Source organism: Vicia villosa, linkage group LG6 (assembly GCF_029867415.1).
Source record: "Vicia villosa cultivar HV-30 ecotype Madison, WI linkage group LG6, Vvil1.0, whole genome shotgun sequence".
In the NCBI taxonomy this organism is placed as follows: domain Eukaryota; kingdom Viridiplantae; phylum Streptophyta; class Magnoliopsida; order Fabales; family Fabaceae; genus Vicia; species Vicia villosa.
The window spans coordinates 155,114,478-155,258,656 of record NC_081185.1 but is presented as its reverse complement, the minus strand read 5'-3'; the positions used below and the strand labels follow the sequence as shown (position 1 = coordinate 155,258,656).

The 144,179-nt window shown below is 32.7% G+C and overlaps 14 protein-coding genes across 24 annotated transcripts; 6 read left to right on the top strand and 8 right to left on the bottom strand.

The window, feature by feature from the left end:
• Positions 1 to 35,865: 35,865 nt before the first annotated feature.
• Positions 35,866 to 40,052, bottom strand: LOC131610676 (myosin-binding protein 1-like). Of its 2 annotated transcripts, none has more exons than XM_058882692.1 (3): positions 38,607 to 40,052; positions 36,804 to 38,330; positions 35,866 to 36,271 (listed from the first exon to the last, which is right to left on the bottom strand). In XM_058882692.1, the coding sequence occupies exons 1-2, from the start codon at positions 39,799 to 39,801 to the stop codon at positions 36,817 to 36,819; spliced, it is 2,709 nt and encodes a 902-aa protein (XP_058738675.1). In that variant the 5' UTR covers positions 39,802 to 40,052; the 3' UTR covers positions 35,866 to 36,271; positions 36,804 to 36,816. The 2 variants fall into 2 exon arrangements, with proteins under 2 accessions (XP_058738675.1, XP_058738674.1); XM_058882691.1 differs by having other exon boundaries at positions 35,866 to 36,280; positions 38,607 to 40,050.
• A 1,685-nt stretch (positions 40,053 to 41,737) lies between these two features.
• Positions 41,738 to 47,855, bottom strand: LOC131610675 (flowering locus K homology domain). Of its 2 annotated transcripts, none has more exons than XM_058882688.1 (7): positions 47,712 to 47,855; positions 47,227 to 47,526; positions 44,680 to 44,932; positions 43,926 to 44,074; positions 43,557 to 43,847; positions 42,951 to 43,145; positions 41,738 to 42,201 (listed from the first exon to the last, which is right to left on the bottom strand). In XM_058882688.1, the coding sequence occupies exons 2-7, from the start codon at positions 47,506 to 47,508 to the stop codon at positions 42,019 to 42,021; spliced, it is 1,353 nt and encodes a 450-aa protein (XP_058738671.1). In that variant the 5' UTR covers positions 47,509 to 47,526; positions 47,712 to 47,855; the 3' UTR covers positions 41,738 to 42,018. The 2 variants fall into 2 exon arrangements, with proteins under 2 accessions (XP_058738671.1, XP_058738673.1); XM_058882690.1 differs by having other exon boundaries at positions 47,227 to 47,518.
• Positions 47,856 to 50,002: 2,147 nt separating this feature from the next.
• Positions 50,003 to 51,449, bottom strand: LOC131612869 (uncharacterized). The gene is made up of 2 exons (XM_058884619.1): positions 50,807 to 51,449; positions 50,003 to 50,504 (listed from the first exon to the last, which is right to left on the bottom strand). The coding sequence occupies exons 1-2, from the start codon at positions 51,294 to 51,296 to the stop codon at positions 50,425 to 50,427; spliced, it is 570 nt and encodes a 189-aa protein (XP_058740602.1). The 5' UTR covers positions 51,297 to 51,449; the 3' UTR covers positions 50,003 to 50,424.
• A 6,805-nt stretch (positions 51,450 to 58,254) lies between these two features.
• Positions 58,255 to 61,205, top strand: LOC131610673 (receptor-like protein kinase ANXUR1). 2 transcript variants are annotated; one of them, XM_058882686.1, is made up of 2 exons: positions 58,769 to 58,984; positions 59,125 to 61,205. In XM_058882686.1, the coding sequence occupies exons 1-2, from the start codon at positions 58,909 to 58,911 to the stop codon at positions 61,116 to 61,118; spliced, it is 2,070 nt and encodes a 689-aa protein (XP_058738669.1). In that variant the 5' UTR covers positions 58,769 to 58,908; the 3' UTR covers positions 61,119 to 61,205. The 2 variants fall into 2 exon arrangements, with proteins under 2 accessions (XP_058738668.1, XP_058738669.1); XM_058882685.1 differs by having other exon boundaries at positions 58,255 to 61,205.
• A 724-nt stretch (positions 61,206 to 61,929) lies between these two features.
• Positions 61,930 to 64,855, bottom strand: LOC131610674 (uncharacterized). Its single transcript, XM_058882687.1, has 8 exons — positions 64,513 to 64,855; positions 64,162 to 64,440; positions 63,873 to 63,999; positions 63,683 to 63,744; positions 63,327 to 63,554; positions 62,967 to 63,088; positions 62,534 to 62,672; positions 61,930 to 62,366 (listed from the first exon to the last, which is right to left on the bottom strand). The coding sequence occupies exons 1-8, from the start codon at positions 64,822 to 64,824 to the stop codon at positions 62,205 to 62,207; spliced, it is 1,431 nt and encodes a 476-aa protein (XP_058738670.1). The 5' UTR covers positions 64,825 to 64,855; the 3' UTR covers positions 61,930 to 62,204.
• A 5,707-nt stretch (positions 64,856 to 70,562) lies between these two features.
• LOC131610672 (protein WVD2-like 1) lies at positions 70,563 to 74,365 on the bottom strand. Of its 7 annotated transcripts, none has more exons than XM_058882683.1 (7): positions 74,161 to 74,365; positions 72,799 to 73,258; positions 72,371 to 72,444; positions 72,043 to 72,136; positions 71,845 to 71,916; positions 71,650 to 71,760; positions 70,563 to 71,144 (listed from the first exon to the last, which is right to left on the bottom strand). In XM_058882683.1, exons 2-7 carry the CDS (start codon positions 73,252 to 73,254, stop codon positions 70,845 to 70,847), a joined length of 1,107 nt encoding a protein of 368 aa, XP_058738666.1. In that variant the 5' UTR covers positions 73,255 to 73,258; positions 74,161 to 74,365; the 3' UTR covers positions 70,563 to 70,844. The 7 variants fall into 7 exon arrangements, with proteins under 7 accessions (XP_058738666.1, XP_058738664.1, XP_058738661.1 ...); XM_058882681.1 differs by having other exon boundaries at positions 72,043 to 72,133; positions 72,356 to 72,444; positions 74,161 to 74,364; XM_058882678.1 differs by having other exon boundaries at positions 72,356 to 72,444; positions 74,161 to 74,362.
• Positions 74,366 to 75,912: 1,547 nt separating this feature from the next.
• LOC131615059 (uncharacterized) lies at positions 75,913 to 76,764 on the top strand. The gene is made up of 2 exons (XM_058886574.1): positions 75,913 to 76,248; positions 76,378 to 76,764. The coding sequence occupies exons 1-2, from the start codon at positions 75,913 to 75,915 to the stop codon at positions 76,762 to 76,764; spliced, it is 723 nt and encodes a 240-aa protein (XP_058742557.1).
• Positions 76,765 to 86,650: 9,886 nt separating this feature from the next.
• LOC131610671 (uncharacterized) lies at positions 86,651 to 92,511 on the top strand. Its single transcript, XM_058882676.1, has 12 exons — positions 86,651 to 86,746; positions 86,837 to 86,899; positions 86,969 to 87,271; positions 88,394 to 88,533; positions 89,223 to 89,309; positions 89,860 to 89,985; positions 90,265 to 90,417; positions 90,739 to 90,810; positions 91,217 to 91,318; positions 91,562 to 91,732; positions 91,823 to 91,902; positions 92,218 to 92,511. The coding sequence occupies exons 1-12, from the start codon at positions 86,716 to 86,718 to the stop codon at positions 92,270 to 92,272; spliced, it is 1,383 nt and encodes a 460-aa protein (XP_058738659.1). The 5' UTR covers positions 86,651 to 86,715; the 3' UTR covers positions 92,273 to 92,511.
• A 3,663-nt stretch (positions 92,512 to 96,174) lies between these two features.
• LOC131610670 (tRNA(His) guanylyltransferase 2-like) lies at positions 96,175 to 100,254 on the top strand. 2 transcript variants are annotated; one of them, XM_058882675.1, is made up of 2 exons: positions 96,175 to 96,296; positions 96,550 to 100,254. In XM_058882675.1, the coding sequence occupies exon 2, from the start codon at positions 96,668 to 96,670 to the stop codon at positions 98,207 to 98,209; it is 1,542 nt and encodes a 513-aa protein (XP_058738658.1). In that variant the 5' UTR covers positions 96,175 to 96,296; positions 96,550 to 96,667; the 3' UTR covers positions 98,210 to 100,254. The 2 variants fall into 2 exon arrangements, with proteins under 2 accessions (XP_058738658.1, XP_058738657.1); XM_058882674.1 differs by having other exon boundaries at positions 96,223 to 96,395.
• A 5,006-nt stretch (positions 100,255 to 105,260) lies between these two features.
• Positions 105,261 to 111,310, top strand: LOC131610669 (actin-related protein 2/3 complex subunit 5A). The gene is made up of 4 exons (XM_058882673.1): positions 105,261 to 105,418; positions 105,506 to 105,578; positions 105,843 to 105,943; positions 108,484 to 111,310. Exons 1-4 carry the CDS (start codon positions 105,321 to 105,323, stop codon positions 108,617 to 108,619), a joined length of 408 nt encoding a protein of 135 aa, XP_058738656.1. The 5' UTR covers positions 105,261 to 105,320; the 3' UTR covers positions 108,620 to 111,310.
• Positions 110,841 to 111,344, bottom strand: LOC131615058 (F-box protein At2g26160-like). The gene has a single exon (XM_058886573.1). It carries the CDS (start codon positions 111,342 to 111,344, stop codon positions 110,841 to 110,843), a length of 504 nt encoding a protein of 167 aa, XP_058742556.1.
• A 5,240-nt stretch (positions 111,345 to 116,584) lies between these two features.
• Positions 116,585 to 117,366, bottom strand: LOC131615057 (pollen-specific leucine-rich repeat extensin-like protein 2). Its single transcript, XM_058886572.1, has 2 exons — positions 117,240 to 117,366; positions 116,585 to 117,069 (listed from the first exon to the last, which is right to left on the bottom strand). The coding sequence occupies exons 1-2, from the start codon at positions 117,364 to 117,366 to the stop codon at positions 116,585 to 116,587; spliced, it is 612 nt and encodes a 203-aa protein (XP_058742555.1).
• A 3,057-nt stretch (positions 117,367 to 120,423) lies between these two features.
• On the top strand, positions 120,424 to 124,702 carry LOC131610668 (E3 ubiquitin protein ligase DRIP2-like). The gene is made up of 7 exons (XM_058882672.1): positions 120,424 to 120,718; positions 121,085 to 121,184; positions 121,536 to 121,815; positions 121,927 to 122,426; positions 122,531 to 122,581; positions 123,880 to 123,952; positions 124,266 to 124,702. Exons 1-7 carry the CDS (start codon positions 120,613 to 120,615, stop codon positions 124,437 to 124,439), a joined length of 1,284 nt encoding a protein of 427 aa, XP_058738655.1. The 5' UTR covers positions 120,424 to 120,612; the 3' UTR covers positions 124,440 to 124,702.
• A 6,500-nt stretch (positions 124,703 to 131,202) lies between these two features.
• On the bottom strand, positions 131,203 to 132,304 carry LOC131612868 (pro-hevein). The gene is made up of 2 exons (XM_058884618.1): positions 131,841 to 132,304; positions 131,203 to 131,595 (listed from the first exon to the last, which is right to left on the bottom strand). Exons 1-2 carry the CDS (start codon positions 132,288 to 132,290, stop codon positions 131,377 to 131,379), a joined length of 669 nt encoding a protein of 222 aa, XP_058740601.1. The 5' UTR covers positions 132,291 to 132,304; the 3' UTR covers positions 131,203 to 131,376.
• Between the last annotated feature and the right edge of the window lie 11,875 nt (positions 132,305 to 144,179).

The window sequence follows — 144,179 nt, the reverse complement described above, 5'->3', positions numbered from 1 at the left end:
AGGTTAAATTAACTGAAGGTAATACCGCCATAGCAGAATTTTCTAGTGAAGTGCATCACACACTCTATTGTCTTAATTAATAATTAGCAAAACTAGCAGTGGCCTCCGTGACAGCCAATCTAAAAAGCGGACCACAGCCTATTTTGGAGAAATGGATCTGCCATCTCTCAAATTACCGATTTTTTTTTTTTTTTAAAGTTTCTCATCCAACTTAATAGGTTTCTTATACGCCACGTAAAATTTCAATTTTACCTTCTATTTTCATAGATGCACATTCGAAAGTGCCTCATATTTTAAAGAGTGAAGACTCATTTTGGTCTCTCACAAATATTACATGAGTCAAATTAATCCTTTACAATAAAATAGCCCCAATTTAATCCCTTATAAAATTTAACCGGATCATATAAGTCCTTCTCTTAATATTTTTTTCAAACTGGTTTTTTCCAAGTTTTAAACCGTGACTGGATTGCCACGTTGAATTTTATTTTATTTTCATTTTTTAAATTTTTATTTTTAATTTCATTTTTAAACAACTATAAATTAATAATATAAAAAAGCCAAAATTGTTTCTTATAAGGAGTTGAACTCAGACCCATGTGGTTAATCTTAAACAATTCTAAATTTAAAATAAAAAATACAAAATTTGTATCAATATGGTCTCGAACCTAAGTCTCTTCAGATTAAATGACAGTCAATTTAATAAAATAGAAATTGATTTGTCTATTTGTAAATGATAGTCACTTTACTAACAATAGAAATTGATTTGTCTAGTTGTTATTGATGGTCACTTTACTAACCGTAGAAATTGATTTGTCTAGTTGTAAATGATAATCACTTTATTAACAATAGAAATTGATTTATCTAGTTGTAAATGATAGTCACTTTACTAACAATAGAAATTGATTTGTCTTGTTGTAAATAATTGTCACTTTACTAACAATAGAAATTGATTTTTCTAGTTGTAAATGATAGTCACTTTATTAATGATAGAAATTGATTTGTCTAGTTGTAAAGTGAAAATCATTTAACTTGTAGGGACTTGGATTTGAGACCTCATAGATTAAAATTTATGTATAAAATTTGTTAATATTACTAGAAATCATGAAAATTACTTATTTAAAAATTACTTTATAAGAAATAATTTTGGCTTTTTTGATATTATTAAGTGATAACTGTTTAAAAATGAAATTAAAATTAAAAATTAATTTAGTATTTAAAAAATAAAAAATAAAAAAAATCCAACGTGTCAGCCCAGTCACGGTTTAAAAGTATGAAAAGAACCGGTTTAGAAGTAGGAAAAAATCGATTTGAGAAAAATATTAGCAGAAGGACTAATATGATCCGGTTAAATTTTGTAAGGGATTAAATTGGGTCAATTTTTTTGTGAGGGACTAATTTGACTCGTATAATATTTGTGAGGGACCAAAATGGGTCTTCACTCTATTTTAAAAAAATTTGCTTTCTTCCGTAAATGCATCTACGAAACACTCTATTGGCAAAACCGATCAAACCTTTCCGTAGATGTAACTACAGAAGATTTTTCTCAATTAATTGAGAAACTTTTCCGTACATGTAACTACGGAAGATTTTTCCCTCAATTAATTTGTAATTTAATTGGAGATTTTCCCAATTAATTGAGAAAATAGAAAAATCTCAAATTAAGTTACAAATTAATTGGGAAAATTCCAAATTAATTTTTCAATTGATTGAAAAATTTTCAAATTAATTAAGTTCATGAAATCTTCTGTAGATGTATCTACGTAACATTCTGATTTTCCCAATTAATTGAGAAAATTCCACGTTTCACTATGTTTTAAGGGGTTCCGTAGATGCATGTACGGAAGAAACCAAATTTTTTAAAAAAAATATGCTTCTGGAGATGCATCTACGGAAGCACGAGGACAGTTTTGTCAATTCGGTGGTGCATAAGAAGGCCATGGGGTTGGTTGAGAAATTCTCAATTTTTGTATGATTCGATAATGGTGAAAAAAAATTCAGAAAAACCTCAAAATATTCTTCGGAGATACATATTCGAACGTATCTCATATTAAACTGTAAGACGTTTCGAAAATGCATATTCAAAAACACATTGTTTTCATTTGAACGTTAAATTTAAATATTTAGGGATATTTTTGAAGATGTATTTCCGAAATAATTTAGTATATACTACCTTACTAATGAATTATTTCATTCTTCTCTTTTCACTCCACAACCAAAAACCCTCCAAAAACTTCATACATTCTCAATCTATTTTTTGGCTTCAAACCAATTTTCAAGTGATTAAAAATGTCAATGAAAGCATAAAAAGCTTCAATTTCAGGTAAATGTTTACCATTTCATCCATCATTTTCTTACATTGGAGTTGATTTTTGGATCAAAATAGTGCGTTGCTTCAGAAATGCATTTCTGAAACTCACCTAAATTATTTCGGAAGTGCACAATGTAAATTCTATACGATTAAATACATATATAATATATCTATTCAACATTTTACCATTGCTTACTTTTACCGACTTAATTGTTTTTACGTTTCCATGGTGCTAATTCTGCCTAATTCGGAAATGCATTTTCGAAATGTTTTAAAAAAAACCTTCAGGGAATATTTCGGATATGCATCTCCGAAAACAATCATTTTTCGTTAAAAATAAAGGGTGAATTCAGAAGTGTATCTCTGAAATATTTTCTGACACAAGGTAAGAAATATTGGGACCAAATTGCTCCAAATCTTCTATAAATAGAGTCTCTAACCAATTCTTAACATCGCACACCATAAATCATAGATATGTCTCTAACCTAAACATATCTTCACCTTGCTTTTGTTTACTTCAATGGTGCGAAACCGCCACTTCAATTTAGATTCTTCGAGGACATGTCGTTCGCCGAGTTGATTACCATACTCAATTCTCTCCAACAATATCCAGAAAATCAGAAGTTAGTCAAGCTTGAGTATCGTTCACCATCACTCGACACTAAAGGAAAGGTGCAGTTCACTCAGTATGCACTGAAGACAAATGATGATTGAAAAGTTATGTGGAGTACTTTTCGCCGATACTCCATTAAAGGTCCGGCTGAAGTCGATGCGAAGATTCAGAGATCTGGAGAAGTTGTCATTAAAATGTTGCAAAGTCCTCAGCTACCTGTTTATACCAATATGTAACGTTAAATTTTTGTTTCAATATCTATGTAATTTGGAACATTTGTGTTAAATTTATGTTAAGTGTTTCTAGTTTTTTGGTTTTGTTTTTGAAAATCATTATTTTGGAGATGTAACTACAAAATCCATAAATAGGTGAATTCGGAGATACGTCTTTAAAAACACATCTAAAAAAAATAAAATATGATACATTCGAAGATGCATCTCTGAATTCTGGGATAAAAGAAAAATTTCGTTAGAGACCTCTAAGAAGATATAAGGATGGAAAAAGAAATTCTCCCCAAATTATACCTGACATCCATTATTTTCTATTATTCCAAAAATGTCCATGAATAAATTTGGGGGATGGCCAAGAACGAAATTTTCGATAACATAAAAATTTCAAAAATTCCTTTATAAATTTTTGGTAAAATTTTTTAATTTTTTTATTCTACTAGAAATTTCAAAATATATTGAAATTTCCGATACAATATCAAAATTTTCAAATTTTTGATAGTGTAAATTTTATTTTAGTTTTTTTTTAAAAGTGCAGTACCAGATTTTTCGAAATATCCAATAATTTTTTTCGAAAATTTTGGAAAAAATCCAATATTTTTATGAAATTAACACAAAATAAAATTTTTTTATTTATAGAAACATAAGAATAATACAGTAACACTGTTTTGTACGTCTGAGGTATAAGTTAATTTCTCCCCATTTTGTCATCTCTACATGTAATCAAACATTCAAGAAATAATATTGGAGTAGATATTTACACTGTGTTTGTTTCTAAAGATAGACCGAGGAAAGAAAGTGAAGGGAGGGAAAGATGATGGAAAGATTGAGTTTCATTTGTTTGGAACAGCAGAAAAATTGAAAGGCGAGAAAGTTGCAGCTGGGACCCACACAAAAAACCTTTCCTCGCAAATCTGAACGGAAAGTATAAATTGGACATATTTTTATATGAAATGACATAAAAACCAGTGTACATTTGTTAGATTCCTTCCCATTTTTCTTCTTCTCTCACATAGACAATAATTTAATTTCACCTTAACATTACAAAAAGTAACATTGCAATTGCAGTGTTGAGGATTATTAATTTTTACTTTTTCCGTGTTATTCACATTTAATTATATGGATTAATTTTTTTGTTTATATTAAAATAGTAAAAAAATGTCATTTATTAATTTAAACTTATTATTTATTAAAGTTATAGAACAATCATAAAACAAAAATAATTAGTATATTATTTATTAACTTTTTTTCATTTTATAGAAGGTAATTAACACACAAGATATTTTTACGTGGTGTGTTCATGTACTGGTAGACTAGTTTATATTAAGATATAGTTTATTAGTTTGAATTTGGTTTGCATGTAAAAAAAAGTTAAATTATGTATTTTTACATTTATTTATAAGTGTTATTAGTCCTCTTTATTTTATCATAAAATTATTGAATTTTTTTAAATAAAAAATACTGAAAACGTCAATTTAATATAATTCATAAATATTTTAATAGAAAACTAACGAAATTATTAGGGTTATTTTTGTCATCGTGTAAATATACATATTTTTTTTAGGTTTATTTTCATCTTTCTTTCCTTTCACTTTCTCTTATACCAAACAACTAAATAATCATTCCACTTTCTACTCTCCTTCTTTCCTTTTACTTTTCTTTCCTTTTATTTTCTTTCCTTTCACTTTCTGATGTTATCCAAACATACCATTAAAGACAAAAAAACTAGTTTTGAAAAATGTCTTATATTTGTAAGCAATAAGCACAGTAAGGCAATTGAGAGAAGCGCGTGAGAGAGAGTATGTGTTTGGATGAAGGACAGTAGCAGCAAGCATGGGGCTACTAAAAGAAAAAGCAAAGTCTGATAAGACAGGATTCGAATTTAAACACACAAACCAATTGTGTTGTGACACCCTAACCATCCATCATGTTTCAAGAACCGAGACACAAACCAACTTGCATCATTAATCCATTCATCATACAACAATAATATTAATGCATGCATTTTCTTTTTTTTATTATTCGATACTACTAATATTACTAGATTTACGAACTGGGAGGGAATCTTTCTTTTCCTTATTACCCTTAAAAGGCAAACCAAAAGAGAAGTGAAAAGGAAGACAAGTTATTGTTATGTGTAAGAGAAATGAGAGGCTGCACTTACCTGTTTCATGTGTTTCTATTGGAAAGGGATATATAATGTGTTGTTGTGTTGTAGGGTAAGTTTGACCTTAGAGTTTGAGGGTCATATTCTGTTACAGTTTGGAATGGACTGGACAACACTTAGCAGAAAGAAAAGGGTGTTACATGTGAACCTTTGGGTCCCAATCCCAAACCTCTCACTCTGTCTTTTTGTGGCTACGAAACCAAGGTTTGGTTTGGTTTCACCCAAATTATTCTCTACTGTTCTCGAATACTGTTTTTTTACGTCCCATTCTCTAATTTCCGTTTTTTATTCTCGTAATAAAATTCAACTTGTTGATAAATTCGGGTATTCCCCCCACCTCATCTAAGTATTAAAATATAAAAATTGGTTTATTTGTAATTTTCACCCTCTATATTATTTTTTTAAGAGTTAAATAAGTTTTTAGTTCCTATAAATATGACACTTTTTATTTTTAGTTCATACAAAAAATTTCGTCGAACTTTCTGTCACGATTTTTGATCCCTTCCGTTAGATTGCACTAACAGAGGCTTACGTGGCATACCACGTATGACGCCACGTCAGATAAAGTCAAAACTAAAAAAAAAAAAGACAGATTGCAGGGATTTTAAACCCCCTTAAAATAACTTAAAAACAATAATTTTAAAGCACCAATTCCCAATGTTGTCCAATTCCCAGCAATAACATTTATGGGGACAGGAGCCCCATCCAATAAACATATTGCATACAAGTGCACTTATATGTTGAGATAAAACCTATAAGACCATTTACAATGTGGGTGTTGAAAAAATTATTCAATAGTTGAATAGGTGCAATGAGGTGTTGAATAAATAGTTGAAAGTGATGTGAATTAATATGTGTCGAAAACATTCAACATGTTGAATGAGAAAGTGTGAGCCCACATATATTACTTTGCAAAATTTTATTGGTTGTTGTGATTGTTTTAAATGGTGGGATTAGATGTTGAATTTTATTAAAGAAAATTATTGTAATGAGTAAAATTAAATGAGTGTTGAATTATTATGTAGAAGAAAGAGAAGATGATGTAGAGAATAAAAAGTGAAAAAAAGGGTGTTGAATATGCAAACCATTGTACATGACCTAACAAATGCAACAAGAAAAATAAAATCTATCCTCAACAAATTCAAGTAAAAAAAACCAACTATTGTTAATTTCAAGTTCAAGAAGTGGACACAAAGAAACTCTAACTATAGACTAATAAAACTCTAATGAAATGCACAATTGAAGTATCAACAAAAAAAACTCTTCTATCAAACATCAACATACTAAACATAACACCCAGTTCCTCAAGCAAGCAACATAATTCTTCAACTAATAATGAACAATAATCCACGAAGTGACTAAAAAACATAAGATATATAACACAAACAGAAATTAACGTACAAGTTGCAGTCTGGGAGTTGAAAAAGATTCCATGAAAAAGATGATCAATTCTTTATGCTATGAGTCAAGAAGAAGAAAGACAAATTGTAATTGATACATTGTTTCCAATTTACCAAAAAATAAAACACTATAAAGGTAAAGATGTTATATAGAATATGTATTCAAATAATGTAACATTTAATTTGTTTCAAATAAAGATGTTAATGAATATAAATTAATAATTTTTCGCTATTAAAAAGGTTGGTTATCTAATATATATTATTTCAAACTTGATAAAATCAACCAGCTGAACTTGCAGAGTGGTCTTTCGAGTCACACACTCTTTTTGGATGTACTATGATTGATATTTTTTGTCTTTATTGTAATTATTTTGTAACTTAATAAGGTTGCTTTTGGAAAAATTTGTTGGATAACTGTCTAAAGTTTTGAATTATTTTCTCTGTCAAACTTAGAATTCAAGTCTGCATAATGTTTGCTTTTCACATATTTATTATGGTTTCACAAACTATTTTAATCTTTCAATTATTTAGGGCAAGTAATCTTTCAATTATTTAGGGCAAGGTTGAAAAAAAATAAGCGGCTGACTACTAGGATTGTTAATGGTTCAATTTAAGGAGATAATTGAATTGGATTTTCAAATTAATTACAGAATTAAATTTATATTAAGTTATTTAAAGGGGGTTTAAAACCCCCGCAATCTGTCTCTTTTTCTTTAGTGTTGACTGTTACTGACGTAGCGGACATGACACGTAGTGTGCCACGTAAGCCTCAGTTAGAATAATCTAATGGGAGGGACCGAAATTCGTGACGGAAAATTTTGTTAGGATCAAAATTCGATGAAAATTTTTATAGGGACTATAAGTGAAAAGTGTCATATTTATAGGGATCACTAACATATTTAACCTTTTTTTTAATACTGGTCTCTCTATTTTTAAATTATAATTCTTTTCCAATTTTAGATTAACTATTAGGTGAACACTCCGGTAACTTTCAATTTAGTTGGGTATCGGTACTTTTATAATTCAATGTCATGTTATTTTCTTATTTTTATTTATTTTAAAATAAATTGAAATTTAAAATTAATTTATACTAAAGTTAGCGGTATCCAATTACTATCATAGTGTGTCATTGCCATATTAACAATATTTATTTCCACATCATTTATTATTATTTTTTATTTGATAATTTATAATTAACTTTATTTTAATAATAATATAAATTATTATATTTAAAAAACAAAAAATTAAATTACAATGAATTTTTTATTGTTTCTTTTTCAGAATATGTATATATATTTTATGGAAATTTGAAAAGTTAAATTTATATTATTTTTTGGAAATTTTGAAAATTTGAAGAATTGGTGACTTATAATCTTAAAATAAAAAATCGGCCAAATTATACCAGACAGAAGAATCGAACCCCTTCCATTAAAGATAACTAGATGGTTGGCCCGTGCGATGCACGGATAAATTGAGAATTATAATTATAATATATATTTTACTTAATATTAACTTATGACAACTACATCATATTAATATATATTAATATATATATATATATATTAATATATATATATATATATATATATATATATATATATATATATATATATATATATATATATATATATATATATATATATATATATATATATATATATATATGAGGAGGGATCAAATTACACCCGAAGAGTTACACCACGAGTTACACTCGTTCAATCTATATATATATATATATATATATATATATATATATATATATATATATATATATATATATAATTGATATTATAATAATTCTTTCAATATACACATAAATGAATATTAAATAATATATTTTATTGTATTTATTTAATTAAAAAATAATAAGATATTTTTATTATTAACACATTTTGATGAAAGTGATAACACTTTATAAATAAATAAATATTATCATAAACAGTTTTCACTATTCTATTAAACACAACTCAATAAGAAAAATGCATTTAAAATTATACATAAATAACTTATTAAAAGTCCCACTAAATATACAATATTTTAAAATTGATGGTCGATGCTAAATTTCACTTAAATATTCCTCTTTATCTGATCATTCCATCTGCGGTATAATTGTTGATCATTCCATCTCCGGTATAATTGTTTCATATTACCTCATATAAATTGAACCATTTCATCTGCATTATAATTTTTTCATATACCTCATATAAATTGAATCGTTTCATCTGTATTTATTCAAAAAAGTGTATAAACCATCACTCCATTCAAAATGTCTATAAACAATGCATATGATACACGTTATAAAATATATAAATATATCATTAAAATAGTCTCACCATTATAGTGGAAGAAAATATAGTACGATAAAATTACAAAATTTCGAAAAATAAATGTGTATAAACCACCATTCCACATGCATTCATTCAAAACGTCTATAAACAATGCACATTATAAATAAAATATATAAAAATATCATTTTTTCGAAAAATAAATGATACTCGTTACAAAGTATATAAAAATTTCTATAAAGAATGCATATGATACTCGTTACAAAGTATATAAAAATATCATTAAAATAGTCTAACCATTTTAGTGGAAGAAAGCATACCGTACTATAAAATTACAAAACTTTGAGAAACATTTCTTATTCTACAATATGTAAAACTCTTATCCTATTTTCAAATTCACAGTAGTTTAGTATCTCTTGCTTAAAAGTTCTTCTTTATATCTAATCATCATTCCATCTGCACTCCCGATACATATAATGCACATAAAATATCTAAAAATCGAAAAATATCATAAAACAATAAATCACTATTGTATTGAAAGAAAACAAAGCCCACAATAAAATCACAAAAGTTTGAGAAGTATTACTTGTTTGAGATTTCATTCATACTGAATGGATTGTTTATAAGGTGTATATATATAACTAATTCAGACAACCGTTTTTAATTTTTATTTATGGTTAAATTGAAAGGTTAAGAATTAAATTTACCAATATACGTTAAAAATGATGATTTATGCTAATATATTAAATATATAATTGATTGTACAATTTATTGTGCATTTTTAATTAATTATTTAATTGAGAATTTAATTCATTATTTAATTACGAGATAGGATTGATCCACCTTTTCCGTTTTTTTCTTCTTTTGATTGTATATTAATTATATAATTGATTGTGTATTTTTAATTCATTATTTAATTATAAATTTAATTCATTGATTCAGTTTTTTTGTTAATTTATTGATTCAATTCCTTTATTATTCTTTCGTGAGTTTTTTTTCATTCTTTGTGGAGATATTTTAATACATAGTTATTGTTTTATTTAAAATATATTTTAAATAATTTATATTACTTTTAAAATTAATTAGGAGGTTGGGCTGATTCAACTAATTTCATTTTTTTATTGTATATGAAATATATAATTGATTGCATATTTTCAATTCATTATTTAATGGTAAATTTAATTTATTGTTTGAGCTTTTTTTTAGTTCATTGTTTCAATTCTTTTAAATTTATATTATTATTAATATTAGATGAAAATTATATTATTATTTTATTAATATTATTATTGTTATTATTATTAATTAATATTATTATTTTTATTAGGTTTGTTTGTATATAGAGTTTTGTTACAAAGATGACATGTAGTTTAGATTATTGCAAAAATGACATGTTGTTTAGATTATTACAAAGTTGACACGTGGTTTAGATTATTGCAAAGATGACATGTGGTTAGGATTACCATCATGACTTCCTTACATTTATAGTAAGTAGATTTCTTGCCACTGGACAAATGAAAATCTAAAAATTGACGTATAATTTCTAAGTCAATTAAATGCTCCTACACATCAGAAATGACCTATAATGTAAAACCAAAAGTTGGTCAAAACAAAAATGACCATATAGTCCATATAAATTGCATATAATGTAATAAAAGCATGTCCATATAGTCCATATAACACTTGATAAAACCTCAATTGTGGGATCAAAACTAAAAATAAATAAAAATGGAGGGACTAAAGATACAATTAAATTAAAAAAATTTAAATAAAAATAGTCTTTTTCTCAAAACTTATAATCTACTCCAAATCCTAAACCTAATAAATTTTAACATACATTATAAACAATAATGTAAATGATTCTAAAAAAATTCAAACATATCAACCAAAATATCAATTCATTAAAAAAAAACCAATATTTCAAATTATTAAGATTAAATCATTTAAATTATTATAATCAAATAATAGATGAGACGGGTTCAAGTGGGTACTATTATCCTCATTATGCGTCTCAATAAATACTATAAGAGATAGCAACATGTTCTCTCAATAAATTAACAATATTGAACTTTCCTAATTAAATTCAAACCCAAACTTAAGTGATTAAACTGAAAAAAACCATTGACATCTCATTTATGTGTTTTTTATAAATGGAAACTTATCACTTTTACCACCAAAACACGTTGTATAAGCCTATCATCACCACCTCTAAAAGTACACAATATTAAAAACCTCTCACTTATAGTTATCACTAACTTCAACGTTAAAGTGTTTGCAGGTGCATCTCAATCCTTAGGGAAGACGATGCATATTCTAAATAACACTGTTGTTGACCTATCATCCACTATTTTGTAGTTTCTGTTGGAAACCGTGAAGGTAGAGAAAAGCACAAGAAATTGGGGTTTGAATTGGGTTTTCTAAAAACTTTTTCTTCTAGAAAAACTATTCTCCTCAAAGGCACAAACAATGAGATAGATAGAAGGAGAAGAATAAGAACATGTTCGGTTATACAAGTTCACCTTAGAAAAGGTTAATCTAGTTCACTCGCCAAGGTGATTTCGCCTTAAAAAAGGACTTAATCCACTAATCTTGAAATATTACCAAGAACCCCTAAGAGTCTAGAAAGACACCTTAGTCCTCTCAAGTATTTAGACTAACAACCTAGTCACTTGAGGAATACTAATCTCAACAGATTTACAAATGAAATTGTTTTTAAGATAGTGCTTCTAAATAGGGTTGCTCAAAAAATTCAAGAACTGAACCAAACTGTCGAACTGAAGTTAAAATAACCGAACCGTTATGTATGGTTAGTGAACCAAACCATTATGCACAAACAGTTCTAGAATCAAATTGTAACTGAAATCGAACCAAACTGAAACTGAACCTGAACTGAACCAAAACAAAAAATGAAAAATGCTTAAAACAAGTTTATTTTTTTAAAAAATAAAAATAAAAAATAGATTAACGGTTCGGTTCTTTAATAAACGGTTCGGTTTGGGGAAAATTGCCTTCTAACAGTTCGATACGGTTTGAAATTTCAAAATGATATACCAAACCAATAATTTTGGTTTAGTTCGGTTCTTAGTAAATTGAAATGGTTCAGTTTAGTTTGAGTGAATTTTTATTATGCTTCAGTTCAGTTCGGTTTAGTTTTTCACATGAACTGTACCATGAACACCCCTACTTCTAAATAAGCAAATGAAAACAACTCTTAAGAACAAATGATAACACAACTAATGAAAAATAACTATTGTGTTCTAGATATTCTTAGAAATAGATTTCTCACAAAGGAGTAATTAGAACAATCTTTTAATGATTTTCTCTCTCTTTGAAGTTGTGTATGTTGAGTTTGAAATAGTTGTAGTCTAGTAGCTTGAGCAGCTTCACAATAAATTGGCAGCATTCTTCAATGGAGAGTGTCTTTTATATATATATATATATATATACCCATGGAGAAGACCGTTGAGAAGTACAAGACATTGTTTTCCTTGCAGCTGATGTAACGGCTCCAAAAAGACCGTGGGGGACAAAGAGCACACCAAAAATGGGTTCGTACAATACGTCCTTGCAGTAGTGAAAAAGATGATGTACTATTGTACCATAATGCTTCCAGCATAAGTTTATGATCATTCTTCTTTGAGATGTACTTATGATCTGAAGTAAAGAGAGCACGGAAGAGATCAAGTAATGTAGACGTCCCAAGAGAGTTGAGTCTTCAGAGTCAGAATGAAGTCTTCAGAGTTTGGGAGCAATAACTTATCTGAACAACACATCTTGATTTCTGAGCTAGAAGTAAAAGCTTATCTGAGCTTGAAATCTTGACTTCTGATCAGGAAGAGTAGCTTATCTTTAGAAACACTTGGATATCTTTTATCTGATGATCTTCTGGACAACAATCCTTAATCTATCAAAATAGTGAATCTACACACTCAAGAAACTATTAGAGTACAAAATTGTTTCGTAAAAAAGTATATGTATTGTTATCATTAAAGCTAAAGATTGAATGCAGAGTCAAATCTTGTTCTAACAATCTCCCCATTTTTGATGATGACAAAACCATGTATTTTGATGAACAGTTTTACAAGGTAATATTACAAAAATTAACAAATCGGAGTTAGATAGAAAAACTCCCCCTGAGATGTACAAGATCCCCTTGAGTCACGTACGAGATATTAGAGCTTATGTTGAACTTCTCAGAATCTGATCTCATTAGCTTCAGATATCTAAGCGCGCAGAGCTTCATGTAACAGAGTGCGTGAAGTATCATATTAGAGTATATTATTTCTCACTGTAACTCAGAACTTTAGTGAAACAAAGTATATAACATCAGAGCATGAAACATCAGATCTTATCTTATCAGATATTTCTGAACATCAGAGTTACTTCAGATAATACTTCTCAGATATTTCTGATTGACCATCAAAATTTTTCTCATCTTTATCAGGATATAATTCATTAATTAGAATTAGCGTATTTCCTAAATCCTTGAAAAACAAAGAACAAAGTTTTCATTAATTAGAAAAAACAGGTACAACCGAACCAAAAAAAACTTTTAAAGATAAGTTTTAAACATAATGAAACAGGGGGTTCTGAGGTGCTTAAGGATTTGCGGAAGGAAGGATGTTCTTTAGAAGTTGAGCAAGCATGTTCTGAATATTCTCGTTGAAAGCATCTTGCTTATCAAGTCTTGTCTTGACCTGCTGTTGTTCTGTCTTGACATCCTCCAGAGTCTTCAATAGGAGAGGAAATAAGTTGTTATTAGAAGTAATGGTAGTTCCTTCAGCATTCTTGACAGCTTAAGCCTTGGCTTCTTTAGTTGATTTCTCAGCTGCAGCTTACTCGTCGGCTTCTTTCTTAGCAACTTTTTCTTTTGCTTTCTTATCTACTTCTTTCTGAGCAGCTTCTTCTGTTGCTTTCTTAGCACCTGCATGCTCAACAGTTTTCTTCTCTTCTTCAATCTGAAACCTTTCTTCAGCCTCCTTGGTCAAGGTGTCTCTGACTTGTTTTAAAAGATCTATAATCTTTTGAAATTCATCAGACATCCATTGGCTAAAAAAGTTCCAGCTCGAAGTCACCTTAGAAGAATCATTTGAAGTACTCAATTCCTCCTGAAGGTCCTTGATACTCTCTACCGCATTGTTTCTAAACATAGAAATTGTTTCATCTAGGTATAGGATAGGAGGTTGGGATTCAGAGTTATGATTTTCAGTTTTTGGTTCATTAAAGATGGTGTCTTCAGATACAGTGTTTTCAGAGTCAGGTGAATTTTGTTGTGAGGTTTACCAAAATGTTGGTCAACACAGAGGGGTGACCCAAGGTCAGAAAATTCAGAGAGGTTAATGATAAGAGGAATGGATTGAGAGGTGTAGGTTGAAAATGGGTGTACAAGAAAAAGCCAGCAGTAACAGAAAAAAAGGGAAAAAGTTCAAGGCTCGCCTAGTTGCAAAGTGGTATTCACAACAAGGGGTTGACTAATGTGAGACTTAAAATTCGCTCATTAGACATATTTTTTTCAGAATTGTATTGGCACTGGTAGCCAGCATGGATATACATTTAGAGAAGATGAATATGAAAACAACTTTCCTCCATGGTAATCTAGATGAGCAAATCTACATGGCGCAGCCATAGGGATTCAGTGATACTGGACATGGACGACTTGTTTGCAAATTGAAGAGGTATTTGTTTGGCTTGAAGCTATCTCCAAGGAAGTGGTATAAGCACTTTGGTTCGTATATGCTCCAGATTGGCTATAGAATGTATGATTGATTATGATTGTTGTGTTTATTTGAGGAGCCTTGAAGGATGGTTCTTTTATTTTCCTGTTATTTTATGATGATGATGATGATATGTTGATTGCTACCAGCCATTTGCATGATATAAATGAGTTGAAGACCAAGTTGGACTAGGAGTTTGATATGAAGGATCTAGGTGATTCAAAGAAGATTCTTAGGATAGAAAATTATAGGGACATATGAGCTAATAAATTATGGTGGTCTCTTTTAGCAGATTTGACATTAGCAATGAAAAGCATGTGAGTACTCCATTGGCAAATCATTTTAAGCTCTCTTTGGAACTATATCTGAAGACATACTCAGAGATTGAAGATATGTCTAAGATTCCTTATGCCAGTGCAGTTGGTTGTTTGATGTATGTTATGATTTTCACTAGCCTGGATTTGGCACAAGCTGTTAGTGAAGTGTACAAGTTCATGTCCAAGTCAGAGAAGCAACATTGGAAAGTAGTCAAATGAATCCTAACGTACTTGAAGAGTACAATAGATTGTGGTATCATATTCCACATGGAGCTGTGTATTCCATCGTTTGTGGATATTTGGATTCTAATTATGTAGGTGATCTGGATGATAGGAGGTCTATAACATTGTATGTGTTTACTCTTGCGGTGGGACCTATATGCTGAAAATCATCAGTTCAATCTATAGTAGATATGTCTACAACTGAGCAAAGTGGAGTTCAGTTGCATTGTGATAGTCAGGGTGATATCTATTTGGTGAACAATTAGGTGTATCATGATATGACCAAGCATATTAAAGATCAAAGGGTTATTGGCGTCCAAACATATATTACTTCAGAAGGTTCACACTTTAGAGAAATGCACCTGATATGTTGACCAAGCCAGTCACTAGTGACAGGTTCAAACACTTTTTTGACTTGTTACATGTTTCTCGGTGTTAAGCAGGAATTATACCTCCCTAGTTTCCATGATGAATCATTATGCAGAAAGTCTTCATAGTGGTTTGATATTCGTCAAGGTGGAGAATATTGAATATGGCTCATATTGTTGAGATAACTATAGGTAAAGATAATTGTTTTGTTGATGGAAACTAGGGATTAGGGTTTTAGATAATTTAAACCCTCATGTTATATATATATATATATATATATATATATATATATATATATATATATATATATATATATATATATATATATATATATATATATATATATATATATATATATATATATATAACTCATCCTGTAAAGATTAACTCAATTACATTTAGTGTAACATGAAGTTCTTGATAAAATTTTATCATATTAAGTAATTTAAAGATTTAAAATATTAAAGATTAAAATTTTATAACTTATCCAATGTATGCGGTGCCAATTTTTTCAACACACGTAAACACCCCAAGTGTAAAAGTGGATATAGATTTTCCTGGTCCCCTAGCTATTCTTCCCAACCTAGTAGCCAAGATTGTGCCAAAAAGAAAATATGCCTAAATTCAATTCAAACATTGGAAATTTGACTTCAAGTTCATTTTCATTTTCACAATATCAAAGTCAACCCATGTGGCATGAAAATCCAAAACCTACTCCCTCTCGCGCAACCACGCGGTTTCAATATATAATTGACATGCAATACTTCTTTTTGATTTATTATTATTTAGAAAAACAGGCATGTCACTCCTCAAATTCGACACCATGATTCTTGACTTTGGGCACGTTTGTTTTGTCTTTTTTTAAAAATGATTTTTATAGTGTTACCAAATTTTATGAAAAAAAATTTTACAAAGAAACTTTTTATAAAAGCTTCAAATAAAAATTTTGTTTAAATAGTTATTCTTAAATTGTGATTTTAGGTATTTCATCTATCTATGAGGAAAAAATTTGGATAACAAAATTTCAAAAAATCACTTAATTTTGAAGCTATTTTAAATAGATTTTCATAAAAATCATTTTTGAAATACAACTTTTTGAAAAAATTATGATTTTGACTAAGTTTTGGTCTTCAATTATGTATGTTTATGTTATAAGATGTCAAAACTAATGTTTCATTTTAGAAAAAACGAATATAAAAAAACTTGTAATATTTTGAAAAACGGTTTTAGAAAATCTATTTTCAAAAATACAAAGAAAAAATCTATTTTTTTAAAGCTGAAACAAACTGACCCTTATTTACTTCATTTACTTTTATTAAATCCTCATCAAGATGGTTGATGAAGTACAAGCAACTTGTAGCTGAATCTCAATTTTTTATATATATTATATTAAGAACTCAAAATGAACAATCTAATATTAGCTTTTTATTTTGGATCATTTACAATGATCAATTATGTATAAATTCTTTGACTTGCATTCTAAGCTATTGTAGGTATGCAACACTTGTCATTACTTGATTAAGTACTAACTCTCACAACTAATATTCTAATTGGTTTGTGACACAAAACTAATTAACATCAGTATCGTAACTAACTTCAGTTAATTGGCTTGCTGGATTGGTCATTTACACGCTTCTATATTCTTCCACAAGTTAAAGGTCGATTTATATCTACAATATTCAACTTGAGCAAAAGAATATGGAATGGCTAAGGATGCAGTGATTTTGGAAAGAAATCTGCTAATTGATCTTTGGATTTTATTGGTAAAAGCCTTATAACTTATGCTGCTTGTTTTTCCTCAAACAATGTGACAATCTATTTCAAAATGTTTGGTTCTTTCATAGAACATCGAGTTAGCTGCAACGTGCAAAGCACTTTAATTGTCAAAATATAACATGTGTCTTAATGCACTTGACTTGAAGATCTTTTATGAGATAAAGCATTCCTTGCAGCTCATATGTTGCAGTTTGAAGTGCACAATACTCAATCTCTGATGAAGATCTTGAAAATGTCAATTGTTTATTTATTCTCCATGGCAGAAACATTGCCCTAAAATGGACCTTTGTGTGTCAACGCATCCTTCCTAATATGAATCAGAGTTTCCATTCAACTGGATTGTTAAGTCTCTAAGAAACATTATGCCTCGACCTGGACATGTTTTAAGGTATTTAAAGATTCTGCAAGCTACAATGAAATGAAGCATAGTAGGAGCAGATAAGAACTCACTTAATTGTGAGATATAAAAGATTATGCCATGTCTGGTTGCATTCAAATATAGTAATCTTCCTATAAATCTTCTATAAATAGGTAAAACTTGGTAAGAAACAATTGAGTCTTGATGTAGTTTGATCAAAGGATCAGATGAAGTTGAGACTAGATTGTAGATAATGATTATCAACTGCGCACACATTTGTGAAGTGACGGTTTGGTGGAAAGTGATCAGGATGACCATGATGTGAACAAGCTATCCTAACAGTCTTGAGTAGTCACAAAAAATGTCATCTTTCTTCAATCGGACACATATGATCGAAAAAGGTGTTTTTGGAGGCATATGTAAAGAAAGTTAACAAAGAATGCTAGAAAGTCAACAAAGAATTCTAAAAAGTCAATGAATGAGACTAGCAAGTTACGCTGAAAGATGACAAGTATTGAAAAATTTCGACAGAAGGAGCTTCATCCTATCAAACACGTCGACCCATAAGCGTTCGACGAAACTTGGTAAGCTCGGTTTTGGAAGAATCTCAAAAACACATCCATAAGATTAGGATCATTCTCTCCTCTAAACATGTCCAAAATCTTGAAAAAAGGATTTCGACATAATGGTCAGATTCGACAAAGTCATCAATTGTCCAGGACTTAGAATAATTTTATAAGTCCTGGTATCAAGCAAGCAAGGAAGCACTTCGACAAACACTACTAGAGCTAAATCAGATAGGCTTGGAGGCGGTAGGAAATTTCAAAACACATTGAAGGCTGTTTACCAGCATGATGCCAGTTCCTCAGCTGTTTTTCTTTGAAGACGCAGAAAAGGAAGTCAGAACATGAATGTTCAAATAGAGGGAACTGTGTCTAATTTTTCAGGGATTAACCGTCGTCGACGGCTATCTTCCGAGTAGTATATATAGAAAACTCCTACACTGTATTTGAGATTGCAAAATTCATACATCTCTCTATAGCAAACTCAGTTTAGGCCTCATTCACAATCATAAATCCCTGTTATTGAAGTTTTATTTGTGGCTGAGGCCTAAACCGAGTTTGCTATATTTGTTTTTTTGAGCAAGTTTACAAGTTTTTCATATGGAGCTTGAGAAATGAGAGCATTGTTGCTTGTAGATAAAGCCACCATAGTTCCATTAACAGGTTGAGATGTATCATTGATATCCATTTTATTCACATTCACAAGATTTGTTCTTATTAAAATTGGGGTGTCCATGTTTTTATAGCAGAAATAATGGTGTGCCCACTTTAATGACAGTAAGTGCATATTTTATTTGAATACTTGGAATTATGAAATGTGTCTTTGTTTTGGAAATCAGACCTTTGTGCAACATTAACCAAATGGAATTATCTTTAATTAGTATCAAATTCTTGTAGTTGCTTTCTTCTTGAATAACAGGAGAGTTAATGTGATTAATATAAGGTAAAGGATTCATAAGTAATACCCGGGTCTTCACAATAGTGAAAGTACCATTCAAGTATCTTTGAAATTGTTGAATACATGTACGCATAGAGTTACAATTTGAAGTCGCTCAACCTTTGAGAATATTTCATAAATATCATTCCATACATCTAATGCATTTTCATAACTACATCTAATCTTCGGAAACATAATTAATAAGCCACGAGTGAATGAGATGATTACATCTTTTCCATTGAACACTTCCATTGAACACGTTCAAAGTCATCTATACTAGAAATTTGAATGGGTCTATTTATGAACTTAACCTTGTTTCTGACCTCTAAAGCTCGTTTCATAGATTTGCTCCAAACGAAATAATTCGAGCCATCTAACTTGACTTTGTTTGCACCTTCACTAGGATGGATGTAAAGTAAGTTGGTTCCGTATCAATTTAGTGAATTTGAGGTGTTGCGCGCTAAGGCATGTTAGATTGATGAAGAAGATGAAATAAATGTATCGATGATCGAAGATGATGATATAGTAAATTTGAAAAATTGTACATGAGAGAATAGAGTTAAAATGATAAGAATGAATGTATCAATATACAAAAATGATATGATACAGTTAGTTTTAACTATATATGTCTTTGACAAGTATAATAACAAGATCTGTGTATAAAAATTACATCTGTGTATCAAAAAAATCTATGTATCAAACAATAAAAAAATAAACATCTTCATCATGATCTCTTCTTTAGGGATGCTATATATCTATCAATGAGAGCTAGCTGCTCCAACTTCAAATTTAGGAATGACTATATCTCCATGAAAGTGCACTGGTGGCGCGTGAGCTAAGTTAACATGTCCGGCGACATGAATTTCAGCCAAAGTACAGCGTCCGTTACTCCGGCCAGGCACGGTGGAGCATGGATTCTTCGTCGAACCTTTCACCGGACCTCTTTGTAGTAGTGTTCTTGCTGCACTTGTGTTATCCAAACTCAATACAAGAATTAAAGTTATGAACAAGCACAACTTTAATATCATGTTGTGGCTAGTACTAGTAGTAGTATTTCCCATTGTAATCAAAGATTAATTGATGAAGTTTCAAAGGATTGAAGAGATGTGAAGAGGTTTAAGGATGAAGAAGATTGATTAGGTGATGTTTAATGTGAATAAGAATAAGAATATGCTTAATGAAAATGAAGACATGTTTAATGTTTATATATAACTATTAAGATGATGTTTTGATTTTTTTAGTAGTTGACCAATCCGCGTTTGAAGTTTTCAACAAGAGCGGTGCATACCTTGAAATTTCGATTCAATTTCTAAGTTTTCACATCATATATACGTAATACTATACATACTATATATACATTACTTTAACTAAGTCTTAGTTGAAATGGTTAGTTTATTAATATATGTGTGATATAGATTTCAACTTTCTGACATGAAATGGTGGTTGTTTTTTTGATTCTATCTTTGTTTATTTATTGTCAAAACTTGAGGTGCAAGATTTCAAAACCTTATGTTTTGGTCAAAAAGTTTCCAAGCTGGAGGCTGTTGAACGAGTCTAAGAGTACCATGGCATGGCATGGCATGGCATGGAGCCCATGCACTTTACAAATGGGCTTGAGTTTGATATTGGTCTCTACTAATATCAATCTATGTTCACATATCTTTTTACAAAAGGCAAAGTTTGGATGATTTGTGTAAATTGTACAGTTCAATAGACAAAGACAAAAATAAACTTTTACATTGTACAATTTGAACAAAAGAATTTAGCATATAAATGAATTATATTTAGTTCAATAATCTCATACATCTTTACTAATTTTTTGGCAGCTTCATCAATATTTTCAACACTTATGTGTATTTGTAGTGATAAAATCAAAAGAGATGTTGGGAGAAGGGCGAAGGCTTACGCTGAGTCTCTCGACCTTCCTAATTCGCTGTTTAATGAGTTCGAGTGTCCCTGTTTAAGAGCGTTTTTCTAGATATGTCGCCTGCAATCTGGGAGTTCCGTCTATAATGCACAATTGTGTGCAGAACCATATGTTGGGTCAACAGACAACATTAAGGGTCGTGGGATTCAACCACGCTCCCTAGGTTTCAGGAATCCAACCACCCTTTTTGGAATGGTTATAGTATTCTAGGAATACGAGGATCTAAACCCAGAGAATTATAAATACCTCGATATCATAATGAAGAAGGACGAACTAACAATTCAGGGAAAACACACAGATATATAATAGCTTCTCACCTCACGTGATCTATCTCTAAATATCATACCAACCCTAAAGCCTCTGATAGCCCTTATCCACTTGGGGATTTCAAGCATTTGTACTTTTAGCGAATTTAATTGGCGCCCATCGTGTGGCCCAGTAAAACTGTCTTGGGTCACCCTCATAACATTCAACCGTAGTATTGTCTTTAAGCTCATCCTACATCATGGTAAATAAAAAGACAACGACGTCGACCAACGAGAAGGCATATGACGAAGAAAGTTTCATAACAAAGATGTGTGTTACTATGGACGACCTTCGCCGTTAGAAGCAAACCTTAGAGGATAATGTTCTTCATATCCAACAGCACCGGCAAGAAACAGATATGGTGGATTAACTGGAAACATTGGATACCCAACCTCTATCGGACGAGATATGGGAGGCGTGATAGGTAGTTATCCTACCAAGACTATGAAATTAGGGTTCAACAATAAAAAAGAGAAAGACATTAAAAATAAGCTAAGAAAAGTAAATGATAAAAGTAAACTTGATTTTTCTTCATTGATTCTTCACTCTCTCAATAAGAGTACATATATAGTAGTAGAGTAGCTAAAGGCCCAATAACTAATTAAAGCCCACCTCAATAATATTTTAAGGTCCTAAAAACATTCTAAAAAGCATTACAAATTAACTAACAATAATATAAATTCTACTTCTAATTAATCATAATTCTTGCTCTATCATTGCCGCCCGGTTCACATTGAACCTTGTCCTCAAGGTTCAGTCTTAAAAGTTGGACTCTTTAGTAACCTCCTGGATCCCACTGTTTGGAAAAGATGCATTTTAAGCAACTAAAAACATGAAAAGTCTCTGTCACATACAGAGCAACAACACCAGGAGAAAATGTTCTATATCCAACAGCAGCCAAGTTTACAAACTGATGTAGCTGCTCAGCAAAACCCATGCCAAGTAAACAATCAACCTCATCAAAAACAACATACTCCACAAACTGATTTTTCATAATAACACCTCTTAAGTTATCACTATCAGGCCAAATATGAAAACTTAAAGTTCCATAGCTCTTCAACATTTCAACATCAGTTTCAGCACCATCTTCATCAATTCTCAAACCATGCTTCAACATTTTGTGGATCATGTTTCCAAAGATGTTAGGCTCATCAAGGCTGAACACAGAACTGAGAAGAGCACTCTCAAAGAGCAAGAGAACAAGGTCTTTCACAACAAACATCTTATCAGTAACTGTTGTGTACAAAATCAGGTTCAATTGGCCATCACATTTGATGAGATCCAACAACGTTTCTTCACCTCTTTTAATTAAAAAATTCACTATGACTTTTCTATTTGCAATTATACTCAAATTCCTTTCTTTCCAAAATTTTGCTATTGGAGAAACTAAAATTTGATGATACCGGAAAATAAGATAAAAATCCAATATGGAAGGATTGAAACTCATAATGAAATAGGGACTAAGCAAGGACCAAACAATTATAAATTCTGTGACAATACAATGCAGCCTTTTAAGGAAAGAAGAACTCTCAAGTAGAGTCAAAAAAACTTCCAATTCTTGGAAGAGGGTAGTGTTCACACAAATGGGTATCAGTGGCATATTGACAAACAACTTGTGGGCAGAAGCTAAAAACAGAGTGTTGGCATATATGTTTAGTTCACTTGTTCCACAACCAAGAATATGAGAGACAGTGAGAATGAAAATCTTAGAAGTACAAGAAGTCAATAGATTGAAAAATACATTAGCAACCATGAATGCATCTCTAGTTGAATCTTTCCACAATTTTGTCAACATTTGAGGACCAAATGAGCATTCATAATGAAGGATGGTAAGCAATTGGTTTATAAATGAGATGTTTAGTGAAGGTTGTTGAGAATCACAGGATATGTTTACCTTGGAAGGAAGTTGTATGAGCTTATGAACTTCGACCATCATGCCAAGCAACTCAGCGACATCTTGAACTCTGTCATAAGAATCAGCTCTAGTATACGCTTCAATGACCCAATTGTAAGTTTCCGTGTATGGCTTCATATCATCTTCTCCATATTCCATGTTCTCAAATGTTGTGACGGCTATTTTAGGTATTTCACAGGTAGCTGTGAACTCAGATTTAAAGATGGCTATTAGCTTTTGAGCATCATCCTTTACACCAGGAACATGGAAACGGCCTAGCTCAAAAATGAACTTATCCAAAGCCTGGAATGCTAAGTGAAGGAGAGGTGTGCAATCAAACTTTGAAAAATCACTCAGAAGAAAATCACCTGGATCACTGAGTGCTTCCCTTAGTGGCTTAAAGTTCAATACCTTTTGTTGCTTGACTTGTGTGACAATACCACCTTTTTCATAGCTACCATAATTTGTGGCGTCTTCTTCAAGGTTAAATGAATAAGCTCTAGCAACAATGCAACTCTCGTTACCAAAATCAAATCCCACCACACTCAGCAGCTTTTCACCAGGCCTGGGAATCACCTCAGAAGGAAGTTGTGGATGAGTGATGGAATTGTTGATGTCGTAAGTACAGGATAAATCAGAAATAATGTTAACGTTGAACTCAGATTTCACAACATCATCGTTATCGACAAGGAGCTTCAAATCTATGTCGGATTGGGTTAAGATCGGAACAACAGTTTGAGTAGCAATCGGAGAACTCGAACCATCATCAGAAGTAGTGGTAGACATCTTCACCTTCTTGGGCTCTGGCTCTTCCGGAAAGAGATTAGGTGACGGCCGCGGAGATGAACTTGAATTTATTGGAGTTTTGCGGCTAACCGCGTATGGTTGGCTGCTGTTATTAGAAATGTTGGAATGGTCGAAATTGTCTGGGCGGATTGAGGCACATATTACGTCGCGAATGGGTAGGGTGGTTGGGGAATCAGTGGCCATGTCGGAGTCCAGAGCCTGGACGGTGACGAGGGGTCTTGCGGCTTCCATTTCTGGGGAAGGAAATGGACGAAGCTGAATTAGGGTTTTGGATATTGGCTTTATCGCTAAGCTTTTACTTGGATCTGGTGGTTTCGGCGGAATCATGAATTGACCAATGTCGTGAACAAAGCATTTGGAAGAATGTTTAGCCATAGGAATTGTTTCAGATACAGAATATTTAATTTCACCACAAGGTGTAGATGCTTTGGAGAAAGACAGATGAGTTTCTTTGTGCTTAATAGTGGGGGAAAGATTCAAAACTGTTAGGTCACCATTACTTGCAGGAACTTGCTCGACAACAAATTCTTCATGAGAAGAAGTTTCATCTATAGAGTTCATCGATTCCTGATCTGGCTGCTCCTCCTCATCTTCTATTGGCAAAATTTCTCTCCATTCAGGTTTAAAATGATAGAGAAACACGGTAGTGAATAAATCCCAATTAGTCAGTGGTTTATATTGAGATCTCCATATCCACCATTGAAGAGCACGACCTCGAAATGATGTGATAGCTTTTACAATTTTTAATGTTTCCCTTGTTCTTTGCTCTTTGAAAATTTTCTCAATGCAAAGAATCCACCAGTAGGCATCTTCTTCTTCTTCTCCATAAAATATTGGAAAAGCCATATAATTTGAGAGAATGAGTCGAAATGAAAGCACCAATTGATAGGTAGTTATCCTACCAAGACTATGAAATTAGGGTTCAACAATAAAAAAGAGAAAGACATTAAAAATAAGCTAAGAAAAGTAAATGATAAAAGTAAACTTGATTTTTCTTCATTGATTCTTCACTCTCTCAATAAGAGTACATATATAGTAGTAGAGTAGCTAAAGGCCCAATAACTAATTAAAGCCCACCTCAATAATATTTTAAGGTCCTAAAAACATTCTAAAAAGCATTACAAATTAACTAACAATAATATAAATTCTACTTCTAATTAATCATAATTCTTGCTCTATCAAGGCGCTTATGGCAACAAACTTTAAACCGCCATCATTGGCTAAGTTTAATGAACGCACGACCCATATGAGCATGTGGCCTCCACTCAGATGGCCATCATTGGAGCATCTGAATCCTTGAAGTGTAAGCTCTTGTACGACACCTTTAGGGACGCAACCTTAATATGGTATATAGGCCTCCTTAGGCTCTCTGTCACCAACAATCAAGACTTGGTGAAGAAGGTAGTCCACCAATTTGCTGTAAGCAGACACCGTCAGCTAACCGCCACCAGTTTATTTAACATACGTTAGGGCCCATTAGAATCGTTGTAGGAGCATTTCTAAACGATATTAGGGCATAACACTTCAACAAATCTCTCGCCCAAAGAGCAGCAACCTCTTTAGCTAAAGTAATGACGTGGGTAAAATTTTACATCAAGGGCGGAGAGAGTAATACTGAAAATAAATCTCGTGACGCAAACGAGCGCACTTATAACACAGCCTTCGCTTGGAGTTCGTTGTTGCTTTGCTGAGCGAAAAAGGGTGATTTTATGATTTGTGAACTTTCTTCCAGTCCTCGCTTGGAGCTCGTTGTTGCTCACTTAGTGAAGTCTTTTTGTGTGTTCGCTAGCTCTAGCTTAACGAGTGTTACAGGGCCTTTTCTCTGTTGCCTTGTACGTACAAACTTCTATTATCCAATCCAAACTCAATTTTAACCAAATTATGGGGTATTTGATGTTAGAAACTTATGTACCAAGTTAATAAGTGCATATATTCTATGTGTTAAATTACCATATTTTGGTACTTACCAGGGCTCAGGGTCAAAAATACCCATGATTTTCCTATTTCTTGAGGAAACAGAAGGAAAGAGGAATCATTATCACTTCCACCGCTTCTATCTCTCTTGGAATTAATAGAACTTTCCTAGTTGTCGAACATGCCTAGTTCCACTAATCTACAATCACCAGCCCATCGGTACATGTAATATTCCTATACCAATAGCTCCATTAGACTGTGCACTCATCATGAGTTAAGGGTTCAACCAGTTTGCCATCCTCGTCTAAATCCCTAATAATTTCCATAAAGAAAAAGGGAAAAAAGGTGTACCTGTGTAGAGGTAGAAGGTGTTGAAGATAGAAGGAATGGTTTATAAACCCTAATAAGGAAGTACGTGGAAAAAGGAAAAAGTTGGTTCTCCTCTCTTAAATTAGGAGAGGGAAAATTATGGGTAATCAAAGATCCCTAGGTTTTCAATCAAATGTGAAAGATTTCATGCGTTTAAACACGTGTAAGAGGAGATAGGTAATTAGGTGTTCAGAGACTAATTCAAAATTACCTCCCTACAAAAACCAACTCTTTTTAATATGGTATCATAAATGTAGTCTTCTTATTATTTTCATAGATGAGGAGTTGAACTAAGTTTTTAATACTTCAAGTACTTTTTATTATTCTTTGATTACTTTTTTTCACACAGTATTTGCAGGGCCGGCCCAATATATATTGAGGCCTAAGACGAATTTTCAATATTTTTTTAATTACTAATAATAATAAAATTATGGAAGTAATATTTCATTTAAAAGCTAATTTTTTTCTAGTTTTTTAAGATGTAAAATTATTTATTAAACTAGTATAATTAATCTCGTTTAATATTTCATTTTCAACGGACAGAAAAAGTCAATTTCTTTATTTTATTTTGAAATATTGATAATTTTAATTAAGATTTTATTAATTTTAATTTTAAAAACTTCTTTTTGAATGAACCGTTCATATAGAAAAACAATTAACATTAAATCTATAAACAATTAGATATTTTTAAAATAATCAAGTCTATTTAATTATTGATTAGTGGATAAAAGTTTGAAATCTAAGAGTTGCTTCTCTTCTCTTAAAGCCTCACAATTTTTAAAATTTATATTAATTGGTGTATTAATTTGGTATTCGTATTATTATTTTGAGTTTAAAGATAGTGCACTGTCAGTGTAAATCAGTTTTACACATACAACCAATCAAAATGTTTTAATATGCCATGTAATTATAGTTTTTTAAAATTAAAAATGGACTTTATTCTGATGCATGTCTCTCATTGGCTGACAGTGTAAAAATACTTTACACTGTCAGTGCATTTCCTTTTTTCCCTATTATTTTTAAACCTTTTAGTTCTATTTGCCAGGATATTTGAATGATCTAGATAAAAAATAATTTTATTTTTAATATCAGTAGATTTTTATATTTTATTATTAAATATAAAATATTATTACATTGTTTAAATTTGCTATAGAATGAAATATTGAATAGTCTATTATATATAAGTTTAAAATGATTTTTGAAATTTTTTATAATTTTATTGATAATAATCTCAATAAATTATTATTGTTTACGAATAATACATTCATGGGAGATATCAATTTTTTACATCCAATAGAATTAAAAGACAGTATATTAAACTTATTTGCTTACTACCTTAATGAAAAGGGCCAAAATAGTAACACTACTAATATCGATTAAAAGCTATTGAAGTGTCTTTTTACAATGAGCTGCTAATAATGACTAAAAAAAATTGAAATTTAGAGCCCTAGGCAAAGGCCTAATTGGCCTACCCCTAGAGTCAGCTCTTAGTGTTTGATATGTATTTTGATATGGTTAGAATTAGATACTTCAAGTAATTTGTTAATAATGCCGTTCTTGATACTCACAATTTCTTGGCATTTTTCTGCTTAAATATTTTTCTTTCAAATAATGTGATTATTTCTGAGTCATATGGTTAGCTCTACTTAAATTATTTCATGGGTCATGGCAAAGAACTCTCTTCATTCAAATTATTGATCGTGTGAAAATTTACATTCGATGGCGGATTAAAACTAAGTATAACTCGTTTTGGTATATGATCTTAATCTTTGGAGGATTAATCATCACTAAAAAAAAAAATCTAAGTTTTGCTACGAGATCTTAAACTTTGTAGGATTAATACGTCTATTGGTCAATTAGATTGTGATTTTTTGGTTACAGCAAATTAGAATATAGTTGGTTAAACATAAAAGAGTGAAGAATTATTATTATTTATGAGTGTACATTATGCCACATAAAATTCTTGCATTTATGGTTAAACTTATCTTATCTCATAAAGAAGGTGAGTAGATGGAAGTCAAAGTCACATATATGACTGTCATTGCCTTGTGTGGCACTCATGAAACGTAACCTAGTGTATCATCGAATGTTTGATTTATATCGATTTTGAAGATGAACGTTTTCAAGTCAAGAGATTAAAATGGTATTCATTTTCGTTCGGTTGACTTCATATTTTTCTTTCTAAAAAATAATAATTTAATCAATTTACGTGCAATTTGTATTAAGATTGGTTGATTTGATTTTTTTTTTATCAATTCATATTTTATTTTATTGTTATATCATCATTAAATAGAATAAAGCAAAAGGAGTATTTTGGCAAGTTTGCCATTTGTCAAAAAAATAGAGCCCTTGCTATATTTATGTTTCCTATTTATAGAAATATTTCTATTATTATCACTATTATTAATTTTATAATTAATTAATATTTTGATTATTATTTTCAAATTGTTTAAATTTAATTCACATTCAATTTGGTTTCTTTGTAAACGTTTTGCACGGTCAAAATACAGAAACGGTTCACACCTTTCAATATATTTTTCCATAACTTATCATTTGCCTTTCTATTAACCAATCAAAACAATCTTCTTCTCCTAATACATTAAAAGTTACGTGGAGATTACTTTCACCTTTCCCTTCAACCAATCACCACTAACCTTCTGAGATTTGATATTTGTTATCGTTTCCAACACAAACCGGTTAAATTTTTTTGTTTTATCAAAACAAGTTTGTCTTTCCCAAGTTCTCCCATCTTTAGTGTCTATTAACTATCCATGGGCGCAATTATAAATATGCTCATTTCATCTTCACATAACCGGTTCTCCATAGCATTTATAAATCTGTTTCATGGTTGTGTTGTATTGTACTGTTATTTACTGAAATTAGTGTTAATGTTTTCATGGTTTCATTGGTAGTAATGTTTATGTTTTCATCTTTTGTCAACATTTTCATGGTTTCAATGTTCTGGTATCAATGTATTCACTTGCTTCAACTTCATAGCACTCCAAAAAATATTATTTGTGAATCTTACATTAATTTGTACCTGAGATATGTTGGTTCTCCTGTGTTATGCAATCAATGCATCAACATGGAAGTAAGACCGTTTTATCGAGGTTCAGACTACAGTGAGCTGTTTTATCTATCAGGTGGTGGAACACCTATATTCTAACTATTCCATTTCTAAAATTTTACTTTGAAATCCAATTGATAATGAAATGGTTATTGCTTATTGCAGATGTTTACTGTATTTATTTTATTTCAATGGTTGTTTATTATAGTTTACAAATGGATTTTATTCATCCAAAGTGAGGGGTAAACTGTTGATTTTTTAATATATTAGCAAACTGGTTTGTTAAAAATAAGTTTAAGGTAAATGGTTTGTTTTATATCATCTATTCAAAGGTGGATTTTGAAAAATAATTATTGGATCCATGGAGCGAACGGCAGGTGAGATGATGTTGAATTGTGTGCTTAGCAGACCTCGAAAATTCATATTCCATTTGAAAACCTGAGATTGTGTGCTTAGTAAAGTTCATGATTGTTTGGGGTTCTTATACCATTGTTCTAGGTAATTAATATTTTTATTGTTATCATCACTAGATAAAACTATAGGTTTGAAATAGATTGTTTGGTCTGATTTCAAATTTTCATTCTATTCATGTACTATGTTATGACGTAATTCTAAACTCTTCAGCTACTCGGTTGATGCAGATTGTGCCTGAGCGGAATCGACAGATTGAGATGGAACTATGGTGACTTAATCCTCATAAAGAGCAACAACAAAATAAAAGTTGCAGTTCAATATAAATCCTTAATTGATCGAGTGGTAATTGATGCTAAACTTGATAAGGATAACCATGATTCAATCTTTGTAACTATGATCGAGATGGGTTTGGAATAACTTTGATGCCAGAACTGATTTCAAATGAAATACCAACTTCATTGAAAGTAAATTTTGAATTGTTTTCGCAAATATATTATCATGTGCTTAGTTTATGCTTTCATATATATTGGATAAACATTTTTGGAAATGTGAAAGAGATTGGTGCAGACTACAGTCACTAAGTGCCTAAATGGAATCATACATCTTGAATGGTGTATGCTTAGAAAATGTTCTTTATGATATAATGTAAACCAATTATATTATATGATTTTTTTAATTATTAATTATTAATTGGTTAATGGCAATAGTTTTTTCATTCATTTTTCATAGGAATTGATGTGGGAGAAGACATTTAATTTTTCATAGTCAAAATTGAAGTCATGATCAATTTTACATTTTATGCTATTTTATGCTATGATTAGGTTTACAGAAAAATGTAAAATATATTGATATATATATATATATATATATATATATATATATATATATATATATATATATATATATATATATATATATATTTATATATATATATTATGCAACTTAGAATTTTTTTATTAAACTAAAAGCTTTTTAGGATAAATAACTAATACTACATTTCAGTTAATGCATCTCCATTGTGTGATAATTGTTATATGTTTTATTTTATTTTTTATATTAAAACATTCCATGGTGTTTGATATAGTATTATTAGACATCTTTTATTGTTTATAATTTAAAATAATAACAAAAAATATGATATGCCTCTAAACAAATTAATAAACTCTTAATTGATTTAGAAAAAATATATTAATAGAAAATAACATAATATAGATTAATTATGATATTTTAATATATTACATTATTTTATAGGTGATAATCTAATTATCAAATTTTACATTCAAATATTTTGATTAATTTACTGTGTAAAATTATTTGCACTATTAATAGAAAATAACATAATATAGATTAATTTCTTTGATTGTATTATGATATTTATCATTTTATTCACAAAAATTTATAAATATATCTGTTTTCCAAATTAAAATTGATTTCATATAGATTGTTTGGTCATCTTTAAAATGAAATTTTATTTATTTATTTCATAGATTTTTGTTTTAATTCCTTAATTTCTTAATTGATATCATATATTTTAAGACTAAATATTTTTTTGGTATCCTAAAAAAAAATTAACAAATTCTATTCGATTTAAATTAGCATCATAATTTAAAAATTTTAAATTTTTTTATAGTAAATAAATTAATTTTTTAAGTAATAAAGATATTTTTATTAATATAATATAGTTTATTATTGATAAAAAAAATTTGCCTGCAACTAATAACAAAGAAAAATTATAATGTTAATACATCTTCATTTATAAATTATAAATAATTATAAAATGCTTTTTTTTAGTATAAGAAATTTTAACCCGTGCCTCGCACGGGTAGAGACACTAGTATAAATTTACAACTTCAAATTTGAAGTCAAATAAACTAGTCTTTCAATCAAAAATTACAAATGTTTCTTGATAGGTTGGTCCAACGTGTCAAGCACCTGAAAAAATTTCAAATTCAAAAGTAAGTTATGTCAAATAGTTTAAATAAAAATTTGTGAAAATGTTAGAATTGTTAGGTGGTTTACATGAGTTGAATCTCGGATCTCATTGATTGTGATTCAAAAGCTCAAGTTCTTACCAGGAGAGGAAGAACCATGTATATAGAGTTAGTCGGGCTCTAACAAACTCTAAATGCTATAATTACTTCTAACTAACTTTCGAAAATAATATTTGTAATACTCTTCCTCAAGTTTAGGGTGGTGGAAGACCAACCTTAAGTTTTATGTAACACCCTAAACTTTAAGTATGATTTATAAAACATTGCGGAAAATATGAAGATAAAAGCAAGGGTGTCACATCGACAAAAATCTTTCAATTGATATTTCAAATGCGGAATTTAAGTCAAAGCATAGCATCATAAAACATGGCAAAGTGATATGTTCAAAAAAACTTAATGACATAGCAAAATCCCCAGCGCGGTGTTACAATATCAAAGCGACACCAGATACAAAACTAGACAGGCGATAAAAGATACGACAATACATAAGCAAAAGCAAACTATTGAAGAGACCAACTACGTCATCCTCGGTAACCAAAACTATCATTCCTCCATCTCAACTTGGAGATTACCTGTATAAAGTACAAAATTAGAAACATAGTGACAAGAAAGGGGTGAGAATACACTCCACAATTCAAACGGTGTTAAAACAGTAAGGATAGTATAATCATCATATACAATTAAATCACAATCACACAATCAGATAACATAGATAATTATGCATACAATGTTCATAACTTTTACTCTCATGCATGTGGTATCAATCTCTTGAATATCAGAGTTGTGTTACTGATGTATCCAACCTATCACCGGACAAAGTCCTACCCGTCATTGAACCGAAGTCCTACTTGTCACTAAATCAAATTCCTACTCGTTACTAGACTGAAGTCTTACCTATCTATGATATACATGATGCATGAATGCTACAATTAATGCAAATGAGCATCCACAATCATTCAACTCCAATCCTCGTCACTTGACATAAGTCCTACACATCACTAGTTCTTTCGAACCTGCACGTCATCATCAAATAATTGTCGATGTAAGGTCACGTCACTGGTTCTCTTGAACCTAAACATCTCAACACTGGTTCTTTTGAACCTAAACATACAGCACATGAACTCTAACAATTAGAGTTAAAACATTGATTCGTCTCAAACCTAAACATATAAACATTGGTTCTACCAAACCTAATAATAAATCACATCAACACTTGCATCCTAACCTTAAAAACTTAACTCGTATACGTATTATCAATCATTGGACTTGTGTCCTAACACATTAACAACTTAATTCATATAGCATCTTATAAAAACAGCTCCAAAATCATGTTTTCTGCTAGTCATTCCTCTTATTCGAATAATTATTTAAAATATCAAACGGATTCGGAATCAAACAAATGAATATATTTTGGAAAGCTTAGAGAGTCTATTTTTAGACTATAATTTTTATTTTAGGACTTAATATCTCAATCGATACAATTTAATCAAACAATATGAGTTGGTACAGGCACCGGGCATAATGTTTTATCGAACTTGTAACTAGTATTTCGCATACTAGTAGAATGGGATGCTTATTAAATCCAATATGTAAAAAAAATATATATATATTTTATTATGATATAAGGTTTACTCTTAAATGACTTGTTTAGAGTGAGTTGTGGTCAAATTACTAACATGTCAAATAGTTGTGTCGTAGAGTTTTCAAAACATTAACTGAACTTGCAACTTAGTTTTCTAGCATTTGCCACAACAGAATTGATCCAGATCAAAGTCTATCTTGTGCTAAATTTTGTCTAGTTTCTAACGGTCTCAACTTCATTCTTAAAAGATATAGGTAATTAAAGTTATAGACAAATGACAAATAGGATATATTAACCGCAAGTTGTACTAATCAACGTATGGTAACAAAAATAAAACATTTATTAACATGGTTAATCATCCTATATTATTGGTTCGTATATAATTTCTCAAATTAAGTACATTTATGTCCAATTTCAATACTAAACTCACGTCATGTACATAATTACTAATTTCCACAATGTTGTTCATATAAACCTCAATATCGTATTCGCAATATCATTCACACGCATAAACATCATGAGATATTACAATAATCACGACCTCATCTACACATTAAAACCTTATGAATTCATTAATCTAAGAAATATCTATATCTTAGATTTTTAACGCAATTGATCGCACCTCAAATAGACTTAAAAAACTCAAGTTATGCGTGAAACCAGATGATCAATACTCTCATGTGCTCTCTGCGATTTATTTGGCTTATTTCGATTTATTGCAAATTATTCGACTTTTTGACTTATTCTCCAATGTAACAGTTCTAGAATTCGATTTACACACATAAACAACATATTTCACATCAAGGAACATCAATCTAACATATATCACATTAAATATTCATGTTTTCTTCATCAGCTCATCATATAGCATATGAACATCAGCAATCAATTTTTACAGATAGATTCACCCGAATTTCACATCGACAACAATAAAATCAGCATCAACAATACAAAATTGAATTCACAATCAATATAATCATGGAGGTTTTACAGAAACCTCTCATAATTCAATCAACATTAGAGAAAATAGAGTAAGGGATCCCCAATATCTCTTAAGCTTAACACCCATCATAAAATAATCTCCCCTTACCTCGATTAAGCCGAAAATTTTTAATGTACTTTAACTAAAATGCATAATAGAGCTTTGACCATGACAAGTGACTTCAATGGTAACAAAGTATTCATGTTTACGCATTTGATGCTATAGGCTTAATTTGATTTTGAAGGTTGAATCTTTTGATCACCTATTGTATTAACTTTTTTTTTTAAGTAATATATCATTATTTGCTTAAAAAAAGTAATCATGTTTACGAAAAAATTTCGAGGCAAATTTCAAATAGAGTTTAGTTATAAGGTCATGAATAAGAGGTGAGGATGAGCCAATAATTAAGATGTCATCCACATAAAGTAAGATATATAGGACAATTCCTTGATGAGAGTAGACAAACAAAAAGTGGTTACATTTTCTAGAAACAAATCCAAACTGAAACAAGACTTGATGAATCTTCTCATACCATTGCCTTAGAGCCTGTTTGAGACCATATGAGGTCTTGGGCAACTTGTAGATCATGTATTTATCTGAGGTTATTTTAGAAATGCATTAACGAAATCACCCTTAAAATATTACGGACATACATCTCTGAATTATTTTTGACAAATTTGGAATGAATGACTCACTTGTTAAGCACAGATTAATTCGGATATGCATCTCCGTAATTTTTCGAGATAATTTCGTAAATACATCTCCAAATTATTTTTTGACAAATATGAGATGGATGACTCACTTATAAAATGTTTTGTATTTTAGATGCATCTCCACAATATGAAAATGACAGATTCGAATTTTCAATGTAATTCACTCTCATCCCAAGGTAGATAAAGTAATGCCCCAATACAACAGTATCAAAGATTAACTTAAACTCGTGTTTTTTTATATTAGTTTTAAGATATTTGCATAACACATCTAAGAGTCCAGAAAAAAATTAAATCAAAGTTAGAGATTCAAAAACAAGTCTTATAGAATAAGTCGTAGAAATAAGTCTATGTATATGGAATACAAATTTAGCAAAAGACAGAACATTTCTCTTTGACATGAAAATTTGTGAATATACCTTAACACGCATTTTAAATATCTTAGAACTATAGTAAAAAACACCGGAAAAATTTAAAGAAATTTGTACTATCGAGAATTCATGTTGAATAGTTGAAATAGAGAGAACCCCAAGTATTTATATGAAACACCAGCAAAAATATTATTAGATGTTTGGTAAGATTTAATGGCCATCATGCATGCACTTGAGGCAATACTGATACAAATAACTGTGCAAATTAAAAAGTCATATACAAACTCTCGCAAAATCAGTATAGCATGCTGATGTTAGTTCTTTCTGTTTCCAAATACTCACTTCAACACAAGAAGACACTCATTAAACAAGCAATCACTCATGGAATTATTCATTTACAATGCAAAAACGACAAAAGGAAATGAAAATTTGTGTAAAACATAATTCAAATGGGTAGTGGAAAACCTTTACAATTCAATGCAGCAAAATGGCCAAAGAAACTATCCCCAGAAAAAGGAAGGGTGAAAAAGCTCTCCATATAATTTGAAATCCTATTTTCTTGTACACTGGAATGGATGATAGCAAGCTATTGTTACTGTACAGTTGCACGCACCACTTATTGTTACCTGCTTCACCGTTGTTCAATGTGCTTGCGTCCTCGTCGCTGATTATTGGTGTAGGTATCTGTAAAATCTGAACAGCAAAAATGTAAAAATAATGGTACATACCACACTGAAATCTGATGCAAGGATCCCAAACCACTTGCATTCAGAAAAATCTATTTCAGTCCCTAGTCTCAACGCGTCACAATAGAAGTTTACAAACAAACACTAAGAAAGCAGTATTCACAACAGGGGCACAATATCTATTAAAAATCTTATTATGATGCAAAGTCTTTGCTCCTTCACTCTATCATTGTAACATGGCAAGGAGGTCGATTCACTGTTATCTTTTTATTCTTTATAAATTTGCATAAACTATCTAGTAGTGTTGTAAATGAGACAATCAAAAATACCTAACAAATACCCAATAGTATTTTATCTGTGACATAGGTCACAGAGATTTATCCATACTCAATAGTCATTATGCTAAACACAAATTTCTTTATAGATTGGTCCACCAAAGAAACATGACAATAAAGAAAAACGGATCAATGTAATTTTAAAATTGATGAATGGGTGATGCTTTAATTTATGGTTTGGCAGAAACTACTGACCTTATATACATCGTCAAGCGACAGGATGATCCCTTTCCCTTATCCCAATCATGCGTAATTGTTGCAGGCGATCAGCTATTTCCTGCAATAATTTAAGTCCTTCACCTCCTTCGCTCAATAAGTTGATAGTATGCTCAAGGAAACTATGGTCTGCCTCAAGAGCTTGTAACCTTTCAATAAAATCTGAAACCACACTTCTAGTAGAAGCTAAATCACTATTTTCACAAAGAACAGGGGAACTACATCCGGAGGATTCAATTTCACCATTTTGCTTGCAAACCGGAGGCTTCTTTGATGACTGGTCATCAATCGTGGCATCAGAATTTAATTTAAACGATGGAAGAGAATCTTCTGTTAAAAGATTATTGTCTAAATTTTCAGAATTTTCTGGAACTTCTTTTCCAATATTTTCAGAATTTGGCAAATTATCCGGAGAATGGTGAGTATTCAGGAAAAAGTATACTTGCTTCTCCAACTTCTTCAAACGTTGGGAAATATATAGCTTTTCATCTGGAAACTCCACTAGAGAACTCTTTACAGATTGAATATTCTTTTCCTCTGCGGACGTGAGTAGAATGTCAGTTTTGTCATAGATATTAGGATTTTCAGCAACTGATTTTTCAGGGACACTTCCATTATTTTCAACGAAAGTACATTGTGAATGGTCCAGTCCAATATCTTTCACCTTCATTTCAGAGTTTTTCTCCACTGTGTTCTCCAACAACGTTTCATTAGGGAAATTCTTCCTATAAAACTCAACCTTCGCTTCCAAGTCTTCTATCTCCTTCTCCTTCTCAGCAAGAAGGTCGTTAGCATTTTGCAAAGCTTCCATTTCATATTCTGATTGTTCATCCATCATCCTTAAGTGCTGCAAGGCTTCCATATGTAATGTTGCCTTTTCTTCCTGCAGTCTAGTGATCATGGCTAAAGCTTGACTTGCAGCAATTGCAGAAGCATTTCTTTCTTCCTCCAGCTCTTTATACAAAGCATTCATAAGTTTCCTGTCATGATCAACTTGTCTTTTAAGCTTGTCAACCGGACTTTCACCTTCAATTTCACCGACAATGCTTCCATCCAGAGACAAACCAGACTCATTTCGCTCAAGCGAAATCATTTTTTGAAGTATCTGCATTCCAGTAGAGTTGGAAACATCAGAACTCTTTGCTTCTTCGCTATTTATAGATAACCTAGGACTGATATCATTAAAAGACATATCAGTCCCTCGAGTGGCAGAGAATTGTGACATTAATATCTTCAAATCTTCATTAACTCTTGATGAATCCTTCCCGAGCCAATGTTCTGCAAGCATGCCAGACAACTGTCTTCCTCTATTACCGACAGCTAGCTTATAAGCATCCCCAAGATCAAGCAAATTTGGATTTTGTTGACCAACATCACTAGAAGCAATGGTTGGTTCTAAGCCTTCTTCAGATGCTTTTAGCTTATTGCCTGACTTAATGTTTTCTTCACTTTCCATGGAGGGTCCTTGCTCAGACGTTAACCCCTCTTCATCAGTTCTAAGATCATCTGCACAAGAAACAATAGCATTATGATCATATTTCAACTAAAAAATGTAGAAAAGGTTTGTTAAATCAGTATAAAACTAATGCACTTGCCGACTCAAAAAAGTAAAATATAGATTTTTCAGCTATATAAAAGGCCCTAGACATTTTCATACTACATCTATAAAATATGATTCGCGTATCAAAAACTAGATTATTTAATTTCATCAACTTTCTTCAATGAATTATAGTTCAAATCCAAGTTATTATAGAAATACAATCACAAAAAAAAATAACATACCGTTTTCCTTTGATACTTCAACAGGCACTCCTGTTTTATTCGATAATGTAGGAACATTATTAAAGGGAGTAGCCTCACTCGAGGAGGGACAAACAGCACTTCTTTCAATCTTCTGCCATTTAAGTTCTGTCAAACCATTCCCACTTTCCACTGCTGCTGCTACAGTTTTGATACCACAAATATCAGTATTTTCTACTTGCATTCCTGGTTCCGACAACAACGGCTCAAACACAGAAGCTGAAGTCCCGAGCTTCCCAGAAGTCAAATCCTCATTTGAATCATCAACACTGGGAAGCTCCACATATTCACATGGAACCCTTTTATCTTCCTCGGTATCATCTGTTAACGGAACCCTTATATCTTCCTCAGTATCATCTGTTCTACGAACTGGTACACTTACACCATCATCATCTGATAAAGGAACTTCATATTCAGACTCAGTATCAGAATTAATCTTAAGTTCGGTATAACCTACACGCGACAAAGGATCCGCGCGATCATTTCTCACCCGTTGATCTCTAACCGATACAACCTTCTTTGCACTTATTCTCTCATATAAACTGCTTTCAATTTCACCATCATCCGCCACATCAAAATCAACCTCCCTAGACCGAGTCCTCGATTCCGTGAATACAAAATTCCTATCATAACAATTCAAAGCAAATCTTTCACTACAACAAGAACAGTGTCCGGGAACGGTCCGTTCGGTCCGTTCACTCTTACCGAGTAACGGATGATCCTGATCAAACACGGATCCAGATTCATCTTCCACCGATTTATCACCAACCAAAAATTCCGAACTCTCGGCATTCGATTTATCCACGGTCGCAGCAGATAATATGCAAGTTTCACAAACACCTTGAATGTTAACAAGCTTATCATGTTTACAGCAATAAACTAAAGAAGAAATCTCAGACTTATGAAAACTACAAATCAAATCCAAATAGTAACCGTTTCTCTCTTTACCTAACACATGATCAATTCTCGAACAGAATAAACACGGTGCTTTCAATTTACAGTAAGAAGCAAATTTAGTAATAACGTAAGAGAAAACAGCGGTAATAAAGAGAAAAAGGATCAATAACCATTCGAGTAAAGCTGAAGCTAAAGACGTTGAAATTCTTGTGGAAAAATTGTGCCACCGAGAAGAAGATGATGAAGATGAATCTTTCTTGGTGCTACTACTAGTAGCCATAACTGAATCAGATCAAATTTTGAAGGTTTTCTTGATATGATACAGAAAATTCTAGAGAAAAAGATTTGAAACTGAATAAATAAAATTGAAGGAACTGAAAAATTTAATAGAGAAAATAGAAACGATTTTAGAATGAGAGAAATTTAATTGACTTAATGTGGAGGAAGAGGAGGTGAAAGACGAGATCAACACAAAGTAAACCAACTGAAAAATGTTAAAGCTTCACATTTCTATTTTCTTTTTTTAAAATAATTTTAACTTTATATCTTTTGTGGAAAAAGGAAATTAAAAGTAAGGAAGCCGACAAAGACAAAAAGATGTGATACACGGTGAGAGATGATAAGCATATTTTTGAAAATTTTTAATATTTTATAGTTATAGGTTTAAAGAGTTTAAAGGTAGTGCACTGACAGTGTAAATAAACTTTACACATACATCCAATCAAAATCCTTACACTTGGCATGTCATATTAATTTTTTTAAATTAAAATTGTATTTTAATTGGATGCATGGTTGTGATTGGTTGACAGTGTAAAAATATTTTACACTGTCAGTGCATATCCCTTTTTCTCTAATTTTTATTAAAAAATTTAAAGATTTAATAAGAAAACTGATTTTAGAGATTTAATAAGAAATTAGGTAATTTAAGGACTTATTTTTGAAAAAGTAGTTTAAAATATATTTAAAAATTCAAAATAACGAAAAATGATTAGGCTACTTCAGTACTTCTACAAATATTCTAAAGAGTTAGAAAAAGCATGTATAATAAAATAATTTTATACTAATATATTTGCTATGAGTGCGACAAATCTTTATAAAGAAGCAGAACTACAAGGCCGTCTCAATTTTTTCGGAGGCCCTGTGTAGATTAGTCTTAGTTTAATTATGAAAAAACAAATAGAGGCCCTATATGACCATAGTTTAACCATTATAAGTATTTTATGAGGCCCTATTTAGCCACATATTAAGTGTGAAAATTTTGAGGTCATGTGCGGTAGTCCGTCTTGCACGCCCTCAAAGACGGCCCTGCAGAACTACTATAGGTCGGTTCAAAAGTTGAACAAGATGAGGGGTTTCTTGTTGTCTAGATATGGCGGCTAATGTGGCATGGTCGGCGCCGCGGGACCTTATTGATGCAAGGTGCTATGCTATGGCAAAAAAATATGATTAAGATTTTATTATTGTTATCATAAAATATACAAGATGAAAGTGAGAAATAATAAATGTAATATAAAAAAAAAAGAGAGAAATAGAAGAGATGGGTGTTGTTACTCTTTAAAAGTCATGTATGTTCTGAAATTTTAAAAAAATTAACATAATCAGTTTTAAAAATTTATTTTCATAGTCTAGTTTTTTTTCCTGATATTCAACTCATTTGATTCAACTCATTTGATTCAACGATTTAATTGTCAAACCAAATTTCAAACTAATTTCGTATTGATTCACTCATCCACTAAGTTAATTACAATTGATTGTGTGTATGTTGTAATTTGTAATCAGATCTATTTATCCAGAAATCCAATATCATCCTATCCTTTAAATAAAGGACCATAGTCACAGTAAAAAAGCATATCTTATTTCCCCTTTCTAATGAGAATTTCTAAAAATAAAAAAAAATAGCATTCGTGTTCTCTATAGTGAACAGCTGTATGGAGGCACTAGGTTGACCCAACCATCCTCATTAAAAAGGCCTAAATAACATTCTGGACACATCAAATGGAGCTACAAGCTAGTTGTCATTTCCGCTAGTAGTTAACTAGCATGCGATTTAAGCAATGTAAGGAAGAAGGAACACATGCACCACCAACTAAACACTATCTTAGAACAAAATCACAGAACATCATAGCACAAGCTAATAATAGTACATTAGAAGACCATGAAAAGTGTGTTTGACCTTTCCAAATGACAGCCAATAGAAACATAACACAGGTGCCACAAGAAAAAATCAAATTTTTATATAAATCAGAAACAAAACATATGCGCAATGTCTAACACAGTTGATAAATCATTACACTAAGCCTATGTTTGGTCTGGATGGCGGTTTGAACGCTGCAGCATGTTTAGTGAGAAGCTTGAATGTCTAGCTTCAACAAATCATGGTCAAAAAAGCATTGGGACGCAATAAAGTAAATCTGGACGCAGAACCAAACAGACTATAAATCTTTTACCAACATTCAACATTTCGATAAGGGCAGCTTCAGTTCCCACTGCCTCATCATTAGTACCCATAGTTTGCACCATAAACTGAGCCATAGCCTCCAGCATGTCCTGGATTGGAAGGTGGAGATGCATATACAGATCCATGAGCAGGGTAAGAGTTGTATCCTTGATCTGCAGCAGGCCCACCTGTTTGTTGCTGCGCTGGTGCGGCAGCTGCAGCTGCAGCTTCAGCCATAAAATTCTGCACCAAACATTCAGGATTACATTGCTAGATTACAAGGCAAATTCATAATGTAAAGTTAAACAGTTCTAAAATCCAGTGAAGTGGCACCATATGGCAACAAAATGTGAAAGAAAGATAATGCATAAAAATTGGAATGAATGAAATAAAAGAAAAAAATGGAGATAGTTTCCCCGTATCAAAAAAACAACAGGGCAAATACGAAAAAAAATTACAAATTTACTACTCAACTTATTATTCATAATACTAGGACGAATAATTGTTTAATTTAGAAATTGGATAAGCTTGTAGTTTCCTCATGTCTCTATTTTTTATATAAAAAACTAATCTTGAAAAACACTAGCGTATAACAACTCTTTAGATCCCTAATAAACAACGCAATAATTTTTCACTGAATAATTTCATAGTATAAATCTAAAGCAAATTTCGAAGACATGTAGCATGTTATAGACTGAAAATTTTAAAGCATATAAAAAAATGTTATAGAATAAATGTCATTCCGTTTTATAAATGTGACACTAATTAATTTTTCCAATTCTACCCCCAAATTAACAGTCTGTACCACTTCCAAGTCATTATGATACACTATATATTTATAACAGTGACAATGGTTAATAAGGACAATTTTGTAAAACTACAACAATATTTTTTATTCATTTACAGCTTCTTCCTAGTCTGGGGATAAAACTTAGGACGGCACTAATATTGGAATGTAGTGAGTAAATCAAAGACCAAGATCGGGGGATTACCTGTATCAATTGCTGTGCTGTTTGAACTTGAGAAGCAGTACCACTGATTTCAACTGTCATCTCCCCAGGAACTCCTCTTGTTTCTTGTATGGTAACAGTGGCACCGCTGGCTCTTCTTATATAGCTTATATTTGTTCCAGCCGTTCCAATAACAGCATCAGCATATGATAGAGGAATTTGCATTTGCTGTGTTATCTGTGCCACAATAGCAAGACAAATTTTATTGATAAAAATGTATAAATTTATAATAGGAGCGAAAACTTAAGCATTCAAGTAACATGCCCACATCCAAACTCCCATTTTGAAGCCTAATTAAAATTATTGTCACCCATTACACGAATCACATCTAATTTCAATAACTGAAGATGACATTTGCATGGGGTATTAGACATGTTTTGTTTAGCTTTAACACTTCAGTTTAACACCCAAGAGTGCAAGCTAACATCATCTTTTGATGTCTTAAATCTAAAAGGAAAGTGGAAGCAACAGCAAATGTCAATCAATATTGGTAAATTCCACAACTAGCCTTTACCACAACTATAGCATAAAATTCAAGATGTCCTTTTGAGGATTATTAGAAAACAAATTTGAAATAAGAACAAGTACCTGTGTGACCATGGAAGGTGCGGACTGGGTATTGGAAGATGTGTGAACACCTACCGAAGCATCTCTTCCATAAGCAGATATACCATGATGGGGCTGTTTGTCCAATGGAAGCGGCATTTCAGCTGGTGGATAGTAATTATCAACTTGTCGTGGAGGTGGCATAAATTGAGTGGCTCCAAAACCAGGACCTCCCCCAGCATTTGGTGGGAAACCCTGAGGTGGACCCCATGATTGGTGGGACGGGGGCACTGGCATGTGCTCTATGTGATGGGTATTATTAGCCATTTGCATCTGGAGAAAGATCAAAATTAGTTTCATTTCTAGATACACATAAGATAGATTCTTCACAAGTGTAATCTGAATGCTTACATTCATTTCAAAAATTGGAATTATGCTGCGATCAACTAAAAATTTCTTAAGGTGTGAAGCAATCATCTCAACTGCCTTGTGCACTCCAGCGGGTTCCCCTACTACTTCAACCACTCTGTCATCTTGAAGGGCAAAAACAGGCAGATCTTCTGCAGACAACAAAATAGAGGTGCAAGATGCTAAGTAACTAGAGAATACCAACCAGTCCATCCAAGAACCAAAATGGAAATATTGAAAAAAACTTAAAATTCCCAAATATACTTTATTTAAAAGCATAAATTACAGAAGATTACAAGTAAGTTATTGGGTCCATAATTCAATCATGCTACTCCCTCAAATTGTATCTTTGAAATAATTTCTAATAAAAAGGGATAGACAAGAAAGGTTTCAGACAGACAAAGTTTAAAACTGCTTAGATGAATTAGATTAGAATGTCTAAAACAAGAACATGACTATTTTCCTGGCAACTGAATTAATTAATGAACAATTTTATAAACTTATTGAAGTGGTACTGATAGAAATTAGTGATGCATACTTGAGTGCTTACAAGATACTCCCTCTGTTGGTTTTTTAGTTCTTGTGTTGTCAAGGTTATTTACACATACTAAGGCAATCAATTTTAACTCTGATCAAAATAATTGTAAGAAAAATTTGTACCAAAAACTATAACAAAATAACAGACTACTCAATAATATAAAAATGACAATGCATCAGGCCAAATTTGAAAGTTTTTAAATGAAATATTAGAAGAAACCTGCTCCAAGAACTCTAACTATACAATTTGACGCTTCTTGAATAGATTTTACAGTTCCTCCTTGCTTTCCAATTAAACTTCCAGCTTGTGAGGCTGGTACTAGTAGTTTTGTTGAAATCTTCACGGCCGCACCTGAAGGAGCATGGGCAACATCACTTTCTGACCCATCAATTAACCGCTTATGAGCCCTCAATAAGCCATCCACTGCAGGTGGAAGAGCAGAGCCAGGCTCATCTTTAGCTGATACCATTACCTAATCAAAAAGAACAAATAACACTATCAGCCTACCTTTGCTCTTAACATTTCTTCCAATGTCTATATGTAACATGAAGACAGAATATGGGGACAGACATCAAAAGTTATCATTAACCAGCAATAACAAGCCATGGGAGCACTAACTACCAAGCACTTTACATGCTACGTACAATTTTAGGATCAGCAAGATGTCATGCAATGTAAGCAAGCAATTTTGATTTTTAAAAATGTAACAATTAATTAGGAGATTCAGCAAAACAACCAATACTCTTTCAACATATTTTCTTCCATAATTAATACCTATATTATCATTACCTGTCCGCAAAATTCCAGAAGGAATCCTACACCGCCAGACAAATTTTGTAACAGTCATAAAGGTCGCATTATATTTAAGAGGAACAACTCTTGCCCACCTAATGAATCTACATTACTATTTATTTAAACTAGCCTCGTCCAAATGCAATCTTTGAAAGGTAAATGTCAAACTACTTTTGGTTAAGTACCAACATGGCACAGCATGTTGGTGTCCAATATAACTGAAGCACAGTTTAAATGAGATTTTAATAAGGATCTATTATCAAGAATAAAAAACATGGAGAGTTCTAAATTATAGTTTGAAGATTGTGTGTGGAAATTTTGAAGATTTAAAATGTATATCACCAAGGACGTGTCTTCTAATTTTTTTATTGATCGAGTTTTGGTTCACTATAGTGCATTTGGTTGATTATAGGAATAGTATTCCCAATATTTCCAACTGAAGAACTAGTGATAACGTATAAATTAAAAGACATATTCCAGGTGTTAAAATTAAAATGAACTGATACCCTTTGTTAATCTTCAAATCATTTTTTCTTTGATAACATGTATGATAAACAAAATACTTAAGTTTTGGTATTTATTGTTTTCAGTATTGTATTAGAGCTGGTAATAAACTTCTTTTCATTGCTAGGAATCTTTGGCAAGACATCAATCATCCAGGTTTTGAATTTACCAGCTGGAATGCAGAGCTTCGTGGTGTGTTGGTATAAAATGACTAAATGTTAATACACTTTCAGCACTTTGCAATGCTCAATGCTGACCCTGCATCTGGAACTTTGGTTCTTCAATAATGGGGATCTAATTGATGATTGAGTCGTTGCCTTTAAAAATGGAATATTGAACCTGCAAAGATTCATTTTCTGTTAGAATTAAATTCATATTTTGAGGATTTTTTCCATCATTCTTTTTTTCGATTTTTTTTCTCTGTTTTAGTTTGTGTTCATTGTATCACATGGATAAGGTTGCACTTAGTTCAGACCATAAACAGCTATGTTTTTAATTTTAACATTTTTTTAGTGTGAGTAGGATGTTGCAAATTAAAATTGCTTAATGAAAGACAGCCAGAATCTATGAATCACACACAATTACGATGGATAATTACTATGAATTGCTCCATACACAAATTCCAGTTCCTCAAAGAATTAAAACTCTAATAGAGCTATCTTTCACTCTCCCAATAAATCTGAAATATAATGTAAATATTTACAAGGACCCAAATTAAAGTGGTAAATACCTAATACATACTTACATAAATATTTGCCCCATTTGTTCTTATCTTAGAAATTGAGACACTACACATCAGTGCCTACAGTTTTCACTTATTTATTAAAGATGCACTTATCTAAGAAGAATATAAGTACGTATAAAAGATATACATGTGTCATCATTGTAAGTAATGAGTAGAGTAATTGCAAAGCTCCATAAAAAAATTGATAGCATGAATATTTGTGTGTGTTTGGTTTAGCTTTTAGAAGACCCAAAAGCAATTCTAGAGGTGTAGAATTGATTTTGAAGATTTTGAGGTGTTTAGTTCTTCTACAGTAGAATCGATTTTGCCTCTAGAATTGATTCTACTTGAAGCTAAAATTTGTAGCTTTTCATTTTAAACCGGATTTTTACCCTGAAATGAAATTTGTTATTCAACTCACTTTTACATAAATGTATTCAAACATAAATCACTTTTCATCCAACTCACTTTTAACCAGAACCAATTCACTCAGAATCAATTCTTATAATCGCAGAACCTTACTCTACTAGTCTACTTAATGATAAACTCAGGCACATAATTTTTAAAATACAATCTAACCTAATGAATCCTTTAAAAAATGGTGAGGAAAAATAATAAAACACATTTCAGATTAATGCAACCAAGATACAAATGTAGCTAACTAGTTAGCCATGCAGATAGATACAAACCAAACAGAGAAAGTTGCAATGCGATATAATGAGAAAATAATTATATAAAATACTCACAGCCCTTTCTGAAGTACCGGGAGGACCATCGAGAATCTTAACGCGAGCCCGAGTCTCCTCTACAATCTTCTTAATAAACTCTCCCTTCCGTCCAATTATACCTCCAACCTTCTGAGCAGGAACCAACATTCTGAACACACTCTCACCAGGCCACCCAGGCCATTTCTTCTCAGGCTCAGGCTCAGGCTCAACAACCGGCACATCAACCACCGTTTCATTCTGTTCAGTCTCAACTATTTCCGGTGCCTCAAATTCACCTGCGTTCTGATCAACTTCAGCCATAGAATTTCCACTGCAAAACTAAAAAAATAAAAAGAAACATCACATGTTATCTTGATGTGTGAGATTAGATCTACATAAGATTTATCGAGGAAAAGATACAGAACAACGAGAAGTACTGAATCGGTGAGTTTACAGTAGAATGAATACATGCATATACAAAGATGGATGAAACGAAGATGGTGAGTGTTGGTGGTGAAGGTTACCTTGATTGCGGGTAGAGTTGCGAATCACGAGTTGGAACGATGGAATCTAGGGTTTTGGGGAAAGAGAAAGAAAAAGCAAGGGAGTGGAGTGGGAGTAATGAGAACTAAGCTTAGGATAATACTTGTACATGATTGTATCGGATAATGGGAAGTATATGTATTTATTTTTTATTTTTTAAAATACCATTCAAAATCTAATCTAAAAATCTAAATAAAATTTTGGGAAAATTACATGGACTTCCCTTAAGTTCTCTTTAAATGACAAAGACATCCCCTCTAATTTTATATTAACCATTAATCTCTACTGAAGTCTTTTAAAATAGATAAAAATCACCTTTATCAATTTAACACCGTTAATTAATCAGTTAAATGCTCATTTAACTTTATATTAAACTAATCTTCCCCTAAGGTCTCTTAATTTTTTACTCCACTTAAATTCCTTGATGGAAGATAGTAGAACAATCTTCATTTGTTAATATCATGAAAAGAAGTTATTCTTTTTTCATATTTGCACCGGGTCATTTGTTAATATCAAGTATGATGGCAAAAATTTAACATAGTTAAACAAGGGAAATCCTCATTACACCCATATACTTCCTCACAGACCCGCGATGAAAAGGGTTCGCACAATCATTGTATTTACTATAGATCCTCTGATCCTCGTCGAAGAGAAACATACCTCAGTCGTCCGTTGGACCCACACTGGTTGCCTCTTGGGCGAAAACCTCACCACGAACAAAGGCAAAAACAATCTCCAATATCTCTAAATGCACTCAATCCCTTGGAAATGTATTTATCGACCTTATTGGTCAAAGCTAATAAAGTAACCACGATTACGTACGATGTAACAGGAAATAAATGCAGGAATGATGTAATAAGCAAACAAAGCTCAAATGTCCACCATCCCAAAAACCCAAAAAAAGAATAAAACTAAGGCGAAACCAAGAAGTCAAAGTGTTAGAACTCGGGATGACGGACAATCAAACATGCAAACACGAAACCAATGAGTGAAGTCTCATGAGCTTGATCGAGAGCTCATACAAAAATGTTTCCAAAAAGGAATGATGAAGAAACAAGAATATTTTTCTTTGCACGTCAATAATCGTCAAAAGGGCAAAATAACATTTCAAAAGCCTTTTATATCCTTTGTGAGCTCTGAGGATTATGTGATCATTTCACATTTCCAACGGTGGAGATTTACCCAAAATGAATTGAAAAAATACTCAAGTACCCTAAGGGAAGAAGAAACATTATTACTAGCTAGAGTAGGGAAACGCATAGGCCATTTCCAGCATCACTTTGTGTCTTACAAGAAAGACATTTAACACACTTATTCTCAAGGATGACACTATCCCATCAAAATCTCCATGTCTTGGATTTTGTGGCCGAGCAAAGACACGTGTCATAAACCCTTGCCCAGCAGAACAAAGACAAGAGCTTGGGCAATTATTTTGGGTCGCCTACAAGGCCCAAAAGCACAGAAGACCAATAATGGTGAAATGTGTTACTCAACACAAAATATATGGGATTTTTTTCTCCATAAAGAAGTAGTAGTCTCGAGTGAATTCTATCATAGTTTTCCAGATCGATCTGACGGCTGACCGCATAACATGCCCTCTCTCACACGTATAGTTGCTAATTAATTCCCTTAGTTAAAGAGGAGATTGTGTCATTTCTCATGTATTCAAATCATTTCCCATTCAAATTTCATTTCTCACTTTATTATAACTTGAGCGTTTGAGTTTTAACCTTACAGGCTAACTCTTCTCCACCACATCAGAAACTTTGAATCTCCATAACAAACCGTAAATTTATCTTCTTTGATTATCATTTAGTCCTAGAGCAGAATAACATTCTATGTGGATTAATAGCCATAACGAGCCATAAGTAAATGATGGAACAAAGGATTTGATGGATATTGAATGGCCTTTGTGGGTATAAAACAAACAAGGATTGTTATTTAACATATACTAGGATAGAGGAAAAACACATACACATTGTATACAATTTAGACTTAAACTTGTGACTCTAATTAGCTCCCGGTGTTAGAGTTATCAATTAGGAAAAGATATTAATTACTCCATCAATATTATGTTTAATCAATCTTAAGATCTAAACTATTTAGTGGCATAAACAAAAATTTACATACATGCATAGAGAAACAATTATTTTTTATTAAAAAGTTGATTGTGTTCTACGAAAAATAATATCATTGTATAAAATAATTTTCATTGCATTTATGATTGTATGAGAAGAAAAATAAAATTATGGAACTATATACAATTGTAGTCTAACTAAAATCTCTTATCATTATTATAATCATTATTATATTACATTATACAAGAAGTATTTGCCATGAGGCTCAACTCAAAATTGTTTTCGTGAATAAGTAGCTTCTTAGAGAGATAGTTCCACTTCCAATTGAAAAAAATACATATAAAGAAGGAAAAGGGTAGAAGAAAATGGAGAAATATTTGATAACACCATAAGCTTCTAACCTATATACAAATTGGAGCCAACCAAAGTGTTTGTTCAGCCCCAACAAAAACCCTCAAACATTTGTATTTTTTTCTTCAAATCTTTTAGCAGTTTCTCTTTCTTTCTTTTTTTTTTTTACTTTTTTTAAAAAAAATATTTATAGAACGAGAACCTCCCTCTATCTGTACAAAAGAAAAAGCAAAATATATATATAAGATGTACACACTTGAATTCATCAATGAGATTGCATTACTGAACAAGCAACAGCTTGAGCCCAATGCCTTAATTTGGTTTTAATAAGAGCTGGATCATCCCCTACAACCACATTACAACATTCAATATTAATTTCAAATATTAGTTATTTATATCACCAAAATATATATATAACTTTAACATTAGTTGGGTGAAATAAAAATAAAAATAATATATTGTAAAAAAATTATCAATCATTTAAGTTGTCCATTAATCATAATTCAATCGACAAAAACAATATTGTTAGATTGAATGTCATCTCCAAGTTAAAACAATATTATGTGTCATTTTTTAGTAGTTACTGCTTCGTATAAAAAATTGTACAAATCAACTTTATGCAATGTGATTGATAAAATTTATATTACCTGGACTACAAATTTTCCAAGAATCGGAATCAACCATACTTCCTGTAGGACTCGCAATAGTCGAAGACGCGTGACTGTGAGAAAGGCGGTGAGGCGTATGTGTAGGTGTAGGGGAGGATACCGGACTCAGAGACAAGTTTCTATTAACCGCAAAATATAGATCAAGCGCCGGCAACGTATTACAAAGCTTCTGTCCATCTTCTTCATTGAATCCAAACCCTAATTCAATACAACCTCTAAGCTCGTGCAAATCTTCGTCGTTACAATCATGAATACTATTCCTTCTTCGTTGAGTTTGTCGCCTCCTTCTCTCCCAGGCCATATCACCCGGAGTACCACACATAGATCGTTGTCGAGTTAAACGCTTTCTTTTTTTGAATGCAAATGTCTGTTTTTGATTGGAAATTTCCTGCAACACTTGTTCTTGATCTGAAAAATCGTTTTCACAAACTACTACTCCTCCTTGTAACAATATTTCCTCGCTATTCATAATATTAATAAAATAGAAAATTTATTATGAATTTTGACAGTTTTTATAGTGATAATGGTGACGGCGGGGGAAGTTAAGAAAGAAAAAACTCCCTCGCCGTCGAGGAAGGATGAGAATATGGAGAAAAGAATGAAAAGAAAGGTGAAAATGAAAATGTATGATAGGTATGGTTAATTAAATAGGAAGCTAATAATAAGGGATTTGGTTAATTTTGTGTTTGATTTTTCCACCATTCATTTTGTAACTAATTATGCCACCATATCTTTCTTCTACCTTAATTAATTTAGTTAAAGTGGGTTGTTTACTACTAATATATGTTTCTATTATGTGTTGTTTTGGCTATCTTCATTTGAAAGATGATGTTATATTTGGAATCAAGATTATAAAATCTTCTTCTTTATCGTTATGATATGGAATATGCTTTGGATAAATATGATTTGGAAGATGTTGCTATATTTGGAAAGAAGTTTTATTTTTCTAATTAAATCGATACATCAATTTATTATATTAGTATATATAATTTAATTATTTTAAACTTATTAAAAATATTATATAAATATAAGAGGGACTATTGAAAAACAATATATTCTCATGTACTTTTATGTAAAACAAATTTGATCATCACATAGTTGTTTCAAACCAAGAATGATGCAATCACTATTATATATATATATATATATATATATATATATATATATATATATATATATATATATATATATATATATATATATATATATATATATATATATATATATATATATATATATAGAGAGAGAGAGAGAGAGAGATTGAGTTTGAAATAAAAAATATTTTACACATAAATGGCTTTTATCAAGTGTCATAATCAATAGAAAAAATCAGCATTAAGTAATCTATTTGCACATGCATTTCTCTCGAAAAAGGTGGGGTGTCTTGAATATTAAGGAACTTATAATGTGTAAAATATTCTTCCATTTAATTAAAAGATGTCAAATGACAATATTCACATTTGAAAATGTACGAATAGCCATCGTTGAGTCAAGTTCAAGCAAAAGATTTCTCCAATTCCTCCTGTTAACAATTTTGATAGCAAGTATGACCCATGCAATTCAGCTTGAAAGAAATTGCAAACTCTAATGTTAACTGAAAAAGTTTTCAAGAATGATCTTAAATTATCCTTGAATATGTCACCACAAATCAGGTAAATAGTCATCTTTATCCATTGCATTACTCACATTATGCATCAATTTTCTGCAAAAAAAAAAAAGAAGTTATGTTGCTTCCGTAGGTACATCTATGAAACGTGTTGAAGATGAACATGTTTCGGAGGTGCATCTACGGAACGTGTTTGTGTTGTTTTTCACAGCAGTCTTGTAATTTTGTGTTATCTGCGTTATGCGTTATTGGTTACGAATAGGTATGGTACACCACGATAATATCTCAAGAGAATTAGTTCCTTTAGTAGATGTTTCTCCGAATGTTGAAGGGATAGTCATAAATGCAGTAGATGTAGGCGGTGACTTTAATAGCAAGCAAGAGTTTGATGATCGAAATGCTCACATGGATTAGTAGAAATGCAATTAACCTTGATTTTAGTGCAGTAATAGGAAGGTCGGATAATGGTACGGTAAGAAGAAACGCTTTCGTATCAGAAGTATAAGAAGGTAGAAGGAAAAATCACGTGATGATAGGAAAAAACTATATAAAAAATCAGAAGAAAACGATAGCAGACTCATCTGATAACAGAAAATCCAAATTTCCAATCATCTCTCTCTTCCTTCAATCTTGAACTCTCTCTCACAATTCACTCTTGATAATCCAAATTTCAATCATCATAAACACTCCACTGTTCTTCATCATAAATCTCCAAACCGTAGAAAATTCTCAAAACACTCGATCTCCCTCTTTCATTTTCGTCCTCCATTCATCACAACTCGGAAAAAAGAGCTTCACACTCCAACAATCAATCTTCGTCTTCATTTGAAAACGGCAAAAACCTTCACAAGAATCTGCAGAAATTCTTCATTCTTTACAATTTCGGCACACTTCAGTTCGTCTTCACATCTCCAAAATCTCCACGAATTCAATCACCGGCAAAAAACTAGAATAATCTTCATCTCACGTATTCAACAACCATCATCGTCGTGAAAAGAAAGAACCTCATCATCGCAATAGCATCGCAAGAATAACAGTAACATCACCACAACGCAATGAATTGCATACGGACATAGATGAATTCAGAAGAGGAAGAATAACATCACTTGAGTTCTTGAAGCGGTTTTCCGATTATTCTTCATCTTCGAGCATGAAGGCGCGTCGTAGTCCTGTTGGTAGGAGATAAGAATAGGAATCTGAATAAAGAGATGAGAGGCGATCGAAAAGATTATTGAGTTGAGAGGCGAGATGAGAGCTTGATTGGAAGCGAAGAGGAGTGTCAAATGTTGAATCGACGAAGAAAGAACAAGACATCCGAGAGGAGAGTTTGGAGAGACGAGTGGTGTGAGCAAGCCGTGCTGGATCGGAAGTCTTGATCAGAGGGGCGAAACTCCGACGCTGTTTCTGTCCCGCCGTCGCGAGCTCATGAAGGAGATGAGTCCTTGTTGTACACTTCAATGGTCATAACACAACTCCAACCCCCTTTCCAATTGTTAATTTTAATTATTTAGTTTTAATTAGAATTAAATGGAAATATCTGCATGATTAATAGTAGCATAAAGTCTGAATTAATTAATTTTTTATTATGATTTAATACAATCAAATGCTATTAAAATGTTGAATCTTTGAATCAATAATCCAATGGGCCACACGAAATGCTGAATGCACCACCCCCCCCCCAGGCAGGCCCACACATTTCCTCTTTGGCTATGCTGAAAATTGTGACAAAAGCAAACTCTATTGGGCCAATTCTGGATGACCTAGCGCTGATTACTATGCATACACTATTTTCAGGCCTTTCACCACCCTGTTTCCCCTTTGTTCTTGTTAGAAATTAGACTTGTCTTCCTTATTTTTTGGGCATGATAAAAAGTTAATCTTCATGTAAGATTTGAGCATGATAAAAGGGAGAGTTAAATACCATAAAAAATAATTTAATCTTGTTAGATTTTATCTTTAGGATGCGTTTGTTGACTTGTGCAAGGCGTTTAAAGGGAGGTTTCGATCGTTTATTTCGATTGACAAGCATTTGCATTATGTTTCATTTATGGATTCGATTTCGCTTCCGACACGATTGATTTTGTCTCGTACCATGAGACATATATATTGCTTATGTTTTGTATGGATTGTGTTTCTTACAGGTTGCTTGTGTGGTTGTGTCGGATACGCACCATATATCGGTTGTGATTTATTTTCACACCATATTACTTTGATGCTTACGTCGAATTTGTGACTCGCTTTGTTGTTGATGATGAAGTTTGCACGAAGTTTTCCAAGTTTCTCTACTTTGCTTGCTTATTACACATTGTTATCCGTTTGGTACTTTCTCATCCCTTTTACTATTCTGCGTTTTACCGCTTTTCTTGCCATGAGAAGTAGGATTAGAGATGCATGTCTGTGAGCTCCGCCATCGGAGGCTGGAGAATAGCTCAAATGTTCTTAGTGGATGTTTGTTGCATTTGCTTTTGTGTTTCAGGTTCTTGTTGTCTTGATCTCTATGTGTGCTTGCATGCTTACTTTGTGCTAAAGTCCTCAAAGGAGGCCATGTTTTTATGTGTTTATATTTGTTCTTACTCATTATGATATTTCAATTCATCTGGCTAAGCTTCAAAATTTTTAAAGTTATTTACTTGGAGAAATTAAGACTTTAAAAAAGGTTTTAGTGAGTGTGTGATTTAGCTATATTACTTTATGAAAATGCCCTTGTGTTTTTACAAAACACTTATCTCTCAGATACAATTGGGTGAGCTTTCACACTTCCTTTCTTTCACACTCTAAAGCTTCAAGACTTTCGGTTAAGACTTTCATAATACACCAACACACATAAGCACTTGTTTGAGTCTTCTTGAAGATGAGACTTGAGATATCTTTAAGTTGAATGTTATCACTAGAGAATATCACAAAGATCATCAAACCTTAGTTTATCTATCTTTAGAGAGAAAGCCTTGAACAAACTTTCTTGTGCATATTTGACCACTTGAGATAGTTGTAGTACTTGCTTGGCTTCATGATTTGTTGTCAAGTTGCATGAGTTATTATCAAGGATATATCTTCTTGAGTTGTCATCATCTAAATCATGAAAAACTTATGTATGACTTGTTTGGATTTGATCACTTCCTGATTAACTTGCAAACACATGGTTACACACTAGCCTTATCAAAGTCACATAATATGATACAAAGCTACGATGTAAAGATGCATAATGATGAATTTGATCAAACATTATCCCCCAAAGAAGCATAATGATGAATTTGATCAAACATTGTCCCCAATCTACTATAAACATGTTCAAGAATTTTTTGAGGAAGAAAAAATTAAAACCATTTGGTTCTGAGCTTTTGTTGCCATAACAATAGGTCAGTGCACATTCAAACTCTTGGAGATTAAAGGGAGTCGATAAAGAAAGTTTATCATCATCCAAAAGAAAGGAAAAACTACACCATTCAAACTAGGGGTGTTCGTGGTTCAAGAACTGCACTGAATTGAACCAAATTAATGGTTCAGTTCAGTTTTTGAAAACCACTTTAATAAAAAATCAATTAACTGTTAAAGCAGTTCCAATTCAATTCTAAAATGGTTTTGAACCAGATTGTATCTATAAACTGGTTTACAATCAATTTCTAGTTATAAACTGGTTTAAAACCAGCTTATAATTAAAAGTCAAATTTATTTTATAAATTGTTTTCAAAATTGTTTTTCTTTTTTATTTAATTTTTCTCCCTCTCATATATATATATATATATATATATATATATATATATATATATATATATATATATATATATATATATATATATATATATATATATATATATATATATATATATATATATATATATATATATATATATATATATATATATATATATATAGGGGACGACTCAAGTGAGAACACTTGGTTATTATGAGAAATGAGAATAATGAATCACGACCATTAAATTTTGATTTTGTTGATTTTAATGGACTGGATTGGTTTCTCTTTCTATGATCCTTAGTATTTATTTTAAATCAACATAGAAAGAGAAACCAATCCAGTCCATTAAAATCAACAAAATCAAAATTTAATGGTCGTGATTCATTGTTCTCATTTCTCATAATAACCAAGTGTTCTCACCTGAGTCGTCCCCTATATATATTTATATATATATATATATATGGAGCATATCAAGTGAGAGAATATTTTATCACGAGAGATGAGAGGATCAATTGACAACCATTAGATTAATATTAATGAATGAGATTAAATTGTCATTAAAGATATCTCTTTGATTTTTCTCTCTTCAAATAATTGGTCTACCATTATTGTTAGCCTGGAAATAATATACGTATTTTTTGCTGCCCCATTCCAATATTTCCATTTTTATTTTACTTCTTTGTTATTGTTTTGGTGAATTTGAATTTTATATATTTTTGCTGCTCCTTTTTTAATACATGAATCATTTTGACAAAAATGAATTTATCTCTATTAATAATTGGTCTACTGAAAATAAAATAAAACAAGTATTATTTTTGTATTAACCATTTCAATTATCTCCATTAATTTTCTTTTTTAAATTGAAACTATTTCGTGACTTTTTATGTCTCTCCATCTTTCATTATCAACTTATCCAAATCAACTCAGTCATAGACCATTTTTCAATAAATAAAATAGAGACTGTTTTGTTCCGAATATAAAAACGCAAATGATTTTGATTAAAATTTCATATCCATATTGATTCAGATGTTAAGCATTTTAGAAACGTTGTGCCAAATTTCATTATTTTTCTAAATCAATTCCACTTGTGCCAAAATGATTCATGTATTGAAAAAGGAGCAGCAAAAAATATAAAATTCAGAAAAAACTTATTTTTTCCTATTTACAAATAACTCAATTTTTCATTTTTTTTTCAAAAAACTTAATTTTGGAAAAAGCTGATTTTTTTCGTATTTAAATATTTAAATGGATTTAAAGTTTTAAGTAAAAATAATTTATTGAATCATAAAAATATTACATATAATATATTTTTCCGGAATTTTTTTAATTTTCCAAGAAAAAATTATTTTTAGATTTTTTTAATTTTCTGGGAAATAAATATTTTTTAAATATTTTTTTGTGCTAAATTATTATTTTTGATTTTAGGAAAAAACAAATATTTTCGAATCAGTTTATAAAACGAAACTGGTTCTAAACCGGTTTTAAACTGAAATTGAATTGTTTAAATTAAATGGTTCAGTTCATTAACCATTTAAGTGGTTCAGTTTTTTAATGGTGCAATGCAATTCAGTTCTAGTATACAATTCAGTTAACTATATTTTTGAACACCCCTAATTCAAACGAGGTGTATCCACATTTGGTTTTCACATAATTGAACTTATAGATTGAAACATGATTTTTACACTGAAATTTATTGTTCAATTTATTCTTACATAATTATATACAACTATAAATAAATTATATTAAACTTAACTCTATCAAAATCAATTCAACCAAACTAATTTTATCAAAATCAATTATACCCACAATCAATCCAAATGCAAACTTCATAAAGACAACATTAAATATTTTTAAAAAATTACTAAAAATAATTATTAAAAATTTAAAAGATAAAAATTAAATTTTATTCAACTGTTTATAATAATAATAATAATAATAATAATAATAAAAAATTTATTCAACTGTTTATAATAATAATAATAGCATCATGCTGACTTGTTAGTAAATATAGCATAGTATCAAATTCAAACAACTTTTGTAAGTTGTAACAAATCCAATTCATTCAATTACGGTGTTTCCTCCCCACCTCCCATTCTAATAGTATGGAAAAGAAAAAGAAGAAAAACACCAACATTAGAATCCATTCAAAAATTTAACTTCGTCTTCGCTTTCGAGGCAGCTGGGTTTAGTTTGCTTCAATCTCCATGGGGCGTTAACAACAACACCCCTTAACAACACCCTGCCATCAAAGCGCAAAAGAACAAACCAAGAAACTATCATATTTTTCTCGGCGTACAGGAAAATCCTTCTTGCATCACAAATTATAACAATTTGTGGTGACAAACTTTATTTTTTCCTGTATGCCCTGAAATATATATCTTTTCTCTTCAAACATGCACAAGCATACAAGTTTGTTAGTTTCTCTGGTTGGTATCTGTATTTTATTGCATGGCATTGATGGTGCATGGATAGAGGAGCCAGGTTCATTGATATTGGGTTGTGGTTTAGATGAAGGAGGAGCCAAAGATACTGATGGAAGACAATGGAGTCCTGATAATAAGTTTTTGGCACCAGACAATGGTTCAATCATGTCTAAAGCTGCATATCAAGAACCTTCCCTCTCCTCTTTGGTTCCATATATGACAGCTAGAGTTTTCACATCAGAAACAACGTACAAATTTAATATTCAAGGCGATAAACGTTATTGGCTCAGGCTCCATTTTTACCCGTCTCTTTACGGCAGTTACAACCCTTCTGATTCATATTTCTCTGTGGCTGCTAATGGGATTACCCTCCTCAGCAATTTCAGTGCTTACATCACTTGTGAAGCGCTATCACAGGCTTACATTGACAGAGAGTATTCTCTTGCTCCTTTGAATTCAGATACTTTGACTCTTACCTTTAAACCTTCTGACAAACAAAAAGGTGCTTTTGCTTTCGTCAATGGCATTCAATTGATCCCGATTCCTGAATTGTTTGACTCTGCTGCATTGGTAGGGTATGTTGAACAAAGAGTAGACGTTAAAAGCTTGAGTTTGCAAACCCTGTTTAGATTAAACGTTGGCGGGCAGTATATGTCTCCAGCCCAAGATTCTGGCCTTTCGAGGATGTGGTATGACGACACGCCTTACCTGTATGGTGCATCCACAGGTGTCACCAACAAAGCTTCCAAGAATGTTCGAATCAACTACCAGACCATGCCACAATACATTGCTCCTGAAACTGTCTACTCAACATCAAGATCAATGGGAACAGATAAGGACGCAAACTTACAATACAACCTCACGTGGGTTTTCCAAGTTGATCCAAATTCCATGTACCTCGTGAGGTTGCATTTCTGTGAATATTATTATTCCAAGGTGAATGAGATTGTTTTCAATATACTTATCAACAACCAAACGGCAGAGTCTCAAGCTGATGTTATTGGGTGGACAGGCGGTAAAGGTGTGCCAACTTATAAGGACTATGTGATATATGTCCAAGACGGGGAAGGGGATGAAAAACTTTGGCTTGCGCTGCAGCCAGCACCTGAGACAAAGCCAGAGTTCTATGATGCCATACTCAATGGGGTGGAGATATTCAAGCTCAACGACACAGACTTGTCTGGCCCCAATCCTCGGCCTTCAGACATGCTTCTAAAAGATCAAGCAGAGGAAAGAGGTTTCCAAACACGCGAAACATATAACAGGAAAGCCGTCATTGGTGGAGCTGCTGGAGGTGCTGCAGGTTTTGCCTTTATGGCAGCAATCTGCATTACTGTCTTCAACAAGAAGAAGAGGGTTCCAGGGTCATCCACAAACACAAGCTGGCTTCCCATATATGGAAACTCACACACAACTGACAGTAAATCCACGTCTGGGAAGAGCATTGCTAGTGCAAACCTTGCTGCCATGTCTCAAGGTCTGTGTCGATATTTTTCCTTACAAGAGATAAAGCAAGCAACCAAAAGTTTTGATGAGTCCCTGGTTATTGGGGTTGGTGGATTTGGAAAGGTTTACAAAGGTATCATTGATAATGGAACGTTAGTGGCAATTAAGAGGTCAAATCCACAATCAGATCAAGGAGTCAATGAATTCCAGACTGAGATTGAGATGCTTTCTAAGTTGAGACACAAGCATTTGGTGTCCTTAATTGGATTTTGCGAGGAAGATAATGAGATGTGTTTGGTTTATGACTACATGGATCTTGGAACCTTTAGGGAACATTTGTATAAAGGTATCAAGCCTTTAAATATTCTAACATGGAAGCAAAGATTGGAGATTTGCATTGGAGCTGCAAGAGGGCTTCACTACCTTCACACAGGGGCAAAGTACACCATCATTCATAGAGATGTCAAAACAACAAATATTCTTTTGGATAATAACTGGAATGCCAAGGTATCAGATTTTGGATTGTCAAAAACTGGTCCGGAGATGAACGCTGGCCATGTTAGTACTGTGGTGAAAGGTAGTTTTGGCTACTTGGATCCTGAGTACTTCAGGAGGCAACAATTGACTGAAAAATCTGATGTCTACTCATTTGGGGTTGTCCTGTTTGAGGCTCTATGTGCCAGGCCAGTTCTGAATACTAATCTTCCAAAGGAACAAGTTAGTCTTGCAGAATGGGCTTTGCTCTGCAATCAGAAAGGAACAATAGAGGATATCATTGACCCCAATATCAAGGGAACAATAAATCCAGAAAGCTTGAAGAAGTTTGTGGACACAGCTGAAAAATGTTTGTCCGATCACGGAACTGATCGTCCCTCCATGAATGATTTGTTGTGGAATCTAGAATTTGCTCTCAACCTGCAAGAAAACAAGGATGGCTCAACCCACTCTTCAGCTCGAGTTGATGAAAGTGAGTTTGAAGAAATTAACTTAGAAGACAACAACATGGCAAACCATTATAAAAACCTGAGCCTTGGAAGTGAGTATGACCTTAGCCAAGGTTCTGATTCCGGTAACAGTCCGACTGAAATCTTCTCACAACTTGTTAATTCAGAAGGGAGATGAAGAGAGATTATCTTGATTGTTATTTTGTAACAGGCTTTGAAGGGAAGCCAAGGAATTTAAGCAAATAAAACCTAATTATTATTAGCATTGCTCATGTGAAAGTGGAATAATATAAAGTATAAATGATGTATAAGAACTAATAATATATTTATATAGGTTATTCTAACCTAATGGACTAATAGACAGAATAAAAATTACTACTACTAATAATTACAACCTATGAAGCACTGTCACACATACACGACACCGAAACTGACAGTCGACACCGGTAATAATTTGAAAAAATAAATAAATTGAACGGAATCATAAGTGTCGATGTTGGTGTCCGACATGGACATGGACACGCCTTTTTTCAGAGGTGTCGGTGTTGCAGAGGTTACAACAACTTTGAAATATTTAAAGCTTCTATCACTTGTTTTTGTTGACTTTCTAGTTTTTATACTTTGATATTTTTGCTACATCTGTTAAATACTATTTACTCTATCAAGTATAGTGTGTACAAAATCTACATATCGTTCAGATATCTACAGTTTTGTTTAGAAAGCACTCTGATTGCTTGTTGTTTGACAAATATTATACAGACCAATATCTTATCTGTGTATTACTTTGCTTGGAAATGTTCAAGTTCATTTATATTATGTAGAAAAGATGCTGTTTAAAAACTGGAAAGAATTTCACACTAGAAATGTGAGGATAAGAAGTTTTGTTTCTGATTGTGAAGACAGCACACACTCAATACAGTTTTTAACTATTCAAATTTCAAGTTTCTCAAGCCTGAAAATTTTACAGAACAAAAAATTTTGATAAGGTGTGAGAAAGAGATCAGCTGACTTTTTAAAATTTCATTCCAATAATACAATAATGTCACTATTTCTTTCTTTTACAGAGGCAAGTAACTTACAACTTTTGTCATTACATGTAGCTGTTGAGGGGTATTGGGCCCATTTCCCCCCAATGGAGAGTTTGAGTTTCAAGTTCAATCGCCCTTTTAGGTCAGTGACGTTACTTTCAGGGAAATTTCCTTTGCATGGATGTGAAAAGAATTTTTGTTACCAGAGGAGTGACCTGCTTTAAGAACACCATACCTTACTTGGCAAGTTCATATACTTGAGCTTCATTCATCTTTTCATCTGACCTCAAACCTGGGAATTGTCCAATATCATGGCCTTCCAGTGGTTGAAACTCTTGATTCAAACCAACAGCAAACTCTCCAGGATCAGTTCCGGGACTTTGGATATAGTCTGCAATCTGTGTCAAAATGTCCAAACACGATTTTGAATGACAAAAGGACATTGTTAAGGCAATTCACAGTGTGGTAAAACAGAATTACTAACGTTGAAGGTGTTGAATTAGCAAATATGAAAAAAAATCGGTGGTAAACAAACCACATATATTGACAGGTGAAAGTGACATACATGGTTTGCCAAAGCAATTCCACTCAAGGCTGCTGCCTCTATATTAGAACCTAGTAGCCAATCACCGCATATCCCAGCCCTTCCAAAGGGATCAAAGATGCAAGGAACTCCAGGTGTGTTAGTAGGAAGAGCTGCACCCCTGCAAATCTTTCAATGATTTAAGTTGAAAAACGATGTTTTGGAGCTACCAATATCTTAGAAACTCTGAGGACATGAAATATTAGCCCATCCAGTTTGTCGACAACATATCTGTCGCACAAAACTATCACACAAGAAATGCTACTCAGGAACCACGTGTATTTAACATTTTGATTATCAAGCAACCGTGGATTTGAGAAGTCACATATAATAAGAACATTCTGTAAGCCCAACCTGACCAAAACCATGGCAGAAGGACATTAAAAGCAACTAATAATAATACTTTGACTCTCACCATAGTTGGAGCTTCGTATAAAAAGGTTTAGGAAGCGACCCTTTTGATAATCCAAGGGCAGCCTCAACACCCTCTAGCATACCTTCCTTTACCTTTGTTGATGTAGCAGTAGGGATATTTTCCTGATAAATAAAACATGGCTCCCATTTAAGTTAATAAAAGTGCTAATCATCGCATGCAACACACGATGAACGGAGATGCATAGGTTATCATAATATATAAATTAATCAAATCCTACCAATATATTACTCTATATACCTTCCAAAAACATCCAAACTAGCCGCAAAACAAATCTAACCCTCAGGAAACTAACTCGTATATCATAATATCACATATTGTTTTGAAAATTTAACTACCTACCTGTGGAACCTTGTACTGTTTTCCATAAGCAGCAGTACTCAGAAAGGTCCAACAGTGAGGATCATCATTCTTGGAAGCCAATAGTTTCTTGGTATTATTGGCCATCCATGAAACAGAATCAATTCCTCTAACAAAAGCTCCTTCAAAAGGAACTTGTGTGTTCCCGGGAAAAGGAAGAGGGTCCTCAAATGCTGCTAGAAGGGCCCATATTGAACTCAGCTCCAACCTCTAACACAATGGACAGTACAGCAGAAACAAGAAGTGATATGAATATGAGTATAATAGTAAATAAAGCTGAAAATAGAGTACTAATTTATCAAACCAAACGAACTGGAAAGGGAATGTCCTAGACTGACCTTCATTTGTTTTGCAATTAATGGCAAACCCGATGTCATAAGCAAGCGGTTTGCACATTTTCCTGTTGGCAAACAGGTTAATAGTTACGGAAGAAGTCGTAAGTCAGACAACTGTTGGGCCCAATAATACTGCAGAAACAATTTGACTATATTATTTTGAAGAGAAGAAATGAAGAAATTATCAAGTTACCATTATGTGCAATAACAATTGCATCAAACTTCCCACAAGGTTTCCCATTTTCACTCAAGTGCCACATCCCATTAAATGGCTCCAATTTACTGATCCAGCACGGTCTCTCCACATTCACCAACGGACTCTGCACAAGATTCAGATTCTTCTAAAAACCAAAATCTATAAACAATAACTTATAAAAAACTTATTTGTAAGTGAAAAGCATATCAAGAAGGCTTCATAAACTATAAAGCAATCACTATTTGCAGAATTTAACAGAAAGTTTAGTTAGTTGTGAGAATTTAACCTCAGACAGTAACGAATCAGCGAGGAAGCGCATTCCATTAGTGGCTATATATCTGGGAGTGGAGGGTAAAATTGGAAGAAATTGACCACCATTATGAATCTCTCCTACAGTACCCAACCACTCTTTAACCAAACCCTTATCCACCCAAGCATTAACAAGTTCAGCAAAAGAAGGATCATTAACAGTAAAAAACTGAGCAGCATGATCAAATATCAAAGAATGTTGATGATTAGCATCAATAACCCTAGTTCCCAATCTTCCACCAAGTCCATGAATACCCTGAATAGAAACGACATTGTTAGGTTGCGTTTAGAAGAGTGAAAGTAAAGAGAAGGTAAATTAGTAACTGACAGTATCGAAAACGGTTGAGCGAACACCGCGTTTATCTAAGTAGATAGCGCAGAGGAGGCCGGAGATGCCGCCACCGATGATGGCGACGTGAGGTTGGTCGGAGATAGGGGCGGTGAAAGTGAGTTGTTCTTGTTTGAAGGTTTTTCTGAGGATTGATTTTCGGGAAGTTCCGTAGGAGGATTTTCTGCGGGGTTTGGAGGGTGGAGGAGGTTTTTGCATCGTGAGTGAGGGAGAGGATGGACGGTTAAGGCTAGTGAAGCATGGAGAAGTGGAGGGTAATAATTTCCATGTCTTGGTGTTGAGTGTGAACATTTTTTTTTGTAGGATTTTTCATTCAAGCTTAGTTATGTTATGGATAAGATATATATAGTTTCCTATCGGTTTTTATCTTTTTCCCGGTAAATTACAGTTACAACCTTCTTTCACTCAAAAACACTAGTACAAACTAGGGAGCCATAACTTAATGTATGTTGTATTGATGCGATGCGATGCATTTGTCAATTAAAATTATTAATTATTAAAGTCTAGTCACTAAAATCTGGTTCAACAAACAAATTTTCGAATCTTTTGGATGGTTAAAAAAAACTTGTATTCATGAGAAGATTGTGAATCCAACTTGATTCATAGAAAATCTTAGGAACACCTACAAATTCAACCTCAACATTGGAACGAGAGAGTAGTTGTCTTTTGAAATATCAGAAGATGAGGTTGTCACCAAGAAAAACACACTAATTAGATGTAAAACGTTTGGTGTTAGGACATTCACCCACAACCAATTTTAATGTAAGAGATAAGCTTTGTAATGGGAGATGGTGATAAGTGTAACCCAAAATGTATGGTGTTATGAACAAAGCGCTGAATGCGCTTGAGAGCAAGCATGTGTTTTTTATGCAAGGTGCGTGCATGTGAAGAAAAACTTGTTGAACAACATAAGATGTGTTAGGTCAAGTGAAGGTGAGATAATATAAAGCTCATGTACGACTCTGATACCAGGATGGGTCCCATACATAATGTCGGATGAAGTGTTGAGTTTCTGCTTGGTATCAACAGGAGTAGCTGACGGACTAAAGGACGTCTTGCACGCACATTCAATGATCTTGAAGGCACAAGTTCTTTGATTGAGAAACATGTCATCTGGATGACGAGATACTACTATACCCCTAAAGCAACTCAGGGGGCCCAGAGTTAAAGTAATGAGGATAATGTCTTCCACATATAGAAGGATGTAGGTCATGTCAAAACCATGTCGATATATGAAGAAGGATTGGTCTGATGTGCTATGGAGGAAACCAATGGTGGCGACATAGTCAGCAAAGCGTTAGTACCATGCTCTGGGAGCTTTCTTAAAACTATAAAGTTACTTCTTCAAGTGACAACATAATCTTGATTTACTTAAGGATGTCATTATTGGAGTGTGAAGAGTGGAGAAGTTAAGAACTAGAAGAAGAAGAAGAAGAAGAAGAAGAAGAAGAAGAAGAATGAGAGGTGATTCAGAGTAGGAAACGGAGGAAAAAACGGAAATGAAATGGAAAAATTGGCGCCAACGTAAAGCACGCATGGAGGATACCCGTTGAGGAAGAGAACATGGTTTTTCTTTATGGGTCACGAGTGTCCTAGGAAGTTAGAGCTAGGAAATAGGGTAGTGGTTGCACGTCTGCGGAAGTGACTTTTGAAGGAAATGCCATGATGACGTTATCCCATTACGATAAATAGTGAAAGTCGAAAATGCTTCCATCTCTTTTCCATCGAAAGAGGCATTTTGGGGGACAATATGTTAGCTGGGATTTTTTGACAGAGTAAAAAAAGCCCAACTAAAGTCAAGTGGTGTGTAGGGAGCCAGTCCCAAACGAATAGTTAAAGTCGACAAAGAGAGGCGTGGAAGAGAAGTCAAAATCTTGGTTGAAGGAAGATGTGGACTTAGAATATTTTGTTGTAAAAATATAGATAAGTGACAGAGTCAGTTATCCATATCAAGGTGGTTACTGCAAAGGAACGTGGTGTGGTAGTTGTTCACTGTTGTATCCATGAGTGTGAAGACGTGAGAAGCAGTTGGTGCAAGCTAATGGATACATGGCGCATTTTGAAAGAAAGTCCGCCACAAATCAATTACTAATTTTTTACTATGTTCAAACTTACTTCCAAACTCACGCAAAACTCAAAATATCCAGCGAAGCGTGAAATGAGTCTGATGAGTGTAATGTATGTTTGAATCACCAACTTTCAATTAATGTCAAATTCTTTATTTACCTTTTCTTTAATTTTTTTCACTTTTCAGTCAAAGCTTTTACGTTTTCAACCACTTCCTCGTTGTCAATTTCTTTTCTAAAACTAGCAACGGGGTTTTGATCATTTTTGAAATCACCCAAATAGTTATCATTCTCACTACATTTAAAACAATCTAAGCACGATGTTCTGAAATTCACTAGTCGATTTCACAAAGAAAACTTTAATAAGAGACTAGCATTATTTACCAATTTTCACAGTAAACAAGGAGATATGGTGGGATCAAGTAGAGAAACCAAGAGGGTGAAAACCTTGAGGGGTTTGATAATACCTTTCATGCTACGAGTGGTGGTTGTTCTTGTAGATGGAGGTATAGCTGGTCAGACTGGTGGGTATGAGAGAGAGAGAGAGAGGGGGGGTGGGGGGAGGGAGAGAGAGGGATCATGTTGTGGGCTGGCTGGGGAGGGATCAGAGAGCGGTTGTGAGCTGACTAGTGAGGGTGGTTGATCGATGATGTTTTTTTGGTTATCTCCAACAAGTTGCAAAATTCATTTTTCCATTGATGTACAAGGTAATGATGAAAGTCATCATTTAAGAAGTCATAGGAGTGAGGAGAAGGTGAATGTATTTTGGTAAAGGGAAATTGATTTTCATTAAAGATAAGATGTCGCGAAATTATTAGTTTTCTTCTTGATAAATTGAAACACTTGTAGCCTCAATGATTCGGTGGGTAACCCAAGAAGACGCATGAAGTAGAGCGAGGTTGTAACTTGTGAATATTATGGGATGGAATAGACAACCAAAATCTCTTAGATGTGTATAGGTGGGATCTATGTGATATAAGAGTTGTGATGGTGACTGGTTCTGAAGTATTTTATGGGGAAGAATGTTTAAAAGATAAGTTGCCATTTTAACATCATGATGTCAAAAATATGCGGGAACAGAAGAATGAGCTAGCATAGTGCGTATCATATTATTAATGGTTCTTATTTTTTGTTCCACTTTCCCATTTTGTGAGGATGTATAGGGACAAGAAAAACAAAAAAACAAGGCCATTATCATTGCAATATTTGCAAAATAGCTCATTATTATATTCAATGCCATTGTCACATTGAAAACATTTGACACTTTGCAAAAATTGTGTGCGAATAAGGAGGTTAGTGACGTAAGCCTTTCAAACACTTGGGATAGGGAAGGTTCACAAGAACTTTGTGAAGTCATCCAAAAATAATACATAATGTTTATGACCAACATAACTTAAAACCGGAGAAATTCCTAAATCACTATGTAAAATATCAAAAGTCATCAATATTATAGTTTGAGAATTATAAATGGAAATTTGACATGTTTGCCCAAAACACAAGAGTCACAAGCAACAAAAGAATTAAAATCTTCCCAACATATGAACTTAATATTGCAAAGGGAATGCAAAACAAAGGCTCCGGGATGACCAAGACGACTGTGCCAAATACTGAAAATAAGACCGGAAAAATTTGAGAGAATGGTGACTGGATAGAAATCTCTGAGGCTGTCACATCTCATGAGAGGGATCCTCGTCTGAAAATCAAATACATAAAAGCTAAAAGGATCAAAGGAGACCGATGCATTATTGTCAATAGTAAGTCTTCGTACAAAAATTAAGTTTTTAATAATGTGTGGGGTATGCAGGACATAGTTTGATTGAAGCGGTTGGTGAGAGGTGGGTTTTTTGTGTGTCTGGTGTGGTGAATTAGAACCTCATGGCCATTTCCAACAATAAATTTCTTATTTGAATTCCTCAAAACAAAATAAGATGAGAGATTGTTTTGTGATGTTGCCGTGTGAGATGTCGTTTCAGTATCCATGGGTCAGTGATTGCCAGGAGTATGGAGAGACATGGTATGCAAAGCGGACTCAATGTCTGTAGGTGTCGGAGATGATTTAGTAGTTTCATACGCATGAGGACATTGTCATTGCTAATAGGGGCATTAACATTCCTCAACTGTCTGAGAGTGTCATAAGACGCTAACAATAGGCAGAGACATTGGGAAAATCTTCCATGCGAGTGCTGGATAACTCTTGCATATAAGGGTGACAACACGAGTATTTTGATTATCTTGGAAAATCAGCCAAACAATACCATGCCTCCATTGCAGAAGAGTCGGGCTTCAAAATAGTGATGAGCAAATCAGTGGAAATAATGAAATAAATTCACAGAAGAACAGTGAAATCAAGAGTGTTCCATAGTTCATGCTCGGCGTCGGTAACAGGGGTAGGTGGTGCCTTGGCTTTAGGAGGAATAATGTGATGCAAGACCCGATGGGAACGAGCATGGATGCGGAAAAGCCTGGTCCAAATGCCATATTGGTTCTTCTCCATCTCAAGAATAATAGAAATGTGATCCTGAAAACAATGAGGGCGAGATGAAAATACATTTTGAAATCGACTGAGGAGGGAAGGGTGATCTTGGGCTGGCCGGAAATATCGTTGACAGGGGCCGTGTGATGGCAATTGTTGGTGGCATTCGAAATCAAACATGAAGTGCGTGGAGGAAGAGCATGGGCTGAGGAAATAGGGGCAATGCAATAGACGTGGTGCGGAAGAGTGGACAACACATGCGACAGAGTGGGCGACACATTTGGAGAAATAGTGTGTGGTTGGTGGCGCCGAAGGGAGAGTGGCGTGGCCACGCTGCTTGTGAGATCGGCAGCGACAATTATGCATAGATAGAGGAGAGGTGTGTGACAGCTGCTAGGTTTGAGAGATGGATAGATTAGGTCGTGATAGCATGTAAGACAACTTAAAGTCCAATATTAGAATTGTTCGTATGTACATTCAGCTGTTAAAATAATGTTAACTTGTATATAATTCTTTGATTCGATAGTGCTTTCATTAAAATTATAACTTAGGTGGATCACTTATTATATCAGCCATGTTCTTTTTTTGTATTTATATTTGAGAACCAAAAATTTAATGGATAGTAAATTTGTATAGAGTCCAAACTTTGTCATACAAATTCTGAACAACTAGGTTATCTAAAAAATAGAATTGTCCAATCATTATCAATTTTTTTTTTTTTGACAAAACCAATCATTATCAATTAAAAGGTGTGCGTTGTGCAATATATGAGTATGTATATTTTTTTTTTATACCCAACTTCAAGTAGAGATGTCTGTTCTTCTACATGTACCCAACTTCAAGTAGTAAAAATGTAACGCTTCATCACTAATCCTAAATTCATGACATGAGGTGTTAAATGACCAAAACAAAACAAAACAATTTAACATTGTACTTAGTTACGGACCACTGGATCACGCTGCTTCAGATCGATCATAAGGCCAGATTCTTGGGTCTCAACCAGATTCTTCAATTTATATGCCCCAATCATAGTACTCGTGAAAGCCCTAGCGTTAAAAGTTAAAACAGTTATCAGTCCAGAGTTTCCCGGCCAGAGAACCCAAAGTTCTCTGGAACGTCTCCTCCCCACAAATCTCATCCACTTCCGCCGTGACCCCTTCCTCCTCCTCCTTCAACAGTGTTAAAGCCTTCCACTTTTCCATCTTCAACCATGAAAAACCAAACCACAGCGACACCCCAAGAAAAAACAGCAAGAACCAAGTTAAGAGAAAAACAAGCTCTCACCAAGAGAGAAAGAAGCACAACCAAAATTGGAAGAAAAAACCAGAAAGGAATTGGAGAAAAAAGCCTCACAAACCCAAGAAGGATAGGGAGGGCAAAGGACCCGATAAGTTTTCTAGAGAGATATCATACTTGATTAAAGTGTGGTTAAGGATTCGATTCATTGACTAGTGTATACATGAAAAAACATTAATGACAAAACTCAACTCTTAAAAAAAATCTCAGTTTCTTAAGCAAATTAATTTCCACAATCTGGGGAGTTTCAAATTTCTTACATATAACTTACATCAATAACTATTTATATATAATAAAATTATGTGCGCGGATATAACATACAAAACATATACATTTCAAGTTAAAAGCCAATTACAAATGTCAGTCCAGATGAAAGAAAATAAGGCCATCTCTTCTGTAAGCATCCTGGTGTAACCAAGAAAACTGAAGGCTATTTTTCCCTCAACTGGAGGTCAGTAAAATCGTTGGAAAGCTTATTATTGGACTGATATGTCCACATTTGTCTGCTCCATGATATTAGGAGGAGCTGTTTGGGTTTCCTTGTCCGGTTTGGTTCGTTCTTTGGTTTTGCAACCACCATGGCTGTGACGTCCAGTGACCAGGTCCTTATTTTTATGAGTGACGGGGGTACCAGAGCCACTTTTTGGGGTGTTGCATGTGCTGTGATGTACTCGAGAGCTAACTTCTCGAGATGAGTTAACGTCACCACAGCTCTTTCTCCGAGATAGTGACTTGGGGCGAGATAGTTTTGGTGACTTGGGGCGCGTCAGTGGAGGCTGCTATAAAAGAAAAGGAATAAAGAGTTTTAGTTTCTTAACTAGGGTGTAAATAAATTTAGGGAAAAGCTAATGTGTGCCCCAAAGGCACAAATTCACTATATGTAGAAATATTCTCTGAAAATGTGTGCATTCAATGTTTTGAAATTTTAAATGTGACTTTATTGCACTTACTTTTTCTAATTATAGTATCCTTAACATGTTAGCATGACCCATAAATTTATAGTTCTGCCTCTTCCATTTGGAAAGGACTAAATTTATCTGAGTTTCATGAATGTGCATTCAAGTTTGTGAGCAAGAAACATTACTGGATTCAGAAAACAATAAGTACTGCAGCCCTTGTATCCTACTGTCAAATTTGCATTCCTTAGATTGTCGAGCTATTCTTATTACATTGTATTGTATTCCTTCAATCTATTCATGCAAATTCTGAAATTCTAAATGGCAATTTCTTGTTCATCCTTAGACTTGGAAAAGACAGATTGAAAAGTTAAAGACTGAGTACCTTCTTGATTTCGGTTTTAGGAGGCGGCCCCTCATAATAGAAGCTTGGTACTGGCTTTGCTTTAATGACTAAATTCTTTCTCAACTGCTTAATGGCCGCATCTTCCTCTTCCTATACAGGTTATAATTACACAAAACAGTATAGTTATTTAATCTATTAAACATGTAAAAAGTAACCTAAGAAAGAGCTCAGTACCTTTCGCCTTGCCTCATACTGGAGTCTTTCCTCTTCCAGAGCTCGATTTTTCTCCTCTAACTTCATATAGAACTGGATAGATAAATCAGTGACAATAGCAAAAACCAATAATTAGATTTACTTTATCCAAAGATAATAATAGAGTAAGAAACACAATCAACGGCTGAGTACATTGTTAAAGGTTCATAAACACAGTACCTCCTTTCGTTTCTCTGCACGATCTGAGCTTCTGAACGTAGGGGCTGTACCTACAGTTACCTTAGGTTTGGCAATACGTCCAGATGCAACACTACTATTTATGGTTAAAGAATAAATCAGAATAACTGCCGCAGATTTAAATAAAAGTAAAATGTAGATATTTGGAGGATTCCTTATTTTATTGTTATTATTAAGCTCATAAAATAACTGTTTGATTGTTGGTTTTATTTATGGTGGATTCTAAGATTTTTCTGATATACCTAAAATTCACATTTTCAAATTAAAACCATCAAATCATAACTTTTGAGGATACGAGGAAGCAACAGACCAATTGTCTTCATCATCATGATGATGCTTCTTATCATGTTGCAAAAGCTTCCTTGATGAAAAAGGTGAGTTCGTCTGAAAAAATCGGAAAGAATATTCATTTCATTAATCTCATAAAATAGACTCACGCGCTTCCAGACACAAATTGCAAAACAAGCAATTACAAAGCAACATATAAGAAGGTAAGTTAAGTGTTCAACTTCTACCACATAACTTCTACCAAATGAGCAATATTTTCAAACTAAATACTTTTTATCAGCAGTCAGTGATGCCTAGTCATAGTTTAAAGGACTCCTTTTAAAGCATTCAATTTAACCAAAGTTGCTTGTATTTTCTATTTGGTACTGTATTTTACTTAACCTAGTTCTCAGAAGAGCACATGCAAATTTAAGTTAACGCTTAAACACTCAAAAGGTAATGACACAATACCTGTGAGTTCTTTGAGGAATTTGGTGAGTGTGTATTCTTAGCATTTGGTGACAAGTTATGACCATTTGAATCAGCTTCAGTATCAACAATCTGTGTGTGGGTGACATGCTTTTCAGTAGCCTGATCAGACTGCTGTGGGGTAGAGGGGCTTGTTTGCTCTTTATCCACGGGAATTGCTATTGCAGCAGGCGAGCTTAATTCTTTTTCGTCATCGCTCGTCTTCTGTACTTCAGGTTTATCATTCCGCTCTTCAGGCAAACTAACATTTAATTTAGTGCTTTTGGCACTCAAAGAATTGCCTTCAGTAGATTCCTTTATCTCATGATCCATATCCATTGCTTCAACCATTGCTGCAATTTTAGGAGAAACACGCACTCTTTCGCTAAAACTACCATTTGAAGCTAAAACATTTGGCTTCTTCTCCATGACGTTTATGCCAGTAACTTCCCTTCCCATTACACTGCATCGTATAGATTACAGAGTATGAAATAAAACACTTAGAGTAAGTGGCTGGCGTTGATGAAGAAATAAAAGACTTAAATATGCAAAGAACAATTTTAAATATTTTCTTACATGGACGGTTGATTGATTTTATTTTTTTATACAATCTTGGTCATTTATGTAGAGGATTGAAATCCATTGAATAACCAAACTACCCTCTCTATTAACACACATGCATACACATGCCTATACAATATACATGATTCTTAAAGTATCAAAACTATTTCACCAATATTTTTCACCTAAAATTAAATCCAAAAAGGTAGCAATTAAGAAAGAAAAACATGGTGCAGAAATATATACAAATTATAAACATTATACATGAGCTGAAATAAATATCAAATTGAAATAAACATTTTATAAATGAAAAGAAACTTTAGATATTGTCTTCATATGAAAGGCAAGGCAGAGGTGAAAACTTGAAGCAAGAACTCACATCACAATCCAATAGAATAATGTAAACGATGGTTATTCCTTCCAAATTAAGTTTAGAATTATTAACAAATATAGAAGACCCTAAAAGCATCAAAAGCACACCAAAAATGGCTTATAATTGGTCTTTTGTCCCACACCACACCCAAAGGGATTAGATTAGGACACTACAAAAAAAAATCCAGGACCAGCATAAAACTACCCTACAATGAAAAACAAAAACGCTATTCTACTATAATCTCTCTTAAATCATACAAATTAGACTCAAATTTGACGAAAAAATGAAAACTAAACAAGATTTTTCATTTAAATGTGGTTTAATTGGAGAATAATTAGTGCATGCAATGCAACCATTAATTGAAGATGCGAAAACGGAAAATGGAAAGAACAGAGAGATGTAAGCACATTGCAGAGAATGAAGAAACGAACCGGTTGAATCGAAGAGGAGTTCCGATCTGAGAAGATCTGGAAAATTGTTAATCTCTTATTGATTAGTTTAGGGGGGTGTGAAATGTAATGAGGATTATGAATGATAATCCGTGAGTTTAGGAGAGTAATTAGAATTAATTATATAATTGAAAAATGTGATTCGTTGGTAAATGGTTATATATAGATTTAGAGAGAGATAGAGATAGGGTGATTGATGATGATTTTACAATAACAGTGAATTGACGGTGTCAAAATGAGACAATGAGGTTTCAACGGAAGATGACGTGTGTTATTAGTGACAAAATGGAAAACAGCTTTTGCCCTAAAACTTGTTTCAATCTGCCAAAATCTCCACCATTCAACTCTTCTAAAATCAAACCATGCGAGATAAATTGTCTTAGTTGGTCCAATTATCTTACAACAACTATACTTTGTATTTTATATGGAGACAAATCGGGGTTCAACACGATGGACCATTTATATTTTAGGAACATTTCTTTTTGAACAAGATATATTTATGAAAGACACATAACATTCTCACCTAAAGACGCGAGGCAATAGGTCGAATTTGGCACTTAAAATAGACATTAGCAAGGCATATGATAAGGTGGACTGGGGTTCCTTAAGAGGTGTGCTATCCAGATTGGGTTTTGACCAGAGATAGATTCATTGGATTATGATGTGTGTTACTTCGGTACACTATACTGTTCTTGTGAATTCGGATCAACCAGGGCCAATTGAACTAGGAAGAGGTCTTAGACAAGGAGACCTACTGCCTCCTTACTTGTTTATCCTTATTAAAGAAGGACTTTCCAAACTCATGACAGCATCGGTGGCGCGTGGTGATGTCCATGGGATACAAATCTGTAGAGGGGCACCTAAAGTGTCCCACTTACTTTTTGCTGACGATTGTTTTTTATTTTGCAAGGCAAACTTAACCGAAGTGAGAAATATTATGAAGGTGATTAAGCTATATGCGGAGGCTTCAGGCCAGAGATTAATCTGACTAAATCAGAGGTGTTCTTTAGTAGTAACTTATCCAAACCAGCTCGGGAGGATCTTGCTAGTATTATGGGAGTGCGCCACGTGTTAGGAACAGGGAAATACCTAGGTTTACCATCTATGATTGGTAGAAGCAAGAAGGCTACATTCGCATACATTAAGGATCGAATCTGGAATAGGATTAATTCTTGGAAAGGAAGGTCTCTATCTAAAGCGGGTAAAGAAATTATGATCAAATCCGTTCTTCAGGCTATCCCTTCGTACATTATGAGTATTTTTATTCTACCAGAGACGGTTATCCAGGACATTGAAAGGATGTTGAATGCATTTTTGTGGGGTGGTGGGAAAGATGGTGGAGGAATTCGTTGGATGGCTTGGGATAGGTTAGCATATCCTAAGGAGGATGAAGGTTTAGGTTATCGGGATTTTAAAGCTTTTAACATGGCTATGGTTGCAAAACAAGGTTGGTCCTTACTCTCAAAACTAGATGCGCTAGTTTCTAGAATTTTCAAAGCAAGGTACTTCCCTAATAACTCTTTCTTTGATTCTTCTTTTTGTTATAATCCGAGTTTTGTTTAGAGGAGTATTTGCAAATCCCGAGAGGTTCTAACACTAGGGGGCAGGTGGAGTATTGGTGATGGTAGTCAGATAAAGATCATGCAGGACTCGTGGATACGTGGGAGTAGTGAAGGTATTTTAGGAGGACCGCAGAAATAAGGGGTTTACCAATTGCCTATTAAAAATCTTATAATGGCTAATGCGAAGCAATGGAATATAGATGTCGTTAGAAAACTTTTTTACGCGGCAGACACGGAAAAAATTCTTCAAGTTCTGTTGTTGGAAGAAGTTAAAAGAGACAGATTGATTTGGAAGGCAGAGCGGGATGGTACCTATAGTGTGAAAACTGGTTACAAACTTTGGTATCATGTTGTTATAAGTCGTGAGGAGGTGGGAGGGTCAGAGGATTGGGGTAGTATTTGGAATATCAAGGCGCCACCTAGAGTCGAGTACCCGCTTTGGCGAATTTGTAGGGATTGCATTCCTACTCGTGAGAGACTCAGACAACATGTTGTTATGTGCCCGTCAGTTTGTCAGTTATGTGAGAGCACTACCGAGGATGAATGACATTTGTTTCTGGGTTGTATAGTTACTAATTAGTGCTGGAGGACAACAAGCCTGTCTAATATTATTGATTCTCGCTTGCATTCATTTCAGAACATTAAGTCTCTTATTTTTTATATATGTTCGAAGGAAGGAAAAGAAGTATCAGGTAGATTTGCGGTTATGATAGATGTTATTTGGAAAAACAGGAATGACTATATCTGGCATAATGAGCAAGAAGAAGCGACAAAGTTGGGAGTAAAAGCGGCTCACATATGGAATGACTCGTTTCAAGCTCAGGAAGACTCGACAAACAATGTTCGACCTCATCATGCTTTAGATTGGAGTGCGCCTTCTGTGGGTTGGCTTAAATGTAACGTGGACGCGACTTTTAATAGCAATAACGACATTATTATGGGTTGCATTCCTGGATCCCAAGAATCCATTAATCTTGTTGCCTTTTTAGGTTTTTCAAAAGTTTATATGTTGATTTCCATCTAAGTATCATGAGCTTCAAGGGTTTGAAATCTCCATGCTTCTTAAAAACCTACGTTTAACCTTCTTGAGATTATTGTTCATCTTGTTTGTTTTTAATTCCATCTTAAAAAAACTTAATTCATAACACTTTGGACTCGACTCCTAATTTCGTGAGCTTATCTGACATATTTCTTAACTCTAAATATGGACTAATTATTGAATAACATATCAAAAGGTTGTAAGTTGACCTAAGTGTTCAAATGGAACCATTCATTAGTGAGGTTACAAACTTCTAACGCAGCTCATTCATATTCCTTATGAACCCTAATGTGGATGCTCCGATATTAGAGTCGGTGGCTCGAGTAAGGGATTGACTCTTTGTATCGAAAGTCCTCCTCACATGGTGGTAGTCATGCGACGTGACTAGTTGAAGTGCACGTGACGTGGTAAGGGTGTCAATGACGGTACAAATGTATGTGGATAAAAGAAATTTGGCTTGAAAGAGAGCATAGAAGTGGATGGACTCAAACTTAAGAGGGTGATTGTTAAAAAACAAGTGTGAGTTGAAAGTTCTTCACTACTCAAAAACGTAGAGATTGATCATTTTATAAGTGAGAGGATCTACATACGTAATGCCTCAATATTTTTAGTGAATATATGATGATGCTCTCATTTATATAATTGTTCTTGATCTAATGTAAGTACTTCTTATCAGGACCTATCATTAGAAACTTCAACCTCTTTAGCATTCTTATCAAGGTCTTCCAATGTTTTAAGTACTTGCACAAAGATTTGTTTCACTTTGTTTTTATTATTATTTTTTTAGAAAAATCCCATCAAGAGCTTCTACCACAAAATACAAAAATATATCTTTATTTTTATGAGATTTGATTTTGGAAATAAATAATGATGACTTAATTTTTGAAAGGCTTTTCCTCATTCTAAGATAGAGATGACTGGCAATTACTAAAATGTTTGTTTTTAAATAAGTGATACTATACAATACAATTAAGAAATAAATGATAAATTATTTTAGCGAGGCTAATCCCAATTCTAAAGATAGAGACATGACTGGCAATTACTAAATAAATGATAACTATACAATTAACAAATAAATGATAAATTAATTTCATGAAAGCTAAGCCTAATTCTAAAGATCAAGATATGACTGGCAATTATGATTTTACTTATATCAACTTGGCCTCCCAAATCAATCACATGTTGATAGCTCACCTATAATATAACCTATATTTAAATTAGGCGTGTTCACATAGTCGTTTAGTTCAATAGTAAGAGAATCAGATATTCAAACTGATAAAAAATATATAAATCAGTTTAGATTGGATTTTTAATTTTTTCAATAAAATCTAAATCAAACAAAACCAAAAAATAACATATTGGTTTATATTGGATTAATCAAATACATTTAAAACAAATGTGCAAAACTAATTTTAAAAATATTTAAATTATATAAATTATTTTTTATAATAATATAAAATTTTTGATTTTTTAATTTCTTCATATAAATTATGAATGTCACAAATGACTTTTAATTTTTTTCTTCTTGAAATAAAATATCATATATTTGTTTTTATGATAATAATATAAATTATATGTATTAATATGATTAATTTGGTTAGACGGACCGGGTAGAATTTTAAAATTTTGTTACTTAAACTAATCAACATCAAATTTGATTCAATTTTTGCCTTAGATTCTAGCTAATTTTAAATTTGTTCGAACTAATAAACACTCCAAACTTGTAAAAAAAATTCCCTCTAAATCTTACTTTTAATTAAAGTTGAATTTGGTGATTAAAGATAAACAAATAGTACTAAATGTCAAAGAAAATAATAATACAACTAATGAAAAACAAAAGGAACTGGATCCCACGTATCAAGTTGCAAAATTGAACTTTGCAAGTTGCTAGCTATCAATTCATTAAACTTTATTTAGGGTAATTACGGGTCTCAACCATCAATGTTCTTCTTCATAAAGAAAATGACTAATCACACTAAAAAAACACTTTATGGATTCATTCACATTAGAATGAGTCAAATTTGTTTTGGACCCAACACATCACCGGCCTAGAGGATAATTGATTGATCATTCTTTTTCTTTTCTTTATTTGTCTCTTTAAATTTGGAATAGAAAAAGACCATGATATATGTTTGTATGTGTGATTTATGTCAACTATTGGTCTTCTTTTAGCTGAGACCAGGCACACGTGTGCAACACAATGTGACACGTGAATATAATAGTGTTACATCAACTATTCACAATTCTTTTGGTTGAGTGAAAGACAAAACACCAGTTTAACAATGAATTTCACATGCCAAGTCTATGCCTAAATTTGGAAAAGGACTCCAGCTTTAATGGCTTGGTCATAATATCATCAACTTAATCTTTTAGACGAGTACCGGATAAATAAGATGTTTCATTCCTAGCATTTTCAACGGTGCAACTCTTCTTTAGATTTTTTATGAAATTCATTAAGCCACGTAATCTTGAAGTAACTCATTCAATTTTAATTCTAATGATTATAACTGTCAATATGGGCTACCCGACCCTAAACAGGTCGGCCCTAGCGGGCCCTGGGCTTTTCAGGGCTGGACCAAAAAGGCCCTGTATAATATGGGCTCGAGATTTACTACTTGAGCCCGGTCCTAGATGGGCTTCGGGCTACCTGGCCCTAAATGGGCTTTTTTATTTAAAAAAATTAAAATAAAAACTCCATAATATTTATTATAAATAAAATAAAAAACTATGTTATTTTAAACATAATACATTTTTAAGTACTATATTATCTCTTATAAATACTATAATGTGTTTCTAAATACAATATATGTCTAAATTGTATAAAATAATACTTGAATATTTATTATAAAAGAAAAACTAATATAATACGATGAAAAAATGTTGATTATATTAATGTATAATATTTAAAAGAGAAAGATTGAATAAAATAGAGATAAAATTTAGTGAACTAAGAAAAATCAATATGCTATTTTGGAGTAAGATAATATAAATATTAATATATATTTTTAAAATTTATAATTATGCGGGCCTGATGGGCTACCCACGGCCCATATGGGCTAGCCCTAATGGGTAGCAGGTTTTTCAGGGCTGGGCTAAAAAGGCCCTGAAAAATATGGGCTCTAATTTTAAGGCCCAAGCCCTATAATTTTTTGGGCTCAGCGGGCCGGCCCATATAGGCTAGCCCATTTTGACAGCTCTACTAATGATGCAATTTTAAAGGACTGATGTTAGGTCCCACAACTTTATTCGATATATTAATATTTTATTTTTATTAAATTTTATTTTAATTTAAAAAATAAAAACTTTATATAAAAAAATGAAAAATTAAATTATATAAGAGAAATAAAAAATTTTAATTTTTATAAAACTAGTAGATTAAAATTATAAGTGAAACTTATGTGATAAAAAATCAATATATTTAATTAATTATAAGTGATATATAAAAAAAAAACATTAATTTTTATTGAAAAATGAGTCACCAACGTTGCTTCAGCATGCAATGGATTTCCACTCTGACAAATTTTTGATAAAGTCTGGTTCGTTCATTGAAGAACTTGCGAAGAACCTCCGTTGGAAGTGGTCTTATGCATCCAAATTCTGGCACAGCAAGATTAGGGGCGGAGCCAAGTAAGGCTAGAAAAATAATTTTAAAATAAATTCCCAAAAGATTACAATTAAGTTTGAAACGCTGTGTCTTTTTTTTCTTACTTTATGCACTCTGGTTCTTAATGGAAAGAGGCCCTAGTAATCCAGAGTTCGTGCCGAGAGGTCATGGTACTGGCCAAGTATTGTTCTTACCAGGAATCGATCTCGGTATTCCCCAAACCTGCTGCCAACAGTCTTTCTTCGGAATTCTACTGAACGGGTCGATCCTCCCCTCCCGTTTGTTTTAGCAACTTATCCTAAGGTCTCCTCACCGGGAGCTCCCCGACGACGACAGAGGAACCAACCCGCTTGCTGTGGCGGGGCGGCTTTTTTTCACAATAAGACCTGGACGATTATCCCTACCCTCGGTAGCTTACGAGTTTACGTCCATCCCTGGTTGGGTACAGTTTCCTTTCGATTCGTCATTAGCAGGAGCTCGTTTACTACTCGAACCCAATTGCTTGGTTAACGCTGTGTCTTTTTTCTCTCATTATTTTGGTCACGTTTTCTTTTCTCTATTTAAAGAGAATTAATTTTAAAATAACTTCACAAAATGATTATAAAAAAAATTCTCCATAAAATGATACAATTTTTTTTTGTGACAAAAGTAAACTTAACATATTTTATTAATCAAGAGTTGCTAAATACAAGGAGGAAACATATTAAAGATTTTACGTCTAGTTTAAGAATCGGTCGCCTTCGCTAACGAGTGATCAACCATATTGTTTGGCGCTTAACAAACTTAATCTCAAAGTTGGGATAAATTGTAACAATCTCTGAGAATCACTTTCGAAAATCACATTTTCTAAGTGGCTGATTATAGCTCCCTGAATTGTCTTTTTAAGAGGCAAAGCTTATGCTTCTAAAATGGAACCCACATCTACATTGCACTTCAACCACCTTGCGTCTGGCAGGTTCCAATCCGTACGGTATTGATTGACATTCTCGTTATGCTTCCATGCAGCTGTAAATTAATTCTGCCAATTATAAAACATTTGCATTCCAAGCTTAGACGCGTCCTCTCGCTTATTATTACATATAAAATGGTTTCTATTTTTGCATATCACATATAATACAACACCAAATCGCCCGATAGTCCTACTATCCTATTTGCTACAAATATCAAGAATAATAGCTTTAACATCATTTAAAGAGTGTAATCGGGGTTCAATGGTAGCGGACAAGCCTGCTGCCCTCTAACATTGATAAGTAGCAACACACCCAAAGAAAACATGTCAATCATCTTCGACCACATTCTCATAAAGCTGACATTCTCACGGGAATTGGACATGATGCTGACAGAGTCGACAACGAGTTGGTAAACAATCCCTGCTTATTCTCCACAAAAGATGTTTCACTTTAGGTGGTGCTTTAATATTCCAAAGACTCCCTCAATCCCCATCCACACTTCTGTCCATATGATTCTCTTGGTTGCTTCTCCATAGTCTATACTCGGAGTGAACACTATAAACATCATTTTGTTCTTCCTTCCAAATCCACCTATCCTATCCAACTTCATCCATGAACGGTACCTGAAGGATGTCCTCAGAAGCTACATGATCAAATAAATTTCTTATCACGTGAACATCCAGTTGCTTAATATTAGGAACCATCAATTAATAAGAGCAAGCTCATACACACCTTGTTTTTGAGGTCCCCTTACGCAACCCATAACTTTACCTCACAACTGTTTACCGTGAAAATTGGTAAACAAGCGCTAGTCCTCTAAAAATGAGAGTTCTTAGTTACTCTCATGATCGATAAGATTGATCCTAAGACATGTGTTTTTTACTTTAAACTTTTTTCTTTGAAATGAAGAACACTTCGACGGCGTTCATACTCTTATAATAATGTTTGTTTTGATCTATATGATTCTATAAAGTAATCTCATAAAACTTGTAAAGAAAGTGCGATAAAGGCAAATGAAAACAAATTGCAATAAGTATATTCTGGAATGATAAATTATAAAATGAATAAAAGTAAAGATGGTGTTTACACGTACATTCTCAGGAGACTCTTTTCTCAATAACGCAGATACGTTGAGTTTATATGAGATTCTGTACAAAATGGATGAACACATTGAATCCTAACACTAAGACTCGTATATATACTAAATCGAGAATAACCATTTTTAACAGCCTTTCACTCAGAACATGCCACGTTTCGCTCGGCATGTCTTCCTTTCGCCATAAAGCTCCACGCGTCTTCTGGTGAAAACAGATAAGGATGAAAATCAGTTAATCCTACATTCAAATTCAAACTTCTCCATCGAATGCCACGTCCCTATTCGTCAAACCAATAAAAACTCAAAAAATATTCTTAAGTTTCATCAAATATTTTCCTTCTTGCATAAGAGTGACTTCGACAGGTTTTTAACACAACATGCTTTCTCTCCGAAAATTCCACAATATCTCCAAAGATATTTTCTCTTTATTAAGATAACATGGCGTCGAAAATTTCAGTTAACAAATTGCCCCCCAAAAAATGTCATTTTTGAAATACTAAAGAAAAGGGCATTTTTGACCGCTTATTTCGACGCCAAACCCTTCAGTTCCCATAACGTCATAGTCATTATGACACTTTCACAAAACGTCTCTTCAGACTTCACGTGCGGATTTTTCTAAAATCATGATACCCCTAGTTTCTAAGAAATCATGGGTAGCAATAACTGCCGCCATTTTCCACGAATCGTCCGACTTACACGCGTCCCCCTCACAAAATTCACTTTCAGTGTGCTTCACCAAAACGTTTCAATTCTCCAGCATATAAATAGTTCTCTCAACTCATTTCAAACATTCTCCCTTCTCTCTCCATATTTTCTGCAAGTTCTTGCTCTATTCTTCATCTTCTTCATCGCTTTATCTACCTTCAAACAAACTTCCACCGTCATCAATGGCGTCCTCTACCCCAGCTAGCAAAGATTCAAGAGAACAAGAAGTCTTCTAGTCTACCCCTTGTCAACAAACTTCAAGGACCTCAAGTTGTTGGGAATCAACAATACATGCGCGAAATGTTCACTGAATAACAAAGAAGAATCTCTCATTCTTAGGTATTACTTTCTATTTCTATAACTACAAAAACCCATGCCATGTTATAAACCCATAGCAAATGTTAGAAAACCTAAAGCAAATGATGAATTTCACACTGATGAACAACCACATCCTAATCAACAAGGCAATCCTTCGACGGACGAGCCTATCAAATTAGGTTATCCTGATCAGCAAGGCAATCCTTCAAAGGATGAGCCTATCAAATTAGGTTATATGAATAATGGGTTCAGGGTTTTTAGACCTTGTCCTTTGTTTAGAGACTCTAATGATTATTTAGCATGGTTAGTGAAGGTAGAAAAGAAAAAATTCCAATTATGGAAAGATACGGGTATCTTTGACTTAATCGAATTTTTGAAAGTGGGACATGCTTATTGCTTCAGCATGTTAGTTTCTTCCTTATATTTTGGGGATAACACTCACCAAACGTTTCATCTTCCCTGTGGAATGATGACACCGACCCTTTTAGACATAACTGCTATTATTGGTCTTAAACATGTTGGCGAAACTTTCAAACCAACTATATATGGCTGAAGACTCAATGGACTTTGACATCTCTAGAGCAACATATAATACTCACATCGAACACTATCGCGACAAGCAATCTGATAAGGAGTTCGATCAAGAGCATATTGCGTTCCTCGCTCTATGGCTGTGTTGCCATGTATTATGCTTAAGACCCATTCAAGTAGTGAAGAAGTTCGTCATCATAGCAAACCAACTCCACACTGGGTACAAACTCTGCCTGAGCGAAATGATTTTGATCCAGCTTTATGAATCCTCAGGCGAATGAGTCACATGCATCAAGAACCCTAAGAAGAAAGGAAATTTATTACTCGCTGGTCCGTTCTGATTGCTTCAACTATGGTTGAATGCTTCCTTCGAAGCCTCTCTACCGTACCTTAACCCTATTGACGCCAATTATGACGAGATCAAGAATATGACAGTCAAAGTAGCACGTATGGCTCAACTAACACCAATCAAAGTAGGGTGCGATCTTCAACAGACTTTCGCCAATTATGTGATGGTGTTTGCAAAACGTCATAGTTTTACCCCTTTTATAGCTCCCTTCGCCACTAGGCAAGTTGGACCTGAGAGTGGTTTACAAGAAAATTTTCCTGCTCCACTGAAGGATCAAGCCGTAGAGTCTATTGCCATATGGGAATCATTCCTTATCCCAAGAGTGATACTGCTAAGACTTTGTCTGTCGAAGTACCAAATCACATTGTTGAGTTACCAGCCCAACCTTGTCGCTTGACAGTTTGGCCTTATTCAAATTCTACCCAAACCTCTTTTTGCCAAGAAGAACAACCTCATCCTTTACAACATGGTTCATTCAGAGGTGTAAAGTGACAAAATTTTGTCCAAATATTATGGTCGAACCAAGCTCAATCCTATAGCATTCAAACCATATTTCCTTTTCACTCAAGAATTCGACTTCTGGTGGCATGATTATTATTCTGGGGAGTTTCTAGACGTTGGTGCATTTACTCAACATCTTATGTCATGTAATATTCTTCTATAACATGTTCCCTATTCATTTCCCCAGTGATAAAGCCACGATTGTTTGCTTCACTTTTATCAATACCATTAACATTCTCATTTCTAGACAAACCTTCATTATTAGTTCCTTTTTGAAGGTCTTCATCAGAATCATGCATTCTCTCTTCTTCACTATCTTCAAAGTGAATACCATCCACAAAAACTTCACTTAGTTCATACTCATCATCACTATCTTCCTCACCATTTTCATGCCCATTTTATCTCTCTATAAGCCTATCCATACAGGTCAACTCACCTATAGTAAGTGTGGCATCTGTGCTAATTTCCATTTTAGAATTATTGTTCACAGCAAACCAAGCTAACAAAGAAAGCATCCTCATCATTGCTAAAAGGCTTAAGATCTTTTTCCAAAGAACTCTCTTCATGCTTCCACCACATTTTCATTTCATCTACACTAAATGTAGAGTCAATCCTTTTGATAAGGTCACGAGCTTCAAAGAATGATCAGAAATTTGTGTCTTGTCCACTAAATGCAAAAAAGCTCCCACCTCTATACCTTAGCTTTGGGTCTTTTACAAAACAACCATTTGTATAAACACAAACTTGAATAACCCCATCCAGTAATCATGGTAATTTTTACATTAGACCACATAAATTAACCACACACAATTAGAAACTCTATCATTAACAGTCAACACTACAGTACAACAAGTGGTCCATACATAATACAAAAAATTATTACTTTCTCGGGCAAGTGGTACCAGAAACAATTCAAAAAAGAGTATAATGCACCTGTCTTTATCTTGGGACCACACATTTATAACAGCAGCTACAAACAGAGTAACAATGCAAATGGCGCTTCAAATAACGAGTAGGTGAAGGAAAACGACAATGAACCAGTTACATCTTCAACTCATCTTCAAGCGCGATGATGAATTTTCCACATTTGAGTGTTTTAGACCCAATGGGCATACACTTGGTATTTTAGGGTTTCGTTCAATTTGAAGAGGGATTGAAATAATTTCTGATGATTTAACTTACTATATACCACATAATATTGGGTTTATTATATTTTAATCACAATAAATAATTATTTGAATTTAAATGACACGTATGCTGCCATGTCAGCGGCCGTTAGTTCAATTTAACGTCAGAGACCAATAGTATGGATGGAATGCAGGGATCATTCTTTGAAAGAAATGTTTAGAGGAACTTAAAAATAAAATCTACTATATTTAGAGGGACAAAAAATATATTTAACCCTTTAATTTATTACATATGTCCTATAAATATGACACATATTATACTTGAATTATACACTCAGAATGAAAATAATAGAATAAAATCTCTTATTATATTTATCTCTTCTATTATTTTATTCAGTTTCAAAACAAGAATGCTATAATATTAACTTGCGTTTTTTTAAATAATTGCTCAATATTAGTCTGTCGAATTTTTTAAAATTTGATGCACTCCCGAGTCATGAGATTTAGAAAAGAAATGTTAAAATTAAATTGTTATTTTCACTCAATCACGCGTCATTAAGAAAATAGAGAATCATTAATCAAATTTTAAAAATATATTTTAATCTCAACCATTAGATATAAATCCAATACTAAAATAACTTATATATTCTCATTTGATTTGATGTATTTTATATTTTATTTTATATATATAAAACCCCATAATTCTCATAGCAGGGTTTTGAATTTGCATTGCACACAAAACCCTTCTTCCTGCCATGGCTCCCGATGCTTCCGACGCACTTTCAGGTCAATTTTCTTTCTCTCTTAATCCATTATTCAACCTCCATTCTCTCGCTTTTCTCCCTTAACCGTTTTCTCTCTTTATTCTCTAACCAGTAAGACAGAAAGTTCAACACTTTCTCAACGCTGCTCGTACCGGAAATCTCGATCTCCTAAAGAGTAAGTCAATTCATCAATAACCTTATTCTTGTTATTCTTCATCCATCTAATTCTGTATTGGTTTGTTAGAATTTGCCGAACAGTTAGATGAAGGGAAGGATTTATCGAAAACTGTGGAAGCAATTAAGGATGCGAACAAGCGTGGAGCACTTCACTTTGCTGCTCTTGAAGGACAGACTGAGATTTGTAACTATCTTTTAGAGGATTTGAAGCTTCCGATTGATGCGAAAGATGATGATGGAGAAACTGCTCTCATTCATGCTGCACGCCAGGGACATACTGCCACTGCTAAGTATCTTATTGACCATGGTGCTGATCCTACTATTGCTAGTAATTTGGGAGCTACCGCGTTGCATCATTCTGCTGGAATAGGTTTTTTCCTGACTTTTTCTTAGCTTTTTTCGTTATGTGATTAATTAGTTTTGCATGCTCAATGACCTGTTTGGATTGACTTATTTGAGGTTAACTACCAACATAGGCACTTGTAAGACTGTTTGGAAGAGGTTAAAAAACAATTTATTGTATATCATAAGTTGTTTTTAGATTATTTAAATAAGCTCTCCAGGATATCGCATCGTATGAAAACAACTTTAGGTCATATGAAAACAGTTTGACCATAAAAGAAATTATTAAGAAAGATCTCAAAATCAATGGGTTGGATTGATGTACTATTTGTGACATAGTTTGATCCAGGCAACCGACCCGTTGTTATAGAAATAATTTATGCACAAGCACTTATGCGAGAGCGCTCAATTAAATTGTTTATACAAAAGGGGCATATAAGCTTTGCAAGATCGTTCATGAGAAAAACTTATATATTGTTCTTTGATAAATTAGTTTTGCATGCTCAATGACCTGTTTGGATTTATTTATTTGAGGTTAACTACCAACATAGGCACTATTGAGACTGTTTGGAAGAGCTTAAAAAAACAATTTATTGTATATCATAAGTTGTTTTCAGATTATTTAAACAAGCTCTCTAGGATATTGCATCGTATGAAAACAACTTTAGGTTATATGAAAAAAGTTTGACTATAAGAGGACTATTAAGAAAGATCCCGAGATTGATCAATTGGATAGAACCATGATTTTTTATATAACATTATGGCGTAGTTTGATCCATAGAAATAAGGCTTGCATGTTGTTAATATAGAAATAATTTATGCACAAGCCCTTATGCTGTAAGTGCTCAATAGAACTGTTTTATCCAAAAGAGGCATATAAGCCTTCCGTAGATAGCTCATGAGAAAAACTTATAGCTTGTCAAAAAAACTTTCACTTTATTTTTTTGTTTTTATAGAAATAACTTATGCAGAAGCACTTGTACGATATATGTAAATGCTACCTAATTAAGTTGTTTATCCAAATAGCTATTTCATTATATCTCTTGTGCACTTATGTCAAAAATAAAGTATTTTGTTGTTAACTTTGTTATCCTTAAATCTCTTGTTATGTGTTTTCTGATTTGGTTGTAACGTGTGTGTTTTGTTCCAGGAGATATTGAGTTGCTTGAGCATTTGCTGTCCAAAGGAATTAATACCGATTTAGAAAGTGATGCGGGAACACCTTTGGTTTGGGCTGCGGGTCATGCTCAACAAGCTGCTGTTACTGCTCTATTAAAACACGGTGCAAATGTAATTCTTCGTGCCATTTTTTCATATTTACTTTTTGATGATGCTATGAAGTACATTTGACTTCTTTTCCTTCAGAAGTTTGATTTTATTTCCGAGTAATTGGAAAATTATATCCATTTGATTAGAAATGCAGAGCATCAATTGGTGTTAGCACTTATCATATTCTTTTCTGTTTCTTACTAAAATTGCTTTCTTTTTATTGTCTTTTAAGTGGTCAATGAAGAAATAGTCCTCTTCCTCTACCACGTTTCAATAATCAATATGCTCTAGTTTCAGCAACGTTTCTGACTTTCACAAGATAATTTTATTGTTCAAATTGATAAGAGCAAGCTACATAAGCTTTTATATTTATACGCCCTGTTGATGTTGATATTCATTTGGTTGAATAGTTTACAAGGATTGATTAATTTATTCTTCTTGCTTGACGCATGACATTCTAATGAAAAAATGTTTTAGAGCTTGTTTATTTGGCACTTCAGAAAATGTTTCTCCACCGGTTTGCATTTTTGTTTTTTTATACTAATATACTTACTACATGGTAACGGTTGAACAAATGCTCTTTCATAAGTATACCTGTTCATATGAGGTTTTCAATTTTAGTTTTACGAGATATTTTAAAGAATAGCACTATTGTAATAGCATTACAAATATAATATTTACCCTTTCATTTTCGTGATGTTGTTTTGCAGCCTAATGCTGAAACCGATGATGGCATTACCCCACTCCTTTCATCTGTGGCAGCTGGTTCGTTAGAATGCTTGGAGCTGTTAATACAGGTTATGCATCTTGTTCAATTTGTCAACCCTGAAATTCTTGGCTTGCCAAACAATTTATCATGTTTATGATTTTGATATGTGAAATAAAAAGATATTAAGTGGTCTAGTTGTAAGGCCTTATTGAAATTCGGAGTAGACGAAATGGAGAGAAGGCAAACAATTTGAGGAAGGGAGGACCTAGAAAGACTATAAGAGAAGTTATTAAGAAAGATCTCGAGATTTATGATTTGGATAGAAACATGGTCTTTAATAGAACGTTACGGCGAAAGTTGATCTATGTAGCTGATCCCACCTAGTGGGATAAGGCTTAGTTGTTGTTTGTTTGTATGATTTAAATATGTCAAACATGGAACAAATAATTAAACACTGAATATATGGTGTAGAGTTATAATGATACTCTAGCTTGAATAGTGCAGGTAATTTATCCATGGATATGGTGGGATAAATGACGTACATTATGAATTTGTATATTGCTTTTTTGATTTCTTCCTCTATGTTTTTCAAGTCCAACTCCATCTCTAGTCTTACAGTTGGATCTGATTGTATACAGGCAGGTGCTAAAGTAAATGTTAGTGCTGGTGGAGCAACTCCTTTGCACATTGCATCTGATAATGGGAGTCTAGAACTCATAAATTCCTTATTGAAAGCTGGAGCTGATCCTAATATCGCTGATGAGGTGAGACAGATTTTATTTCCTAACTTCATTGTTTGGCTCATAACCTTATAGAAATTAATGGCTACCAAGCAATACTGAGAATACACTTATATAAGAAGCCAATATACCTAAGAATACAGGATCAAAACTCAAGTTTCTTGTATTTGTGTTTCCAAGATCTTTCCAATTTTTCAGTATCATTGATGTCCCTTTTCTTATCATGCAATACATTTGGCTATGGTAAACAATCTACCTTCCATTAATATTTGGAACTAAGTTTTATATCTGTCTGGATCACAGGATGGTGTCAAGCCAATACAGGTTGCAGCTGCAAGGGGTAATCGTGAAGCAGTTGAAATATTCTTCCCCGTTACATCCAAAATTGACACTGTTCCTTTTTGGACTATTGATGGGATACTCGAGTATATGCAATCAGAAAGTAAAAAGCAGCAGGTACTGAAATTCCTAATTTGTTTCTATGTCCAGCTCGACTGAGCTAAGGCATATGATTGCTGCAAGAACATGAGATAATTATGCTTACTTTTAGTTAAGGTGTATTCGGTGCGTTATTTTAATATACAAAGTATATACCTTGTAGATCCATAGGTTATCAAAAAGTAATCATGTTCTACATTTATTTTGTTACAAATAAGAGGGAAGTCTAATATCCTCTGCTCAAAAATGGATACCTAGTAGTTTTTGATACTTGTTTGTATGTTGTCTGACAAAGTAGATTTCTTGTTCTTTTTATTGAGTATTAAGTGCAATATGCAGGGTGAATTAGTAAATGGTAAAGAAAGTAACGGGCTCAAGGATGCTGTTTCCCGAGAGCAAAATATCCCTGAGGTGTGTTTGTTTTATTAAACATATAACAACTGTACCTTTTTCTCAATTAGGTGTATTTGTTTTATTAGTTATATTACATACTTACAGCTGTACTATCAAATGTAATTAGCTGCCAAAATATTGTATATGTTGAAGAAATATGTAAGTCTAATTCAATTATGTGTATTCAATCGAAAGGATTGTCTGTTTTCGTCATTCTCTCTCGTTTCTAAATTCTGTATTGCTTCAGAGATTATGCATCACCTGTGTTGTTTCCCCCAAGTTTTTGGCTTTTTAAAAAGAGGTTTTAGTAGGTCCTTTCTTCTTAGGATTCTGTTTCTCCAGTATCACTCTTTTGTTTTCTTAATTAATGTGTATCAGCTTTTACATTGGTTTCTATTATAATTGTGTGTAAATTTATCTATAGGTTTCACCAGAAGCCAAAAAGAGAGCAGCAGAATCAAAAGCAAGAGGGGATGAGGCTTTTAAAAGGAATGACCATTATACGGCTATAGATTCCTATACACAAGTAAAAATCTTGATCTCTCATTTAACTCTTGAACTTAGTCCCGTTCAGTAAAATTTGTTTGTGAAATACTTTTCATGCACCATTCACCGTGTTAGTTATATGTCTCAATGATGTTTCCTTGCAGCATCCACTCGATATCCACATATTTATCTTGTCTATTTTTAAAAAATTGACTGCATTTATCTTCATTCTAAATAGTTTATGAAGTATTCTATTATTTTCCTTTTGAATGTATTTTGACAGGCGCTTGATCTAAACCCCGGGGATGCTACATTGCTATCAAATAGAAGTCTATGTTGGATGAGATTAGGTCAAGCCGAGCAAGCTTTAGCTGATGCAAAGGCCTGTAGAGCATTAAGACCAGATTGGTCAAAAGCTTGTTATAGGGAAGGTGCAGCCTGGCGTTTGTTGCAGGCATGTTGTCCCCAAACTTTTCCCCTTTGACATTAGCTTCATAACACGTGATTGGCGATGCTTAACTTTACTTTGCTATCCTTGTTGCAGAAATTTGAAGAAGCTGCAAATGCATTTTACGAAGGAGTAACAATTGATCCGGAGAACAGGGAGCTTATAAGCGCATTCAGGTCTTCTATTCACATTGTTTTATGTAGACTTAATTCCAGTTTTTAGTTATTTTGCTTTTGTTAATTTATGATTTAGGTCCTCTAATAGTTTATTGAGCGAATTCCATTTTTCAATTAAGTATCTTCATCACTTTCTTTCTACTTTAAGGTCTTAAGTTCATATTTTCGAACAAAGTCATCACAAATTGAGTTGATCAAATCTTTAGATAATGTGATTCATCATTGCCTACTACCAACACACACAAAGTGTTAATCAATTCATTAATTTAAAGTCATTAGTTTGTATGTATCTAATTATGTATTCATCTTTTACAGGGAAGCTGTTGAAGCTGGAAGGAAATTTCATGGCACAGCTGAAAATAAGTCGTAGTCGGCCCTTTGCAAGAGATTAAAACGTTGGGGGTGATGCTGCGATTAAACCTTGTTCATTTTTGTATTTTATTTTGAGTTGCAGTTTTACGGGTACAGTTTACTAGTAATTTATTGTGTTAGAACATTATACTAACTAGAAAGGTTTTTTCTTATTTAACATGTTTGAAAACTGTGGCATTGGCGCATTGTGTGTTTTTAAGGTTAAGGTCATTATAATTTATATCTGGTTTCATATCAGATTACTTTGTAAATTTATTTGAATAGTCAGCTTTTGTTATTCCATAAGACATTATTCGGAATCGGCAACCATTTAATTGATGTGCCATTTAATTGATGTATTGCATCTTTTTATTCTTAAAATTTTATAACACTCACCAATCGTTAGTTGGTCCAGTGGTGATTGGCGCTGGACTTGGTAGGGAGAACCACGGTTTGATCCCCCGCAACTGCGATCGGGAGGGGGCTTGACCCACTTGATACCAGAGCTGTTCCCCCGAACCGGACTAAACCGGTGGTTATAAACCAAAAAAAAAAAAAAATTTATAACACTCATATTTTTTTTTTTTTTAAGAATAAGAAATTATATATATTTCCAAAAACAGTTATGTACAGAGCTACCTTTTTTTTTTGAAAGAATAAGAAATTATATATATTTCCAAAAACAGTTATGTACAAAGCGATCTTTTTTTGGAAGAATAAGAAATTATATATATTTCCAAAAACAGTTATGTACAAAGTGAAAAGTGAAACAATTATGTACAAAGCGTCCCAAAGGGTCCAGCTAACAAACACAAAACAGAACCTCACTCATAAAAGGAAAGGGGCTATCTTTCCTCTAAACTTAGGGTTCCTCCACATTCTTTGTATTATGTTATCAACAATATCACTATAAACTTTCTTGTATCTATTCGTATGGGTTCCACCCTTGCTATAAACTTTCTCATTACGATACATCCAGCAATGATAAATTGTTTTAGTAAACGCAGTATTCAGGAGTTTAGTGTTCCAGCCCTTATTTTTACTTTTATGCATCATCCAATCCAATTCCTGCTGCCAGCCTTGTGGAACATGTTCAATTTTCACCCACGACAGCACTTTTTGCCAAATGTTGTGAATATCCCTGCATAGTAACATCAGGTGTCGTAGGTTCTCAGTACCTGCACAAAGAATGCATTCATCATTGTCCAAAATTCCAAACCGCATCAGCCTATCTTTGGTTGCCAAACGACCATGGCAAGCCATCCACGTTATGAACATCGCTTGGTTGCCAAACGACCATGGCAAGCCATCCACGTTATGAACATCGCTCGAGGCCTCGCTTCGTTATCAAACATAAGCCTTCTCCATGGAACAAGTTGAGTATTATTAAGGAGTCCATAATAGAATTCCCTTTTGCAGAATTTCCCAGTATCCATAGCTTCTTTCTAAATCTGTAATTCTTCCACCACTTGCTTCTGATTGAGAATAATTTTGAGAATCCATGAGCAAGTCGTGCCAACCTTCACATTCATGACTTGTTTTTTTTTTTTTTATGTAATAACTATGCACCCATCTCACCCACAAACTATCATTTTAAATAAAATAAAAATAATTTTAAATAAAATAAAAACAATTTGAAGTAAAATTCAACAAATAATAATTTGTCCATTCATAAATGTTCATACTAGAATCAAAATTGTAATTGTTGATGGAGTTTTGATGAGGTAACAGGGATCTGAATCGGCAAAGCCGAGATTATATAATGTAACTTAAATTTGAGTGTCAATTGTATATATAATGAAACTTAAATTTAAGTGTCAATTATATATAATGAGTAATTTTAATGATTTTTTAATATAAGAAGTTTCAATATTAGTCATAATTAAAAATATAATATTTTATTAAATAAATGTAAACATTAATTAAAGTATAGAAATAATTAAAACTTCAATTAGTATGATATTTTATATTTTAAATTAATAAATAATTAAAAATAATAATATATTACTCTATAAAAATAAATATTAATTAAAATTTTAATATTTGTATGATATTTTAAATTTTAAATTAATAAAATTATAATTTGCGGTAACTTTTATAATTATATTTGTATGATATGTTAGAGAAAAAGTATAAATAGTTGTTTTTTACAAATTATTTTCTCTACCTTAAATTACAAATCACTTTAAACCAAATGGTACTGCAATGATATTTTTCTTAATATATTTTATATCATTTATTAATATTTCTTAAAATTTTTTACATGTTTTTATACATAGTAAATGAAAGACATTATTGTAAATTCATACATAATTTCTTTTTATCATATACAATTAATTATATTTTTTATAAGTCGTGTGAAATATTAAAAAATATTTTATAAGATTTTGTTTGGTAAAATTAACGGTTGAGTGATAAATTAACTTATAGTTTATGGTTAATGGATGACAGTTTATAACTTATAGCTAATGGATGATGATCGATAACTGATAGATAATTAAAGTGTTTGATAAAAATTAACAGTTTAACTATTTGATAAATGTAAAATAAGATAAAAAGACATTTCTTAATTAATAATTAAATGCACATTTAAAATAATTAAATTTTTTAAGGTTATTAATGGAAGGAAAAATTATAAGTAATAAGCTATAAGGTAAAACACTATTTAAAATAGCGTCTAAAAAATAAGTTATAAGGTAAAATGCTATTTAAAATAACGTCTAAAAATAAGCGATAAGTTATCAAAATAAGGCAGAAGCTCGTAATGAAATGGATGTCAAATACGTTTTTTATTATCGTACGTGCTTATAAACTCAAAATATGACTTGCCAAATGAAGTCTAAGTAGAGAGACAAAAAAAATCACCCACAATCAATCATGATTATTTAATTTATTTATTATTAAATAAATATTTATTTTAGTTGTTTTCATAATGGAGAAATTATACTAATATGTTATTTTAGCTAAATATTTTTTCTCAAGCATAATTTTCTCTCATTCAATGAGAACATAATAATATGATTTTGAATGTTGATGGTATTAGTGTCGGTAATTCTAGTATCTCGAATTTTTGTGGAAGATTCGAAATGCTGAATATTGATGTCACTAATATTAATTTGTCTCATTAGAATGCACACAAAAGTAGTTATATAATTTTAAATGTTGATGCTTGTCTTCATAGTTTTGTAAATAGTATTGATTATTCAAACATCTTTTCATGTTGAACTGATGACGCATATGATGATTTCCCTATGACCTAGAAACTTGACATAAAAAATCTAACGTGTTATTCTAACTTCAACTATCAAACTTATCTCAAAATATAAAATACGTTAATATTTTACATCTCAACAAAATATGTTATATGTTCATGTTGATAATAATATGTTATACATATCTTTAGGAAACCTTCTTATAAAATTATCATTACCCTAACTTACGGGTTTGGATTTTCTCCTTTAATTTTTCCTTTCCAATTATCTTCTTCACAATTTCATCTCTATCTCTCTCTAACACTTTCCCCCTCTCTCTTTATTAGTTTTCAACATTATATTGCACATGTTTTAATTGAAGGAGAATGAAGGATGGAAGAAGATGTCTATTGTGCTAACTGATCACCATGGATCCTCTCCTTCCATCCTTTTCTCTCCTTCATCAAAAGCAAGTGTAATTAAATTAGTGGTATTAAGAAAAATGATAAAAAGAGAAGAGAAATGAAATATTAGAGAGATAGAGAGATAAATGTGAAGAAGATAGTTGGAGAGAATAAATTAAAGAAGAGGATCCAAGTCCGCTAACTGATAGGATTTTATTTTCTATATTATTTCTCTTTTATTTTCTATATCATTTCTCTTTTATTTCCTTTTTTCTTTTCCACGTGTAAAAAAAATATATCATATAGAAATTACTTAATTTCACGATGTGATACTTGACTGAAATAAAACCCCAATAATTCTCAAAAACAGGGTTTTGCATTTGCATTGCAGAGAAAATTCTTTTTCTTCTTCCCGCCATGGCTCCCGATGCTTTCGACACACTCTCAGGTCAATTTTCTTTCTCTCTTAATCGATTATTCATATCAAATTATTCCTCTCTGCTTTAATCAAAGGGCTAACAACAACTGCTCTAATCTTCACTCAGAGGTATTCGTTTCTCACTTTAGATATCGCAAGACTTTTTTTTTTTTTTGATGAAATTTTGTAGTTTTTAACAACAAGTTACGTTTTTTGAATGTTATTCAGTTGAATTGAATGAGTTGATTGTATTGAAGTTTATGTTGTAAATGAACTGATGCAGGAACTTTATTATTTTTGAATACTTGTATTGCTTCCTTGCACAAAGTCAAACCCACCAACTGTTTGATAGTTTTCTTGTGAGAAGAAAGAGAACATATGTACAAATTTTCATGTGAAACATGGCAAACAGCAAATATGAGTATGTCAAGTGTTTTGAGCTTGAGGATGAGGTCATGTTTCCGAATTTTATCCTTGTTTCAATCAATGCTTGTAAACTTTCCAAGCCTTATGATGTAAATGCCTTGAATTTGATGAACTCTTGTGCTGTTGCGGTGCTTGAAGAGTTTGCAGATGTAGTCCTTGCATATGGGTTTAGTAATGAGTATACCTTTGTTTTCAAAAAGAGCACCAAGTTCTATGAACGGCGAGGTAGCAAGGTGTTATCGATTATTTCTTCTTTTTTCTCATCCGTCTTTGTGAGAAAATGGCGTGAATTCTTCCCACAGAAGGAACTGCGTTCTCCTCCTTCCTTCCATGGGAAAATTGTAGCTTGTGCATCCATAGACGCCCTTCAAGCTTATCTTTTATGGAGGCAGAATATCTGTCATTTGAAAAATCAATATGATCAATGCTTTTGGCGACTTGTGGAATGTGGGATGAATGAGAGGGAAGCACAAGAGTTCATCGATGGAGCTAAGAAACGTGACTTAAATGATATTTTATTTGATGAGTTCAATGTCAATTACAATACACTGGATCCAATATTTCGACAAGGTTCTTGTATTTTAAAGACAGTGGTAGGGGCTGTGGTGAAGTACACAGAAACGGGTGCTCCAGTTAAAAGACAAAGGAGAGAGATAATCATAGTGCATTCCAAGAAAATAGCAAGCACGCGATTTTGGAATGAACATTCTATTCTTTTGAAGGAGCTTGGTGTTTTTGTGGAGGAGATTAACAATGTGAAACCGGAATATGTGAGGTCCTTTGAGTTTGATAGCAAGTTGATGCCATCTACATGGATTGTAGTTCGGATAGATGGATGCCATTTCCACAGATTTTCTGAAATACATGATTTTGCAAAGCCAAATGATGATAGAGCTCTTAACTTGATGAATTCATGTGCGGTGGCCGTCTTAGAAGAATTTAGGCCGGATGTAGTCTTTGCATATGGGGTTAGTGATGAGTATAGTTTCATTCTTAAGAAATCCACTGTTCTTTATGAAAGGAGAGGTAGTAAAATCATATCAGCCATTGTGTCTTTCTTCACATCCACTTACGTGATGCGATGGAAAGATTTCTTCCCTCAAAGTGAGTTGAACTACCCTCCTTCTTTCGATGCACGAGCAGTGTGCTATCCATCTGCTGAGATTTTACGGGACTATCTTTCGTGGAGGCAAGTGGATTGTCACATAAACAATCAATATAACACTTGTTTCTGGAAGCTTGTTGCATCAGGAAAAAGCAAAAGGGAAGCTCAGCGTAGTCTAAAGGGTGCTCAGCTGCAAAAGAAAATTGAGGAATTGGCTATTGACTATAATAAATTGCCAGTGATGTTCCGACAAGGATCCTCAGTTTTTTGGGATAGGGTAGACAACACTCTCATCCATCAGGAGAATGGAGAGTCTTCCGAAAATTATGGAAAGGTCAGTGTACAACATATTGACATTATTGGATCAGCCTTTTGGCTAGAACACCCTGGTATCCTTGATGAAAAGCTATAGGTGTTGAAGAAATGTGAAGTGTGATAGTTAAAACTTCATTACTTTATTTTTGTGCTGCTAATTTTTTTTTTATTTCATTTGGTTCAATATTCTTGTATTCATATTTGTATTTTCTTATTTAAGATAATGAAATTGGGAAGTACTACATACGTTTTATTATTGAATACACATAATTGAATTAGACTTACATATTTCTTCAACATGTAAAAATATTTTTGCAGCTATTTAGATTTTATAGTACAGCTGTAAGTTTGTAACATATTTAATAAAACAAGCACGCCCAATTGAGAAAAAGGTAAAGCTGATATATGTTTGATAAAACAAACACACCTCAGGGATCTTTTGCTCTCGGGAAACAGCATCCTTGAGCCCGTTACTTGCTTTAGCCTTTACCAATTCACCCTGCATATTGCACTTGATACTGAGTAAAAAGAATTAGAAATCCACTCTGTCAGGCAGCATGCAAACTAGTATCAGAAAGCATATCCATTTTTGAGCATTAAGAATGCGTATAATATGGTCTAGAGAAATATAGTTTTAGTATTGGCAGGAGCATATAGACTCGAAGAGTTCATTCCTTGTTGGAGGATGGAATATATGCTGGCTGGCTTGTGCAGAGAGTTCAATAACGAGTAAGGCAGAAAGTTCAACATTTTCTTAACGTGGCTCATACTAGAAATCTTGATCTCTTAAAGAGTAAATCAATTAATCAAAGAATTTATTTGTATCTTCACATTCTTCTTATTCTTCCTTCATCTAATTGTATATTGGTTTGTTAGAATTTGCGGAACAGTTAGACGAAGGGAAGGATTTATTGAAGACTGGAAGCAATCAAAGATGCAAACTAGTGTGGAGCACTTAACTTTGCTGCTTTTGAAGGACAGACTGAGACTTCTAACTACCTTTTAGAGGATTTGAAGCTTCAAATTGATTGAAAGATGATGATGGCGAAACTGCTCTCATTCATGCTGCACGGCAAGGACACACTGCTACTGCTAAGTAAGTATTTTATTGACCATGACGCTGATCCTACCATTGCTAGCAATAGGAGCTACGGCGTTGCATCATTCTACTGGGCTAGGTTTTTTTCCTGATTTTCTCTTAGCTTTTTTCATTACGTTCTGTGATAAAACCAATTTGCTTGCTCAATGGACCTGTTTGGTTTGGATTGACTGATTTAAGCTTAACTACCAGCATAGGCACTTGTGAGTCTGTTAGGAAGAGCTTACAAAAACAATTTATAGTATATCATAAGTTGTTTTTAGATTATTTAGATAAGCTCACCGGGATATTGTATGAAAAATGAAAATAACTTTAGGTTATATGAACATAGTTTAACTATAAGCGAAACTATTAAGAAAGATCTCGACATTCATGAGTTGGATAAAAACATGGTTTTTGATAGGACATTTTATGATATAGTTAGGTGATTTGATCCATGTAGCCGAACCCACTTAGTGGTATACAACTTGGTGTTGTTGTTGTTATAGAAATAATCCTTCCAAGATATCTCATGAGAAAAACTTATAGAGTGTACGTAAAAAGTTTCACTTTATTTTATCTTTTGTTATAGAAATAACTTATATATAAGCACTTGTACGATATACGTTTATGCTATAAGTGCTTAATTAAGTTGTTTATCCAAATAGTTATTTCATTATATCTCTTGTGCAATTCTGTAAAATATAAACTATTCTGTTTGTTATCCTTATTTCTCTTATGTGTTGTCTGATTTTGTTGTAATCTGTACTTTTTGTTCCAGGAGATATTGAGTTGCTTGGGCATTTGCTGTCCAAAGGAATTAATCCTGACTTAGAGAGTGATGCGGAAACATCTTTGGTTTGGGCTGCTGGTGATGCTCAACAAGCGGCTGTCACTGTTCTATTAAAACACGATGCAAATGTAATTCTTCATTATATCACTGTTTATGATTAAACTTCTATGTCCATCTATACATTAAACAATTTGGTCCTTTTTCTTTGAATAACTTTGTAGTGGAAAAACTTAATATTCACATCCCCATGTTGGAGCCACATGGTTTTAGCTTTTTGACTCTTCAACATCCCATCCAAGTCTTGTTCAGTATTCTTAATCAACTCCAAAATTTCTTAATCAACTCCAAAATTAACAATTTGGTCCTTTTTCTTTGAATAACTTTGTAGTGGAAAAACTTAATATTCACATCCCCATGTTGGAGCCACATGGTTTTAGCTTTTTGACTCTTCAACATCCCATCCAAGTCTTGTTCAGTATTCTTAATCAACTCCAAAATTTCTTAATCAAGAATAGAATTTTTAAAACTCGAAAGCGAATTTTGAAGAACCTTGATCCTATTAGGAACCACTCTAAACTGGCACTGCCTCAACTTTGAATATTGAATAGAACCAGGTTGAATTGATTATAGTTGGCTCCTTGGCTATTCTTCGTTCAAGTGTCCTTCACAATTTCAGTACAATCATAGTCTTGGAGTCACTACCTCAAAATGGATAATTTTCTTGATGGATTGTAGTCACCTCATCATTAGAGTTCATTGAGAGTTGCAGCAAACTGTCTTCAATAAAGGGGTGTCAAAATAGATGGATATGGATTGAATTGTTAATGGATGAATCTAAACAATCTATTAGTTCATTAATAATCTATTAAAACTTCTTTAAAATTATTCAATCCAATTCACCCATTAAATCAGGATAGTGTTATTATCTGAATTTTACCAATAAAACATATAAGGATCATGATCCTCATATTCTTAAAAAAAAAAAAAAATGAGGATCATGTTATAATTAATGGTCATCTTCACCATGAAACTTTCTTAAAAATATGCTTGAACTATCTAAATTTTATTTATATATATTTTCTTTTCTCTTTTTTCTACACTTTATATTTAATGGTCATCTTCAAATAAAATTTAGTTAAGAGAAAAAAGAATATACACTTACATATTTATTTACCGTGACATTGCACTACCTTAAATCTCTTTAATTAAATTAATTAACATAAAATAAAAGACACTTCATTGTAGTTTTGTTTATCATATTGTACTTCATTCATTAAACTGATTCTCATTTTGAAAATTTCTTTAGCCACCTCCCTATGGGGGTCACCCCCAGCGAAGATTCCAAAATACCCCTGCTTCGGAAGTTCATTTCCGAAAGCGTCTTTTTTTGAAAAAATTGACTTATTTCGGAAGTTCATTTCCGAAAACATTATTTCGGAAGTTCACTTCCGAAATACTGCGATTTCTGCAGATTTATCAAAACACTCCCCCTCCCCCAATCATTTACCCTAAATCAAAACAAAAAGTGGCAAAGGCGAAAATTTGTGCAAACAGAATTCCAAAGCTGCATCAAGGCTCCAATCACACTGCTAAACAACATTCAAAAGCCCTCAATCCTAACACTTTGTAAGTTTTGAAATTTTTAGATATATTATTCAAATGCATGTTATTTAGGGTTTTAATTGCATAAATGATATATGGTTAGGTTGTTAGTAGTATTTAGGTTGTTTAGAAGCATTTTGATTTGGTTTGAAATTTGGTTTAGGGGTCTGCCATGGAAGTTGCAGAAAACTCCATCGCAGGGGTGTTTCGGAAGTTCATTTCCGAAAACACCTCCATCCCAGTTTTCGGAAATAAACTTCCGAAATGTATCAGAAGTTCAAATTTTTTTGTTTTTTATTTTGTCTCGCATATTAATCGATTTCAATTGTTTACAGGAACATGTCAGACAATCAACCAGCACGCAGGACTGCGTCTTCTAGAGAGGGTAGGGAGTGTCCGTTTTAATTTGCAAGTACTTTATTTTTAACGCCTTTGTTTATTGTGCCTGTTTCTTTGAAGTTTGTGTCCCTTTCTTCTTTTATAAAAGGAGGTCTCATGGACCTTTCTTTCTTCATTTTTACGCAGGAATGAGTGGCGCTAAGGGAAGAAAGGGTTCTTCAAAGAAGGAGGTGAAGGAGGTGAAGGAGAAGAAGAAGGTTTTGACTGGTTCTGCTTCTCGTCCCCTGGGGGTCCATGGCTCGGACGTGCAGACTCAGTCTTCAGGCGTGATCAACGCTGATGGTTCTGATACTGAGTGGGATGAGGATTGGTATAATTATCTTCATTCGGAGGAGTTCGCTCGTCGGGAAGAATAACGTGTTTTTATTTTGTTTGATGTGTATTTTGTAACGCTCGTCGGGCAGAATAACGTGTTTTTGTTTTGTTTGACGTGTTTTGTTTAGTTTTGTTCTGATTTCGGATTGTATCGCACAGTGTTTTTGTATTGGATTTATCATCTTAGTTTTTGGATTGTTCTGATTTCAATATGTAGATTCTTGGATTTCATCGCCGCGAACACTATCCATCTTCTGGATTATAAACATAGAACTTTGACTTTCCCAGCGCACCCCTTTGTTTGATTTTTTTGTAATGACGTCTCCTGATCAGGTAAGAAATGTGGACACATGTGCCTACGTAAGCCTTCTAAGACGGTTACCTTCTAAGAAATGTGGTAACACTTTCCTACTTAAAAGCCTACGTAACAAAAATTGGGAAGCTCCACAGCCACGCCCTATTTAAAAGAATAAAAAACCTTTTGAAATTTCGAAGTTCCCTTTTCCTTCTCCCCACCACTCTCAGACGGTTAACTTCTAAAACACTTTCCTATTTAAAAGCTTCTCACCCATTTTTCTTTCAAAATATCCCAAATCATTTTCGATCCTAAGTCTTCTTCTTTGCTTTAACGTTTTCTATCTCTTGTTACTGCTTTCATCACAATGTCTCGCCGCGTTGGAGGAAATCATCCCGAAAATCGCCGGAGTCAACCATCTCCTGCACATTCTCAACAATCATCCATCAATGCTGCAGGATCAGGCCGTGGTGGTGGTGGCTGTGGCTCTCGCGGTGGACGTACCTCCAATCCTTCTTCCTCCGGACATCCACCTCCTCCGTCATATGCTCCGGCCCCGGTTACCTCTCCTCCGTCTGTTGTTGCAGCTCCGGTTGTTCGTCCATCTGTTTCAGCGCCGTTTGTTCCATCTGTCGCAGCGCCGGTTGCTTCCTTGAGTTCGGCTCTGATCTCCATCGAGAGCCTGACTGCCGAAGTTAAACAGAAGGCTACTCTAGAGTCGGCTCCGTCGTCTCAGAAGGAAAATTGGGAAGGAAAATTGGGAAGGAAAATTGGGAAGGAAAATTCAAGTTCGTGCTAATCATTTTCAGTTGCGAGTGGCTGATAAGGATCTACACCACTATGATGTAAGTATAGTTTGCTCATAAGTTTTTTGTTGTTGTTTATTATGTTGGTAAGTTACAATGTGGTATGGATTTCTAGAGGATTAGGACTTTCTAACCTGTTGCAGCGTCTCCTCCATCGTCTTCATCCGATTAAATAAAGCGAATCGTTCTTGTTTGTTATTTTTCTTATGTCCAGACCTTTTTTCGGAAGTGCATTTCCGAATTCCTCCAAGGGGGGTGAGTTCGGAGATGAACTTCCGAAACACCACATTTTCTGAAAATGTAACTTTATTTCGGAGATGCATCTCCGAAATCAATATTTTATATTAAAAAAAACACGTTTTCGGAAGTTCATTTCCGAAAACACCTTTTTTTCAAAAAAAAGTACCTTTTCGAAAATGAACTTCCGAAACAAGGGGTAGTGTTGTAAATTCACCATGGGTGAGCAAGAAGATTAGGAGGTGGGTGAAGAAATTTCCCTCATTTTCTCAGTCCAAACTGTCTTGATGTTTTTAAATTTTTTTTACTTGAAAATTTATGACATATCAATTTTTAGTTACATACCACTTATAAATTTTACTTTTCAAATTCTATAAAAATATTATCCGAAAACTTACTACATTTCATTTTTTAAAAATGTATCACTAATTTCAAATACAAAATTGCAAGAGACTACTAACTATTTAAATTTAAAATATAGAGATCATTATCTCTAATCAACTAAATGTGAATCAAAATTTTATTTAAATGATTAGAGTACACCAATTCTTACACCTAATACATACTAGTATCATATATACTATTCACCGTATAAATACGGTGACCATGATATTCCGTCCTAAAATAATAGGTTGTGTCATTAATCAACTATTTTTTTTATAATTCATTAACCACTTTCACTATTTTATTAACCAATAAAATACATACTATTAACCATGTTCTGACACTAAATTATAAATGTATTAACCAATTTTTTTACACTATTAACCAACTTTATTTTACTATTTAATTTTTTATTTTTATGTTTGAGAACTCATTAACCAAGTTTTTTTTACAGTACTCATTAACAAAGTTATGAACTATATTAACCAACTTTATACATAATATTAACCAAAATCTGAGTTGTATATACATTAATTTTTTTATTTAGAATATATATTAACCAAACTTTGAATTGTATTAATCAAATTTTAATATTAATCAAAGTAGTTTTAGAGAAAAATATATTAAAAAGTTAAAATAATATGAATACACTATTCACGTATTTGAAAACGGTGTAGTGTATATATTTGATGTATAAATAACATTTTTTTTAAATTAATAATGAATTTAATTGAAATACATCGAAAGTAAATTTACACCGTCCTTTAATCATAATTGTTAAATTATATTTATGGTATATATGAGTAGTTGTGATACACTGACCGTGTAAAACTTTTTACACCGATAATGCATATAAATTAATCTTATTAATAATTAATTAAAAATAAAGAGCATTTAAATGAAATGATAAATGATCTATTTCAGTTTAATCAAAAGTCCTGAGTTGAACCCAACTCTAATATATATATATATATATATATATATATATATATATATATATATATATATATATATATATATATATATATATATATATATATATATATATATATATATTAAATTTTTTAATAATATAACATAAATTTAAATAGTTATATAAAATACAAATGAAATATAGCTAAAATACACATTAAGAATATAATTTTTGTAACTGTACTTCTACAGTCAATTTTGATACAAAGAATAATATCGAAAGAAGTAAATTATAATAATCACTTTTACATTAGTCATCTAAACATAAATTAATTCACTTTCAATGTGTTGTTAATAAAAACTTGTTGTGCAAAACAGCGAAGATCAATGGCAGGGTCGGAAGGATTCGTTGAAGCGGATAATGCCGAAGCGATTATCACTAGAATTGAACATAAAACTCTCAAGATCGAAAGCTTACTCAAACAGTAAGTTACATCATTATCCCCTCTTTTTCTTCGAATCAAATACTGAAATTTTATATATAATCATTATTCATTTCTATGCAATTTTAGGTTTAAACCCGTCGAAGCTCTTAAAACTGCTCTTGAAGGTACCTATGCCATGACTAGTGATGAGCGTTGCAAGGTTCTTTTTTCCCCCTTACCCTTTTTATCTATTTTTGCATTTTTTGAACAAAAATTGATACTTTATTACCATTTTGTGCTTGTACTTGATTTGAGTTATTACAACTGATTCAGTGTTTTTTAAGCTGATTTCCACATGTAAAGACTAGTTTTTTTTTTTTTTTAATAAAAAAAAATCTTTTTGGTGAGTATTGTTGCAATTGAAGATTTCAAATATATGTTGAATTTGCAGTATTTTTTCATGTATCTTTATATTTTTTGGCAGTCGGCACATTGGATTGTTGTGCATAGAGCAATAATGGCTATAAAAGATGTCGATGGGATGCTTTCTTCCTTGGATCCTGAATACTATGACATCCTAATGAAGTCAGTATTATGTTTCAATTCATTTTTACATGTTTATTTTAACTTTGATACATTCTCATTCTTTGCTCGGAATATGATGGTATAATTTTGATAATCTCAAGTTTATAGTTAGTGATTCCATGCATTCAACCGATAGAAACTTAATTCACACTCGATAGGAATAGGATGCTGTATATAGGTTATGAATTTAGAAAAGATATAGAAGATTGTTTACTTCCTGTCAAGTTCAGTTTGCCTAAAAGAGCCTTTTAATCATGAAATGAGATGGAGGGTATACTTTGCTTACAAATATTATTCACAAGAAGCCATATATCAAGCCCCTGGTCTCCATGCTTCATGAGTTTCTAGGCATCTCGCATCTGTGTCCTTGGAGGGACGAACACGGAGTGCCTTGAGAATTGTTTTTTTAGGGGGCTCTTGATACCTAGGGTTTCATACTTAGACCTGATAGATATTTTTTTGCATAAAGCTAAAGCATTTTACAGTCTTCTTGTTCTTGGAACCTTTAAAATAAGTAAAGAAAACAACTTCAAAATTATGTGGCTGTATCCAGCAGCTTCCAAACAGCTTGCTATGAAATTGCCTTTGTACCTCGTAACACAAAAGGCGGTGTCTGACTGTCTGTATGTCTATTTCCAAGCCAAAGCCATAACTTGAGAGGCAGCTTTAAGCTCCCAAATTATTTTGTTTCATCTGTTCTTAATGGATAGTGATGAAAAGAATTAGAAACAACTAACTGAAAAAAGGAATTTTAGGCAAAAGATCTCAATGGATCTGAAGTCTAAATAGCCGTCCACACCTTTACTTTAAAAGGCCTAAGCAGCCTCAGAGTATGTCTTCAATAACAAACAAGACTCTAATAGCCCTTATAGAAATTCATCATATCTCAATTGAGAGATTCAAAAAGGGTGTTGATCTCTACATAAATGAATTTTGTCTCTTTCCACCTCGTTATATTCACTTTAATTCCTTAATCACACTTGTCACTCTCCTCCTACTAACCACCTTGTGAAATGTAGTAAAATTAGCATACCCCCTATGATAGAACCCAATTGAGGAGCGAAGGCCCAAATGGTGAAATTGCATATCAACAGAAAAGCCCAGCGTTTTGGAAATATTGATAATGGAATTATTTCTGTTAGGGCAAGAGAATATATTTTTGTGTTTAAGCTTGGCTTTGTGAGTAGTTAGAAGCTTCGGGAAGAAAGTGAGACTTGTGATTGAAGTATCTTCAAGTTTGCCATCATGTGTTATGAATATTTTAAGAAATGTTTAGACATTGCTTAGCTTTTACTTTCATAGCTGCTCTTGGTTTTTAGAGGGAGACTTTAGCTTTCTTGTGATTACTTTGAGGTACTCAGAATCTGATGAACTCTATGCAGCAGCCAACCTGAGAATTGATCTAAAGATCATTGTTTTTACTAGAGAGTTGACAACTGAATTTATGATGAGCTGCATTGATATTGCAATACTAACAAGAGGGTCACTTGAACAAAAGAGACAGGTTTTGGAGGATCATCAAGTGCTAGTAGAAAGCTTTTTTCTATTGTGTTTTATGCAAATGGGAGGCTATCCAAGCTGAAGGTGTGTGAGGGAAGAAGCAAAGGGAGGATGGAAATATCAATGTGAAGAGGCTCATATACCTTTCTGTGTACTGGAAGACGAACAGTAAAAAGGAAATGACATTGGTACATTTTTATGTTCTTCATGTATAGATCTTTCCAATAGTGGTGACGGTAAAAGGTTTAGTTATGCTACGGGAACTTGTAAAGGAGGTGACCTTAGATATAGTGAATTCTTCAAATGGGGGCTTATTCTTAGCTCGAACTTTGATTGATGACAAATTAGCTCCTTTGCTTGTGGAATATAGTATTTGTAGGCTGCTACCCCAATGCAGTAGCGGGTGTGTGGAGGAGTCGATCATCCTCAGCAGTAAATCTGCCCAAGGCATCCAATTCGCAGTACGGATCTCACACATTATCAAAAACAAAACCTCCTTATAGGGTAAAACCATACTTATTCACTCATTCAAGTCCTATCAGTTAAATCATTCACTCAGTCAGTTTCCTGTCTATAGATTAAATGACTCAGTAGTAGTAGTATTTTGTGAACTGTTTGTTGAACTCTCCAGGCCGCGAATATCATGATTCTTATTTTGTGAACTGTTTGTTGAACTCTCCAGGCTGTGAATATCATGATTCTTAATTGCTTCCCATTTATGCTTAGTTCTCAAATAGTTGCTTAAAAAATTAATTGCTTATTCATCATATATGGTCTTACACATTTAAAAAAATGGACTCTCATGAATTGTGCTATCTCGCCTTGGTACTGAAAATACTTCCAAGTGGAAATGCTTAAATTCCTCGAAGACGAAACCTTACCTGATAACTCCACACCATTTGCTGCAGCATTTCTATGCTTGCAAAAATTACCCTACCCTGTAGCATTTCTATGATTGATGATATAGTAGATAGTTTCTGGTTACTATTGTAGATAATCTATGATATTTGCTTATTTCCACCTCTGTTTTCTGTCCATAGGTATTTATACAGAGGCTTATCTACTGGAGATCGTCCAACATGTGACCAATGTCTTCGAATTCATGAAAAATTGACAGAGAGAGCAGGCCATGGTTGCATTCTACGTTTCTTGACTGATACTGTAAATACAGTTTGATTTTCTTAGCAATTTTTATTCTCTTCCTTTTGTTGTTGAGTTACCTTGCATGTGTTTTTGCATGACTACAACAATCAATTTACTGGTTTGGTAGGGGTGTTCAAAAATATGGTTACTGAACTGAACAATTTAATTTAAACAATTCAAATTCAGTTTAAAACCGATTCAAAACCAATTTTCTTTTATAAACTAGTTAAATTATATAAATTAGTTTTTCATTAAAAGAATTAAAAAAATCAATTGAGAGTAAAAAAAATTGAAAATAAAAAATAAAAATAATTTTGAATTTTTTAAAAAAGTTTAGAATATAAAAAACATTTTTTTTAAATAAAAGAAATCAGAAATAAAAAATTTAAAAATATTCACCATAAATTTAAAATTATTTATTACATTGAAATAGATAATTAAATGAATGAAAATCTTTAAGAACTACAACATAAATAGTTTTTGTTAGTTTAGTTTATCTTTATTTTCCAAATATTTTAGGTATTTAAATAAATAAGTCTCAATCATAAAGTGATGATATTATTATTACAATGTTATTGATATTGAATGGAGTAGTTGGTTGCAGTTCAAAGAATACAATGTTACAAGAAAAAATAGAATATAATGCAAATTTCAATCCAAACTCTTGCAGTACGAGTAATGCAATATTTCATTAAAACGACGGCATATATAATCCACTGAAAGTTTCTCTTTTTGGAAAAAGCGAGTAATATTAACCAAATGTTAAAATTGAACAAAATTAATGATAAATAGATAAATTATTTTAAAACAATTTTATTCTATAAAAATATCTTTATTTTTCGATAAAAAATAATATAATTTTTATAAAATTTTAAGACAATTCCATTTTACAAAATTTAAAGTAATTAGAAATTTTAAGACAATTCCATTTCTATGCCTCTTGGATGGACGGTATATCAGCGGAACCTTTTTCCTCATTCACTAATTGATTTTGCTATTATGTTATATATTTGAAATATATTTTATTGACGATTCAACTATTAAAAATATTATGCAGAAGGTTGATTTGCGTAGATTGGAAATAGCTGCATTGCGGAGATATTTTTCTAGTTGATATTAATGTCATATTTGGATCAATAATAAATTTGACAAAATTATGGTAAAACCTTCGTTGAATTGAAACTACTAAATAGCTGTAAACAACTATTGTTACACAAATAGCAGTAACCTCATCTTACAATAGAATAGTTTAATTCTAACTTTATTACAATCAATCTAAACATGCAAACCGGAAATGTGTGCTACGCTTATGCTAGTTTATGGAACATCAAATTTGTGGTATCAATTATGTGCTTACTGAGTGAGAAAATGATGAAACATCACATCCTTAAGCTTTAAAAGACAATCAAAATGGTACTGTGTGCTATGCTTATGGAACAACATATCCTTTGGTTTTTCAATAAATTTTTTTGTTAGTTCTTGGAGTTCATTGCTTATGGATGTGGTTGGTTGTCATAGTACAAGAGTTAGGATTAAGTATTTTATTATTCTTGGTGTTAATTGCTTGAAAATTCATATATAGTGTTTACTATACTTCACTTCAATATGGTAGGCAGTGAGTGATTACTATGTTGCTCCTGAGGTACTGCGTCGGGGTTATGGCAAGGAAATAGACATCTGGAGTGAATACATCATATTGTATATTCTCCTTAGTGGTGTACCACCTTTTTTGGCTCATATTGTATATTCTCCTCAGTTCTGGGTGGTAAAATCAACTTGTAATTTCAAAATGTGATACTATATTTATAGTTTTTGGTTGAGATTTTGATGAAAAATTAACACATATATGGTGTGGTTAATTTTCTTTGCAGAAACTGAAAAGGGAATATTTAATGGCATATGTAGTGTTCACATGCCAAAGAGTAAACCACACTCATTGTTTAGACTCCTTTTCAATGCAAAGTTTAGGTTATATAATTTAACTATGTTATACTTTTCTGTTTAAAGATCAGAATCATTGGGTAAAAATTAAGAACCACTAAAAAACTTCCTTACAGGTTAACAAAATCAACTTCAAGAAGTATAATTGGTAATTAAATAATATACTAATAACATTTGAGAAAGACAGAATGTAATGCACAATAAGACTAAGAATGGGAAGGACCTAATGAAACAGTAGTAAGAACAATCATAGAATGAAAAAACTCACGTTTATCCTAAAGCTTAAATTTGGTGTGAAAAGCATATCATATCATCATGGAGTTAGCTCGACCCAAACTGAATGACCATATGAATTTGACAGATAACCAGGCAATGGCTCAATGCTCTTGTCTGATAAATTATAGATACCAACATCTTTCCCATTAACATAGTCGGTGAAATAGGTGAAATAGATACAATTTGGACGACAACCAACAAAATCAGCAGCACAACAGCAAAGTGAAGATTTGGTCCCTATAAACAACGAGTGTTCTCCCAAACTTTGTATTTGTTCCCACTTGCGCTCATTCCAGTTCATCTTGTAAACCTTAAACCCCACTGTCTCATAAGTAAGATGACCAGCCTGGCGATCATAAATACGACTCTGAATAACCAACAGCATGTCCTCCTTGAACAACACTAAATTGCGATGATCATTCTTGAAATTAATTTTAGTCATCTCAATGTGTGAGATCTGACCAAGACCAGCATCAAAACCTGCAATCATTCCATTTACGTCAACAATCCCAGTCCATAATAACCCAAGAATCATTGCCATTTTTTAAAAATGCAAACTTATTAAAATGGAGCTTGGCGAATACGGTAAAGTCATCTGTATGGGAGGGGCTAGCTGACAAAACAACTTTGATAAGACACATGATATTAGGCGGTAAACCCATTCTTAGTGTAACGGGAAGATTAGGAAGAGGTATTGTGGCGAGTGTAATAGGGTTAACAAGACGAAGATCTGAGGTTTCGTCGAGAATGACAAGCCAGCCATGAGAAGAACCGCAGACAAGAGTTTCAGGAGAAGAATATGGGGCGAGATTGAGTTGATGGATTTTGTTGGCCGAGAGGTCAAAACAAGAATTGTGAGAAAGCATGAGCCATGGGAGTTGAGTTGGTAGATGGAGATAGAGGTGTCAATTTAAGGGGCCAATAAATTTAGGCCCTAGCCCCTATAATAAAAGGGCCTAAAATAATTTTAAAAAAGTAAGCCCTCAAATACTTAGGGCCCAATATTAGAAGGCCTCAAAATTTGAAAAAGGACTATAAGGCCCCAAATAAAATAAAAAACTTAATTTTAAAAAATAAAATAAAATCAAAAAATCAAAAAATTAAATAACTTTTAATAATTTTTTTAAAAAATATGCTTAACGGTGCAGGCAGAAACCGCAAAGATGTTCTCTAACCGAATCCTATGTCTAACTAAAATAATAAAAGTTTGGAACATTTTAATATAAATAAAGTATTAAAGAGCAACAACATTGTGCACTTTGATATTCTGATCGTTTTAAACTACTCTTTTTTTTCTTACTTTCCCAAAAAAACAAATAACCTTTCTTTTTTTTTCTACTTGTTTTCAATATTGTATATCGAGCCTTCTATTAAATAAAGTATCAAAGACGGAAATGAAGTTTCTATGAGTTTTTAAATAAAATAAGGCCCCTTCAATGGGGCCAAAAAAAGATGCATTATGTAAAGGGCCTAAAATTTTAGGCCCAATATAAATCTCAATAATTTGGGGCTCAATATAATAGGGCTTTAATGGGGCCAAATAGTTAGGGCTTTTAATAATAGGGCTTGTTTGACAGCTCTAGATGGAGAGGGGTTTTAGGGACAAAAAGTCTCCATCTGCGACATACAGATCGGAATCGGAGATAATCCGAATAGATTGTAAACTTTTTGGAGATTGATTCAACGATGTCTTGCGGTAACTCACTCCACATCGTCAAACACATGTTGATAGTAGGGTTTGTGCGAACTTGGAATTAGGGTTTGTATCAAAGCATAATAATGATGAAGAAACAGTGCTTTGTGGAATTAGGAACTTCTTTTAGTAACTAGAAAGCACACTATGGGTATGGGCCTTCTTTCCGTGAAAACAAGTTTAGAATTTTGTTTTTTTTAATTGATTTTACATTTATTCCTTTTAAGATTAGGCTAGAAAAATTTGTTGAATCTTTTTGAGTTTGCTAGTACCGGATATTAAAAAAAATACCGGATTTTACGAAGAAATAACAAAAATTTCTGAAATTTTCAAGAAAACGCATTGATTTCTAATAAATATTTAAAGAAATACTGGATTTTTAAAAAATGTTTTTTAATTTTTTGAATTTTCAAAAAAAAAAAAAACGCCGCTAGAAAAAGTCATGATCTGCCGCCATATCTCCTGCTATTTCTTCCACCAAATATACATTCTCGTTCTCTCCGAAAACGCTCCAATTTTGGCTATCTGTGGCCACCACGTGCAGCCACCACCCAGGCACCCACTGTCATTTATGCTCAATAACTCCATTTTTCTTTCCTTTAGCGAATCACCTTCTTTTTCTCATGATTATCTCGCCGTGCTTGTTTGGATTATAATGTTGAAGGTTGTGTTTGATTTTTGATTGGATATATTGTTGTTTTTATTTACATGAGGATGATAAAGGAAAGATGTATGGTTGTTTAAGAATCGCGTTTTTATTTATTGTGTTGCAAAAACCGGCCATCATTGTTGTCGTTGCTGGGAGAGTTGAGAAAGGAGGAAACGTATTTTGTTTTTTTACGAGGGAAAGAGAAAGTGGTTGTCGTGAATCTTTCAATTTTATTTTATTTTTCAGAACTTAAGGAAATGTTTGTTTGACTTGTCAAACTTGTTGGAAATCCACCAAAACTTATTGAGAATTTTTATCAATCTTGATGAACAAGATTGTTATCACTACACAATGACAATGAAAGAAGAAAAGAAATTTAGAAAAGAGGATTAGGGTTTAACGAAAATAAAGGGAAGAAGTGTTGGAACAAGAAATGTCACTAGAAAAAGGGGGGGGGGGGGTTGACTAGTGACCCATTTTTTGTTCTATGTTAAAAATGATTTGAGTAGTTAGAAATGGTAATGACAAGTAAGAAAATAGTAAAGCAGAAAACACACAGCACTTTATACTGGTTCACCAATTTGGTTAGTCCAGTCCTCACACACAGTGAGATTTTCTTATTCCTCACACTATTATCGTAAAGAGGGATAAATGTGATAATTCTTACAGAGCCTCAAAAGGCTCTTACACTTACTAAAGTTTTCTCCACTTTAGATTTTACTACTCTATTTCTTTCAAGGTTATATATCTCTTGAGGATATATAAAATTGAAGTTTTGATACAAAGTAAATTCACTATTTGGCAGTGATAGAACTTTCCTTTAGAAAAGAACTTCTAGACTTTAAGACTTATCAAGAATTTTGTGATTGATCTTTTCTTCTCTGTTTGCTTGCCTTTGCAGTATGTTGTGATGTTGTATTTATAGTCATATTGATAAATAGCTGTTGAGAGTACTTTGTGAGAAGTGTACTTTGAGGCTTCATGAGTTATGTCCTTTGAGTAGATGAACTAGAGGAAGTGATAACACTCTATGTATGTTTGAATATATTTGAAAAGAAATGGTCCACGTGTTTCCTTTTGTTTTAAGTAGTGAAGGCTTTTGAATGATATTTGTAAACATACTCAAGGCATAGTGATATATTCTTTTGTAGGACATAAACAAAATCTTATGAGAGAGTTAATATCTTGAATGACATGTTTTAAGATATCAAACACAAACTTGTAGAGGAGTTAGAAAAATAGTTTGTTGCCCTCAAAACTATATATGTTTTAACATTATCCCCCCTTTTGAGGATGACAAATATTGTATAGATTTTGTTTTTGTGGAAGCTTCCCCTGCAAAGAAGATAATTTAAGTTTTCAAAGACTAATTGTTTTTAAATTTTGCTCCCCCTGATTATATGCCAATATGTTTGATGTTTTAAATTTGTTGGAATAATAAGCTTGGTTAAGACTAAATATATAATACAAAAAGTTCCTCATTTCTTTGTCCATTACATACCAGGTTTACATGGTTAATAATTGAAAGAGGAAAAAGCAAACAAGCTACTTGGTTAGACTACCAAGAGTACAATACATAAAAATAGCAGAAGATAAAAACAAAAGCAAGAAAAAAACGAAAAAAACAGAAATAAATCAAACTTAAGTAATACTAAGTAATACTCCCCCTTTTGACATCCAACAAAAAGAAGGGGGTAGGGGACACCAACAATCATTCCTCAGTATCAGATTTGTTGGTGGAGACTTGAAGAAAAGGAAGTTCAAACGCAGGAATCTCAGGTGGAGGAACGAGAGGAAAAGGTACTGATAGGAACACATTGGAGTGCCAGTCAAAGAAGGCTTGATTTTGACGACCAATGCTGACTATAGCTTTTTGGAGTGCAAAGAGGTTGTCTTGAGAGGAGCTGGCAGTGGTCTGATTTTTCAGTTTTGAAAGGATGGAAAGTATTACGATCTTGATTCTCAAAGGTGTTCTTGAAAAAGGAGGAATTAAGGGATCCAAAGGGTTCTTTGTTAGAACAAGAATTGTTCTGATCAATAATCTTAGTTTTGATGATAACAATGTATATGAATTTTGCTCAAGATAATGTGGTACTCTAACCCTATGCAATTTCCTTTTCAGGAAATATATAAAGAGTATGCACAAATCAGCGCTAAGAAGCTTTGACTCAGAAGGTTCAGTATGCAACTTCAGCACATGGTCTGGCAAGACATCATAAGATGGTCAAGCAGAATCAGAACATGGTCTATTAGAAGCATCAGAAGAACTTGAGTTCAGAAGCAGAAGCACTGAAGTCATGGAATCATGCTCAGAAGCATATCAAGATCAGAAGATCAGAAGATGCTCTGCACCAAGCTGTTTGTACTCTGATGATATTCAACGCAGTATTTACAAAGAACAAATCAGAATCAAGTACTAGATGGCAGGCTACGCTGACTGACAAAAGGAACGTTAGAAGCTATTAAAGGCAATGTCAGTAGTCACAGCAAAAGCAAGCCTCGAGGTAGTTGACAAAACAGTGAAACATTAAATGCAATGCTGTACGGAATACGCAAAGCATTAAATGCTCCCAACGGTCATCTTCTCAAACGCCTATATAAATGAAGTTCTGATGAGAAGCAAGGTTACCAATTCTTAACATTTTTCTGTGAATATTAACTTGCTGAAACGCTGTTCAACTCAAAGCTCAGAAACTTCATCTTCAACCTCACTACATTACTGTTGTAATACTTTAGTGAGTCTAAGCTTAAATCTGTAAGAGAAATATCACAGTTTGTGATTATCGCTTTTAAGAAGCAATTGTAATACTCTTAGAATTTGTTTACATTAAATTGTAAAGGACTAGAGTGATCGGGTTGTGATCAGTATACTCTAGAGAAGTCTTAGAAGGTCTCTAAGCAGTTGTTCCTAGAGTGATCGGGTTGTGATCAGTATACTCTAGAGAAGTCTTAGAAGGTCTCTAAGCAGTTGTTCCTAGAGTGATCAAGTTGTGATCAGAAGACTCTAGAAGACTTAGAAGTTGTCTAAGTGGAAAACCATTGTAATCTCGTGTGATTAGTGGATTAAATCCTCAGTTGAGGTAAATCACCTTGTATAGGGTGGACTGGAGTAGTTTAGTTAACAACGAACCAGGATAAAAATACTTGTGCAAATTATTTTTATCTTACGAGTTTTTGAAACTACACTTATTCAACCCCCCCCCCCCCCCTTTCTAAGTGTTTTTCTATCCTTCATTCTTGAGCGGAGGGTCCATGAGTAGTAGATGAGAGCTCGTCCTAAAAAGTTATTCAGGGTATTTTCAAAAGTATAGTCAGCCTTTTGAGGAGAGGAGAAGAGTGCAAAAGGATTATGTATGAAGACTGATCCATCATCTGGTTGGATAGATGGAGGAGTAGAGTATGTGGTTTGATGATGAGAAGGTATCAAGGAGTACAAAGTTTAGGTATTTGGATCAAAACCACTAGAGTAAGGCAGAGACTGACTATGTTTGAGTGCTTGATGTTGGAAAAGGAGCGTGTCAAGGTTATCATTTATCTCAGCCAGGTAATGTTGGGAGTCTACATTTAGGTCTAAGTCAGGCACAGGTGAGGAGTCATGAGACTGTCTTGGTGAAGGGTCAAACACAGGAGTTTGAACACTTGGAGGATTGGGAGGACATGGTGACTCAATGCAAGTGTTTTCAGTATGAATTAAGGGTGAGGGTGGAGAAACAAACATATTTTCTTCAGGTGAGATAGTTTGGTCAGGAGGAGTGACAAATGAGGGGATGGGTGAGGAGACATCTTGTGAGGGTGGTGGTTCTATAACTTGTTCAGGTTGAGTAGTTGAGACTTGTTCAACTATAGGAGACAAAGTTTGTTCACCAGATGGGGACAGATTTTTGGTAGGGTTACTGGTGACTTTAGCAGTTGATGGAACTGATACTGGGGTCCAACAGAGGAGTTCCCAAACATTAACTCCTCTGAGACTTTTTCCTTTTCAGGAATAGGGTTTTTGGAGGGTCTGACTTTCTTTTTAGGGATGGATACTTTTAGTTGGCATTTTCGTTTCTGAGGATTTGGAAGCAAATGGATGTTCATTTTGCTGAGTCTACATCCATGAATGGATCCAACACCTCTAAAGGAATTTTCTCCTTTAAGAGGAATATTGAAATACTTAAACACCAGACTCAATACCATTCCATAGGGAGCACTTCGACCTTTCTTACGAGCATGTTTCATGAAGTTAAGAATTAAGAAACCTAAGTGGAAAGGGTGACGGTTTAGAAGATGAAAAATCACCAGGACATCATATCTAGAAACTTTTTCAAGACTTCCAGCACGGGGGAGGATATTGTGAACAGAGATTTTGTGAAGGATGTAAGGAATTGGTTTAAGGTTTGATGACACAAAAGGTTTTGTAACGTCAATGAAGAGGTCTAGGTAAACGCTATCTTTGTTCCTACAAATATTGTCAATGGTGTTGGATCGGCAAAGCCTAAAGGTTCATGGGATGACGATGATAAGAAAAAAGTCCTCTCTAACAAAAAGGCAATCAATTTTCTTCAAGGTGCCCTTAGCATAGATGAGTTCTTTCGTGTTTCGGCATGCACAACGACAAAAGAAATATGGGATACATTAGTAGAAACTCATGAAGGAACCGTTGAAGTAAAGATATCTCGATTAAACATGTTGAGTTAATACGAGTTATTCAGAATGCAGCCCAAAGAATCCTTCCTCGACTTGCAGAAAAGATTTGTGCACTTAGTAAATCACTTGAAAGCACTTGGTAAGACTCTTACTACCGAGGAAATCAATCTTAAAATGCTTAGATCCTTAACCAAAGAATAGCAAGCAAAAGTAACCGCAATATGCGAGAAGAAAAATCTATCTAGAATGACCTCTGCAACATTGTTCGGAAAACTTCAAGAATACGAGGCGAAACTCGGAAGACTTAAAAAGCATGAAAGTCAAGAGACAAAATCCAAAGGCATCGCTTTGAAAGTAGATTCTAAAGAAATTAAAAATGATAATCCGCCGGAGGAAGATGAAAACTTCATGCTCCTCGTGAAAAGACTTGGTAAGTTCTTTGGTAAAGATGATAAATCCTCTTCTTATGCAAAAAGAAAGAAACATTTCAGGAAAAAAAGGGCTTCCACTTCAACACAAGATGTCACTTGTTATGAATGTGGTAAGCAATGTCATATAAAGCTGATTGTCCTAAACTCTCCAAAAATGGTGGTTTCAAAGGCAAAAAGGAGTCTAAGAATAAAAAGGCCTATGTTGCATGGGAAGACAATGAGATAAGTTCATCATCTGATTTGGATAGTGACGAAAGTGAAAATCTAATTGTTGACTTCACACCATTCCAATGATGAAGACGATGAGGTATGCTTGAAGTCTACATCAAATCTGTGGTATCTCAATAATGGTTGTTCAAAGCATATGACGGGAGACATCAACAAATTTTCAAATCTAATGCTTATGGCCAAGGGTTATGTTACTTATGGAGATAACAACAAATGAAAGATTATTGGCATAGGCAAAGTTGGTGCACCACCTTTCACATCCATTGAAGATGTTCGTTATGTTGAAGGACTAAAGCACGATCTTATTAGTATTAGCCAACTTTGTGACAAAGGCTTCAAGATCAAGTTCACTAAAGATGAATGCTTGAGGGGGAGTGTTGAGAATCAAGTGTGAGAAAGAAGTCCCACATTGATTAGATAAGGGAAGATTGAACACTTTATAAGTGACATAACCTACATACGTATAACCTTAAGGTTTTTGGTGAATATGTGATGTGTCTCTCACAAAGGTGTGTCCCGAGTGTAAAATGCTCCCTCGTGCAAGTGTAAAATGTTCCATATCCAACGTATACAAGTGTATGCGGAAGAGAGAACTTCCACTTGAGGGGGAACATTCTGGACTCACACTTGAGGGGGAGTGTTGAGAATAATGCAAGTGTGAGTGTGGGGAAAATAGTCTCACATTGGATATGAATGTGGTGACTTGAGCATTTATAAGTGAGAGAATCCACTCACCTATCACCTTAAGGTTTTAGGTGGAGAAGTGGTGTGTCTCCCACAAAGATGTGTTCCTCAAAGGAATGTCCAACAAACAAGAATGCTACTCGCTCGATCCTCCCCTGATTGTTGCGTTAACAGATCCAACCAAAACCATGAGACAATTCAAAGTCCTGCAATCCAAAAAATCAACATTTCTCTCAATAAAAATTCATCCTTAAACTCACATTGATCATCCCTTACCTCTTACATCATCTAAACATCATCATACCTTAATCAATTAAATTTTTTTACATAAAATACACAAAACTATGCATCCAGAACCCTAATTTCTATCATGATTTCAACATGTTATTTCTCGAGTCACTACACTATTTTCATGCCGAATTTTCACCCAAGACAACCCTTACTTCTAGTTTTAATGAGTTGAATGTATTGAGATGAAAGAGATGAACTTGAGTGCTTTTAATCTTGACTCTACTACTTGAATTTCTACTTTCTTTCAATTGCAAGCACCTTGAGCCTAATCATTCTCTTATCCTTCCATGAGAGATCTTTAGTCTTCCTCCAACACGTGAATCCTAATCCAAAAAATATTGTATATTCAAAAGTTTTTGAGAAGTTTCCGAGTGGAAAAAAAAAAAATCAACTTGAACTTAATATCACACCGACCAATAACATTTAATTTGGATTGAGAGTATAACCCATATCTATTTTTTTAGAATATTTCTAATTCTAACATCAAAACTAAACTCACTTTGTATCGAACTTCCCCAGTGTTAGATGCAAACCATATTTAGTGTTAAATCCAAATCATTCCGTGCTAGATCCAAACCATACTTGAGTTAAAGATAATGCATAATTTTTGTGTAAGTTCCAAACACCATTAAATCCAAATCCATTAGTTTAACTTGTACCACGAGCAACAAAACGAGACGTGTCATAATGAGTTTACAACCACTTCCCAGCATTATAGTTGTTGTTCATAATCAATTCACACTTTTTAGTAATAGTATATATTACCGTAGATAATAATTCATTATCTCTATGTCTAATATCTCTACACAGTGACTAATTGAACTAATTTGAAAAATTTATTATCAATATTCGATTTATTGGACCGTCTAATTTAATTCGGAGAATCGTGAGTAATTCCAACCCTTTATCACAATTTTAATTTTTAACACAATGCTTTAGTTGGTGGAAGCAAAGTGTGTTGTAGTTAAGTTGAATAAAAATTATAATTGTAAATAGAATAGATAGACACAGAAAAGAAAACAGCATAAATAAGCGTTTGGGTTCTTCGCGTTTGTTACGCTCTTTCTTTCACCGCTGTTTCTTCTTCTTGTCTTTCTTCTTCCACCAACATTCGATTCAACTGCTTCGGTTCGGTCTCTCTCACGTCGTGGTAACAACAATCTGTTCCTCTTTCTCGCAGATAGATCCCATTGCTGTTAATGCGATGGTTGTGAAAGTGAAAAGAGAAACTCTTGAAGCATGCATGACATGCCCTATTTGTCTTAAGCTCTTGAAAGATGCTACCACTATATCCCTTTGTCTTCACACTTGTAATTCATTCCTATCCCTCGATCTGATTTCATTCCGATTTCTATTCTTTTCTATTCTACGTTCTTAATCTTAACCCTTCTTTCTCAATTCTTTCAATTACAACCTTTTTCCTATTATTTCTATTCTTCTTATGTTGTTTATCATGTTCATGTTCTTGTTCACGCCGACAACAACGTTAAACATTAGTGTTTTTTTGTTTGTTACTACGATTGATTGACTAACATCTTCAAGTCAACTATGCAGTCAAATTAACTATTGATTTTCTGTGTTTTTCTTGTTTATGTTGATTTCGTTGGTTTTTGAGTTATTGTAATATGATATTTATTTGTGCATTACATTGAACGTTGTTGAATTGCATGTTCCAGTTTGCAGGAAGTGTATATATGACAAGCTTTCCGATGAAGAGAGCGATTGTTGTCCCGTATGCAACATTGATCTCGGTATTCTTCCTGTCGAAAAGCTCAGGTTCGTCTTTGTTTTAGTTCAGTGTCTATGGTTATAGCTCATTTAGGATAGCAATTTGTGTAACTTGTGGTTTCTTCAAATTCAACACTGTTGTGATATTTTGCAGCTATTTTCTCAGATTTATTGATGCATATTATGAATCTATGTGTTTTCTCTCCCATATTGATGACATTAATCTGAGATGCCATAAAGCTTGAAGGCCTTAAATCTCTTTGATTTATTTATTGCACTATCTATTTCGGGAAATTTTTAGTTAAAGTTCCTATAATCACTATGATGATATCTAATTTGTCCGCAACTTTTTTGGTAATGTGATTTAGCTAATCATTTGTGCGTATTAATTGTCACCAGGCCTGATCACAATCTGCAAGATATTAGGACCAAAATATTCCCATTTAAACGAAAGAAGGTTGAGGCCGAAGAAGTTGTTCCCTCAATACCCCTACCAGCAAAAAGGAAGGAAAGATCTCTTTCATCATTGGTGGTTAGTGCTCCCAAAGTTTCAACACATACAGGCTTTACAGGAAAGAGAACAAAAACTGGTACGAGAAAGGCTGCTACTTTACGTGGATGCAGTTTTATCCCCGAAGGTTCTGTAAAGAAAGAAGAAACACATGACGAAGATATTCTGGTAAGTTCGGCTCTGCTTCGATTTGTGGTTGGTTGGGATTTTACTAGAACAATTATGATGACACTGTTACATGTGATTATATGCTCGTGCATGATTGTTATATTGTTGTAGGGTTCTTTCTTAGCTGAGACTTCTAAGAAGCATAGACCTAATGAAGATACAAACAACAATATGGACCTTACTGAAGGAAAGGCTGATCTCTGGACGCCCTTGAACTGTCTCGTTGAAGCGGCCAATAGAACAAAGTCCTCAAGGTCAAATTTACAAGGGACTCCTCTTGCCAAATTAGAGTCCCCGGTTACTCCTCACGGTGGATTAGTGATGTCTGAAGTTACCAAAGCAGAGCCACCTACATCTGTTCAGGGTGAATTACACATGCCTAAAACCAAGAACAAGAGCAATGGACATAAAACAAAGTTTGGAGATGACAAGGATGGAAACACCTTGCCTTCAGGACCCGTGAAGCGAAAAAGGATGCGTCCTGCTAATCAGAAGAGAACAGCAGCATCTGAGATGTCTGCCTCAGCACAACTCGTGTTAGATGCAACAGGGAGCAGGTGCAACAGGAAAAACAGTCCTATTTGGTTTACATTAGTTGCTTCTGAAGACCAGTAAGTTACCTTTTTATATTCAATCTCTATTATATTGATCTTATATATCATAAGTTATTTTTATTCTATGGATCCTAAAGCATAGCATTGACCTTGTTATTCAGGAATGGAGAAATTTCCTTGCCACAGATCTCGGCTTGCTATTTAAGAATAAAGTAAATTTTCCAACTCATGTACTCTTTCTGCTTCTCTGTTTAATTCTCACCATGATTTTTTTTCTTGAAATTTAGCAAGCAAAATAACCTGTGAATCGACACAACAGAAATCACCCCTTTCCCCATTTTTTCAGTTCGTGCTAAATGTTTTATAAAATGATATGAAAATGTGGTTTTGTATGCTGATTTATAATTTCATAATAGAATTATAATATAATGTTTGTAAGTCTAATTAACCACTTTAGTTAGGCTCAAATTTAAGTTCCCAAGGAGTAAATTAAACGTAAAGGTAAAACAAAAAGATTGTTTTTTTACATATGAAGGATATCTTAGATAAAAAAAAAAGCACCTTTTTAAATAGATGATTGTTGAATGACACAAATCTAATTTCGTGAAATGACTCGTGAGTGAAGCTAAGTGAAAAATGAATGTTTTGTTAGTTGTTTATTTTTCAAACTTTTTCTCTCTTCAACACTCGTATTCATAACAATTTTGCTATAAAAGCTAATATGGTCTTTTCTCGCATCCAAATTTGGCTTGTGTTTGTTGAGTTCATAAGTTTAGACTTTAGAGATCTAGAACGGTTTTAGTCATCTTTAGCATTAGAAGCTGCTAGAAAGCTATCTTAATTGCGGTCCACCCCTCGACTACAGCATGCTTGGGCTGCTATCACTGCAGCCTTCAATTCTTTGTGCCAGGTGTAACAAGTTGGATAGTTATTTTCCCTTCCTCCTTGAACAACTTATGTGTTTCCCTGTAATTCTATCCTGTACAGATTGGGTCTCTATGATTAGTATGATGTACATGACCACAGTAATGGTGAAAAACACTCCTATTGATCTGGCAGTTTGTACTCAGTTACAAGTAACTTAAACAAATTTTTCGGAACAATTTGCTGAGAAGGGACATATGTTCAGCGGAAATAAGTTTCTGTTTTTTCTTATGTTGTCCCCTCTCATATTTACTCAATGGATGTAGAGGATATTCTTAACTTTTTTAACATACCTTTGGAGCTTCTTTAAACAGAAATGCCAAACACTTGTGGCGGCTGATTTTGTAGTTATCATAATTGTTTACTTATCGGATTATCTTGAAATGTCTTAGAAGATTATGCTATCTTTGGCTTAGTAGGCTCATTCCTTGATTCGCTGTGCTATTCTATATGGGGGCACTGGGAAGATTCATAATATTTAGCTTCCTTATTGAACTAAAAATGTGTTGCTGTTTCCTGCATTTTTCATAACTAAAAATTGTGATAGCTCATTCAGTATAATCTCTCTTTTCTTATCTCATCACAGAGATGGTAGTGTGCCAGTCTCGTTTATTCAAAAGTACCTCATGAAGAAACTTAATCTTGCTAGTGAAGCAGAGGTGAGTTCATTCTAATTACTTAACGACTGCCATACCCTCGTTTCATTTTCCTTTTTTTACCTTGTGTTTTCAACTTATCTCAAATTTTTTGGAGTTAAAGTTTTTAATCTTAGTATGTGTTTGGTCCTCAATGTGTTATGTATCAGTGTTTTTTTGTTATCTGATTGAGACATTTCTACATGAGATGAGACAAAGCAACATAGTACAGATCTTTCTACATTTACCTGATTGCTATTGAAAAGTTTTGCGAGTCTGACTAGTTGAGCCTTTGCTGGTTCATTATTGTGACATGGTTTGGTGCTATTTTCTACAGGTGGAAATAATATGTCGGGGTCAACCCGTTCTCCCATCTTTGCAAATGCATAACTTAGTAGATCTGTGGTTCTGCACAGCGTCAACATCGAAAAAGCTTCCGGCATCTGTAGGATCTTCGGCTAAGGACTTTGTGATGGCTTTATCGTATTGTCGAAAGACCATACCTCTTTGAGATGGTTCCCTATCCTATCTATTCATATTATGTGGTCCTTGATTACTTTACATAGATATACAACTACTTGGGACAAAACTCAGGTGTTTGGTGTTCCTACTTGGGAAGTTGTTCATTAATTTCTTCTATGTTATGGATCTTTTTGATTTGTTTCTCATAATGTTAAATGTATACCCTCCAATTTTGTAACTTATTACTACCAATGGACCCTATGATGTCTTCCCCTTTTTAGAATCAAAACGAGAGTAATAGTACATAAACAACATGCATGATGTGTAAATTCTCCTTTTGTATATAAGCTGAATGCTGGTAGGTGATAAGCATGGTCCCTAAAGACTGAGTTCCTTCACTAAAATACACTGCCATAAAAGTTATCCACCAAGTTCCAATTAAGATAAAATACAATTAAGATGATCTTATAAGACAGATGAAATACAATGATACATAATTTGGACAAACTTAGGAGAAATTAACCATCAAGTTCTAATTAAGATGATCATAGATTTCTGATAAAGATAAAAAAAATTATTAATTTTTATTGGTTTAATGTCCAATACCATTAATTGATAATAGCTCGTTAAATACCATTAAAGTGTGACTTCGAAGGCAACATGATTGATGGATTATGACTGATAGCTGATAAGTTAATTAAATATCAATTAAAGTTTTTAGTAAATAACATAAAATAACATTTCTTAATTAATAATTAAATATATATTTAAAATAATTAAAATTTATAAGGATAATAATGGAAGAAAAAATGATAAGCTATAAGTTAAAACATGCTATTTAAAATAGCGTCTGGAGAATAAACTATAAGTTAGTAAAATAAGCTATAAGCTCGTAATGAAAAAATTATTATCAAACAAGTCTTTTATTATCATACAAACTTATAAGCTATAAGCTCAAAATAGGGCTGGCCAAACAGAGCCTAAAACCATTTTTATTTCAACACTAAGTTGTTTGGATGGTAAATTATAACTCAGGTAATCATATAAGTATGTATAAAATTAAAGGAGGTGCAAGTTAATTTTAAGAATATTTGGATCTATTGAGAAAAATCTTATTGGTGGTAAGATATAAACAACTTAGATGAGATATATTAGGGACCATAGCCTATTTATAGAGTGATAATAAATTAGAATTGACATTATTCTGAAATGAACGATATGGTGACATTCACTCATATCTAATTAATTAATTAATTAATTTTTATGAAATAAAATATGTCTTTTAACTTTATTTGATCACTTAATTGTTTAAGACACTTAATTTGATAAAATAACTATTATAATTAAAACATATATGCTCACATAATAATTATTAAAATATTAAAATATTTAAAATATTATAACAATATGCCAATTGAATGATATATCTTAATAATCATATCACAGCTCTTTAGGCGCATCCGAATGTTATTTATCTTTAAATTTTAACTTTACAATCTGGTCCACCTCATATATCAATAATGGGACCACCGCGACTTTCGCCACTTATGTATAGCGTGATAGAACTCAAACAACCACCACATTAATATATTTTATGACATAGATCGGTAGAGAAGAATGACATGGAAATTTTATGCAATGTGATCTCTAAATCATGTATATTTTCAAATGGTCCTACTTAATATTTTAGTGAGATCAAATTGAAGTTCTTTAGGTGCAATTCAAAATTAAAATACTTGCACATAACAAAAAATTAAAAAATTAACATTGTTATAACAATAATACCTCATGAGTTTTTTATTTATGCGAAAAATCAAACATAACATAAAGTTTGTACCAAAATAAAAAAACCAAAATATTCAATGTAGAAAAGTAAGGAAAAGACTCTCACTAATATAAAGCAGTCTCAAAATCAAGACTCATATGAGCACCATGCTCATGAAAAACCTTATGTGTCAAACCTTTGGTTAGTGGACCAAGTAGCAATAAGTCTGTTCTTATACGTTCTATCAAAATTTGTTTTTCCTGAACTCTTTCAAACCCAACAAAATACTTGATTTCAATAAATTTTGATTTTGTAGAACTCATATTATTGTTGGAGTATAGCACAACTGCACTATTGTCCCAATAAACCTTCAAGGGTCTTTTAATGCTCCCAACGATGTGTAAGCCCAATGACAAAGTTCCATAAGAAAATTGCATGATATAATGCCTTAAAGTAAGCAACAAACTCTACTGCCATGGTAGAGAGTCACTAAAGTCTATTTGAAAGACTTTCAAGAGATTGTTCCTCTAGGCTCCACCCAAGAGGAAGATGTAACCAGATGTGAAACGTTTCCTATCCGGGCACCTTGTAAAATTAAAGTTAGAATACCCAATGATCTCTAAGTTATCCGACTTTCGATAAGTGAGCACAAAGTTTCTTATTCTCTTCAAGTAACATATTACACACTTCACTGCTATCTAGTGCTCTATACCAGGGTTGCTTAGATATCTGTCAAGGACTCCTACGACAAATGCTAAGTTGGGACGGGTGTAAACTTGAGCATGCATAAGACTCCCCACAGTTGAAACATATGAAACCTCGTGCATCTCTTCCTTTTTATTTCTCTATCTCATAGGTCCTTTATTTTTATATGGTTATTTAATACAATTGAGTTTATATAATCATTGTTATTTTATAATTAAATAATTTATTTTAAATTTATACGCGTATCTATATATATTTTATATTATATCAAATAAATTTACCCATACGGAAACCCGAATATCTTCCTAATTTATACCATGAATTTACATAAGATTTACTATAATAAGTTACAAATAATGCATACTTTTGTTTCTTCTATATTTCATATTTCCACCATTATTTCATATCTCCACTATTCTTTCTTCTATATTTCTTATTTCCCCCATGTGAATATCTTTTTCCCTATAAATCTATCTTAATTTTAATAAATTATTATTTAAATTTAACTGTAACTATTTTAAATTAGAAAAACCCTAGGATAAATACGAGAACAAGAGATAAGGTGAGAGCAAAGATGGAACATGAGAGCAAAAGACAACTAACGAAGATGAAAAGGTAGAAAAAAATTATCTTTCTGTGAAAAAGACTACTCGATTGGAACTGAACAACAAACACATAAAATAAGGAAATGACTAAGGAAGGGAATTATTACAAATATAAGGGGAAATTCTAAGGATTTTTAATGATTTTTTTAGAAATCGTTCTGATTTTAATAGGTTATGTTAGAGAAGATTAACAAAATGATTAGTGAAATGTTATGGGTTCGAATTCACTCGTCAAAGTTAAATAAGTGAATGTGGCGGATTCGGATCCAGGCGACTGCATATTGTTGGGGTTGGTTGAAAATATACATGTTGAAGAAATCTGACGTTGTTTAGTTTTGTGAATGGATAGGGAGTCCAAGGTTATATATATATATATATATATATATATGATTAAAGTTCTTTTAAGCCTCGCATCGCTTAGTTTTGTGAAGGAAAAGGGAGTCCAAGACTATATATAATATTCAAGTTTATTGCTCCAACAAGTACGAATCCAAATCACTTTAAACTTGTATTTTATTTTTACATTTTCTCTTATACTCTTACTTGTTTTAGAGTGATGTGAAGGGTAGTTAAATATTTGCTTTAGAACGTATGGGTGTATTGGGGCCTAAGAGTGGTTGAATGTAGTCTATATGTTGCAACAATTTTTATATAGTGTTATTCTCTGGTTTTCATTTGACAAAGGTCACAGTTTTTCTCTGATTTAGGAGTTTCCACGTTAATATCTTATGTTGTTATTTTGTTCCTCTATTTCTCTATGTTTGTTATTTTCCCAACCAGTAGTATCAAGAGTCTTGGTTTGGTGGAGTTTAAATTTTAGTATGCTATGTGGTTGCAATTTTGTCTGATCTTCCACATCAGAAAAGAAATTTTATACTCTGTGTTGGTTAGGAAAATTTTGTTTTGCTGCAGGAAAGATTTTGGTTGTAATGTCAAGTTTTTCAAGTGCGTTGAAGATTGACTTAGAGAAATTTGATGAAAGAATCAATTTTGGCTTGTGGAAAATTCAAGACAAAGATGTTTTAATACAATTAGTATTACACAAGGCGTTGAAAGGAAACATTTCCAACATAGAAAACGAGAAGTGTAAGGAACTAGATTTGAGAGCTTCGAGTACAAGCCGCATGTCTTTGGCTATGAATATTCTTGCAAATATTCTTAGTACATCATCAATCAAATAGATTTGGAAGAAACTTGAAGGGGTATATCAAGGAAAAGTTATATCAAATTAATTGTTATTGAAGGAGCAGTTTCATATCTTGCGTATGAATGAACCTACAAAAGTATCTGATCATCTAAGTTTTCTCAATGGTATTGTTTCTGAATTATAAACTATTGGAGTCAAGATTGAAGATGAAGATAAAACTTTAAGACTCATAAGTCTCTTTCATTCCTATGAGCATATTAAACCTGTTTTGATATATGGGAGCATAATACTTCATCAAACTCAGTGTTGGATGCTAGAGGAAGACCTTATATGAAGAAAAACAATTAAATAGGTGTGAAATGTTTGAAATGTGGAAAGATTAGACATATAAAGTATAAGTGTCATGATTGGGTAGCGTCAGAGAAGGACTTTAAGTCAAATGCTAGCAATATCCCTCTCGTTGTGAGAGAGGATGATCTTATCTGAAAATTGAGAAGTGTATCCTCGTGACATTTTTGCTGTCATGAAAAAGGACGAGTTATTGCTAGCGGATTAATACATGGACATTAATGCAAAGTGTGTTGTGAGATTATGTCAATGGTTGAAGAGCTTCCTACCAACATGGAAGTTGCACCATAAAGTTTCAACCTGATTTTCGACATGTAAAAATTCTTGAAGTGGTTTATCTTCAAGTGAAGTATACTCTTCTTTAAGTGAAGTATGATAGTTTTTAACACTATAATTGTCTGTGAAAACAATGTGAAATTTTTTGGAGTGGTGTAACTTCAAGTGAATATACTCTTAAGGTGGAGTATGATTGTTGATGAAGACAATAAAAGCTTATGTATTATTTTCAATCAAGGTGGAGATTGTTGGGGTTGGTTGAAAATATACATGTTGAAGATATCACATCGCTTAGTTTTGTGAATGAAGAGGGAATCCAAGGTTATATATATGATTAAAGTTCTTCTAAGTCTCACATCGCTTAGTTTTGTGAAGGAAGAGGAAGTCTGAGGCTATATATATATATATATATATATATATATATATATATATATATATATATATATATAGGATTCAAGTTCTTTGTTCCAACATGTAGCAATCAAAAGCACTTTAAGCTTATTTGATTTTTTTTATATTTTCTCTTATACTCTTGTTTTAGAGTGTTGTGAGGGATAGTTAAATATTTGCTTTAGAGAATGCAAGTGTATTGGAGACTAAGAGTGGTTGACTGAATCTCCACATTAATCTGTTGTTTTGTTATTTTATTTCTCTTTTCTCTATATTTATTATTTTAACACATATGGTATAATTATACAATTATCAAATAACAAGACATATTAACAAAACTTTTAAATTGCAAATACATAAAATTTATATTTTTTAACACATAGCATAATTGTAAATATGAAATTTTATATAGAAATAAAAGATAATCGGACAAAGAAGCACAAGTTACACAGTTATTTTTTTTAATGATAAAACTAATTTTCTTAAAAATTAAATTCGAAGATATTCAGACCCAACTAAAATATTTGTCTATTTTTAGTAACATAAATACTCGTTTAAATAAAATCATTCGAAGAAACCATGTCACATGGTTGCTCTCTCCGACAAAGAAACTATATCGCCTAGTTGCTCTCTCTCCAATGAAAAAATCTCATTGTTGAATCTCTTTTGCTCTATGTTGCAAAGGTACATGTACGTATCCAGTACCTGGTACGGGTACATATATGTATATGATACACAATGTATATTTTTTTAAAAATTAATAGTACGAATACGTGAGTATAATTTTTTTACAATACAATTATAAAAATAACAAAGAAATTATATTGTTTAAATAATAACAAAATATTAAAAAATTTAAAAAAATTGTTTAAAAAACTCAATAGTACAATAACATATATAAATCACATTTTAAAAGTGTTCATAAATCATGGAATCATTGCTAAATATGAATATTTTTTCCTCTCCTATATCATTAAAAAGAGTAACTTTTACTTTTATTTCTGATTCATTGAAAGACTAATAATTTTAAGAATATCAGTTTCGTCAAATAGATTTCATTCATCTCCACCAAAATCTTATATTTTTGTTTCTCCTTCATTATAAATTTTACTCCTTCTCAAAAGAATATGAAGATTTGAATGAACAAAAATTAAATCTTCAAGCCCTTTTGAATTGATCGGTCTATTTCTTTTTAATGAGTGAATAAATTTATATATGCTCTAATTTTAACTTGTGAAAGGAGTTTCAACTTTCAATAAAATGGATCCATAAATTATCCAAAACTATATCATGTTTAATTTTATTAAGTGTCTGCAAAAACAAACATGTTTTTGAATCCCACCTAGTTGCAAAACTATATCATGCTTATTTTTACACATGGTTGTTTGAACAATAATATAATATCCCTTTAGTTTAATGTTGTTTGGTTATGTGGATTTTTGTGTGCTTAATTGTTGAATAGTTGTGTCACAAGGTTGTTTTACCTAAGTTGTATTTTGAACTATCTATTTGTATCTAACTTACAAAAGTGAATTTGTTTTACCAAAATCAATGATGAAGATCTCACGCAGTATCATGTAGCCAAGGAAGAAATGCATGAATTAGAAAATATTGAAAACCAACTTGTAAAAGCATATTTGAAAACTTGTCTTTCAAAACAGAAAGACTTTAGCATCAAACTCAGTTACTAAAACACAATCACTTATTGATTACTACCATGCAAAGGTAGAGAGAAAGCATATTGAAACATTCATTGTTTAGCATCCATGATGGAGAACAAAGGGTTGATCATATCCAGCTCATTCCCACAATCCACAAACTGGTAGCTCACAGTAAGATGTCCCTGTTGGTATCCTCTGCCATCTGTGTCTATTCTATTAAACACACCAACATCCAAATCCAACCCTCCATTGCTGCATTGATCTACAATTCTCACTGTTTCCTGTGCTCCTGTCCCGGTATTTCTCACCTGCATTCAAATACATGTCAGAGACCATACACATCATAAATCATAAGTGAGTATATATGTCAGATGTCAGACACCAGACACATCATCGACCATAAGTGAGTATATATGTCAGATGTCAGACACCAGGCACACCATCGATCATAAGTAAGTATATATGTCAAATGTCAGACACCAGACACACCGTTGATCATAAGTGAGTATATGAAATCCTAGATATATAGAAAGGAATAGGATTCAGTTCTTACTCTGAGACACTTTCCACACGAAGCTTGACCTCGAGGTCCAACCGGTCCACAAAAAGCAGTCCAACCATATTTACTACGCCATGAATAAGGCTTACCAGCATCCCAAGTTGAACAATAAGCACTAACAGCGTTTAAGTCCCAACCATGTTGTTCCGGTTGATAGTAATGATAAGTAGCACGAACATTAGAAGCACTCTCACCACCACCGCCGCCGCCGCCACCACCACCACCACCACGACAGTTACTTTGACAATTCTTAGAAGGTGAACAGTAATCATCGGTGTCACCACAGTAACCGTATTGACTACAACAAAGGTTGTTTGGACATGTTGCACCCCCGGCTTGTCTTCCACACTGTTCTGCAATTGTTGTTGCAATCAAACACAACAATGTTAATGTCACTAGGCATACTCTCAAATTTTCCATGTTTACTGTGATTAAATTTGACATTTTTCCTTGTGTTTGCTTCCCAATTTATAAGTATAAGATAATAAAAAAAAATTAGGTGAACTATCATTTTTTGTTGGTATTAAAATAGTGTGGTTTATTAATGTTGCAATATTGACTAAAGACTAAGCATGATACTTTTGTGATTTTGGATAGATCTAATTCATGCATGTGGGGTCGATAGGTGGGTGAAAATATTAAATTAGATGACGGCTATAAGAGAACTAAGATTTATAGATTTATACAAGAATAAAAAATCATTGGTGGCGGCTAAGTGTATTTTTTGTAGTGTTGTTCAAAAAATTTAAAAACCAAACTTTAAATCGAATCGAATTGAAGTTAAAATAATCTAATCGTTATGTTTGGTTAGTGAACCAAACTATAATGTACAAATAATTTTAGAATCGACTTAAAACTGAAACTGAATTCAGATCAGTTCGAATGAATTTTTACTATGGTTTTTTGCTTTTGTTTATATACAATAATTCCACGTAATGTATTGTTGTTAGTAAGATTTATTTATATACAGTAAGTACTTTGTCTAAATTTTTTGTTTATAAGCAGCAATATAATTATTTTTAAGTGTTGGTATTAATTTTTGTTTACAAGCAACAATATATTTGTTCTATATTTTGTTCTAATTTTTGTTTTGTAAACAGCAAATTTTTTTATTTATAAGCAACAATATATTTATTTATAAGCGTTGGTATTAATTTTTATTTTGTTCTAAATAAATAATAATATACAGTAATTTATATATATTAAATAGTTTAAAACATTTTAATTATTAGTTAATTATATTATATTATTATTACAAATTAAAATATTTTATATTTCATATTTAATATACTAATTTAATAGTTGAAATATTATGAAATATTTAGCGTTAATATTTATCAACCATTAAAATATTATTATGTATATATTTAATTATGTCTAAAATATTAAATATTTGAATTATTTATTTTAGTTTATTAAATATTTTATTTATTAATTTTTTTAAATTGAAGACTAGTAAATACTAAATATTTGAAACATTACATAGTGGAAATAATATGAAATTTTTAGTAAAATATTTGCAGTTATTTATTATTTATTAGAATAAAACAAAAATTATTACCAAAACTCAAAATAAAATAAAATAAATTTCAAAAAAAATTACTTCATTATGTAATATATAAGAATGAATTGCAAAATTTTTACAAGTAATAAAAGTAGTTTGGTGGAAAGGCTTTAGTGTTGTTATGCCAATGTCCTGGGTTTAAAACCCCTTTGGATCATTTTTGAAAAATTTACATTATTTGATTGAAATGGTATATTTATGTGATGGTTTATTCTAGATACTATTTATGGAGTTAAAAAAAAAATTTATACTCAATATTCATATATATTTTAATTTTTATTATAGGGTATATCAAATTTTTAATTTTAAAAATAAATATTAAATATATCCGGACTAGTTTGAAATAACCGAAATTTGTGAAGGGCTGGGCTTGAACAACTTAATTTTAGCCTCTTTAAATTTCGGGCTTTTAAGCCTGGTCCGCCAAAAGCCCGTTTTAATTTTTATTATATGATATATCAATTTTTTTATTTTAAAAATAAATATTACATATATTCGGACTAGTTCGAAATAATCGAAATTCGTGAAGGGTTAGGCTTGAACAACTTAATTTTAGCCTCTTTAAATTTCGGACTTTTAAGCCTGGTCCGCCAAAAGCCCGAGCCCGTATTGCCAGCTCTAATCTGCACCCCTTGTATTTTTTGAAATTATCCCTATTATCCCACCTTAGATATTTAATTTTGCACCCTACACTTTTTTGGACCCATAGACCTGCAACACTGATTTTATTTCCCTACACTTTTTAGACTCATAGACTCACAAGTGAAACAATCTATTTCTCATTATTCCTCATTAGAATAATACATTCCCTACACTTAAATATCTTATTTTGCAACTGCAACAATGCAATTCTATTTATATTTGAAACAAAAATTATTTCTCTAAGACATAGTCAATCACGGTTAATAAATAAAATTATAAATTAATAATTTAATATATCTTAATCATTGACATGGCATTCATATTTTATAATAAAAAATAACTATAGCATGCTTTAGATCTTGAACCTGAGAGTCTTGCATGACATTCATTTTTTATCATAAAAAATAATTTTAGTATACTTTAGATGATTTTAACAAATTATTATTTGTCACTTATTAACCTATTTAAAAAAAAGAATTCTAATAAAAATATGTAAAAAAAATGAATTCTAATAAATATCTAACATTTATTATATTCTAACTTGTTTATTTACATTAACTTGTTTTTTTATAAAAGTATATCAATAAGCTCCACATTTAGATTTATTTAATTATTTTTTAATTATAATTAACTAAAATATAATATCTAAAAAGTAAATAGTTGTATGTTAAAAAAAATTAAAAAACTATAGTTTTATATATTTATTCATATAAATAATTTTATAATTATTTATAAAAACATTTGCACCCGTTGAGCCCGCGTCCTGGCTCCGCCTCTGGGTATATTTGATACTCCTACGTTATGCATTCTATTATTGTTATACCTTTCGCTAAGGTTATTGATTTTTCGAAAATAATGAGATTGTATTGGAAATTTGGAAACTACACGGAAATTTCAATGAAAATTTACAATTTGCCACGAAACCATGGTGAAATACCGAAAATTTGAAATTTATGATATCGAAAATTTGAATGAAATTTTTAGTATTCACCGAAAAAAATCGAAAATGTGAAATTTCCAATAGACAATGAGGTATTTTTTTTTATTTTTTCCCTAATTTTCTCAAATAAGTAATTCGATAAATAAACTACCCGATAAAATATGTACATAAAATGGAAAACGTGTTACATATAGGAATACAAAACAAGCTAGGATGACTTCCTAACTTCGTCTTCCTAGTGCCTAATGCGTCCCACATATGCTGATTCCCATACTTTTACATCTTCAGTATAGTTTCGTCTCAAACATTTAGTGATAGGAGGCAATGGGCAATAAGGTTTCAATTTTACCTGAACCCAATAATTGTTGTTGACAAACACAACGACAATGATTTTATGCCTACTCGTATACATATGTGGAGCTAAGGCAAGGGGAAAATTTGATATTAAGTTTCTTGGACAAGGAGACAAATATGACATTGTATCTACAAGCAATAAGGTTGTCTGATGAGACATTGGATCTCGCTCATACGTATACTCTGGTACAAGGTGGAACTCAAGACATACGTAGTTCTTGGAACTATGCTAGGTGGTTTTAGGTTCGCATACAAGCGAAAGGATCAACACGAACAACTGTTGGAAGCGAGAATCAACACGGACGACTGTTGGAAGCGAGAATCAACACTGATGAGTGTTGGAGAAGTTCTATCTTAGGTGAAAGGTTTTTGGATGGGTTTCGATTTTTAAAAGAAACTTGATGTTGATCGGGTGTTTTGGATTTTTGAAAATGGTTTGGTTTGTTTTGGGGATTGAAAATGGACTTGATGTTGACCAAGGTTTTATTCGCATTGATTGTCAATGAGTCAATTAGGTTTGAAGAATGACCTCAAAGTGGCGATTGCTTTTATTTGTGAAATTGTTTTGATTTTATTAGAGGAGTGGATGATGATGTGAAGTGAAGGATTTTAAATACGCACCTCGATTTTGATCAAGGGTTTTTAATTGAGAAAATTTGATTTTATGAGTTAATTAATCACTAAGTGATCACATCCACCAATTCTCATATTATCACAATAGGTTCCATACAAAGTGTATTGAGTCATAACTCATGTGACTACTCGTCCGCGTGTAATACACGCCGAGGTACCTTTGCATCCAAGCATCACCACCTAAGTCATTTTCATAACGTAAATTATCTTTCTAATTCATATACCTAGTTACAAACCTAAGTTTAGCCTAACTTTTCACCATAGATTTTAATTAATTATCATACAATCAACACAACCAATTGAATCATAGCATGGAAGTAAGTGTTTATATTTTTCATAATCAGTAAAACAAGTGGAGATCAAACAGGGCGGTTCATGTACTAATGTGAGCAGTGTCTCAATGAAAGGCTATACAAAAAGAAATAAAGCACGATGGAAAGTGAAAATATAAGCTTCTCACCGCCCCTTCCTTCAGTGACATGTATTGATCCTATAACAGGGCTTTTCTAAGCCTTTTGAAGGTTAATTCAAAATAATGCAAGGAAATTACCCTCCTCAAGCTTATGCGCTTAGCATAAAGCTTTGCCAACAAAAGGGTATTAAATCATTCTAAATTCAACATGTACTTTGATTATTTTCACATGTAAAAAAGAAACATCTTTTGCTATATAATGAAAAGTAAGAGTACCTGGTCCTTGGATAGTCGACATCTTTGAAGCAATGTTCACATTAAAATTTTGTTTCGGTACATATTTCATACAATTAATTAGGACATGAAACATAACATTATTCATTTTTTTAACAAAATATCATCAACTCTTGCATCACATAGGTAGAAAACATTTTGTGCATAAAATCGAAAAATGTCAAATTTATTATTTTAATAAAATAAATAGATTATTTATGAATAATGTATTACAATAAATACATTTTCTCACCATATTAGTCCCCGAAATAGCTATTGACAACATATCAAATATAGTTTTTTTTTCCTTGTCAATTTTGGGAGAAACAACCATAATAGGAAAATATATATTTTTATTTCCATGAACAACAACATTGTCACCCCTTCAATGATATTGTAATAAATATAAGTATAATGTGTGGTAATTAAAAAAATAAAAAATTCATAAAAAAATAAACATACTCAGTCGATTGTGTCAAAGCTTCTGGTGTATCTATGTTGATATATATTGTGGTGGATTTTGAAGATGTCACATAAAATTCACCTAAGAAAAAACTCAATTGAAATAAAATAGATAATATAAAATAACTTTTAAAATGAAAATTCACTCAGGATGATTTGTTACAACAACGATAATGTTTCATGATATTGGTTGTGAAGACTCCCTTAGTTGGTTCAGTAGCATCATTCTTGTATTTTTTTTCTTTCAATTTTTGAACAAATACTAAAACATAATCACCCTATAATGTGACTTTCAAAATGTCTCCGCTTAAAAAAAATCGATAAATTTAAATCAATATTCAGAATCAAAACAAATAAAATATTTTTTTTAAAGTTATATATATATATATATATATGCTTAATTATAATTTCAGTTCCCCTATTTTATCTGATTTACGAAATTGGTCTTTCTAATTTAAATTTAAATAATTTTGGTCCTCCTATTTTAGATTCAAACAATTTTGGTTTCCCTCTTAAACTTTTGCACTTAACCATCCTTTCTCCCTCAATATATGGGATTTTTTGTAATACTTGTACCATAATAGTGGGTTAATCTTGCTCTACTAATAGGCTTACTCATTTCTCAAAACTCTAACGAATTCATCCGATATAGATCTTTAACTTCAAACTCCTGTAGTACTATAAGGTTGCTTGAACTATGCGCCATTTTGTAATTCCACATTACCTGAATCACATCTCTCACTACGACTTCAACCGAACTCATTTGTACTCCTTACTTTAAAACTCTTGGTTTGAGCCTACTCTCAAGGCACAAGCTCTGCTAAACTTCTGAAGTCCACGTGGTCGCTCAACCATGATTCTACCTACCATGCACATAGAATTAGATTGATCAGGCCCAATATTACATACCGTGATATTAAGAATCATGTTGGCAAATCACACATATGAGGTAGGAATTGATTTTACCTATGATGTTTCAAGGCTAGGTCAAGAATTGATCTGCTCTGATACCAATTGTAACACCCTATATAGCTTACATCTATAAAATATATTATACATAGTATTAATTGGTACTGATACAACACAAGTGCCTAACGACATCATTATACGTACATGTCCAGAATTAAATACTCAACTATGACACATGATATACAATAGTGCCTAATAAAAAACCAAGATCTATGTTCAATATCTACAATTGCACATAAACCACAACGGAAGATCACAGTCACAAAAGTCTTCGAAACATCATCCGACAACTTTTTCTTGCCTTTAACCTACAAATAAACACCTGAAAAAACAACAATGGTAATGGGGTGAGATGATAATTAATCTCAGTGTGTTCTCGTATCCTAAGGGTCCACTCCGCTCTAAAGGGATCTCTTATCAATTGTTAACTCAAGTCTTTATCTTGCATTACTTGTGTGTCACTTACACAACGTAACTAAGACTTAAGCAGGTAAGGGATATTCGCATTATCTGGAAACATGTAACTTGAGTTCTCATAACTCAATAAATCACTATTCTAAAGCATGAAACATTGATCCCCGATCAGACATATGCCTATGGCAAGGCTCGGTTCACGCATGTCCATACGATTCAACTTTCTTGTGGATTCGGGTTCTCCATGGGACTCAATCCCACTTCAAGAATCGTTACTCGTATGGGACTCGAAACCACTTAGAGTATCTTTTATCGTATGGGACTTGAAACTACTTAAACCCATTCAGAGGCACAAATCATTGGTGCCAAATCCCAATTCTACTTTACATAAGTGCCTAAATTGGGATGTGCATAATCAATGGTAATTTCCAAATATGTGATTAAGTTCATCAATATTACACGTGATTGCTCTCATCAATCGCTAGGTGTTCATATTCACTGATCTCATAATATAAATCACACATGTTCCATATAAATCCCATTAGTTCATTATTCAAGAGACTACTTGACCACGATACACATCGAGGTACCTTTACGTCTAAGAATCACACTTACGTTATCCCCATAACATAGGTTTTTATTACTAGTTCATTCACCTAGTTATTATCCTAGGTTCATCTCACTTTCATCACAGTTAATTCAAGTCTCAAGCATTCAAGTCAAACAACAATACATAACATTGTTTATCATCATTCATTTAAGAATTATTAACATACATCCATGATTTAATTCATTAGTAATAGAGCATTGACTAAGCTTTCTAACACATTCAACCGTATCTTAATCAGAGTTACGAAATTAAAGTTATGCTATTTGTAAAACTGTCAGAATTTCCATGACAATAGATCTTGCCTAGCGAGGATGTGTCTCAGCCAATGAAATTGACGGGACAACAACACAAAAATTTCACTTTCTAACCCATCTTATTCAACTTTTAACAACCTAAACCTTATATAATCATGTCATAACATACTCTAGCATTTCATATCATGAATTTCACCTTATTCTAATATTTCTGGCCTCGTATCAATTTGAACTATGATTCCTATATTATGGTGGAAACAAGGAATCAAACATTTTTCTCCAAGCTGTCATGCTCGCCTTGCGATCCTAGGGAGGCACTATCGATTTCATACCACTCAGAAAGCCTCAAGCGAGACCCCAACGAGATCAAGTAAAATTGACATTTTTCTCAAAGGCCATTGTCTCGCCTGGCGAGACCCTTCCTCGCCCGAGGAACTTAGCAGGGCAAATAATTTTGGGCAGCATGAAAACTCGCATGGCAAGCCCATTCTCACCTGCCGTGAATAGTAGAATCTAGTAAAAAAATAACGAAATAGTAAAGGAAAAATCAACCAAACGACCAACATGTATCATCTTAATGCACCCAATAACACAAAATACCATGGGTTATCACAGCAAAACATGTAAGGCATCAAGAACATCATGTATGGAACAACATGTTCACATATAAAATGATTTCACACAAATCCTATTTTCCAAAAGTGTGGATTTCCCCCCAAAAGCTATAACTATCTAGGAACCCACCTTAGATTAATGAAAATGGTGAAAGATTGGAGATGAGATGTTGATGAAAAAGTTTGTTTAATTTGCTCAAAGCTTCTTCCTCTTCTTCTTTCCAAATTCTTCCTTTTCTTCTCTCTTTCTCTTATCTTCTTTTCCTCTTTTTCTTCTCTTATGTATTCTCACTAACTTTCTCTCTTTTTCCTTCTTTTATTCTCTAACTAATAATGGCATAATTGGAAAGGAAAGTCATGAGAAAATATCTTATGAAGAGATATTCTATTTAAGTGAGCAATTTGTAGTTCAATATTTACCAACTTGTCATTTCTTGTACCAATTGTTAAGGATTACCCAGTTTGAGTTAGAAATAATCTCTTATGAGTTCACTAATTACTCTATTGACCTCATTTGACAATGAATAAAGCACTTGGAAACTCAACTTGTCCTAACTGACAACAAATAGAGCACATAGGAGGACACAAGATATTACATAAGATGCCATTTAAGTATTTAAGAGTACCTCTATCGAGCATGAAGTTAACTGTTCATCAGTGTACGCTGGCAGATACAAGTTGATACAAAAGTGTCCTATTTGCTATTACAAATTACTGGATGTAGGTTTTCCCACTCCTAAAAAACCATAACGCATTTGGAAGTAGGGGTGGCAAAACGGGCCCGACCCGCGGGGAAAGCCCGTCTTACCCGCACTTTTTCGCGGGGCGGGGTAAGGTTTTAGGCCCGCTCTCTTTAATGTGTCCGCCCCGCCCCGTTTTTTGTGGGCTTTTGCGGGCATTTGTTTTTTTATAGAATTTTACTATTTTTAGGCCTAAAAAGCCGAATGCCCGCGGACTTTCCCCGCCCCGCCCTCACTTTTTGCGGGGCGGGGCAAAGTTTTAGACCCGCACTCTTTAAAAAGCCCGCCCCATTTTTTCGCGGGCTTTTGCGGGGCGGGCCTAAACGGGGCGGGCATGCCCGTTTGCCACCCCTATTTGGAAGCCAGCATAACTATTTTTTTAAGAGATTTGGTAATAAAATTTAATTTTGATTAAAAATATATATTTTCTCTAATATATATATATATATATATATATATATATATATATATATATATATATATATATATATATATATATATATATATATATATATATATATATAAGGTAAAGGAAATAGAATTTCAAAAGTAGATGAAAGGTCTTCTCAATAAAAGTTATATTTTAAACTTTTGTGTTGTATTTTATTTTTTTTATTAATTTAATCCCGTATAATTTTATATAAAAATATTATTTAAATAGTTTAAGTAGTATTTGTAACATAAAAATAAGTAAAAATTATGTATTTTTAAAGTTACAAATATATATTTTTATTGATTTAATGTATTATCAAATTAATATATTAATATATAAAAATAATATTTAAGTAATTTATGTAGTATTTGTAGATTTAAATACGTAAATTTTATTAAATTTTTATGTTGATAATTATTTAAAAAACAATTAAATATAAAATAATTGAAAGATAATTATTTTTTTAACATTATAGAGACATTTTTTTATAGGATTTTTTTTAAAATAATTTTTTCACTTATAAATTATTATTTTAAATATTTTATGTAGTATTTATGACGTTAAATATTTTCTCTAAAAAATATAATTTCAAATGGTAAGAATCAGAGTGATAAATTATATTTTAAAAATACAGTGAAATATTATGAGTTTTTGTTAGGATGACACATCATCATATTAAGTAATTAATACATATAGTATTGAATCGAATACATTATCCATAAATTTTTTGAAATTTAAAACAAACAAATTAAATATTACCATATACAGAGAAACACGAGAAAGGTTTGAAAAACTTAAACTCAGATAGATTCAAATTGCGAAATCAGGAAAAATTTTAAAAAATTACTCAAAGACACCTTCTATTTTGTCTTTCTATTCTTTCTAAATAAACATTTAATCATCGTCTTAATGACCTAAATTCCCTAATTTGGGTTGATGCATTGACTAATATAAGATTATAAGAACCCTAAGATTGTTAGTGGCATAGTGTCATACAAAATTATACCCTAAAACAAACAAAAAAGACTAATTAAGTACTAATAACCTCCATTGAAAATTTCATAAACTTGTTCACTTGTTGTTTGAGTTAAATTTTTTAAATCAATGATTAATGAGTTTGAAGAACTGTTTCAAGATAGTAATTGGACAAAGCTTTGGATATGATTTTCATCAATCGCCCTAGATTTTTCTTTAATTTACTAGATAATTTATCTAACTCGCGGTTTATGTAACTATTCTCGAGAATAACGATTACCACAATCCTTCCCGAAAAAGATTTGATAAATCACAAAAAATGAAGGGAAATATGTAATACAATTGTATATGAGAACCTGTTCATAAATTTCGACCATTAATAAAATTCAACATTTTTTTAAGTTCCATGTATGAGGTATTTAATTGAACCCAACCCTTAAACGCTGACATTAAATAATAATAAAAAATATATTTATCTTTTTTTTTTTAATTTCATATAAAAGAAGTAATACAATTACTAACTTATACTCTTAATTAAATTGCTATCTCTTAAAATATTAAATAATTAATACATATAATATTGGATCAAATGTATTATCCATAAATTTGTTGAGATTTAAAACAAACAAATTAAATAATATATATAGAGAAACACGAGGAAGGCCTGCAAGACATAAGCTTAAATAGAGTGAGATTGCGAAATATGGCAAAATCGAAAAAATCACTCAAGGGCGCCTTCTATTTTGTCTTTTTCTTCTTTCTAAGTCAAACCTTTAATCATTGTTTTAATGACCTAAAACCCTAATCTGGGTTGATGCAATGGCTAATATCAGAGCAGAAGAACCCTAAGATTACCAGTGGCATACTGACATACAAAATTAAACCCTAAATAAACAAAAAAGGTCTGATTAAGTACTAATACTCACTATAATTTTTTTGCAAACTTGTTCACTTGTTATTGGAGTTAAAGTTTTTAAATCCAGGACTAACACATGTTTAGATGAGTGGGAATTTAGTTTTGGAGAAACTACCAAATACAACTTTTGCATGGATATCACAACTTTTTTTTATCAAAGGGCCACTGCAGACGCACATCTAACATCACCAACGCCATACCATTACACATGTTTAATGAGTTTGAAGGAACATTTAAAGAGAGTAATTGGACACAAACTTTGACACAATTTTCATCAATCATCATAAATTTTTCTTTGATTTACCAGATAATTTATGTAACTCACGATTTATGTGACTGTTCTTTAGAATAACGATTACCATCATGGTTTCGCAGGAAAGATTAATAAGTCACACCAAAATGAAGGGAAATATGTAAATTTCTTATAGAAGAAGCAATACAATGAGTAACTTATACTGAATCTCTTTATTCTCTTTAAGGGTGTGTTTGGTTGAGAGGAGAAGTTGAAAAGAGAGAAAGATGTGAGAAAGATTGTGAAAAGAGAGAAAAAGAAGAGAAGTAAAGTAGATTTGATGTATTGCTTGGTATAAAAGAAAGAAGAGAGAAATAGAAGAGAAAGAAGTGTCTAATTATATGAAAAAGACATAAATGTCCTTTGTTGAATTAAATTAATAAATTAATGTTTTTGATAAAATACTTTTTTTTTTAAATTTAATTATTTGATTTTTAAAAGATAATCTGAGTTAAATAAATATTTTATTTTATTTTTAACTTTTTAATATTAATTTAATATTTCTTAGTTAAGATTTTATCAATTTATTGTAAAGAAATTTTTGCTAACTAGTATAATGGATTTTGTAATTAATATTAAAACAATTTTAAATTGTTTGTAATTCTTATGAAATGAATAATATTACTCCATTTCTATTTTAAGAAGAACACGTTGAGTTCATAATCATGAAAACAATTAATATAAGATTAAAATATAACAAAAACAAAAGCTAAGACATAAATATATATTGGCAATGGACTTTAACGTCATTTTAGAGAAGAACTTCTTCTCTTTCCAATTTCTTCTCTAATGTGAGAAGATTAAAATCAGATATGGGACCCACACCTTTATCACTC

Coding starts and splice junctions, on each gene's coding strand:
- LOC131610673 (XM_058882685.1), top strand. CDS start 58,521: ATGCACAAGCATACAAGTTTGTTAGTTTCTCTGGTTGGTATCTGTATT.
- LOC131615059 (XM_058886574.1), top strand. CDS start 75,913: ATGGCTAATGCGAAGCAATGGAATATAGATGTCGTTAGAAAACTTTTT. Junction 76,249..76,377: donor ATGTTGTTATGTGCCCGTCA/GTTTGTCAGTTA, acceptor CATTCATTTCAG/AACATTAAGTCTCTTATTTT.
- LOC131610670 (XM_058882675.1), top strand. CDS start 96,668: ATGGCAAACAGCAAATATGAGTATGTCAAGTGTTTTGAGCTTGAGGAT.
- LOC131610669 (XM_058882673.1), top strand. CDS start 105,321: ATGGCAGGGTCGGAAGGATTCGTTGAAGCGGATAATGCCGAAGCGATT. Junction 105,419..105,505: donor ATCGAAAGCTTACTCAAACA/GTAAGTTACATC, acceptor ATGCAATTTTAG/GTTTAAACCCGTCGAAGCTC. Junction 105,944..108,483: donor TACTATGACATCCTAATGAA/GTCAGTATTATG, acceptor TTCTGTCCATAG/GTATTTATACAGAGGCTTAT.
- LOC131612869 (XM_058884619.1), bottom strand. CDS start 51,296: ATGAATAGCGAGGAAATATTGTTACAAGGAGGAGTAGTAGTTTGTGAA. Junction 50,505..50,806: donor TTGGAAAATTTGTAGTCCAG/GTAATATAAATT, acceptor ATGTGGTTGTAG/GGGATGATCCAGCTCTTATT.
- LOC131610671 (XM_058882676.1), top strand. CDS start 86,716: ATGGCTCCCGATGCTTCCGACGCACTTTCAG. Junction 91,319..91,561: donor CTATAGATTCCTATACACAA/GTAAAAATCTTG, acceptor GTATTTTGACAG/GCGCTTGATCTAAACCCCGG. Junction 91,903..92,217: donor GAGCTTATAAGCGCATTCAG/GTCTTCTATTCA, acceptor CATCTTTTACAG/GGAAGCTGTTGAAGCTGGAA.
- LOC131610675 (XM_058882688.1), bottom strand. CDS start 47,508: ATGGCTGAAGTTGATCAGAACGCAGGTGAATTTGAGGCACCGGAAATA. Junction 44,075..44,679: donor AGTTAGAGTTCTTGGAGCAG/GTTTCTTCTAAT, acceptor TGTTGTCTGCAG/AAGATCTGCCTGTTTTTGCC. Junction 42,202..42,950: donor CAGCACAGCAATTGATACAG/GTAATCCCCCGA, acceptor TGTTTGGTGCAG/AATTTTATGGCTGAAGCTGC.
- LOC131615057 (XM_058886572.1), bottom strand. CDS start 117,366: ATGAAACATGCTCGTAAGAAAGGTCGAAGTGCTCCCTATGGAATGGTA. Junction 117,070..117,239: donor TGTTGGATCCATTCATGGAT/GTAGACTCAGCA, acceptor GTTGGACCCCAG/TATCAGTTCCATCAACTGCT.
- LOC131610676 (XM_058882692.1), bottom strand. CDS start 39,801: ATGGCTACTAGTAGTAGCACCAAGAAAGATTCATCTTCATCATCTTCT. Junction 38,331..38,606: donor TGAAGTATCAAAGGAAAACG/GTATGTTATTTT, acceptor TTTCTTGTGCAG/ATGATCTTAGAACTGATGAA.
- LOC131615058 (XM_058886573.1), bottom strand. CDS start 111,344: ATGGCAATGATTCTTGGGTTATTATGGACTGGGATTGTTGACGTAAAT.
- LOC131610672 (XM_058882677.1), bottom strand. CDS start 73,254: ATGGGAAGGGAAGTTACTGGCATAAACGTCATGGAGAAGAAGCCAAAT. Junction 72,445..72,798: donor ATTCCTCAAAGAACTCACAG/GTATTGTGTCAT, acceptor CGATTTTTTCAG/ACGAACTCACCTTTTTCATC. Junction 71,917..72,042: donor GTGCAGAGAAACGAAAGGAG/GTACTGTGTTTA, acceptor TTATCTATCCAG/TTCTATATGAAGTTAGAGGA.
- LOC131610674 (XM_058882687.1), bottom strand. CDS start 64,824: ATGTTCACACTCAACACCAAGACATGGAAATTATTACCCTCCACTTCT. Junction 63,555..63,682: donor TAATTGCAAAACAAATGAAG/GTCAGTCTAGGA, acceptor CCATTGTGTTAG/AGGTTGGAGCTGAGTTCAAT. Junction 62,367..62,533: donor GAATTGCTTTGGCAAACCAT/GTATGTCACTTT, acceptor ATTTTGACACAG/ATTGCAGACTATATCCAAAG.
- LOC131610668 (XM_058882672.1), top strand. CDS start 120,613: ATGGTTGTGAAAGTGAAAAGAGAAACTCTTGAAGCATGCATGACATGC. Junction 122,427..122,530: donor TTAGTTGCTTCTGAAGACCA/GTAAGTTACCTT, acceptor CTTGTTATTCAG/GAATGGAGAAATTTCCTTGC. Junction 122,582..123,879: donor GCTTGCTATTTAAGAATAAA/GTAAATTTTCCA, acceptor ATCTCATCACAG/AGATGGTAGTGTGCCAGTCT.
- LOC131612868 (XM_058884618.1), bottom strand. CDS start 132,290: ATGTCAAATTTAATCACAGTAAACATGGAAAATTTGAGAGTATGCCTA. Junction 131,596..131,840: donor CGTGTGGAAAGTGTCTCAGA/GTAAGAACTGAA, acceptor ATTTGAATGCAG/GTGAGAAATACCGGGACAGG.